We start from the raw sequence: 140,239 nt of genomic DNA, 5'->3' as shown, positions 1-140,239 counted from the left end.
ATCATCAAGCCTTTACAGGACCAACAAGGCTATTAACTGCTACATCTGTGGCTGTAGCCATCCATCTCTCCATGTGTACTGTTTGGTTGGTGATTTAGTCTCTGGGAGCTCTGGGGTCTCTGGTTGGTTAATATTCTCAGTTCAATGGTTTGCTGCTAGCATCTGCCTCTGTATTTGTTATGCTCTGGCAGAGCCTCTCAGGAGAGAGCTATATTAAGTTCCTGTCACAATGCATTTCTTGGCAACCTCAATAGCATCTGGGTTTGGTGGCTGTAATGGGCTGGATACCCAGGTGGGACAGTCTCTGGATGACATTTCCTTCAGTCTCTGGTCCACACTTTCTTCCTGTATTTCCTATAATTTGTAGGTCGTCATTTTTTCCTGATGACTTGGCCATCTTACTAAAAGCAATCTACAGATTCAATGCAATCCCCATCAAAATTCCAATTCAATTCTTCACAGAGATAGAAAAAGGAATTCTCAACTTTATCTGGAATAACAAAAACCCCAGGAGAATGAAAACTGTTCTCAATAATAAGAGAACTTCTGGGGAAAATCACCATCCCAGACCTCAAGATCTACTCCAGAGAATAGTGATAAAAATGCATGGTATTGGTACAGAGGCAGAACATGTATCTCAATGGAATAGAATTGAAGACCCAGAAATGAACCCACAAACTTAAGGTCACTTGATCTTTGACAAAGAAGCTAAAGTCATACAGTGGGAAAAAGACAGCATATTCAACAAATGGTGCTGTCTTAAGTGTTGTTTGGTATGCAGAAGAATGCAAATTGACTCACTCTTGACTCCTTGTACAAAGCTAAAGTCCAAATGGATTCAAGACCTCCACATAAAACCAGATATGATGAATCTAATAGAACAGGAAGTGGGAAAAATCTTGAGCACACTGGCACAGGGGAACATTTCCTGAATAGAACACCAATGTCTTATGCTCTAAGACCAAGAATTGACAAACAGGACCTCAAAAAACTGAAAAGGTTCTGTAAAGCAAGGACATCATCAATAGAAAAAAATGGCATTTCACACATTGGGAAAAGATCTTTATCAATCCTACATCTGATAGAGGGCTAATATCCAAAATATACAAAGAACTCAAGAAGGTTGGGTGGTTTATAATGCCTGCTTCTATTTCCTTAGAATTTAAGGAACAGTTTGATTTTATTTTGGTACATGATATTTGTCTCAAAAATACCATCCATTTCATCTTGATTTTCCTGTTTTGTTGAGTATGTGTTTAGTAAGATCTGATGATTTTATTTTAAATTTTCTCAGTTTATGTTGTTATATCTCCCTTTTCATTTCTAGTTTTGTTAATTTGGGTACTGTCTCTGGGCTCTTTAGTTTGGCTGTTTATCAATCTTGTTGATTTTCTCAAAGAAACAGCTCTTGTTTTTGTTGATTCATTGTATTATTCCCTTTGTTTCTTTTTTTTTTTTTTGGTTCTTTTTTTTTGGAGCTGGGGACCGAACCCAGGGCCTTGCGCTTCCTAGGTAAGCGCTCTACCACTGAGCTAAATCCTCAGCCCTATTCCCTTTGTTTCTTATTAGTTGATTTCAGGCCTGAGTTTGACTATTACCTGCCCCTATTCCTCTTAGCTTTGTTTGCTTCTTTTTGTTCTAGAGCTTTCAGGTGTGCTGTTAAGTTGGTAGTAAGGATCTCTACAATTTCTTTGTGAAGGCACTTAGTGCTATTAATTTTCCTCTTAATAATGCTTTCATTGTTTCTTTTAAGTTTGGGTGTCCTGTGCTTTCATTTTCATTGAATTCTATAGTCTTTATTTCTCCCCTGACCATGTTATCATTGAGTAGAGAGTTGTTTAGTTTTCATGGGTATATGGTCTTTATGTTGTTTTGTTGTTACTGAAGTCCAGCCTTAGACCATGGTGATCTACTTCAAACTTCTTGTATACATTGAAGCTTGTTTTGTGTCAAATCATACGGTCAATTTTTAAAAACTGACTCCTTTAATTACAAGCCTCTTCTGTATTTTTAAAAAAAATTTACTTATTTATTTCATGTATGTGGGTACACTGTTGCTGTCTTCAGACACACCAGAAGAGGGCATCAGATTGCCTTCACAAATGGTTCTGAGCCACTATGTGGTTGCTGGAAATTGAATTCAGGACACCTGGAAGAGCAGTCAGTGTTCTTAACTGTCGAGGCAGACAGTCAATTGTTAAGAAGTGTCCATGAACAGAAGGAACACCCATTCAGAGCCTGTCCCACATGTGGCCCATACATATACAGCCATCCAATTAGACAAGATGGATGAAGCAAAGAAGTGCAGACCGACAGGAGCCGGATGTAGATCGCTCCTGAGAGACACAGCCAGAATACAGCAAATACAGAGGCGAATGCCAGCAGCAAACCACTGAACTGAGAATAGAACCCCTGTTGAAGAAATCAGAGAAAGAACTGGAAGAGCTTGAAGGGGCTCGAGACCCCATATGTACAACAATGCCAAGCAACCAGAGCTTCCAGGGACTAAGCCACTACCTAAAGACTATACATGGACTGACCCTGGACTCTGACCTCATAGGTAGCAATGAATATCCTAGTAAGAGCACCAGTGAAAGGGGAAGCCCTGGGTCCTGCTAAGACTGAACCCCCAGTGAACTAGATTGTTGGGGGGAGGGCGGTAATGGGGGGAGGATTGGGAGGGGAACACCCATAAAGAAGGGGAGGGGGAGGGATTAGGGGGATGTTTGCCCGGAAACTGGGAAAGGGAATAACACTCGAAATGTATATAAGAAATACTCAAGTTAATAAAATAAAAAAAAAAGTGTCCATGAGGGGTTGGAAATTTAGCTCAGTGGTAGAGCGCTTGCCTAGGAAGCGCAAGGCCCTGGGTTCAGTCCCCAGCTCCGAAAAAAAGAACCAAAATAAATAAATAAATAAATAAAATGTCCATGAGATGCTGAGAAGAAAGTATATTCTTTTGTTTTGGGGTGAAATGTCCTGTAGCTATTTGTTAAGTCCATTTGGTTCATAACTTCTGTGTCTCTGTTTAGTTTCTGTTTGAATGATCTGTCCATTGGTGAAAGTAGGGTGTTGAAGTCTCCTACTGTTGTGTGAAGTTCAAAGTTTGTTTTGAACTTTAATAATGTTTCTTCTATGAGTGTTGATGTCCTTGCATTTTAGGTATAGATATTCAGAATTAAGGATTCATCTTGGTGTTTTCCTATGATGAATTTGAACTGTCCTTCCCAAGATCTTTTGATTGCTTTTGGTTGAAAGTCCATTTTATTGGATATTAGAATGGCTACTCCAGCTTGTTTCTTCATACCATTTGCTTGAAAATTTTTTTCCATCCCTTTACTCTGATGCAGAGTCTATGTTTGTTACTAGGGTGTGTTTCTTGTATGCAGCAAAATCCTGTTTATATATCCAGTCTGTTAGCCTGGGTATTTTTACTGGGGAATTGACTCCATTGATATTAAGAGATATTAAAGACCAAGGACTATTCCTTCCTGTCATTTTTGTTGTTGGAAGAAGTATGTGTGTGTAATTCTGTTCTTTTGTGTTGGTTGTGAGATGATTAATTTCTTGTGTTTACTTGGATGTAGTCATCATCCTTATGTTGGAGTTTTCCTTTTAGTATTCTCTGTAGGTTTGGATTAGTGGAAAGGAATTGTTTCAATTGTTTTGTCATGGAAACAATTGATTGAGAGTTTCTACATGTGTTGATTGAGAGTTTTCCTGGGTACAGGAGCCTGGACTGGTATTTGTGTTCTCTTGAGTTCTGGAGGCTTAAACCGGCTCTGTTGAAAAGTCTGGTGTAATTATTTTCTTTTTTTATTGGATATTGTTTTATTTACATTTCCAGTGTCATATCCTTTCCCAGTTACCTGTCCATCAATTCCCTCCCCCACTCCCCATGCCCCTTTTTCTATGAGGGTGCTCCCCACCCATCACTTCCTGGCTCCCCACCTTGACATTTCCATACACTGGGGTGGGGGGTGCAAGACTTGGCAGGACCAAGGACCTCTCCTCTCATTGGTGCCCCATAAGGCCATCTGCTTCTACATACGCAGCTGGAGCCATGCCATGGGTCTGTCCATGTGTACTCTTTAGTGGTTTAGTCCCTTGGAACTCTGGTTGGTTGGTATTGTTGTTTTTATGGGGTTGCAACCCCCCTCAGCTCCATCAAATCTTTCTCTAACTCTTCCAATGGGGACCCAGTTCTTGGTTCAATGATTGGCTGTGAGTAATCACCTCTGTATTTGACAGACTCTGGCAAAGTCTCTCAGGAGACAGCTATATCAGGCTCTTGTCAGCATGCACTTTTTGGCATCAGTAATTTTGTCTGGGTTTTGTGCCTGTATGTGTATGGGCTGGATGCCCAGGTAGAACAGGCTCTGGATGGCCTTTCCTTCAGTCTCTGATCTAAACTTTGTCCCCACATTCCCTCCTATTAATATTTTTGTTCCTCCTTCTGAGAAGGACTGAAGCATCCACACTTTGGTTGTCCTTCTTCTTGAGCTTCATGTGGTCTGTGGATTTTTATCTTTAGAAATCTGAGTTTTTGGGCTAATATCCAATTATCAGTGAGTGCATATCATGTGTGGTTTTTTTTGTGATTGGGTTACCTCACTCAGGATATTTTCTAGTTCCATCCATTTGCCCATGAAATTCTTGAAGTCATTGTGTTATAATAGCTGAGTGGTACTCCATTTATAAATGTACCATATTTTATGTATCCATTCCTCTGTTGAGGGACATCTGGTTTCTTTCCAGCTTCTGGCTATTATAAATAAGGCTGCTATAAATATAGTGGAACATGTGTCCTTGATATATATTGAGGCATCTTTTGGGTATATGCCCAGGAGTAGCTGAGTCCTCAGGCAGTATTATGTTTAATTTTCTGAGGGACCACCAGATTGATTTCCAGAGTGGTTGTACCAGTTTGCAATCCCACCAACAATGGATGAGTGCTCCTCTTTCTCCTCATTCTCCCCATCATCTGTCACCTGAGTTTTTTTGTTTTATCTTAGCCATTCTGACTGGTGTTAGGCAAAATATCAGGGTTGTTTTGATTTGCATTTCTCTGATGACTAAGGATGTTGAGTCTTTCTCTCTCTCTCTCTCTCTCTCTCTCTCTCTCTCTCTGTATGAAATGTGTTCAAAGCTTTATTCTTTTGTTAAATAAATTTATTTATTCTTACACTCCATATTTATTCTCCTCCTGGTCCACACCCTAGGATTTCACATCCCATACCTCTCCCCTGCCCCTACGCACTAACATCCTCCCATTTCCACAAGGATGTACCTACCTACCCACCACACCAGACTTCTAAACTTCTTGGGCTTTTAGTCTCTTGAGGATTAGGTGCATCTTGCTGAACCCAGACCCAGTAGTCCTCTGCTGTATATGTGTTGGAGGCCTCATCTCAGCTCGTGTATGCTGCCTGGTCAGTGATTCAGTGTCTAAGACATCTCAGGGGTCCAAGTTAATTGAGATTGCTGGTCCTTTTACAGTGTTGCCCTCTTCCTTAGTGTCTTCCAGCTTTTGTAGGTGCTTTTCAGCCATTTGATATTCTTCAGTTGAGAATTCTTCGTTTACATTTGTAGCCCATTTTTAATAGAGCTATTTGATTCTCTGGAGAGTAACTTCTTGAGTTCTTTGTGTATATTAGAGATTAGCCCTCTATCAGATATAGGATTAGTAAAGATCTTTTCCCAATCTGTTGGTTGCTGCTTTGTCCTAATGACAGTGTCCTTTGCCTTATAGAAACTTTGCAATTTTATGAAGTCCCATTTGTCAATTCTTGATCTTAGAGCATAAGCCATTGCTGTTCTGTTCAGGAAATTTTCTCCAGTGCCCAAGTGTTTGAGGATCTTCCCCAGTTTTTCTTCTATTAGTTTGAGGGTACCTAGGTTTATGTGAAGGTCCTTGATCCACTTGGACTTCAGCTTTGTACAGGGTGATAAGAATCAATCAATTTGCATTCTTCTACATGCTGACCACAAGTTTAACCAGCACCATTTGTTGAAAGGGCTATCTTTTTTCCATTGGATGGTTTTAGCTCCTTTGTCAAAGAAAAAGTGACTGTATGTGTGTGGGCTAATTTCTGGGTCTCCAATTCTATTCCACTGATATACCTGCCTGTCTCTGTACCAATATTATTCACTATTTTATCACTATTGCTCTGAAATACTGCTTGAGGTCAGGGATGGTGATTCCCCCAGAAGTTCTTTTATTGTTGAGGATAGTTTTCGCTATTCTGAGTTCTTTTTTTTTGTTATTCTAAATGATTTTGCAATTTTTTCTACCTCTATGAAGTATTGCATTGGAATTTTGTTGGCAATTGCATTGAATCTGCAGATTGCTTTTGGCAAAATGGCAAGTTTTACTGTATTAATCCTGCCAATCCATGGGAGAACTTTCCATCTTCTGAGATCTTCTTCAATTTCTTTATTCAGAGACTTGAAGGTCTAGTCATACAGATCTTTCTCTTGCTTGGTTAGAGTAACACAAAAGTACTTTGTATTATTTGTGACTATTGAGAATTTGTGATTTCCCTAATTACCTTTTCAGCTTTTTTATCCTTTGAGTAGATGAAGGGTACAGATTTGTTTGAATTAATTTTATACCCAGACACTTTGTTGAAGTTGTGAATCAGGTTTAGTAGTTCTCTGGTGGAACTTTTGGGGTCACTTAAGTATACTATCATATCATCTGCAAATAGTGATGTTTTGACTTCTCCTTTTCCTATCTGTATCTTTTTGACTTCCTTTTGTTGTCTAATTGCTCCAACTAGAGCTTTGAGTACTATGTTGAATAGGTAGGGATAGAATGGGCAGCATTGTCTAGTCCCTGATTTTAGTGGTGTTGCTTCAAGTTTCTCTTCATATAGTTTGATATTGGCTACTGGTTTGCTGTATATTGCTTTTGCTATGTCTAGGTATGGGCCTTGAATTCCTGATCTTTCCAAGACTTTTATCATTAAGTCGTGTTGAATTTTGTCAAATACTCTCTCAGCATCTAATGAGATGGTCATGTTTTTTTTTTTTCTTTGAGTTTGTATATGTAGGAGATTATCTTGATGGATTTCTATATACTGAACGATCCCTGCATATTTGGGATGAAACCTGCTTGATACGATTATCGTGTTGATGTGTTCTTGGATTTGTTTTGCGAAAATTTTATTGAGCATTTTTGTGTCGCTATGCAGAAGGGAAATTGGTCTGAAGTCCTCTTTCTTTGTTTGGAGTTTGAATACTTTAGATATAAGCCTAATTGTGGCTTAATAGAAGGAATTGGGTAGTGTTCCTTCTATTTCTATTTTGTCAAATAGTTTGGAAAGTATTGGCGTTAGGCCTTCTATGAACGTGTGATAGAATTCTGTACTAAACTCATCTGGTCCTGGGCTTTTTTTGTTTGGGAGACTTTTAATAACTGCTTCTATTTCTTTAGGAGTTACAGGGCTCTTTAGATGGTTTATCTGATCCTGATTTAACTTTTGTACCTGGTATCTGTCTAGAAAATTGTACATTTCATCCATATTTTCCAGTTGTGCTGTTTATAGGCCTTTGTACTAGGATCTGATGATTTTTTTAATTTCCTCAGATTCTGTTGTTAAGTCTCCCTTTTCATTTCTGATTTTGTTAATTTGGATACTGTCTCTGTGCCCTCTGTGTAGTCTGGGTAAGGGATTATGTCTTGGTGATTTTCTCAAAGAACCATCTCCTGCTTTGTTTGATTCTTTGTATAGTTCTTTTTGTTTCTAATTGGTTGATTTCAGCCCTGAGTTTGATTATTTCCCTGCCTTCTATTTCTCTAGGATGTATTTGCTTCTTCGTGTTCTAGAGTTATAGGTGTTCTGTCAAGCTTCTAGTGTATCCTCTCCTTTCCTTTTAGCACTGCTTTTTTTTTAATTGGCTATTTTTTAATTTACATTTCAAATGTTATTCCTTTTCCAGGTTTCCCAGACATAAGACATTTCCTTCCCCTTCTTCTATAAGGGTGTTCCCCTTCACAAACAACTCCCTTCCCACCACTCCCAACATTCTGCTACACTTGGGGTCCAGCCGAGGTAGGACCAAGAGCCTCTCCTTTCTTATTTCTTTTCTCCATCTTTATTAAATTGGGTATTTCTTATATACATTTCAATTATTATTCCCTTTCCCGGTTTCCAGGTCAACATCCCCCAACACCTCTCCCTCCCCTTCTATATGGTTGTTCCCCTCCCCATCCTCCCCCCATTACCGCCCTCCCCCCAACAATCCCATTCACTGGGGATTCAGTCTTGGCAGGACCAAGGGCTTCCCCTTCCACTGGTGCCCTTACTAGGCTATTCATTGCTACCTATGAGGTTGGAGCCCAGGGTCAGTCCTTGTATAGTCTTTGAGTAGTGACTTAGTCCCTGGAAGCTCTGGTTGCTTGGCATTGTTGTTCATATGTGGTCTCAAGCCCCTTCAATCTCTTTCAGTCCTCTCTCTGAATCCTTCAATGGGGGTCCTGTTCTCAGTTTAGTGGTTTGCTGCTGGCATTCTCCTATGTATTTGCCATATTCTGGCTGTGTCTCTCGGGAGAAATCTATATCCGGTTCCTGTCAGCCTGCACGTCTTTGCTTCATCCATCTTATCTAATTTGGTGGCTGTATGTGTATGGGCCACATGTGGGGAAGGCTCTGAATGGGTGTTCCTTCAGCCTCTGCTCTAAAATTTGCCTCCCAATTCCCTCCCAAGGGTATTCTTGTTCCCCCTTTAAAGAAGGAGTAAAGCATCTGCATTTTGGTCATCCTTCTTGAGTTTCATGTGTTCTGTGCATCTAGGGTAATTCAAGCATTTGGGCTAATATCCACTTATCAATGAGTGCATACCATGTGTGTTTTTCTGTGATTAGGTTACCTCACGCAGGATGATATTTTCCAGTTCCCTCCATTTGCCTATGAATTTCATAAAGTCATTTTTTGATAGCTGAGTAATATTCCATTGTGTAGATGTTCCACCTTTTCTGTATCCATTCCTCTGTTGAAGGGCATCTGGGTTCTTTCCAGCTTCTGGCTATTATAAATAAGGCTTCTATGAACATAGTGGAGCATGTGTCTTTGTTATATGTTGGGGCATCTTTTGGGTATATGCCCAAGAGAGGTATAGCTGGATCCTCAGATAGTTCAATGTCCAATTTTCTGAGGAACCTCCAGACTGATTTCCAGAATGGTTGTACCAGTCTCCAACCCCACCAACAATGGAGGAGTGTTCCTTTTTCTCCACATCCTCGCCAGCACCTGCTGTAGCTGGAGTTTTTGATCTTAACCATTCTGACTGGTGTGAGGTGGAATCTCAGGGTTGTTTTGATTTGCATTTCCTTTATGACTAGAGATGTTGAACCTTTCTTTAGGTGCTTCTCAGCCATTCGGCATTCCTCAGCTGTGATTTCTTTGTTTAGCTCTGAACTCCATTTTTATTTGTCTCCGTGCAGTCTAACTTCATGAGTTCTTTGTATATTTTGGATATGAGTCCTCTATCAGTTGCAGGATAAACAACTTGGTAAAGATCTTGTTGGTAAAGATCTTTTCCCAATCTGTTGGTTGCCGTTTTGTCCTAACCACAGTGTCCTTTGTCTACAGAAGCTTTGTAGTTTTATGAGATCCCATTTGTCAATTCTTGATCTTAGAGCGTAAGCCATTGCTGTTTTGTTCAGGAGGTTTTCTCCAGTGTCCATGTGTTCGAGATTCTACACCACTTTTTCTTCTATTAATTCGAGTGTATCTGGATTGATGTGGAGGTTCTTGGTCCACTTGGACTTAAGCTTTGTACAGGGTGATAAGAATGGATGGGTCTGCATTCTTCTACATGCTGACCTCCAGTTGAACCAGCACCATTTGCTGAAAATGCTATCATTTTCCCATTGGATGGTTTTGGCTCCTTTGTCAAAAATCAAGTGACCATAGGTGTGTGGGTTCATTTCTGGGTCTTCAATTCTATTCCATTGGTTTCTCTGCCTGTCTCTGTACCAATACCATACAGTTTTTATCATTATTGCTCTGTAATACTACTTGAGTTCTCATTGGTTCCCAATAAGGTTATCCTCTGCTACATATACAGCTGGAGCCATGGGTCAGTCCATGTATAGTCTTTGGGTTGTGGTTTTCTCCCTGGGAGCTCTGGTTGGTTGGCATTGTTGTTCTCCTGTGGTTATAAGGTCCTTCAGCTCTTTTAATCCTTTCTCTAATTCCTCCAATGGGAGGGTCCCAATCTCAGTTTAATGGTTTGCTGTTATCATTTACCTCTGAATTTCACATGCTCTATGTGTCTCAGGAGACATCTCTATCCGGTTCCAGACAGCATGCACTTCTTAGCTTCATCAACCTTATCTAGTTTTGGTGGATGGATATATATGGGCCACATGTGGGGCAAGCTCTGAAGGGCCATTCCTTCAGGCTCTGCTCTAAACTCTGCCTCCATATCCCCTCCTATGAATATTTTTGTTCCTCCTTTTAAGAAGGAGTGAAGCATCCACATTTTGGTCATCCTTCTTGAGCTTCATGTGGTATGTGGATTACATCTTGGGTAATTTAAGATTTTGGGCTAATATCCACTTATCAGTGAATGTATACCATGTGTCTTTTTCTGTAATTGGATTACCTCATTCAGCATGATATTTTCTAGTTCAATCAATTTGCCTATGAATTTCATGAAATCATTGTTTTCGATAGCAGAGTAGTACTTGATTGTGTAGATGTACCACATTTTCTGTATCTATTCCGCTATGGAAGGGGATATGGCTTCTTTCCAGCATCTGGATATTATAAATAAGGCTGCTATTTGCACAGTGGAGCATGTGTCTTTGTTGTATCCTGGAGCATCATTTGGTTATACGTCCAGGAGAGGTATAGCTGGGTCCTCAGGAAGGGGAATATCGTTTTCTGAGGAACCTCCAGGCTGATTTCCAGAATGGTTGCATGAATTTGCAATCCCACCAACAATGGAGGAGTGTTCCTCTTTCTCCACATCCTAGCTAGCATCTGTTGTCACCTGACCTTATCTTAGCCATTCTGACTGATGTGAGGTAGAATCTCAGAGTTGTTTTGATTTGCATTTCCCTGATGACTAAGGATATTGAACATTTCTTTTGATACTGCTCAGCCATTCAATACTCCTCAGCTGAGAATTCTTTGTTTAGCTCTGTACCCCATTTTTAATAGGGTTATTTAGCTCTCTGGATTCTATCTTCTTGAGTTCTTTGAATATTTTGAATATTAGCCCTCTATCAGATGTAGGATTGTCAAAGATCCTTTCTCAATCTGTTTGTTGTTTTGTCCTAACGACAGTATTGTTTGCCTTACAGAAGATTTCCAGTTTTATGAGGTCCCATTTGTTGATTCGTGATCTTAGAACAGAAGCCATTGATGTTTTATTCAGGAGTATTTCCCCAGTGCCCATGTGTTTGAGACTCTTCCCCAGTTTTTCTTCTATTAGTTTGAGTGTATCTGGTTTGATGTGGAGATCCTTGATCCATGTGGATTTAAGCTTTGTAGAGGGTGATAAGAATAGTTCAATTTGCATTCTTCAATATGGTGACCTCTAGTAGAACCAGCACCACGTATAGAAAATACTATCTATTTTCCATTGGATGGTTTTAGCTCCTTTTTCAAAGATCAAGTGACCATAGGTGTGTGGGTTCATTTCTGGGTCTTCAGTTCTATTCCACTGATCTGCCTGCCTGTCTCTGTGGCAATACCATTCAGTTTTTATCACTATTCCTCTGTAATGCTCCTTGAGTTCTGGGATGGTGATTCCCCTAGAAGTTCCTTTATTGTTGAGCATAATTTTTACTAACCTGGACTTTTTGTTATTCCAAATAAATTAGCAAATTGCTCTTTTTAACTCTAAGAAGAATTGAGTGGAATTTAATGGGGATTGCATTGAATCTGCAGACTGCTTTTGGCAAAATGCCCATTTTTACTATATTAATCCTGCCAATCCATGAGCATGGGAGTTCTTTCCATTTTCTGAGATTTTCTTCAATTTCTTTCTTTAGAGATTTGAAGTTCTTGTCATACAGGTTTTTCACATGCCTTGTTAGTCACATCAAGGTATTTTATGTTATTTGGGACTATTGTCAATGGTGTCATTTCCCTAATTTCTTTCTCAGCTTATTTATCCTCTGAGTAGAGGAAAGTTATGAAATATTTGAGTTAATTTTATACCCAGGCACTGTGCTGAAGTTGTTTATCAGAGTTAATAGTTCTTTGGTGGAACTTTGAGGTCACTTAAGTATACTATCATATCATCTGCAAATAGTCATCTTTTGACTTCTTCCTTTCCAATTTGTATCCCTTTGAAATCCTTTTGTTGTTTGATTGTTCTATATAGAACTTTGAGTACTATATTGAATAACTAGGGAGAGAGTGGTCAGCCTTGTCTATTCCCTGAGTTTAGTGGGATTGCTTCAAGTTTCTCTTCATTTAGTTTGATGTTGGCTACTGTTTTGCTGTATATTGCTTTTATTATGTTTAGGCATGGGCCTTGAATGTCTGGTCTACCCTAGACATTATCATGAGTAGGAGTTTAATTTTGTCAAATGCTTTCTCAGAATCTAATGAAATAATCATGTTTTTCTTTGTTTATATAGTTGATTACATTGATGGTTTTCCATATATTGAACCATCCCTTGCATTAAGCCTACTTGTTCATGAAGGATAATCGTTTTGATGTGTTCTTGGATTTGTTTTGCAGGAATTTTATTGATTATTTTTGCATTGATATTCATAAGGGAAATTGGTTCTTTTTCGTTGTTGGGTATTTGTGTGGTTTAGGTATAAACATAATTGTGGCTTCACAGAAGGAATTTGGTAGTGCTCTATCTGTTTCTATTTTGTGGAATAGTTTGGACAGCATTAGTATGAGGTCTTCTATGAAGGTATGATAGAATTTTGTACTAAACCCATCTGGTCCTGGGCTCTTTTTGGTTGGGAGACTTTTAATAACTGCTTCTATTTCTTTAGGGGTTAGGAGATTGTTTAGATGCTTCATCTGATCCTTTGGTACCTGGAATTTATCTAGAAAATTATCCATTTCCTCCAGATTTTTCCAGATTTTTCCAGTTTTGTTGAATATAGGCTTTTGTAGTAGGATCTGTTGATTTTTTGAATTTCTTCAGATTGAGTTATGTCTCCCTTTTCATTTTTGATTTTGTTAATTTAGATACACTCTCTGTGCCCTCTGGTTTTTCTGGGTTTTTATCTATCTTGATTTTCTCAAAGAACAAGCTCCTGGTTTCGGTGATTCTTTGTATACTCCTTGTTTCTACTTGGTTGATTTCAGCCCTGAGTTTGAGTATTTCCTGCCTTCTACTCTACTTTGTATATTTGCTTTTTTTGTTCTAGATTTTTTTCAAGTGCTGTCAAACTGCTAATGTATGCTCTGTCATGTTTCTTTAGGAAGCACTCAGAGCTATGAGTTTTCCTCTTAGCACAGCCTTCATTGTTTCCCATAAGTTTGGGTATGTTGTGCCTTCATTTTCATTAAATTCTGAGGTCTTTAATTTCTTTATTTCTTCCCTGACCAAGTTATCATTGAGTAGAGCATTGTCTGACTCCATGTTTATGTGGGCTCTCTGTCGTTTTTGTTGTTATTGAAGACCAGACTTAGTCTGTGGTAATCTGATGGAATTCATGGGATTATTTCTATCTTTGTGTATCTGTTGAGGCCTATTTGTGGCCTATTATATGATCAATTTTGGAGAAGGTACCATGATGTGCTTGCTGAGAAGAAGTTATATCCTTTTGTTTCAAGATGAAATATTCTATAAATACCTTTTAAGTCCATTTGTTTCATAAGTTCTGTTAGTTTCTCTATGTCTCTGTTTAATTTCTGTTCCATGATCTGTCCATTGACGAGAGTCAGTGTTGAAATCTCCTACTGTGTGAGGTGCAATGTGTGATTTGAGCTTTAGTAAAAAATAAATTATGAATGTAGGTGCCCTTGCATGTGGAGCACATATATTTTGTACTGAGAATTCATCTTGGTGGATTTTTCCTTTGATGAATATGAAGTGCCCTTATCTTTTTTTGATGACTTTTGATTGAAAGGCGATTTTATTCGATATTAGAATGGCCACTCCATCTTGTTTCTTCAGACTATTTGCTTGGAAAATTTTTTCCAGCCTTTTACTCTGAGTCAGTGTCTGTCTTTTTCTCTGAGGTGTGTTTCCTGCATGCATCAAAATGCTGGGTCATCTTTACATACCCAATGTGTTAGGCTATGTCTTTTTATTGGGGGAATTGAGTCCACTGACGTTAAGAGATAGTGAGGAATAGTGATTCTTGCTTCCTGTTATTTTTGTCATTAGAGGTTGAATTATGTTAGTATGTTTTTCTTCTTTTGGTTTCCTTGCAAGATTACTTTCTTGCTTTTGCTAGACTGTCATTTCCTTCCATGTGCTGGAATTTTCCATCTATCTATCCTTTGTAAGGCTGGTTTTGTTGGTTTTGTTAGGGGATATCTTGGTTTCTTCATCTATGTTAATTGAGAATTTTGCTGGGTATAGTAACTGGAGTAGCATTTGTCTTCTCCTAGTTCTGTATGACATCTGTCTTGGATTTTCTGGCTTTCATAGTCTCTAGTGAAAAATCTGGTGTAATACTGATAGATCTGCCTTTATATGCTACTTGACCTTTTCCCCTTACTTCTTTAAATGTTCTTTGTTTTGTGCATTTGGTGTTTTGACTATGATGTGAATGGAGGAATTTCTTTTCTGGTCCAATCTGGAGTTCTGTATGTTTCTTGTATGCTTATAGGCATCTCTTTCTCTAGGTTAGGGGAGTTTGCTTCTATAATTTTTTGAAGATATTTATTGGCCCTTTAAGTTAGGAAACTTCATTCACTTGTATACTTATCCTTAGGTTTGATCTTTTCATTGTGTCCTGGATTTCCTGGATGTTTTGGATTAGGAGCTTTTTGTGTTTCACATTTTCTTTGAAGGTTTTGTCAATGTTTTCTACGGTATCTTCTGTCCCTGTGACATCTCATTTCAATCTCTTGTATTCTGTTGGTGTTTTTGTCTACGACTACTGATCTTTTTCCTAGTTTTTCTATCTCTAGGATTGTCTCCTTTTGGGATTTATTTTTCTATTTCCATTTTTAGATCCTGGATGGTTTTGTTCAATTACTTCACCTGTCTGGTTTGTTTTCCTGTAATTATTTAAGGGAGTTTTGTTTTTCCTCTTTAATGGGTTCTATCTGTTTACCTGTGTTGTTTTGTATTTCATTAAGGGAGTTATTTATGTCCTCCTTAAAGTTCTATACCATCGTCATGAGTCGTGATTTAAAATCAATATCTTGCTTTTCCAGTGTGTTGGGGTATCCAGGGCTTACTGTGGTGGGGAAACTTGGTTCTGATGACGCCAAGGGGCCTTGGTTTTTATTGCTTTGGTGTTTGTCCTTGCTTCTTGCTTATCTCTGGTGTTAGATGGTCTTGCTGTGTCTGGCAGTGGCTCCTGTAAGTGTGCACTTCTGGAGACCAGCTTTCTCCCAGTGTGATCTGGGTACAGAGAGCTGTGTCACAGGGTCAGCTCTGGGCATAGGTAACAACATGAAAGATCCTTTTCCAGACTGGTCCTCGGTTCTGCTGTCCAGCAAGCTCCAGGAAGGTTCCTCTTGGGTCAGGAATTTGAACAGAAGTTGTGGTCTTACCTGTGCTCTCAGGATAGTCTGCACTCCTGAGTCTTACTTTTTCTCCATGAGATCTGGGTACAGAGAGTTGTGGCATTCAGTCAGCTCCAGGTATAGCTGGAAACTAGTAGAATACTGTTCCAGGCTGCTCCTCAGTTCCTTTGTCCTCAGGGCTCCAGACTGGTCCTAGAGTGCAGAAGTAGGTCTTACCTCTGCTCTCAGGTGGGTCAATGCTCCTGGAAACTGGCTTTCTCCTGGTGGGATCTGTGCTCTCAGGACTTTTGGCACTGAGATCTGAGTACAGAGAGCTGTGGTATCAGGTCAGCTCCAGGCACAGGTGGAAACCGGAAGCCAAAATTTCCTGGATGCTTGGGTTTAGGAGTTACTTTTTAAAAAATTTTAATCTTTTCAAATTTATTGAAAGTTGGTTATACTTCCATTTTTTAACTCATTTTAATGTGTACATTGTAGTTTAATGCTAGCATTATTGTTCAGTTAATGCTATTAGTAAATCACATGTTAAGACATCATATCTTAAAAATTAAGGATACATTATTGACAAGCACAAGCAAATTTTTCAATCCTATTTTTCCAAAATTCTAGCTTACTACAATGCATACCCAAAGTATGATGAATGAAATATCCAAGTGGTTGTGAATTATAGAACAGACACAATTGGAATATTAAGTGTCCTGACATTAGTTAGATAAGACCCAAACAGATGGCTTAGCAGTTAGGGAGACCGACTGCTCTTTCAGTGTTCCTTGAGTTCTGTTCCAACATTTACATCAGGTGGATTATAAGCATCTGTAAATCCAGCTCCAGGAGATCTCACATACAGATGTATCATACTTACACATAAATAAAATTAAAGTTCAAAAAATAGATCAAATTTTTCTTAGGAACTGACCTATGTCCCTTTTTTGGATATTTTATGTATATACGTTTCAAACATTATACCCTTTCCTCCCTCTCCCATCACCCCTCCTCACTGCTTTTATGAAGATGCTCCCACCAAGCCACTTCTACCTCAACACCTTGGCATTACCCTACACTTGGGAAATGAGCCTTCACAGGACCAAGAGCTTCTCCTCCTAGTAATGTCAGACAATGCCTTCCTTTGTTACATATGCAGCTAGAGCCATGGGTCCCCTCATGTGCACTATTTGGTTGGTGGTTAAGTCTCTGGGAGCTCTGGGGGGACTGGTTGGTTGATATTGTTGTTCTTCCTATGGGGTTGCAAACCCTTCAGCTCCTTCAGTCCTTACTCTAAATCTTGCATTAGGATCCCTGTGCTCAGTCCAAAGATTAGATGCAAGCATCCTCATCTGTATCAGTAAGGCTCTGGCAGAGCATCTCAAGAGACATCCATATCAGGCTTCTGTCAGCATGTACTTCTTGGCATCCAAAATAGAGTCTGGGCTTGGTTACTGTATGTGGGATGGATTCCCCAAGTGTGACAGTCTCTGGATGGCCTTTCCTCTGCTCTCTGATCTACACTTTGTCTCTATATTTTCTCCTATGAGTATTTTGTTCACTCTTCTAAGGACTGAAACATTCACATTTTGTTCTTCCCACTTCTTGAGCTTCATATCGTCTATGAATTGTATCATGGGTAATCCGAGATTTTGGTCTAATATCCACTTTTCAGTGAATGCATGCCATGTCTGTTTTTTTTGTGATTGGGTTACCTCACACAGGATGATATTTTTTACTTCCATCCATTTGCCTATGAATTTCATGAAGTCATTGTTTTTAACAGCTGAGTAGTACTTCATTGTGTAAATGGACCACAATTTCTGTATCCATTCCTCTGTTGAAGGGCAACTGGGTTCTTTCTAGTTTTCAGCTATTTTAAATAAGGCTGCTATGAACATAGTGGAGCATGTATCCTTGTTATATGTTGGAGGATCTTTTGGGTATATGCCCAGGAGTAGTATAGCTGGGTCCTCAGGTAGTACTGTGTCCTTTCTGAAGGACCACCAGATTTATTTCCAGAGTGGTTGTACCAGCTTGCAATCCTATTAACAGTGGAGGAGTGTTCTTCTTTATCCACATCCTCACCAGCATCTGCTGTAACCTGAGTTTTTTTAACTAAGCCATTCTAACTGGTGTGAGGTGGAATCTTAGGGTTGTTTTGATTTGCATTTCTCTTTTGGTGTTACTCTACCATTCAGTATTCAATTGAGAATTCTTTGTTTAGCTCCATTCCCCAGTTTTTAATATGATTATTTTGTTCTCTGGACTCTTAAGTTCTGGAGTTTTTTGTATATATTAGATATTAGCCCTCTATCAGATATAGGATTGGTAAAGATCTTTTGCCAATCTGCTGGCTGTGGTGTTGTCCCAAAGACAGTGTCCTTTGACTTATAGCTTTGCAATTTTATGAGGTCCCACTTTTCGATTCTTGATCTTAGAGCATAAGCCACTGGTGTTCTGTTCCAGAAATTTCCTTCTGCTAATGTGTTTGTGCTTCTTCCCCTCTTTATTTTCTATTAGATTTAGTGTATCTGGTTTTATGTAGAGTTCTTTGATGCACTGGACTTGAGCTTAGTACAAATGATAAGAATGAATCAATCTGCATTCCTCTATATGCTGACTTCCAGTTGAACCTGAATCATTTGTTGAAAATGCCATCTTTTCTGGTCTTTGATTCAATTTCATTGATAGACCTTTCTCTGTACTAATACCATGCAGTTTTTAATCATGATTGCTCGGTAATAAAGCTTGAGGTCAGGGATGGTGATTCTCCAGAAGTTCTTTTATTGTTGAGAATAGTTTTTGCTATCCTGGATTCTTTTTTATTCAAAATGAATTTGCAGATTTCTCTTTCTACCTCTATGAAGAATTGTGTTGGAATTTTGATAGGGATTACACTGAATCTGTAGACTGCTTTTGTCAAGATGATAATTTTTACTATATTAAAATCCACAAGCATAGGAGATCTTTCCATCTTCTGAGATCTTCTTCAATTTCTTTCTTCAGTGACTTGAAGTTCTTGTCATCCAAATCTTTCACTTGCTTGGTTAGAGTCACACCAAGGTATTTTATATTATTTATGACTATTGTGGAGGGTGTTGTATCCTTAATTTCCTTCTCAGCTTGCTTATCCTTTGAGTAGAGGAAGGCTACTGATTTGTTTGAGTTAATTTTATATCCAATCACTTTGCTGAAGTTGTTTATCAGGTTTAGGAGTTCTCTGGTGGAACTTTTGGGATCAGTTAAGTATACAATCATATCGTCTGCAAATAGTGATATTTTGTCTTCCTCATTTCCGATCTGTCACTTATAGTATGCTATCATATCATCTGCAAATAGGGATATTTTGACTTCTAACCATTGGACTGATCATAGAGATCCAAATGGCGGAATAGAAAAAAACTGAAGGAACTGACGGGGTTTGCAAACCCATGGGAAGAACAACAATACCAACTAACCAGAACCTCTGAGCTTCCAGGGACTGAACCACCAACTAAAGAGAGACCCATGCTCCACCTGCATATGTAGCAGAGGATGGCATTGTCTGGCATCATTAGGAGGAGAAGTCTTTGGTTCTGTGAAACCTCATTTCGCCAGTGTAGGGGGAATGCAATGGTATTAAGTGGCAGTGGGGGGTGGGTGTGTAAGAATCTTCATAGATGCAGGCAAAGGAGAGGGGGTTTGGGAGAGGGGAAAAGGCATAACATTTGAAATGTAAACACATAACTTATCCAATTTAAAAAATACCAAAAAAAAAAAAAAGGCATGATAGTTGGAGTAGATTCCTGGGAAGAAGATGAGGCCAACAAGTAGGTGGGCAGAAAGACAAGGTATTAGAGGAGAGGAATCTGATGACAGTGAATAATATGAAAGGAAGGAGCTTTCAAAAATTAAAAAGCATTTCAAGGGGCTGCTCTTCCAGAGGTCGTGAGTTCATTTCCCAGCCACCACATAGTGGGTCACAACCATCTGCAATGGGTCTGATGCCCTCTTCTGGTGTGTCTGAGGACAGTGACAGTGTACTCATACATAAAATAAATATTTTTTAAAAAAAAGCATTTCTAAAGAAAACTTTAATAATAAGCAATAATAAGTTCCTGTTATGGCTCTTTTATTACTGGGCCACTATACTGTAGAATCATTTTCTAATAAAGGTTTATTAGTCATTATTCTCAACATTTTCCCACCTTATTTATGATTACAAATAGATTATGCAGTCAATTTTCTTTGTCTTGCCAACAACAACAACAACAACAACAACAACAACAACAACAAAATCCATAAAGCCCAAAGTTCCTCCACATGTACTGGAAGCAGAATGTTCATCTCTATGCATGACTACATTCATTCTTTTAAGTTTTAATAGTTACCTCACTTAGCTAAAAGTTACTATTGCCTTATATATTTCTATGTTTTTATATGCCTATAGCCCATTATTTTTGGCTTATATATGAAAGTCCTTAATAACAAATAATGTTTAACTTCTTTGATATCAATAAAAATGTTGCAATATTGTCAAAATAAGAGAAAGTGGTGCTAAGATGAAAGTTCATAGACCCAAATGACTACATTAAAAAAAATTAGAGATCTCATACTACCAATCTAACAGTACACCTGATATTTCTCAAATAAAAAATAGGAGGAAAAGATAAGAAATTATCAAATTGAGAACTGAACTCAATAAAATAGAAACAAAGAAAATATAAAGAATCAATAAAACAATGAGTTGGTTCTTTGAGAAAAATCAACAAGATGATCAAATCTTAATTCAGGCTAATGAAAAGACAGAGAGTATCTAAATTAATAAAATCATAAAAAAATGGAGGCATAAATACAGATGCCAAGGAAATCCAGAAGGACATAATTTAAAATCCCATAATTCACAAAATTGGAAAATCTAACAGAAATGGACAATTTTCTCAATAGGAAGTATGACTAAAGAAAAACTAAAATCAGAAACAATTTAAATAGACTTAAAACCTCTAGTAAAATAGAAGCAGTCATTAGCAATCTCACAAGCATAAATAGCACAGGACTAGATAGTTTTAGTGCAGAATTCTACCAGATTTTTAAAGAGGTATTAAAGCTCATTCCTCACAATAAGAAACATAAGGATCACTGATCAATTCATTTTATGAAGCCACAGTTATTGTGATACCCAAATCACATAAAGAGTCAACACAAAAAGAGAATTACAGACCTATTTCCATTATAAATATAGATGAAAAATACTTGATCTTTGAATAAATACTTAAATATATACTTGAATACAAGAACACATCAAAAAGATTTTCAGTCATCATCAAGGTTTCATCCTAGAGATGTAAGGATGGTTTAATATATGAAAAATCAGTAAATGTAACCCACCATAAAAACTGAAAGAAAGTGAAAGACTATCTTGTTAAATTCAGAGAACTCTTCATTATCAAACACAGGCACTCTTCATTATCAAAGTACTGTAGAGATTAAGTATACAAGGGACATACCTCAACATAATAAAGGCAATTTACAGCACACCAACATCAACTTCAATGGACAGAAAATCAAAGCAATTCCACTAAAATCAGGAACAAGACAAGGTTGTCCAGTCTCTTCATATCTATTCAAAGTAGTATTTGAAGTTTTAGCTAGAGCAATAAAATAAGTGAGAGAGATCAAGGGGATGGATATAGTAAAGGAAGAAGTCAAAGGATCCTTATTTGTAGATGAGATGATAGTGTATATAAGTGACCATAAAAATAATACTAGGGAGCTCCTATAACCAACAAACAGTTTCAGCAACATTAACAACAAAAAAATAAAGAAAAGAAAGAAAAAGAAAAAAATCAATAGCCTTCCTATATACAAATAGGATGGCAAAAAGCAGGAAAACACCACTGTCACAGTAGTCACAATCTAAAGTATCTGGCAGCAACTGTAAGCAAGCAAGTGAAAGACTCGTATGATAAAATCTTCAAATCTTTGAAGATGGAAATAGATAATAGACGATGGAAAGATCTCTCATACGCATAGACCTATAGGACTTGCACAGTAAAAAATGGCCATCCTATGAAAAGCAATTTACAGATTCAATGCAATCCTCATCAAAATTCTAAGAGAAAATTTTACAGTCCAGGAATTGGCAATTCTCAACCTCATATGGATAAACAAAAATCCCAGTATAGTTAAAATAATCCTCAACAACAGAATTGCTGCAGGTCCTACCATCCATGATTTCAAGTTGTACTACAGAGCTATAGTAATAAAAAAACCTACATGGTATTGGTGTAACAACAGACAATATAACCAATGGAATTTAACCAAAGACCCAGACACAAATCTACATACATATGGATACCTGATTTTTGATAAAGAAGTCAGAAACTTGCACTGAAAAAAAAAACTTCAACAAATGTTGCTGGTCAAACTCGATGTCTGCCTATATAGAATGCAAAAAGATTCATATTTAACACCCTGCACAAAAATCAACTCTAAGTAGATCAAGGACCTCAACATAAAATCAGATAGAAGAGAAAATGGAGACTAGCTTTGAATGGATTGCCAGTGGAGACAACTTTTTCAAAAAAAGTCTGATATCACAGGCATCTAAATGAATGACTAATAAATGGGACTTGGTGAAACTGAATAGTTTCTGTAAGGCCAAAGACACTGGTAATGAAGAAGTAGCCTATGGAATGGGAAAAGATTTTTTATCAACTCAACATTTAATAGAAGTATAATATAAAAGTAGGGAAAAAACTATAAGTATAGATCAACAAATCAAATAATTCAATTAAAAATGGGAAACAGAATTAAACAGAGAATACTCAGAGAAATTTCAAGTAGCTAAGAAATATACAAATACAGAACTAAAGCCACAGGATCTCCATGACAACAACAGCATATCAAAGAGGAGTCCTGTTAAGCACACAGTATTGATAGTGTAATAGAAGCCAGATTTCTCCAACCAGACCAATGACTCATTGCAATGAACACTGGGTAAGAGTATACTGTGTGGCACAGCACATGGTCCATGGAGAGATGTTTCCTGTTTTCTTTTTGTTGGGAGGGTTCAAGGGCAGACAGTGGATATGGAGGGATGGGGAGATGAGTAGAACTGGGGAGCATGATGTGAAATTCACAGTCAATAATTTTTTAAAAAATGGGGTACAGATCTAGACAGAATTCTCAATATAGAAATCTCAAATGGCTGAGAAACACTTAAATGTTCAACATCCTTAGCTACCTGGGAAATGCAAATCAAAACTACTTTGAGATTCCAATTAACAACTGTCACATGGCTAAGATCAATCACAAGAATAACAGTACATGCTGGCAAGGTATTGGAGCAAATAAACACCTTTCCATTGCTGGTGGGAGTACAAACTTATACAACCACTATGGAAAACAATGTGGTGGGTCCTCAGAAAAATATAAATTGATATACTTCAAGACCTAGCTATTCCATTCTTGTGCATATATCCAAAGTTTGCTCCATTTTACTACAAAGACAGTTGCTTGACTATGTTCTTTGTAGCTTTATTTATAATAGCCAGAAATTGGAAACAATCTGGATGTCACTCAACTGAAGAATAGATGAAAAAAGTGGTATATATATTAATAAGCGGTTGAAAATGACATCATGAGGTTTGGAGGTAAATGGACGCATCTAAAATATAATAAGCCGGAGTGAGATAACCTTGATTCAGAAAGAAAAATATGGTGTTTTCATTTTTAAGTGGATATTATCTGCTACGTAAATGATAATTAAGTTAAAATGCAGAGATGAATGTTCCTGATGAGCATAGATAATGCATATTTTTTTAAATAAAATGTTTGCAAACCAAGTATAGGCATGCATTGAGAAAATCACCCATCATGATCAAGTTGGCTTTATCCCAGAGACACAGGGTTAAAAATAGTTCAACTCAAGTAGGCTAAGAAGTAAAAAATATGAATGGCTTTAATGAAAAAAAAAACACGGAATGGCAACAATATAGGTTTGGGGATATTGCTCAGCATTTAAAGGTACTGACTACTCTTCCAGAGAACCTGACTTTAATTCCCAGCACTTACATCTCAGCTCATAACCATCTGTAACTTCAGTCAATTATCTCATAATAGTTATCTCAGATGTAGAAAAAGCCTTTGATAAAATCCAACATACTTCATAATAAAAGTTCTACAGAAGGTAGGGCTTGGAACAACATAATAAATGTTATATATAACAATCCCATGTTTAACATTATTCTAGATTTAAAAAACTCAAATCAATTCCAATAAAACCTTCTTGTATACTGGAAGGACGCTAAATCACCATGCTGCAAAGATGCTTCCACACACGTGTTTATTATTGAGCTATTTATAATAGGCAGAAAATGGAAATATCCTGGATCTTCATCAAATGATGAATAGGTAAAGGAAATGTTGGTTTGGAGGGAGAAAGGGGGAAGGAGAAATGGTGCAATTCTATTTTTTTTTAAAAATAGAAGTAATTAAATTTCAGACTTGGAGGAAGAGTTTGGAGAGAGGGGAGGAAAAAGAAAATGATGAAAGTATATTATAATCTCCAGAGAATAAAAGTAATAAAAAAACAGAACAAGACAGGGATGTCCACCCTTCCTACTCTCAACATGAAAGTAAATCTTTCAGAGAGATGTTCTGTTGAGAACTAGAAAATACAGAATTAATACTTGAAAGTATTTGTCTTTAAAACTAGTTTCAACATGAGGACTGTACTTTTTTAATGTTTACTTGTATTGGTATTTTGCTTGCATGAGTGTCTGTGCATCACATGCCTGGCTGGTGCTCAAGAAAGCCAGAAGAGGGTGTTCCATAAACCTGGGGCTGGAGTTACAAATGTTTGTAAGCTGCCATGCGTGTGCTGGGAACCAAGTCTAGGCCCTGTGGAATTGTCCCTTTAAATGCTTAGCAATCGTCTCAGACCCATATTTACTGTAGTTCCATTGACTAAATCAATAAATGAACCAACCGAATTTCTTTCAACAAGTGAGTAGGTAATGAAACCCAGAGCATATATAAATTGTGCATTATTTAGCTTTAAAGAAGAATGAAATGATAAAATTTGCAGAAAAATGTATGGACTTAGAATAGATACTGTTAAGCACGGTCATTCAAATTCAGAAAGATCAAAAAAATACAAAGCATAGTCTTTCATATGTGGACCCTGGCCTATTGTGTACACACACACACACACACACACACACACACACACACACACACACTGTAGATATGGTTGTAACAGTATAACAAAAAAGAGACCAAGACAGAGTAATAAACAAAATGTTACTAATGAATTAACATACATAGTCTGTTTTGTGTATGTCCTCTGAATAATCTTTCCAAGGATAACACAATCATAATGCAAAGTAAGTCCTTAAATGGCTAGTGTCCACATGTCATTCTACGAGGGGCTGTTACTTTACAGCAACAGACTAAATTTCAAGTTATGGTTTTCATTAATCTTCTTGTAGACTATATATACCTTAAGTACTTCCAAATTTACTGTATTTTATTCTTTAAAATTGTAGCTGTCCCAACCATAGAGTATAATGTTGCCAAGATGTTTAAAATACTATAATTTTGACAACTCTTAACATACCTGGGAATACTGATTTGTTTTCCTCAAATCTCAAAGAGTAAAACCCAGTAATTTTAAAATACTGAGAAATTTGGCTTTTCATTGGATCTTGCAATTATAAATTGTATCACTACTGATTAATAAACATACATTTAAAATTTAAAAAATGTGTCAATGTTGCTGACAAGCTAGTAAAAATAGACTAACCATCACATTGAGCAAAATAAACATCATTGAAGGAAAAAAGCAGCTTTGCGTTTGTGATAAAGATGAAAACTGAGTATGAATTCAATTGAGAGAGTTGGGAGTTTCAGACCAAAGACATATTGTGATTATTTCTGTTGTTGGTATAGGTATGTACATCATGTTGTATGGCAGCCCTAAGATAACCTTTCTTTCAAGATAAGATTGTCACTGACCTAGAAATACTTATTCTGGGTTCCCCAGCACTGGAATTCAAGCTTTTATCACTATGCACGGCACATTTCAGTTTGGTTCTGAGGATCAAACTCAATATCCCTATCACCCCGGGATAATCTTGTTATAAAGGATTCAAGCCAGCTTTCAAGTATCATAAAATGTATAAGGAGAAATAAGCACTTGAAGTTAGTGAATAGAAAACCATTAATCGGCAAGTAAACAAGCAGACTAAAATAAAAAGGTAAGAAAATGAAATTGATGATGAAAAGTATATCTTTTATGACTTTTGTTGCATTTATTTTAATAAACTCTTGTAGAATAGTAAAACTGCATCAGGATGTTTTCTCAGTATGAACCTCTATCTTTGAGGCAAATACTTTACAACAAAGATGTTGCAATGTGGGGAAGCTCATTAAGTTTGGAACATAAACTCAAAATAACTTCAGGAATTCCCTGAAGATGACCAGATTTAGTAGCCCTTCCATCCTCTAGCATGAGTAAGTTGAAAGAACTGCTGAAAGATGCTCTGAGGCATGAGTGTTGGCCAAAAGTAAAGACCAGCTAAGCATCCTGGAAGACACAGAAATCAGCCCTGATGCTGACAATGAGTACAGACTACATGGAAAAGATATTCTGGAGCCTGCTGCGCTACCTGCAGGCTCTACACTGCACTCCAGCTTCCCAGTGTTCAGGAGCGGTCATCCATGATGGGATGGGGCTGATGATATGGCTTTGAGTTATTTCTGTTCCTCTAAGTGTGTGTGTGTGTGTGTGTGTGTGTGTGTGTGTGTGTGTGTGTGTGTGTTTGTTTCGTCCTCTTTTGGGTTTGTTATGAATATAACTAACTTAAGGGTAAATTTTATGGTGTGAAAATTATACTTCAATAAAACTATTACTACAAAAAGTAGAAGAATCTAATTGATTTGTTTTATTCCTATTTAATACTTTGCTTTACTATTTTTCCTTGTTGTTCCTACAGTTTTCTGGATCATATTTCTAGGCATTTAATAGTTTAACTTGCTAGTCTTGCCTTTTTATTCTCCAGATGTTCACTATTCTCTCAAACTATCCCAAATCAAAGACTGACCACAGAAAATGGATGCTTCTACAGAAAACCTATAGTTTGAGAGAAGTCTTACAAGTGACTACAATCCAGATCTACCTTTCAGATAACCTATATAACACATGTATGTAAATGTACCAAAAAATAAAAAAAGCTGTTAAGTAACATATAATTAAAAAATACAGTATGTGTGTGTCTGTGTGAGTATATACCATATGTATGTAGATGCTAGATGTCAGAAGGCAGCATTTGGTCCTCTGGAGCTCTAGTTACAGGTGTTTATGAGCCACCAAATGTGGGTGCTGGGAACTAAACTTAGGTCCTCTGGACAAACAGCAAGGGCTCTTAACTGCTGAGTAATGTCTCCATAAATTACATCTTTGTAATACATAATTTGTAAGGCAAAAATAAAGTATATCACCAAATGACCTAAATTTCAAAATTTTCTTTAGGAATAAAATATTGTAGACATGCAAAAAGCATATGCACTTCACATTGAAAAATATTTGAATACATTTATTATAATAGATTTTCTTGATGAAATAAAAATATCAACAACAGGTCATATCATTTTTTGGGAAGAAGACCAAGACAGTCCACATATAAACTCAATGGTAAAGTTATGCTTACAGCTGACTCCATATCTTGGATTGTAGAATTTTAATACACAATATTCTTAGGGTAAAACCTGAGGAATTTAGTTGAAGATAAAATATTAACAAAAAACTTATACAAAATACTCCAATCTGGGGAGTTGCATTTCACAGAAAAATACCCAAACTTTTCTTCCAAAACATGTAAGTCAAAATACTTCATGTAGATTACTGACAAGTCATATGACTCAATCCTTTTTGGAACTCCTCAAGTTTCATATACAATGATACTTTGAGAATGCCTTTACAAGAGAGCGGTCCTTTATAATTTGCAGTTGCTTTTTGTTCCCCATCATACACACCTAAGTATTGATGAGAAACTCCAGAAAGAAGGAATTTGTAACATTTAAACTATCTTTCTGAGTAGCATTATAAAAATTCCAGTGTTCTGTTGAGGGTAACAATTATCTTCTTCATTCAGTATATTTGTACTGTATATAACTTGCCTGTTATTTTTCTAAGTAGACATTTAGTTGTTAACAAACGTCATGACTTTAGAGTGGTTTTATATAAGATTTGGTATCACCTTCAGTTTCAGGCATCCACTGGGGATCCATGACAGGCAAGAGGGAACTACTGTAGTAATATAAGTCTTTAACCCATAGACATTTTATTGTTTTTGGTGCATCTTCTTACGCAATTCTTCAAGAGCTGCTTCTTTTTCTCTTAGAATTTGCTTAAGTCTTCTTATTTTTTCATCTCTGATGGTTTCTTCTAGTTCTGGTGGTGTCACTGGAAATATATCTTCAGTATAGTTTTTATTAAAATAATTACTTTGTTCAAAAGATGTGCTTGAACTTAATGTGCCTTTTTCCTGCTTCTCATGACAGCAGTGTTCTGTTTCAGTTCTCTTGTCTTCCCTGGTTGTACTATGGCTTGTGATAATGTTATGTTGTGCTATGTCTGATATTGGTAAAATACTACTAAGGAGTTGGGAATTAGCAACATCAGTTCCATTCATGACGTTCATGACCATGTCACTAGCATTTTCAATTTTTCTCCTTTTTGTGTAATCCATTTTCTTCATGGGTTTTGCATTTCTTTTCTTAGAGAAACTCTGTTGCAATGTTGAATAAGGAAAAAAAAATGTTATTACTATGCTACATACTCCCAAATCAAAGATGGCACACAAATAATAGCAATTAAATTCAACTCCACAAATTTCAGTGGGGACAACTATAGTAAAAACTCAATTCTACTAAGTGGTAGGCAAAATGAAAAGTCACAATCATAGTCTTGGAGAACAAGCTGGTTTATTTACATTTTCTGGCTTAAATTGGGTATTAGAAGCCATGACTGAAATGAAACCATAACTAAGAAGCACCAAGTTTTTCATTTCATTTGCAAAGTAGGCACATGGAGAAACTTTTTCTTAGAAAAGTTTATCTCAAACAGTTGAAGACCAGAATACTAGATTATAATGTTCATAAGCATAACTATAGTGATGCATATTACTTACTATATATGCTGCTTAAAATGTAGTGTTAATACTCCAATGAATATCAATATGTTTATATTTTCCCCTACACTTATCTCCTTTAAATAATTCTTTGAAATAGGATAACTATTTGTAAGGCTTCTGACTATTTTCTTACATTACAAACAGAAAAAAGGTAACTAAAAATACTTAACTTGAATTAACTAAGAATATATTTTTATCTGTGTATAAGATTTGTCATTGTTTCATGAGATATCCACAAATTTGGCAAAAAAAAAAATCATCACTCAATCTAAAGTACATTGAAAACCAAATAAAAGATAATTATAGCTATATGTTTGTCACACCTACAAAAATGTCATACACTTTAAAAACTATTACCTGTTTTTTTTCTTCCTTCATCACAACGTTTGCATCTTTGTAAGAACTACTTTTCATCAAATTGTTAAAGGAATCAAAACTTTTTGTAGAGCTCAGATGGTCAGGAATTCGAGTAAGACACACTCTCAAATCTTTAGTGAGACCAAATATCTTTTTAAATTCAGCATCATTCTTCAGATATGATGCCTTGGTATGGTTTCCTTGAGAATATTTCTTGTTACTTCTTTCTTGAATATCTTTTTTTAATATTGATGCCATCTCATACTGGGTCTGGAAATGAGAAAAAATAACCATGATATTGCTAATTTCTTGGATTACTATGTAGGATTAGCAAATAAGCAATTTTCTAATCTTTCACAAGAGACCAATTCATGCTTTAAAAGATTTACACTACAATTATATTCACCATGCATTCAAACAACTGAATTTAAATACAAACTTTAAAATCTTTAATTTATTATATAGAATAGTAACAAGGGTCTGTTCTCAAGTAAATCAGGTGATGCTAGGTATAGCAACTTTAAAATAATCTAGGCTGGGCATGGTACCCTGTAAAGCAGGCACTCAGTAGGCAGATGCAGGATGATGGTAAATTCAAGGCCAGCCCAGCTACATATTGAGACACTAAAAAACAAAGGAAAGCAAATTACAGCAAAATCTGTACAGAAAGACTGTAGTTTTCTGGAAAAGTCTAATGTCTTTAACCCATCTTGATTGTATTACAATTTACCTCCTTGTATTTAAAATTCAGTGATTTCTGTACTGAAGGGGAGAGCCACTAACATTAAGTCATTATCTAAGTAAGCAAGAACAGTGGCTACACATGTATTTTAAGAAGAGAATTGTAGCTGATAGACATGTTATTCAATTAGAGTCTACAGAAAGAAAGGCTGAAAGAAATACACTTGTCTTTAAAAACCAAAACTCCTGCTATGTCCTCCCTAAGTTTAAGGCACAAACACTCAAAGATACGGATAAAATCTTATTTGACCGAAAGGTTCTAATGGCTTCTATTTCACCCTTTCCATGGCCCTTAAAAAACTGATTTTTTTCTCATGACAACCACAAAAGATAAAATACCTTAAACCTTTTTATATACAAAAAACTCTATCTTTTCATATACAAATACGTGTATATACAGTATACACATATACTCATATTTACATAGTTTTACTCATCTTTGAAGACCTATCACTCTCCAACTCTTCTGAACTTTGTTCTGTGATTGACTTTGTCTTATGGATTTGGCGAGCTAAATAATGAAAGAGAAAGATATTGCTTAGGCTCTACCACTGTACTTCTCAAACATTTATTCAGATGAAAATTTTAAGTAAGCATGTGTGATGGGGTATGTGTGTAGGAGACAGGTATCAGATAATTTTGAGAATTAAGAAATCGTTTCTACACAGATATAAAGAATACCCTGACATGGAAAAATTACCTGTGGTTCTTGGTCTCTGAAAACACACTGTTGAGAAGTAACAGTTGCTGCATCAACAGAGGAACGTATGTTCTGGATGAGATTTTCTTTTCTGGGGGTATTCTGTCCTGTCCTAAATCCATCTGAAAAAACTGGGTTTATAAATACAATTTTACTCTGTTTAAGGCAGTGAGTGGACTGGTTCGTAGTATGTGGACTTGTGACAGAAAAAGATGGTCTCTCCACTTTTTCACTCTTCTCTGGTTTTATATGGGCCATGGGAGCAGGCTGGGAATTGGAAAGTGATTTTGTCTTCAACTGAAAAGATTTACTTTTAACCAAAACACTACTTAAAACCTCTCTGGATATTTCTGTGACCAGACTTGAACTTACTACCTGTGATGAATCTTTTAGTGGAATATCAGAAGAAACAGAATTCTGCTGGTCAATTTTTGATGGCAGACCATATGTCCCCTTTTTATTCAACAAGACTTTCCCATTAAACATTATCAAACCATCATCTTTAATAGGCACACTTATGGACTGTGTCCTGCTAGAACTGTTGGTACTCAACAAAGGTGTACCTACTGTATTATCTCCCAGAGTTTTCCTATCTACAAAAGTATTGAAAACTTTTGAAGGCACATTATTTGAAGACTTAACAGGAACAAGACATGGAATTCCAGGCTGTAGATACTCTTGAAAAATCAAGTTCACTGGAGCAGCTTGAGGATGCTGACCACTGTTTAACTGTGTTTTTGTAGCAACATTTGGTGGAATTTGCGAGGTACTGAATGTCACTGGTTTGTGGTAAATATTCTGAGTTTTCTTGTCAACAATAATTTTTACTGAGTTTACAGGAGATACATAAAAAACTGCTGGTATCTGCGAGGCCTCAACTGTTCCTGAGGTACTTGTGGTTACAGTTCCAAGTATCTTTTGCTGAACCAAAGGAGGCAAGGGTGATGCAAGCACAGGTTTCACTTCAGCATGGGCTGGAATCGTTAAAGGAGGCCCAGAAGGCAAAGTTGAAGAATTCACATTTGCTGGGAGACTTGGGGTATTGACTATAAAATAAGATGAGTCATTTTGTGTTGAGGGAGGAATAGTAAATGTTTGCCTGGTGAGTCTATGAATTTTCACACCATGATTCTGAGTGTTAGAAATTGGTGGTGTAAAATTTCCAGTCCCCATAGAAGTAACTCTATCTTTTCCTGATGTATCTATTGTTCCTGTAAGAAAATATTTTGTAGTATTGGCTGGCTGCAAAACAGGCAATTGAACTGATGCACTTGTGGAAGAGCTGGAAATCTGAGTTTGAAAAGTAACTTGAACTGGTTTTTCTGTATTCCCTTTCAAACCATGAGACATGACTGGAGATTGAACTACTGGGATAAGATTTCCAGAAGATTTAGGAATTGGAAGTAATTGCAGAAGTTTTTTTCCATCGGTGCCAATCGTAGGAACTACTTGATACATGCACCCTGAAATACTTAAAAGAACATTTTAAGTAAATAAACACAACATACTACAAGTTCTATACATTTTATTTTAAAACAAGTATTTTCAATTATTTTAGATAGTAAAATTTAATAACAGTATGTAATGCTGAGTTTGCAATGTAAGACATCATGGAATAGACTTTGAAAAGAAGATAAAATTATATCAACTTTAATTCAGATCTTACAAGCAGGTCATGAAATTTTAACATTTATGCCAAAGTGAAAAGGTTTCTAAATTTTTATTCAAACATAATGTTATTAGAAGAGACTCTTCACACTATAATCATTCTTCTCCTTTAATTCTTTCCTATTCTCTTCCTTTTAATGAGCAGGACTTTGATTCCAACTTTAATTATAATAGAAAGTATCTATTACTTTCCCTACCTCCAATTTGTTTTACTTTCTTTCCTTGACAAGTTCTACTGCCAACTTTTTTCTCCTGTTTGAGATCTCTCATGTGTTGATATTTCAATTTCCCATGATTTTATACTGTAGAATTAATGGACATGTCATGTATCAAACATGTCCTTTTTATTATTTCCCTGTACATTAGGTTTCATGTTCCACATTGAGTATAGCAACTGTTTCTAATAACTATCACACAATTCATACTTAATACCAAGGAAATTTTAGTCAAGAGGTTTTTCCATAAAGGTGGAGCATACTGGAGAGAAAGAAAAGTTTAAAACTAGTCCACTGCAATGTCCATTATAATGAACTGTGTTTTAAATACAAATTGTCAATTTTATAAAAAAAACCAAGATACATAAATCTCTGTATAATACATTTTTGTATATTACTTTGTATAGACTTACCAAATTATTTATACTTAAAACACATTTCAGGTCTTAAAAAGTATAGTGCTCTCAAGGAATGCAGGACAGTCACATCACTCTACCTGGGTGTTTCTCTCCTATACAACTCTACTTGGAACTTCTATCTCAACATAAGTAATACTTCCTAAGAGATACATTCTCTAGTTTTGTCCTTTATAATAAAATGCCATTTAATTTCCTTCATGGCAAGTATTATTATATATCTATGTTTATGTGTCTACTGACTGTCTTTCATGCTATAGCCTAAAAACATTAACTATGGAGTACATATTCCATTGACTCAATATAATCTTAGATAACTAAGAACAAATGAAGAAACACTTAAAAAGACAAACAATTTTCAAAAGTGTAGAGTTCTGTTTTAAAACCTACAGGTGTGATTTTATTCTTCAAGCAATGAAAATAATTATTTTTGATGCAATGGAAGCCAAACAAAGAAAAGATTTGAACAAAATTATATTACAAGTTTCTTGGAGTCAAACAGAATTAAGACTAAACATCTACAGTGGAAATGATGACATGAGTCATTATGAGTTTTAGTAAGACTAATTTAGTAGAGAAAATTATTGACGGGTGGACATAAAGGCAATAAGCATGTATAACTAACAACTTTGTCAAGAGGGGGGAATTTTACAAGTAGCTAGAAGAGAAATGGAGAGGGGATTTTTACTTTTTTCTTAGACTGAAATAAACAAGAGCATATATAAATCAGTACCTTAATTTTTTCTTCCTTCCTCTTTCTATTTATTTTTGCTTTTTCTATTGTAATTTTGAAGAAAATAAGATTTTTTTTAAAGGTTGGAGTCACACAGGACTATAAAAAGATTATGAGGCAGATATAAATCCAATGAGAGGAACATGTAGTCTATCATTCTTTTACCCATTCTTTAAATGGGGTGAGTTATACTACACCTGCCTTCTGTTCCTTATGAAGTTCTTTCTTTCATGCTTTCTATTGAGTCCAATGTGTTTCTCTTGACTTTCTTAACATCTCTGTATTAACTTTTCTGCATTTTACATATTCATCTAAATTCTTCTAAATATACCTCTTCATTTTAACCCTGTCCTACTCCTTCAAGATTTTCCCCTTAGAGACTGGCTTCATGACTTCAACTAGTTTTCAATTATTTGCTTTGCAATAAAGATCATTTTAGTTACATAGTCTTACTCCTAACCTCCACATTTAATCCTCACTTTATATTAGTGGTCTTTTGACAAATGATTTAATTTAAATACCAGCATTTAAAATTCAACAAGTTAAAATTAATCTTTATTAAAACTAGTACTATACTCTACTTTCCAATTATATAACAGCCTTGATTTCTAGCTCACATAGATTAATCATTCAATTAGCTTTGACTTATTTTTAGTATTTTTGAATTCATTTATAGCACCACAAATACATGCTTATAAAAAGGTACACAGCTAAGAAATATACCATGAATGAATAAAAGCCATACTATAAAGTTTTGAGCTTTTTTAAATTAGGTCTTCCCTATCTTGTTTTCTTTACCACTGAACCATTCAATATCTAGATTAGTTCTCACCACGTGGTATCTAGCATTCTTATCTCATCCCACTCTTTAGCTCTGCTGTTTAGCTTTGATGACTGTAATTTCTGATGACTAACATATCTATAAAATACTAATGTTGATTTTCTTATATTGCTTTGCACTCAGTTTTAAATTAATAAGCACCAGATTGCCAAGAACAAAAACAAAAAAACTATACTCAAAATCTCTATGATCACTATCTACAACTTCACTATATAAAACTTCTGCTTATATTAGACAAACTCATTTATCGTATATACATTATTTAACTAAGTACTCTTTCCAGGACTTTTATCATGAAGGTGTGTTGAATTTTGTCAAATGCTTTCTCAGCATCTAATGAGATGATCATGTGTTTTTTTCCTTTGAGTTTGTTTACATAGTGGATTACGTTGATGGATTTCCATATATTAAACCATCCCTGTATCCCTGGGATGAAGCCTACTTGATCATGATGGATGATCGTTTTGATGTGTTCTTGGATTTGGTTTGCAAGAATTTTATTAAGTATTTTTGAAGCAATCCCACTAAAATCAGGGACTAGGCAAAGGTGATCACTCTCTCCCTACTTATTCAATATAGTACTCGAAGTCCTAGCCAGAGCAATCAGACAATGAAAGTAGGTGAAAGGGATACAAATTGGAAAGGAAGAAGTCAAAATATTGCTATTTGCAGATGATATGATGGTATACCTAAGTGACCCCAAAAGTTCCACCAGAGAACTACTAAACCTGATACACAACTTTAGCAAAGTGTCTGGGTATAAAATTAACTCAAACAAATCAGTAGCCTTCCTCTACTCAAAGGATAAACATAAACAGGCTGAGAAAAAAATAGGGAAATGACACCCTTCACAATAGTCCCAAATAACATAAAATACATGTGTGACTCTAACCAAGCAAGTGAAAAATCTGTATGACAAGAACTTCAAGTCTCTGAAGAAAGAAATTGAAGAAGATCTCAGAGGATGGAAAGATCTCCCCTGCTCATGTATTGGCAGGATTAATATAGTAAAAATGCCCATTTTGCTAAAAGTAGTCTACAGATTCAATGCAATTCCCATCAAAGTTCCTACTCAGTTCTTTTCAGAGATAGAAAGCAATTTGCTAATCATTTGGAATAATAAAAACCAAGGAGAGTGAAAACTATAGTCAACAATAAAAGAACTTCTGGGGAAATCACCATCCCTGACTAAGCAGTATTACAGAGTAATAGTGATAAAAACTGCATGGTATTGGTACAGAGACAGGCAAATAGATCAGTGGAACAGAACTGAAGACCCAGAAATGAACCCACACATATACGGTCACTTGATCTTTGACAAAGGAGCTAAAACCACCCAATGGAAAAAAGATAGCATTTTCACCAAATGGTGCTGATTCAACTGGAGGTCAGCATGTAGAAGAATGCAAATCGATCCATTCTTATCACCCTGTAGAAAGCCTAAGTCCAAGTAGATCCAGGACCTCCACATTAACCAGATACACGCAAAAGTAGGGAAGAGTCTCAAACACATGGGCACTGTAGAAAATTTCCTGAACAAAGTACCAATGGCTTTTGGTCTAAGATCAAGAATCGACAAATGGGACCTCATAAAACTGCAAAGCTTCTGTAAGGCAAAGGACGCTGTCATTAGGACAAAATGGCAGCCACCAGATTGGGAAAAGATCCTTACCAGTTCCACATCTGGTAGAGGACTAATATTCAAAATATATATAAAGAACTCAAGAAGTTAAGACTCCAGAGAGCCAAATAACCATATTAAAAAAATAGGGTACAGAGCTAAACAAAAAATTCTAAGCTAAGGAATGTCAAAAGGCCAAGAAGCACCTAAAGAAACGTTCAACATCCTTAGTCATCAGGGAAATGAAAATCAAAACAACCCTTAGATTCCACCTCACACCAGTCAGAACGGCTAAGATAAAAAACTCAGATGACAGCACATGCTGGCGAGGATGTGGAGAAACAGGAACACTCCTCCATTGTTGGTGTGACTGCAAATGGGCACAACCACTCTGGAAATGAGTCTGGAGGTTCCTCAGAAAATTGGACATTTCAGTACCTGAGGACCCAGCTATACCTCTCCTAGGCATATACCCAAACGATGCTTCAATGTACAACAAAGACACACCATCCACTATGTTCATAGTATCCTTATTTCTAATAGCCAGAAGCTGAAAAGAATGCAGATGCCCTTCAACAGAGGAATGGATTAAAAAACGTGGTACATCTACACAATTGATTACTACTCAGCTATAAAAACCAATGACTTCATGGAATTCATAGGCAAATGGGATGAACTAGAAAACATCACTCTGAGTAAGGTAATCCGATCACAGAAAAACACACATGGTATGCACTCATTCATAAGTGGATATTAGCCCAAAAGCTCGAATTACCGAAGATGCAATTCACAGACCACAGGAAGCTCAAGAAGAAGGATGACCCAAATGTGGATGCTTCACTCCTTCTTAAAAGGGGAAACAAAAATATCCATAGGAGGGGATAGGGAGGCAAAGTTTAGAGCAGAGACTGAAGGAATGGCCATTCAAGAGCCTGCTGCACATGTGGCCCATATATATATACAGCCACCAAAACTAGATAAGATAGATGAAGCTAAAAAATACATGCTGAATGGGACTGGATATAGATCTCTCCTGAGACACACAACCAGAGCATGTCAAATACACAGGTGAATGCTAGCAGCAAACCACTGAACTGAGAACGGGACCCCCTTTGGGGGAATTAGAAGAAGGATTGAAAGAGGGGTTTGCAACGCCATAAGAACAACAATGCCAACCAACCAGAGCTTCAATGGACTAAACCACTACCCAAACACTATACATGGACTGACCCAGGGCTCCAACTGCATATGTAGCAGAGAATAGCCTTGTTGGTGTACCAGTGGAAGGGGAAGTTCTTGGTCCTGCCAAGGTTGGGCCCCCAGTGTAGGGGAATGTTGGGGGTGGGGGGCAGTAAGGGGATGTAATGGGGGGGTACCTTATGTGGGAGGGGGAGGATAGGGGGCTTATGGACAGGAAACTGGAAAGGGAATCACATTTTTAATGTAAATAAAGAAATATATCCAATAAAAAAGAAAGGAATTAAATATTGTTTTTCATAGTAACATTAAAATTCTTTAAGATGAGAAACTCACTATTTCTGCAATTCTTTTTCAAATACCAAGAAGAGTATACTCTCAAAAATATTACATAAAAAACAATGCAGATCATTCTAATTGCCAATCTAAGAAACTCGGTTCAATACTTTTGTTTAGTCATCTTTAATAAAAATATTTTGTTTATTAGAAAAATCTCCCTAACTAGAAGATTCAACACAATAACCTGTTTTTTATAATTATCTGTGTAAGAGCAATATTTTAAGATATAACTGAATAAATAACAGACTTTTACTACTTCATATGATATAAGTTAAAAGGTTTCCCTATTTTTGCTTGACAAAAATATACTATATACCCTATAATTAATTAATTTCTATCTATCTATGTATCTATCTACCTATATCTCTATGTATGTATGTATGTATGTATCTATCCATCCATCTATCTATCTATCTATCTATCTATCTATCTATCTATCTATCTATCTATCTATCTATCTATATCTCTATGTCCCCACCAAAGATAGAAAAACAAATGTGACTTTTCTAAGCCTACATATTATTAGAGATTCATATAAATTCTTTAAGCCTAGCTTATTCTATTCATATCTCCTCTGTGTCTATTAGAGCAAATTAATATGTTTGTTGAATTGATTCCTACAAGCTATTAAAATAGGATTTGATTTACTACAAAATTAAATGAGTTCTTATAACTGAAATGTGAACTTCTAAAGAGAAATGTGACAAGTCAGAATAAAATTCATATATACTCTTTCAATCAATATATATATTTTCCAGATTTAGGAGGAATCTTCCACTTAACAATTTAACCAAAAATCACTAAATGACTCCACTTTCCTCAAGATATTCTATTTTCTTAGATATAACATTCTGTACTCTAAGAATAAGTCACTTAGAATTATTAGCCAGTTTGGCCACTTAGAATAATTATTACACTAATCATACTAAACTATTTGAACTGAAAATGAAAATGTAAAAACTAAATTTTAAGTCTTAAAAAGAGAAAGAGGAAATACATTATAAAGATCTCAGGCTTTTAATTCTGGATCTTACACATACTGGCTAACAAATTTTGGAAAACCTACTTAACCACAGTGGCATATATGTATACTTCCAAGTACTGAGAAACTCAAGTTGGAGTGGGAGATCACTAGTGGAGCCTGATCAATGCAGTCACAGCCCATCTCAAAATTAAAAGTCCTGCTAAATGTGCTAACAAAATTAGATAATTTCTGAGGTTCCTTGTTTTGTTTTTTACTATTCTATATGGATATTCATCACTCATGTATTAGAAATGAAATAATGAACATGTTGGAGGCTAATGAAATTTTATAGGTTTGAAAAGAATGTATTTTCATCTTCTAGGAGACCAGACTTTGCCTTCTTACTGTTTATAAAAATACATAAGAAGTTATATGTTATAATACATATAATAAATTCTATATATTATTTATATAATAATATCACTATTAATTCTAATTCTATAAGCCAAACAAGATAGACCTCCACTGTCATTAACATTTTAGCTGAAAAAAAATACAAGGGTTTAAGATAGTTTTAATGACTTATACAGAATTTACATGCTTTGCTTAAGGAGTCTTACTCATACTTTATACACAAAGCAAAGTTCAACAATTCACTTTCATAAGCAGTAGATAAGTGACAGAGTCCAGTTAACTTATATGGTGTCAATGTCTCTCCTAATCTACTCTGAAGTTGTAAAGATAAAATTTCACAACCAAAGACTTCAACTAGCAGTGAAACATTTTCTTCCCACCCGAACGAAGCCACATGCTGAGAGCAATAATTTTAACTGGACATTTGGGTTTGTCTCATTTAATTCACAAATATTGACAAGAAAACTGGCATAACATCTTCCCAACAAATGGTAATTTCCCAATCAGGCATGCATAGTTTTCATCCCATTGCTATTAAATCTAATCCCTATTCTCTGCTATCTTGTACAGCCCCTCAGACTTCTCAAGTTATCTGAAATACAATCCTCATTCTAAATCAGCACTGTCATTAGTTATTCAAACTATACACATAATCTTGTCAATTCTATTCAAAAATTTTCTGAGCAATCAATCTCCAATAGATGAAATGGTTAGTGGACTGAAGCAACCTTAATATAGCTATTATGCTGCCTGTGGTACACACTGAATAAATAAGAATTCAATGCAAATCTTAATACATTAAATGAACAACACTACAAATATACAGATATTTGCACTGCTCTTATAAAACGGAGTTTCCTATTTTTATGCCTGATTAAACCATATAAATTAAATAATAAACGTTCTTTATCACAATACTGATTTTTCTTTAAAAGAATTCAAGGAGGGGGGGAGGGGAGAAAAAATTGAAAAAAAGAAAAGAATTCAAGGAAAGCTGAAATATTTACAGAAAAGAAGTCCTATCATTTTTAGAAAGAAAATAAATGAGTGATTAAAATAGAAAACAAAAAACTTCCAATAAAACAAAACAGTGATATTAAATAAATTATTTACATAATTACATTTCAACAGTAGGCATGGTGTTATTAAAACAAAGAATAATCAAACATGTAAGCAGTAATCAAAGTGTCAAATATCCTAGGAAACTATCTTGTGTTAAATGCTCCAAATTTGTTATGATAATACCAGAAAATTTAAAAAATAAAAGCATGAAAGTATAACAAGTCACCAAACATAAACTAATGAATCAATAACGTTCAAATTACTTATGAAAGTACCCAAAACATAGCTCAATTTAAAATATTTTTCAAAGTTCTAAATTAGTCAAAATTGTTAGAAAGTGTTTAAAAGAGAACCCAAGGGCACAATAAAAAACCTCAATGTATCACTTAAAGTGATACATTAGTTACTTCTAGGGTTGGAATAGAATACGATCTGTAAGTTATGTCATCTATAATATATCATAAATATACAAAATTATTTACTACAAAGCATCTCTTCTACTTCCGCTTCTCTGGATAGGATTCAATCTATCTTTAAATCTTCACAAAATACATACTACCAAAGAGCTGTCTCCCTATTTACCGTTAATGATGTTTGCTTTTCTTTCTTTTTTTTTTTTTTTTTTTTTTTTTCTTTTTGGTACTCGCACAGCAGCAACTTCCTGTACATCCAGCTACTTGGAAGGCTGATGCAGGTGATCATTTGTTTTTGTTAGACTAGGGTTTTAAGGGAAAATGTATTTTTAAAAAAAATCATTTTTTTTCACTGCAATTATGGTTTGTATATATTTGTAACTAAAATAAACTTACCTGGGCTAAAATCAGTACACAAATTCGCGTTCTTAAACTTGGAGCAAATATTTAAATAATCCTTTCTTAAACTATTTCTTTTCCTGGTTGTTATTAAAATAGTCCCAGGAACCGTTATTTTTTATCAAAAAATGAAGCATTAGTCTCATGTATAGTAACAAAGTTGCAATAAACACCAGGTAGATTTTCTTGTTTCAACCATAATTCCCTTTCATTAGTTTTGCTTAGTTTTCATATCTTTGCTTCTGAACAAATATACTCATTAACTTTGGGAAGCATAAATTAAAACATTGTTCCTTAATGAATATTTTGTGGTTCTTGCTTTTATTTCATCTGGATTAACACAAAATTAAAAGAAAAATGTTACTGGTGAAACATTTTCTAACCAAAGAAGACTGTCACAGCCCTTCATAAGCCTAATACTAGGTAAACTGAGGCTGGATTGTGGACAGCCTTGGCTATATATGAGTTTCCTACCCAGCCAGAGCCATACAGTGTTTCAACTGTTTCTTCGTAGAGACAACCAAGGAGAAGCACTCCCTTTAGACACATTTCAAATGGGCTACCTAGAAAAACTGACTTCACATTTCAAGTTTTTACTTTTCTCTGCCTTATTTGAAAATTTCAAATACTAAAGTCCCTTGTTCTAGAACACATTTTCCAAGTACATTAAAATGCGACTATTTTCAGGTGAAGGGCCAGCGCCCCGGGACTGCACCTGCATTACAATCCACCATAGGTTTTATGGGCGTGTTTGAGATCTTGGAGCATCGCCATGTTGGTTTTTTCCGTGGGTGTCTACTTGGTCCACCTATGAAATTCGAGCGGAAGGCGTCGGGCACGCCTGAATCCAGAAGAAGCGAACTGCGTCGTAACCGAGGATTGTTTTACATTTGGGGAGGGCAGAGAGCCAGGGGCTTTGGAGCGCGCGGGGTTGGGTGGGATTTGTGCTGTGAGGCTGCTGAGATCCGACGGCCCGGCCGCAAGGTCCTGCTGCGCGGCTGGACAACAGCTGACTCGGCCTTGACAACCTAAGTCACAGGGCGTGGGCGGGCGCGTGAAGGGCTGGGAACTGGTACTTACCAGTGCGAGCCTGACTTTTCTTCTGCGGTTTTCAGAAAGACGGTCTGGAGTCTATTAGACATTTTAGATGGGTGGGAGGGGACAGGGTAGTGAGTAGCGTGGGGACAGGGTCCCCAAGTAGGCGCGAATCAGAGCGCGAGTGTGGAGCCGCAGGCACTGACGGGAGCGAACACAAGTGTATGGCCGAAGATAGACAAGAGGGTGGCTCCCCCGGCTTCCGTGGGAAGTGGCTGTAGAAGCCGGAAGACGCAAGACCGCGACCATACCCTCCCACCTCAGGAAAGCTCACTGTTTTCCGGCCAAGTCTCTGGCTACGTGACCGATCACAGCCAGTCAGAGCGGACGTGGGGGCGTGGCATCGATGGACCCGCCCTGAACAGGGCCTGGTCAGAGACCGCGCCCACTAAAATGAGCCCCTAGAGCCAGCAAGCCTATGCACTTAGGTACTGCGTCACAAACCGGGACCGAGGCGAATGGATCGCTGTGGCCCCGCCCTTATGACGTAGTCCAATTGACAACGAAGGTTGATGTGTCTTCTTCCGGATCAAAGGAGGAATCAAAAGAGAAACTTCTTTCACTGCCTACACGAAATGAAATATTTCCGGTGTCAGGCTTTAATTGTCTGCACTTGTAGAAATGCTTTTGCAAGCCAATGTAATAATGTCTTCCTTAGCAGTTTGATTCAGTAGACATGGGCAGGCATTTAGTAGTTGCCATAAATTGTTGAGAACCTTTATATCCATTTCCTGGCTAGAACTCTTAGTCTTTTGCTTTTTAGTTCCTTTAGTTTTGCCTCTACCTTAACGATTAACCATTTTCTCCATTCCCACACTCATACCTCAGTTAAATTGTATCTTATTGTCATGTATTCAATTTCTTGAGTCTCTGAGCATTAAATCCCCTGTATAAACGTTTTGAAACTCTTTTTTAAATTTCCAGAGACCAGCTCTGAATTCTCTAGATTCCTGCAGTTATTCCAAAGTGACTATTTGAGAATTGGGATCATACTGTTTAATGGGTAGAAGGAATTGTAGTTTAATTAGGTGTGGAATATTATGAAATATTCTTGTATGCTCCACTGTTTAAATCCAGGCCACTGATAAGGTAGACAATTTGAAGGTTTACATGGTTATTTAAAAATGGAATTACTTACCAGTCTTAGTGACACACAAATGTAATCTTAGCACTTGGAAAATACAAGCAGGAGGATGGGAACTTTAAGGTCACCTTTGGTTACACAACAAGTAGTACTACATGAAACTTGTCTCACAATAAAGGAATTAGAAAAGGTTTCCTCATTCCCCTAACTGCTGAACAGAAAAGATTTTTTAAGAACTTCGGGTCTTGATATGTTAAGAGAAAGTGACATGTTCCTATTTCTGAATTTATTTTTCAATAAAGTACCCTTTCACCCCGACCCTCCCATACTAAAGGCATCAGGGAAGATAGGCAGACCTTAATGCTTTCAAGCTTCCTGGCATCTTTTGTCTATGAAACCAAAGTTACTAGGAAAAAAAAAACTAAACAAAACTAAACTAGAGAAAAACAAATGCCTTTTGCCACATGTTGTGATGGGTGCCTTTTATTTCAGAACTCAGGAAGAGATAGGTGGGTCTCTGAATAAGAGGCCAGCCTAGTCTCCATAGTGAGTTCTAGGTTAGCCAGGGTTATACAATGAGACCCTGTTTAAGTGTGTGTGTGTGTGTGTGTGTGTGTGTGTGTGTGTGTGTGTGTAAATTGTGTGTGTGTGTGTGTGTGTGTGTGTGTGTGTGTGTGTTTTGGGGGGCAGTTGGTTTGCTATCTTATCAATTGCCATTCATTGATTATATTTTCCAGTCTGGCTTTTCTTAATCATCAGGACTAAGGCTTCAAGACTAATTGTCAAAGGTCGTGGTACTCAGATGTTGGGAAAGGGCAGGGAGAATATTTGGTAGATAGAGAAGTTAGCCTGAGATACTACATTTCAACAAAAATTTTCTCTGCCTCAGTCCAATTCTGCAATAGCCTTCAAAGTTTTTCCTGTAAGGAAAGAAAACATGATGGTTCATGCTTAATGATAATCAGCCACTGCATCCATGCTGTGACCAAAAGAAAAATTTCATCCCCATGTTGAAGAAAGAATTCTGTAGTCAAGGCAATTATGGAAAGAGGTTGATATCTGAGGCATGTCTACTGGCAAGAGTCCAAGTGCTATAATAATAAGACCATGGCCACATCAGAAGAAAATTCTGGGCATTGGATCACAGCATCCTACATGCTCATTAAACAACTGATGCAGTTGTCTATTACAATTAATGCAGTTTATCTCACACTTAAAGTCTTTAGTCAGCAACACCACTATTCTCTCACTCTTGAAGAAACAGCAATATACTTTACTGTGTATTTCTTCCTCATTTTTGATCTACTTGGTATGCTATAAGGGTCCATTTCTGTTGATTAAACAAATGAGTTCTCATTCCTTGTTCCTCTTATTTTCTCAAACTGTTTCTCTCCAGCTGATTATATCCTTGCCTATGATTTTAATTACTACTTCTTACCTATTATTACTCTACAAAATGCAGACATAATAACATATTGTAGGTGCTGATATGTGCTTTATAAACAGACACTCTCATTTGCTGTAAAAAACTAGCAAAATCATTATACAGAAATTCAAAAAACTAGCCATATAAAGGGCAAATTACTCTCTAGAAGTCACAGAGTTGGTGATTGGTGAGGCTAGCTTCTAAATTTAGGTTGTCTAAAAATTCTATATATCTCACTCCTAATTCACAGATAAATATTCAGTAATTCTTATCAGATTTGTATGCATCTGGGTTTTAATGTGCATTGTTGAGATCAACTGAGTGTTTTAAAAAATCATCTTCAAATGAAATATGTTCAAAAACAGCCAGAAGCCAGAAACAATCCAGATGCCTGCCAACTGAAGAATGGATACAAAAAATGTGGTTTACACAATGGAATACTATTCAGCTATTAAAATCAAGGACACCATGAATTTTTCAGGCAAATGGATATAAGTAGAAAATATTATCCTGAGTGAGGTAACTCAGGCCATAAATGACATATATTAGGTATGTACTCAGTGATAAGGGGAGAGTAGCTAAAAATACAAAATACCTAGGATACAACTTACAGACCAAAATGTAACAAGCAGAAATGCCTAAGTGAGGAGGCTTCAACCCCACTTAGAAGGGGAAGGATATGGGTGGGAGATAGGAGGGAGAAAGGCGAACAGGATCAGATAAGGGGTGAGAGGACAGGAGAGAAGCCCAGAGAGCCAAGAGAATAAATGGAAATAAGCAGACTCAGGGAGTGGGAGGTGGAGGACCCTCTAGAGAGTACCAGTACCAGAGACTCAGGAGGTAAAACACTCTTAGGACTCATTGAGGGTTACCTCAGCCAAAATGCCCAGCATTGGGGAAAGGAAACTCAGAGTCTACTTCAAGTAGATAGACAAGGTCTCAAGTGGAGGGACAGGGTTACTAAGAAACTCAGTCAAAATTCCTGATCCAGAATCATTCCTGTCTAAAAGAACTGCAGTAACAAAAATGTAGAAGAGACTGAAGTAAAAGAGGTCCAATGACTGACCTAATTTGGAATCCATCTCATTAAGAGGAAGGTGTGTGGGGAAAACCAAGGCCTGACACTTACTATGTTATGATGTGCTTACAGATAGAAACCTAGCATGGTTGTCCTCAGAGAAGCCCTACCAGCAACTGACTGAGACACAAGCAGATATTTATATGCAACCATTGGACTGAAGTCAGAGACTCATACGGTTGAAATAGGAAAAGGACTGAAGAAGTGGAAAGGGAGAATGACCACATGGGAAGACCAGTAGTCTCAACTAACCCAGACACAAGGGAGCTCCCAGAGACTGAGCGACCAACCAGAGCATACATGGGCTGATCCGAGGCCCCTGGCACATATGTAGCAGAGGTCTACCTGGTCTGGCCTTAGCTGGAGAAGTGGTACTTAATCCTGAAAAGCTCTGAGGAGCTAAGGAAGGAGGAGGCCTGGTGGGTGAGGGAAGAACACCCTGTAGGAGGCAAGGGGAAGGAGGAATGGGATGAAAATCTGTGGGAGGGGGAACTGAGGATAGCAATGACTGGTCTGTAAATAAAATAAATTGAATTAAAAAAAAATAAAAAGAAAAGAAATTAAACATTTTTACTTAATTTTCCATTTTTGTGTCATCTAAGATAGCAGAAATCATTGAAAAACAGTGAAATAAGACAGAATGATGGATTATATTTGAATATAGCATACATACTTTTGTATCCAAGAATCATACCTTAACATCGAGGATAGATGGAAAAGGATATTCTAAGCAAAGAGACCCAAGAAGCAAGCTGATGTAACCATTTAATACTTTACCCAATAGACTTTAAACCAAAACTAATCAGAAGACATAGGGAAAGAGACTACATATTCATGAAAGAAAAAATCCACCAAGAAGATATTGCAATTCTGAACAATTATGCACCAAACACAAGAGCACCAGAGTCTATAAGAAAAACACCACTATAACTAAAATCATTTACTGGTCCTTACATAATGACAGGGATGATTTAAATAATGCGTTTACCCCAATAGGCAGGTCATTCAGACAAAAACTAAACAAAAAAATGCTGAAGCTAAATGAGATCATTAATCAAATGGGCCCAATAAATATTTATAGAACATTTCACCTAAACACAAAGATACCTTCTTCTTAGTATTTCAGGGAACTTTCTGTGAAATTTAAACACATACTTGGACACAATTCAAGTCTAAACAGATATAAGATTGAAATGTCCACCGGCATCCTATCTGGCCACAAGTTAAATTAAATTACAATAAATGAAAAACCATAGAAACAGAAAAATCACTACTGAATTAAGAAAAGATTAATAGAAGGTAAGAAATTTAAAACACATTAGAACTGAAGGAAAATGAAAACACAACATACACAAGCCTACGGGACACAATGAAGGTGGTTCTAAAAGCACAAGTGCCTTCATAAAACAAAACAAAAACTCTGGAGAGAGCTCAAATAAGTAAATTAACAGCATACCTGAAAGTGTCAGAACAACAAGAGCAAAAATAAAGCAAAACAAAACAAAATAAAACAAAAAAGCCCCACAAAAACCAACTTACCAGAGAAACAAGCAAAAAAGAATAGAAGAAAAGCAGAAAGGAAGAAAGAAATTACATCCAAGAGGAATAGCTAGCAAGAAATAATTAAATTTGTGTTGGAAATCAGTAAACTATAAACTAGGCACACAAAAACAAACAAAACTACAAAGAATCAATTGAATAAAACATTGATATTTTTGACAAAAACCAATGAGATTGATAAACTCTTAGCCAAATTAAGTAATTAAAAATCTCCCAACTTAAAAAAGGTGCATGGATACAGAGCAGCATTCTACCATATTTCTCTCTCTCTCTCTCTCTCTCTCTCTCTCTCTCTCTCTCTCTCTCTCTCTCTTTTCTTTTACACTCCAGATTTTCTTCCCCTCCAAATACATCCTCTGACTGTTCCCCATCCCATAACTCTTCCCCAGACCCCTGTATCCATGAGGATGCCCCCCCCCCCCGCCCAGTAGACCTCTAAACTCCCTGGGGACTCCAGTCTCTTGAGGGTTTGGTGAATCTTCTCTGCCCGATCTGGCAGTCCTCTGCTGTATATGTCTACCATAGTTTTAGAGAATAACTAAAACTAACACTCCCCGATTATTCTGTAAAATAGAAACATAAGGTACATTGCATAGTCCTTAGGAGACCACAGTTACCCTGGTACCTAAACCTCATAAGGACTCATCAAAGAGCCAATTTACATTATGAACATAGGCAAAAGTTCCCAATATAACATTTGCAATCCAAATACAAGAATAAAAAAAAGATCATCTACCAAGATCAAGTAGGCTTCATCCCAGAGAGGATGGAATGGTTCGACATACACAATGTAATCCACCATATAAACAGACCGAAAGGCAGTCTTTGACAATAATTGATACCCCTTCATGATAAAATTCCTGGAAAAACTAAGGATACAAGGAACATACCTCAACATAATATTGTTCATTTACATCAAGCCCCCAGCCAACATTAACATAAATGGAGAGCAACACAAAGCATTTCTAATAAAATGAAGAACAAGGCACCATCTTCTAATGTCTTCATACCTACTGGATGTGTATAGTACTTGGTCCTATACTAAGGGTTATTAAGAGGATACAGATAGGAAAGGAAGAATTCAAAATGCCTGTGTTTGAAGAAGATAAGATTACATATAAAAATGATCCTAAAACTCCATCAGGAAAATTCTATAGCTGATACCTGTTTTAAATAAAGAAGCAGGCTAAAAAATTAATACTTAAAAATAAGTTGACACCCATACCCCGTGGGAGAGAGAGCTCACTGCCTGGACAGGTGGGCACTCCTGAGACTGCAGAGGAGAAGAGACCACCAATACTGCCTACCCCTCCCACATCCCTGGACCAAGAGGAAACTGTATACAGCCTCTGGGAACCAGTAGATAGGGGCACTGGAGCTGGATGTCCCCTGCGCCAGAGACACCGCCAGAACCTGAAGGGACCGGATCAACAGTTTTCTGAACCCAAATCCCGTGGGAGGGAGAGCTAAACCTTCAGAGATGCAGACAGGCCTGGGAAGCCAGAAGAGACTACAGTCTGCCCACATTTCTGACTCCAGAGGAAAACACCATCTGGGACCCTGGTGCACGAGGGCTCCCGGAAAGGGCAGCGCAGGTCCTCCTGGTTGCTCCCTCACAGAGAGCTCATAACCAACACCCCAGGAGCAAACTTGAGCCTCGGGACCACAGGCAAGACCAACTTTTCTGCTTGAACTCAGGACACAGGCCCACAGGAACAGCTGAAGAGCTGCAGATAGGAAAAACTACACGCCCGAAAGCAGAACACTCTGTTCTTATAACTGGCTGAAAGAAAACAAGAAAACATGTCTACAGCACTACTGACACACAGGCTTATAGGACAGTCTAGCCACTGTCAGAAATAGAAGAACAAAGTAACACCAGAGATAATCTGATGGCGAGAGGAATGTACAGGAACCCAAGCAACAGAAACCAAGACTACATGGCATCATCGGAGCTCAATTCTCCCACCAAAGCAAACACTGAATATCCAAACATACCAGAGAAGCAAGATCTAGATTTAAAATCATATTTGATCATGATGCTGGAGGACTTCAAGAAAGACATGAAGAACTCCCTTAGAGAAATGCAAGAAAACATAAATAAACAAGTAGAAGCCTATAGAGAGGAACCACAAAAATCCCTGAAAGAATTCCAGGAAAGCACAATCAAACAGTTGAAGGAATTAAAAATGGAAATAGAAGCAATCAAGGAAGAACACAGGGAAACAACCCTGGATATAGAAAACCAAAGGAAGAAACAAGGAGTTGTAGATACAAGCATCACCAACAGAATACAAGAGATAGAAGAGAGAATCTTAGGAGCAGAAGATTCCATAGAAATCATCAACACAACTGTCAAAGATAATGTAAAACAGAAAAAGCTACTGGTCCAAAACATACAGGAAATCCAGGACTCAATGAGAAGATCAAACCTAAGGATAATAGGTATAGAAGAGAGTGAAGACTCCCAGCTCAAAGGACCAGTAAATATCTTCAACAAAATCATAGAAGAAAACTTCCCTAACCTAAAGAAAGAGATGCCCATAAGCATACAAGAAGCCTACAGTACTCCAAATAGATTGGACCAGAAAAGAAACTCCTCCCATCACATAATAGTCAAAACACCAAATATACAAAATAAAGAAAGAATATTAAAAGCAGTAAGGGAAAAGGTCAAGTAACCTATAAAGGCAGACCTATCAGAATCACACCAGACTTCTCACCAGAGACTATGAAAGCCAGAAGATCCTGGACAGATGTCATACAGACCCTAAGAGAACACAAATGCCCGCCCAGGTTACTGTATCCTGCAAAACTCTCAATTAACACAGATGGAGAAACCAAGATATTCCATGACAAAACCAAATTTACACAATATCTTTCTACAAATCCAGCACTACAAAGGATAATAAAGGGTAAAGCCCAACATAAGGAGGCAAGCTATACCCTAGAAGAAGCAAGAAACTAATCATCTTGGCAACAAAACAAAGAGAAGAAAAGCACACAAACATAACCTTACATCCAAATGTGAATATAACAGGAAGCAATAATCACTATTCCTTAATATCTCTCAACATCAATGGTCTCAACTCCCCAATAAAAAGACATAGATTAACAAACTGGATACGCAACGAGGACCCTGCATTCTGCTGCTTACAGGAAACACACCTCAGAGACGAAGACAGATACTACCTCAGAGTGAAAGGCTGGAAAACAACTTTCCAAGCAAATGGTCAGAAGAAGCAAGCTGGAGTAGCCATTCTAATATCGAATAAAATCAATTTTCAACTAAAAGTCAACAAAAAAGATAAGGAAGGACACTTCATATTCATCAATGGAAAAAATCCACTAAGATGAACTCTCAATCCTAAATATCTATGCTCCAAATACAAGGGCACCTACATACGTAAAAGAAACCTTACTAAAGCTCAAAACACACATTGCACCTCACACAATAATAGTAGGAGATTTCAACACCCCACTCTCACCAATGAACAGGTCATGGAAACAGAAATTAAACAGAGATGTAGACAGACTAAGAGAAATCATGAACCAAATGGACTTAACAGATATTTATAGAAGATTCTATCCTAAAGCAAAAGGATATACATTCTTCTCAGCACCTCATGGTACTTTCTCCAAAATTGACCATATAATTGGTCAAAAAACAGGCCTCAACAGATACAGAAAGATAGAAATAATCCCATGTGTCCTATCAGACCACCACGGCCTAAAACTGGTCTTCAATAACAATAAGGGAAGAACGCCCACATATACATGGAAGTTGAACAATGCTCTACTCAACGATAACTTGGTCAAGGAAGAAATAAAGAAAGAAATTAAAGACTTCTTAGAATTTAATGAAAATGAAGGTACAACATACCCAAACTTATGGGACACAATGAAAGATGTGCTAAGAGGAAAACTCATAGCTCTGAGTGCCTGCAGAAAGAAACAGGAGAGAGCATATGTCACCAGCTTGACAGCAAATCTAAAAGTTCTAGAACAAAAAGGAGCAAATACACGCAGGAGGAGTAGAACGCAGATAATAATCAAACTCAGAGCTGAAATCAACCAAGTAGAAACAAAAAGGACCATAGAAAGAATCAACAGAACCAAATGTTGGTTCTTTGAGAAAATCAACAAGATAGATAAACCCTTAGCCAGACTAACGAGAGGACACAGAGAGTGTGTCCAAATTAACAAAATCAGAAATGAAAAGGGAGACATAACTACAGAATCAGAGGAAATTCAAAATATCATCAGATCCTACTACAAAAGCCTATATTGAACAAAACTTGAAAATCTGCAGGAAATGGACAATTTCCTAGACAGATACCAGGTACCGAAGTTAAATCAGGAACAGATAAACCAGTTAAACAACCCCATAACTCCTCACGAAATAGAAGCAGTCATTAAAGGTCTCCCAACTAAAAAGAGACCAGGTCCAGACGGGTTTAGTGCAGAATTCTATCAGACCTTCGTAGAAGACCTCATACCAATACTATCCAAACTATTCCACAAAGTTTGAACAGATGGAGCCCTACCGAATTCCTTCTATGAAGCCACAATTACTCTTATACCTAAACCACACAAAACCCAAGAACGAAAGAGAACTTCAGACCAATTTCCCTTATGAATATCGACGCAAAAATACTCAATAAAATTCTGGCAAACCGAATCCAAGAGCACATCAAAACAATCATCCATCGTGATCAAGTAGGCTTCATCCCAGGCATGCAGGGATGGTTTAATATGTGGAAAACCATCAATGTGATCCATTATATAAACAAACTGAAAGAACAGAACCACATGATCATTTCATTAGATGCTGAGAAAGCATTTGACAAAATTCAACACCCCTTCATGATGAAAGTCCTGGAAAGAATAGGAATTCAAGGCCCATACCTTAACATAGTAAAATCCATATACAGCAAACCAGTCGCTAACATTAAACTAAATGGAGAGAAACTTGAAGCAATCCCCCTAAAATCAGGAACTAGACAAGGCTGCCCACTCTCTCCCTACTTATTCAATATCATTCTTGAAGTTCTAGCCAGAGCAATCAGACAACAAAAGGAGATCAAGGGCATACAGATTGGAAAAGGAGAAGTCAAAATACCACTATTTGCAAATGATATGATAGTATATTTAAGTGATCCCAAAAGTTCCACCAGAGAACTACTAAAGCTGATAAACAACTTCAACAAAATGGCTGGGTATAAAATTAACTCAAACAAATCAGTAGCCTTTCTCTACACAAAAGAGAAACAAGCCGAGAAAGAAAGTAGGGAAATGACAACCTTCATAATAGTCCCAAATAATATAAAGTACCTTGGTGTGACTTTAACCAAGGAAGTAAAAGATCTGTACAATAAGAACTTTAAGCCTCTGAAGAAAGAAATTGAAGAAGACCTCAGAAGATGGAAAGATCTCCCATGCTCATGGATTGGCAGGATTAATATAGTAAAAATTGCCCTTTTACCAAAAGCGATCTACAGATTCAATGCAATCCCCATCAAAATACCAATCCAATTTTTCAAAGAGTTAGACAGAACAATTTGCAAATTCATCTGGAATAACAAAAACCCAGGACAGCTAAAACTATTCTCAACAATAAAGGGACTTCAGGGGGAATCACTATCCCTGAACTCAAGCAATATTACAGAGCAATAGTGATAAAAACTGCATGGTATTGACACAGAGAAAGACAAATAGACCAATGGAACAGAATTGAAGCCCCAGAAATGAACCCACACACCTATGGGCACTTGATTTTTTACAAAGGAGCCAAAACCATTCAATGGAAAAAAGATAGCATTTTCAGCAAATGGTGCTGGTTCAACTGGAGGTCAACATGTAGAAGAATGCAGATTGATCCATGCTTATCACCCTGTACAAAGCTTAAGTCCAAGTGGATCAAGGACCTCCACATCAACCAGATATACTCAAACTAATGGAAGAAAAAGTGGGGAAGCATCTCGAACACATCGGCACTGGAGAAAATTTCCTGAACAAAACACCAGTTCCTTATGTTCTAAGGTCAAGAATCGACAAATGGGATCTCATAAAACTGCAAAGGTTCTGTAAGGCAAAGGCCACTGTGGTTTGGACAAAATGGCAACTAACAGATTGGGAAAAGATCTTTACCAATCCTACAACAGATAGAGGGCTTATATCCAAAATATACAAAGAACTCAAGAAGTTAAACTGCAGGGAGTTAAATAACCCTATTGAAAATGGAGTTCAGAGCTAAACAAAGAATTCAGAGCTGAGGAATGCTGAATGGCTGAGAAACACCTAAAGAAATGTTCAACATCTTTAGTCATAGGGGAAATGCAAATCAAAACTACCCTGAGATTTCACCTCATATCAGTGAGAATGGCTAAGATCAAAAACTCAGGGGACAGCTGATGCTGGCGAGGATGTGGAGAAAGAGGAACACTCCTCCATTGTTGGTGGGATTGCAGACTGGTACAACCATTCTGGAAATCAGTCTGGAGGTTCCTCAGAAAATTGGACATTGAACTACCTGAGGACCCAGCTACACCTCTCTTGGGCATATACCCAAAAGATGCCCCAACATATAACAAAGACACGTGCTCCACTATGTTTATAGCAGCCTTATTTATAATAGCCAGAAGCTGGAAAGAACTCAGATGCCCTTCAACAGAGGAATGGATACAGAAAACGTGGTACATCTACACAATGGAATATTACTCAGCTATCAAAAACAATGACTTTATGAAATTCATAGGCAAATGGAGGGAACTGGAAAATATCATCCTGTTTGCGGTAACCCAATCACAGAAAAACACACATGGTATGCACTCATTGATAAGTGGGTATTAGCCCAAATGCTCAAATTACCCTAGATGCACAGAACACATGAAACTGAAGATGGATGACCAAATGCAAATACTTCACTCCTTCTTTAAAAGGGGAACAAGAATACCCTTGGCAGGGAATAGGGAGGCAAAGATTAAAACAGAGGCAGAAGGATCACCCATTCCGAGTCTGCCACACATGTGGCCCATACATGTACAGCCACCCAATTAGACAAGATGGATGAAGCAAAGAAGTGCAGGCTGACAGGAACTGGATGTAGATCTCTCCTGAGAGACACAGCCAGAATACAGCAAATACATAGGCAAATGCGAGCAGCAAACCACTGAACTGAGAATGGGACCCCTGTTGAAGGAATCAGATAAAGGACTGGAAGAGCTTGAAGGTGCTCGAGACCCCATATGAACAACAATGCCACCCAACCAGAGCTTCCAGGGACAAAGCCACTACCCAAAGACTATACATGGACTGACCCTGGACTCTAACCTCATAGGTAGCAATGAATAGCCTAATAAGAGCACCAGTGGAAGGGGAAGCCCTTGGTCCTGCTAAGACTGAACCCCCAGTGAACGTGATTTTGGGGGGAGGGCGGTAATGGGGGGAGGATGGGGAGGGGAAAACCCATATAAAAAGGGAGGTGCAGGGGTTAGGGGAATGTGGCCCGGAAACCAGGAAAGGGAATAACATTCGAAATGTAAATAAGAAATACTTAAGTTAATAAAAAATATAAGTTGCCATCTTATATACCAATAAGAAATGGACGGAGAATGAAATCAGGAAAACAATAACTTTCACAATGGCCTAAAAAATTTTGGAATGACTGTAACCAAGCTTGTGAAAGACACACGAAAGATGTGGGCTGGAGAGATGGCTTAGTGGTTAAGAGCACAGACTGCTCTTCCAGAGGTCCAGAGTTTAAATCCCAGCAACCAAATCATGGCTCACAACCATCTGTAATGAGATCTGATGCCCTCTTCTGTTGTGTCTGAAGACAGCTACAGTGTAGTTATATATAATAAATAAATGAATCTAAAAAAAAAGAAAATGAACAATTGTGTATGTTTGTCTTTAAAAAAATCTAAAACATGTTTGAAAGAATCTTTAGAAAATATTTAAATGTGGAATGCTGCCTGACAGCGATTGCTTAGTGGGATTAATATATCACAAATGGTCATCCAGTAAAATGCAATGTATAATTTCAATGCAAAATTCCAACACAACTGTTTATAGAGATTGAAAGGATAATTTTCAGATTTATATGAAACCATAAAAGGTCTACAATAGCTAATACAACCCTGAATAATTAAGAACTGCTGGGGAGGTATCTTAGGGTTTTACTATTATGAACAGATACCATGACCAAGGCAAGTCTCATAAAACACACCAGGTTCAGAGGTTTAGTCCATTATCATCAAGGCAGGAACATAGCAGCATCCAGATAAGCATGCTACAGGAGGAGATGAAAACATCTTTATCTGACAGCTTCGAGTGGAAGACTGACTTCCAGGGGCTTTTAAGCCCATGCCCACAGTGACACTCCAAACAAGGCCACACTTCCTAATAGTGCCACTCCCTGGGCTATACAAACCATCACATTCCACTCCCTGGCCCCCATAGACTTGTTCAAACACATAAGTCTATGGGGGCCATATATAGCTATTGCATGATAAAAAGTACATTTAGCCCAATTTCCAAAGTCTCCATAGTCTATAGCAGTTTAACAAAGTTAAAAGTCCAAAGTTCAAAGATTCTTCTGTGATCCATTCAATCACTTAACTGTAATCCCCAAATCAAGACCGGATACCAGCTAGGCAAACTCTAAACTCCACAACTCTATGTCTGATTTCAAAGCAGTTTTCAGATCTCCAACACCTTTTTTATCTTTGTTGAGTGCAACAAACTTCCTCTCCTGGGCTGGTTCCACTCCCTGTTAGCAGCATTCCTCAGGCATCTCGAAAATCTTGCTGCCTCCAAGGCATCTTCAATTTACACCTTCTTGTCTCAACATATGGGATCCATATATGATCTTCTGGGTTCCTCCATAGGGCTGGTGTTACTTCTCCAGCTCTGCCCTCTGTAGCACTCTAACCTCAGGTTGACCCATTTCACTGCTGCTGCTGTTCTCAGTGATCATTCCATAGTACTGGCACCTCCAATACACTGTGATGTCCTGCTGCAACTAGGCTTCACTAACAGCCTCACCTAGGCTCTCTTCATGGTGCAAAGACTCAAATCCTGCATGACTGGTCCCCTCAGTCCTGGGCCATCAACTGCAACTGAGGCTGTACCTTCTTCACTAATGGCCTTCCACTGTCTCTCACGGTGCCCAGCCTCAGCTGCTCTTCATGACCCCTTCATGCCTACACTCCAGTACTACCTGGGTGAGTGACTCTAACCAAATAGAACTGCAACATGAGTTACAACTTTGGCTATCGCTGGAATGTAGCTTCTTTGTGCTCTCAGGAGACAATTCCCAGAATATTTCACTTCAGTGATGCTACTTGGTTCTTAATCACCACTAATTTCTTAGCTCCAGCTAATCAGCATCAATTGTCCCAGTTGTCCCTTCTATTGTTCCCTCTAAAGCCAGAGCCATATGTCTGAAGCTGTGTGTTCTATTGCTTGCTGGGGCTGGAACATGCCCCTCCCACCTTTATTCTATTACCAGCTTTCTGTTTTCCAACTCTCTCTGCCTAAGCTTGGCTGTTCAAGAAATTCTCTGTAGATTGACTTGAACTCAGAGATCTGCGTGGCTCTGTCTTCTGTAATGCTGGGATTAAATGCATATATCACCCTGCCTGTATTTAAGCTTGTCGTCGTCGTCGTCGTCGTCGTCGTCGTCGTCGTCGTCGTCGTCATCATCATCATCATCATCATCATCATCATCAGTTCTGGTGTGGAATTATCAAATATTTCCTGATGAGACTATGAGGAAGTTTTTAATTATGCAAGGAAAACTTTGCTGCTATATATAGCTTAGTGGTTAAGAGCCTGCCTAACAGACATGATGCCTTAGATTTAATCCTCAGTACCAAATAAGTAATGATAGTAAAACATTTTTAGAGTGTGTATTTGGTTGTTAAATGTGAATCTTGAACACTGAAGTTACACTGAATATGCTGATATGTAAGTAGTATAATTATATTATTTTGTTGTATATACTTACTATTCTCGATACTGTGAATTAGATACTACTGACCAACCCTGTCTTATATGTTTTTTTTTTTAAATTGGATTTTTGTTTTCTTTACATTTCAAATGTTATTCCATTTCCTAGTTTCCTGGACAAAAGGCCCCTATCCCATCGCCCACCCTTCTTCTATAAGGGTTTTCCCCTCCCCAGGCAGCACCCGAAGTTACAACCCCCACCACCGACACTCCACTACACAGGGGGTCCAACCTTGGCAGGACCAAGGGCTTCTCCTTTAATTGGTGGCCAACAATATGCAGCTGGAGCCATGGGTCTGTCCATGTGTACTCTTTGGGTAGTGGTTTAGTTTCTGGGAGCTCTGGTTGGTTGGCAGTGTTGGCCCCTTCAGCTCTTTCAATCCTTTCTCTAATTCTTCCAATGGGGTCCCATTCTCAGTTCAGTGGTTTGCTGCTGGCATTTGACTCTGTATTTGATATGCTCTGGCTGTGTCTATCAGGAGGCATTTATGTCCGGTTCCTGTCAGCATGCCCTTCTTATCTGCATCAATCTTATCTAGTTTTGAGATATACATACATACATACATACATACATATATCTATATCTATATCTATATCTACATCTACATCTATATCTACATCTACATTTACGTCTACATCTACATCTACATCTATATCTATATATCTATATCTATATATCTACATCTATATCTATCTCTCTCTCTGGCACATGTGAGGCGGGTTCTGAATAGCCATTCCTTCAGTCTCTCCTCCAAACACTGCCTCCTTATATCCTCCTATGAATATTTTTGTTCCCCCTTTTAGGAAGAAGTGAAGCAACCACAGTTTGTTCATGCTTCTTCTTGAAATTCATGTAGTCTGTGTATTGTATCTTGGGAAAGTCAAGCTTTTGGGCTAATATACACCTATCATTGAGTGCATACCATGTGTGTTTTTCTGTGATTGGGTTACCTCACTCAGGATGATATTTTCTACTTCAATCCATTTGCCTATGAATTTCATAAAGTCATTGTTTCTGATAGCTTTGTAGTATTTCAATGTGTAGTTGTACCCTATTTTCTGTATCCATTCCTCTGTTGAAGGCAATCTGGGTACTTTCCAGCTTCTGGCTAGTATAAATAAGGCTGCTATGAACACAGTGGAGCATGTGTCTTTGTTGTATATTGGAGCACTTTTTTGGTATATGCCCAAGAGAGGTATAGCTGGGTCCTCAGGCAGTAGAATGACCAATTTTCTTAGGAACCTCCAGACTGATTTCCAGAGTGGTTGTACCAGTTTGCAATCCCACCAACAATGGTGGAGTGTTCCTCTTTTTCCACAATCTCAAGAGCATCTGCTGTCATCTGTGTTTTTTATCTTAGTCATTGTGATGGAGTGAGGTGGAATCTCAGGGTTGTTTTGATTTGCATTTCCCTGATGACTAAGGATGTTGAGCACTTCTTTAGGTACTTCTCAGTCATTCCATATTCCTCAGCTGAGAATTCTTTGTTTAGCTCTGTACCCCATTTTTAAATAGGGTTATTTGGTTCTCTGGATTGTAACCTCTTGAGTTCTTTGTAAATTTTGGATATTAGCCCTCTATCAGATGTAGGACTGGTAAAGATCTTTTCCCAATCTGTTGGTTGTCATTTTGTCCTAATAACAGTGTCCTTTGCCTTACAGAAACTTTGCAGTTTTATGAGGTCCCATTTGTTGATTCTTGATCTTAGACCATAGCTATTGGTGTTTTGTTCAGGAAATTTTCCCCACTGCCCATATGTTCAAGGATTTTCCCACTTTTTCTTCTCTTACTTTGAGTGTATCTGGTTTGATGTGGAGGTCCTTGATCCACTTCGACTTAAGCTTTGTACAGAGTGATAAGAATGGATCGATTTACATTCTGTTTTTTTTTTAATTTTTCCATCTTTATTAACTTGAGTATTTCTTATTTACATTTCGATTGTTATTCCCCTTCCTGGTTTCCAGACCAACATCGCCCTAAACCCTCCCCTTCCCCTTCTCTATGGGTGTTCCCCTCCCCATCCTTCTGCCATTACCCCCCTTTCCCCAACAATCACGTTCACTAGGTGTTCAGTCTTGGCGGGACCAAGGGCTTCCCCTTCCACTGGTGCTCTTACTAGGCTATTCATTGCTACCTATGAGGTTGGAGCCCAGGGTCAGTCCATGTATAGTCTTTGGGTAGTGGCTTAGTCCCTGGAAGTTCTGGTTGCTTGGCATTGTTGTTCATATGGGGTATCTGGCCCCTTCCTGCTCTTTCAGTCCTTTCTATGATTCCTTCAATGGGGGTCCCGTTCTCAGTTCAGTGGTCTAATGATGGAATTCACCTATGTATTTGCTGTATTCTGGCTGTGTCTCTCAGGAGAGATCTACATCTTTGCTTCATCCATCTTACCTAGTTTGGTGGCTGTATATGTATGTGCCACATGTGGGGCAGGCTCTGAATGGGTGTTCCTTCTGCCTCTGTTCTAAACTTTGCCTCCCTATTCCCTGCCAAGGGTATTCTTGTTCACCTTTTAAAGAAGGAGGGAAGCATTCGCATTTTGATCATCCCTCTTGAGTTTCATGTGTTCTGTGCATCTAGGGCAATTCAAACATTTGGACTAATAGCCACTTATCAATGAGTGCATACCATGTGTGTTTTTCTGTGATTGGGTTACCTCACTCAGGATGATATTTTCCAGTTCCCTCCATTTGCCTATGAATTTCATAAAGTCATTGTTTTTGATAGCTGAGTAATATTCCATTGTGTAGATGTTCCACTTTTTCTGTATCCATTCCTCTGTTGAAGGGCATCTGAGTTCTTTCCAGCTTCTGGCTATTATAAATAAGGCTGCTATAAACATAGTGGAGCACGTGTCTTTGTTATATGTTGGGGCATCTTTTGGGTATATGCCCAAGAGAGGTATAGCTGGGTCCTCAGGTAGTTCAATGTCCAATTTTCTGAGGAACCTCCAGACTGATTTCCAGAATGGTTGTACCAGTCTGCAATCCCACCAACAATGGAGGAGTGTTCCTCTTTCTCCACATCCTCGCCAGCATCAGCTGTCCCCTGAGTTTTTGATCTTAGCCATTCTCACTGGTGTAAGGTGAAATCTCAGGGTTGTTTTGATTTGCATTTCCCTTATGACTAAAGATGTTGAACATTTCTTTAGGTGTTTCTCAGCCATTCAGCATTCCTCAGCTCTGAATTCTTTGTTCAGCTCTGAACTCCATTTTTTAATAGGGTTATATATCTCTCTGCAGTCTAACTTCTTGAGTTCTTTGTATAGTTTGGATATAAGCCCTTTATCTGTTGTAGGATTGGTAAAGATCTTTTCCCAATCTGTTGGTTGCCGTTTTGTCCTAACAACAGTGGCCTTTGCCTTACAGAACCTTTGCAGTTTTATGAGATCCCATTTATTGATTCTTGATCTTAGAGCATAAGCCATTGGTGTTTTGTTCAGGAAATTTTCTCCAGTGCCCATGTGTTCAAGATGCTTCCCCACTTTTTCTTCCATTAGTTTGAGTATATCTGGTTTGATGTGGAGGTCCTTGATCCAACTGGACTTAAGCTTTGTACAGGGTGATAAGCATGGATCGATCTGCGTTCTTCTACATGCTGACCTCCAGTTGAAGCAGCACCATTTGCTGAAAATGCTATCTTTCTTCTATTGGATGGTTTTAGCTCCTTCGTCAAAGAGCAAGTGACCATACGTGTATGGGTTCATTGCTGGGTCTTCAATTTTGTTCCACTGATCTATCTGCCTGTCTTTGTCCAATAACATATAGTTTTTATGACTATTGCTCTGTAATACTGCTTTGAAGACAGGGATGGTGATTCCCCAAGAAGTTCTATTATTGGTGAGTATAGTTTTCGCTATCCTGGTTTTTTTTTTTTGTTATTCCAATTAATTTTCAAATTGCTCTTTCTATCTCTGTAAAGAGTTGAGTAGGAGTTTTGATGGGGATTGCATTGAATCTGTAGATTGTTTTGGCAAAATGGCCATCTTTACTATATTACTCCTGCCAATCCATGAACATGGGAGATCTTTTCATCTTCTGAGATCTTCCTCAATTTCTTTCTTCAGAGACTTGAAGTTCTTGTCATACAGATCTTTCACTTGCTTGGTTAAAGTCACACCAAGATATTTTATATTATTTGAGACTACTGCGAAGGGTGTCATTTCCCGAATTTCTTTCTCAGCCTGTTTATCCTTTGAGTAGAAGAATGCTACTGATCTGTTTGTGTTAAATTTATACCCAGACACATTGCTAAAGTTGATTATCAGGTTAAGTAGGTCTCTGGTGGAACTTTTGGGGTCACTTAAGTACACTATCATAACTTCTGCAAATAGTGATATTTTGATTTCTTCCATTCTCTTTGTATCCCTTTGACCTCCTTTCATTGTCTGATTGCTCTGGCTAGGACTTCGAGTACTATATTGAATATGAAGGGAGAGAGTGGGCAGCCTTGTCTTGTCCTGGATTTTAGTGAGATTGCTTCAAGTTTCTCTCCATTTAGTTTGTTGTTAGCTACTGGTTTGATGTATATTGCTTTTACTATGTTTAGATATGGGCCTTGATTTCCTAACATTTCCAGGACTTTTATCATGAAGGGGTGTTGAATTTTGCCAAATGCTTTCTCAGCATCTAATGAAATGATCAGGTGGTTCTTATCTTTGAGTTTGTTATATACTGGATTACATTGATGGATTATCGTATATTAAACCATCCCTGCATCCCTGGAATGAAGCCTACTTGATCACGATGGATGAATGTTTTGATGTGTTCTTGGATTCGGTTTGCAAGAATTTTATTGAGCATTTCTGTCTCAATAATCATAAGGGAAATTGGTTTGAAGTGCTCTTTCTTTGTTGGGTCTTTGTGTGGTTTAGGTTATAAGAGTAAATGTGGCTTCAGACAAAGAATTTGGTAGTGCTCCATCTGTTTCTATTTTGTGGAATAGTTTGGACAGTATTGGTATGAGCTCTTCTATGAAGGTCTGATAGAATTCTTCACTAAATCTATCTGATCCTTGGCTCTTTTTGGTTGGGAGACTTTTAATAACTGCTTCTATTTCTTTAGGAGTTATGGGGCTGTTTAGATGGTTTAGTTGTTCCTGATTTAACTTTGGTACCTGGTATCTGTCTAGAAAATTGTCCATTTCATCCAAATCTTCAAGTTTTGTTGAATGTAGGCTTTTGTAGTAGGACCTGATGATTTTTTCAAATTTTTTAGATTCTGTTGTTATGTCTCCCCTTTCATTTCTGATTTTGTTAATTTTGATACACTGCCTGTGACCTCTGGTTAGTCTGGCTAAGGGTTTATCTATCTTGCTGATTTTCTCAGAGAACCAGCTCCTCATTTTGTTGATTGTCTAGTCCTTTTCGTTCCTACTTGGTTGAGTTCAGCCCTGAGTTTGATTATTTCCTGCCTTCTACTCCTCTTGGGTTTATTTATTTCTTTTTGTTATAGAGCTTTTACGTGTGCTGTCAAGCTGCTGACATATGCTTCCTCCTGTTTCTTTATGCAGGCACTCAGGTCTATGAGATTTCCTTTTAGCACTGCCTTCATTGTGTCCCATCAATTTAGGTATGTTGTATCGTCATTTTCATTAAATTCTAAGAAGACTTTAATTTATTTCTTTATTTCTTCCTTGATCAAGTTGTCGTTGAGTAGAGCATTTTTCAACTTCTATGTATATGTGGCCTTTCTGTCATCATTGTTGTTATTGAAGACCAGTCTTAGTGCTTGGTGATTTGATAGGATGCATAGAATTATTTCTACCTCCCTATATCTGTTGAGGCTTGTTTTGTGATCGATTGTAAGGTCAATTTTGGAGAAGGTACCATGAGGTGCTGAGAAGTAAGTATATCCTTTTGTTTTAGGATGGAATCTTCTATAAATATCTGTTAAATCCAGTTGGTTCATAACTTCTGTTAGTTTCTCTATGTCTCTTCTTAATTTCTGTTTCCATGATCTGTCCAGTGATGAGAATGGGGTGTTGAAATCTCCTACTATTATTGTGTGAGGTGCAATGTGTGCTTTGAACTTTAATAAGGTTTCTTTTATGTATGTAGGTGCCCTTCCATTTGGAGCATAGATATTTAGGGTTGAGAGTTCATCTTGGTCAATTTTTCGTTTGATGAATATGTGTCCTTCCTTTTTTAATGACTTTTGGTTGAAAGTAAATTTTATTTGAAATTAGAATAGCAACTCCAGCTTGTTTCTTTGGGCCATTTGGTTGGAAAGTTGTTTTCCAGCCTTTTACTCTGAGGTAGTGTCTGTCTTTGTCTCTGAGGTGTGTTTCCTGCATGCAGCAAAATGCTGGGTCCTCTTTATGTATCGAGTCTGTTAGTCTATGTCTTTTTATTGGCGAATTGAGTCTGTTGATGTTGAGAGATATTAAGGAATAGTGATTGTAGCTTCGTGTTATTTTCATTGTTAGAGGTGGAATTATGTTTGTGTTTCTCTTTTTTTGGTTTCGTTGCAAGGACATTATATTCTTGCTTTCTGTTTGTGTAGTTTCTCTCCTTGTGTTGGAGTTTTCCATCTATTATCCTTTGTAGGGCTGGAATTTTAGAAAGATATCGTGTAACTTTAGTTTGGTCCTGGTTTCTCCATCTATGTTAATTGAGAGTTTTGCTGGAATAGTAGCCTGGGTTGGCATTTGTGTTCTCTTAGGGTCTGTATAACATCTGCCCAGGATCTTCTGGCTTTCATAGTCTCTAGTGAGAAGCCTGGTGTAAATCTTACAGATCTACCTTATATGTACTTACTTTCCCTTACTGCTTTTAATATTCTTTCTTTGTTTTGTGCATTTTGTATTTTGACTATCATGTGACTGGAGGAATTTCTTTTCTGGCCCAATCTATTTGGAGTTCTGTAGGCTTCTTGTATGTTTATTGGCATCTCTTTCTTTAGGTTTATGAAGTTTTTTTTCTATAATTTTGTTGATGACATTTACTGCCCCTTTAAGTTGTGATTCTTCACTCTTTTCTATACCTATTATTCTCAAGTTTGATCTTCTCATTGTGTTCTGGATTTCCTGTATGTTTTGCACTAGGAGATTTTTGTGTTTTACATTATCTTTGACAGTTGTGTTGATGTTTTCTATGGTATCTTCTGCCCCTGAGATTCTCTCTTCTATCCCTTGTATTCTTTTTTATTTATTTATTTATTTTATTTCTTTTATTAACTTGAGTATTTCTTATTTACATTTTGAATGTTATTCCCTTTCCCAGTTTCCGGGCAAACATCCCTCTACCCCCTCCCCCTCCCGCTCTATATGGGTGTTCCCCTCCCCACCCTCCCCCCATTACCGCCCTCCCCCCAACAATTCCGTTCACTCGGGGTTCAGTCTTGGCAGGACCAAGGGCTTCCCCTTCCACTGGTGCTCTTACTAGGCCATTCATTGCTACCTATGAGGTTGGAGCCCGGGGTCAGTCCATGTATAGGCTTTGTATCCCTTGTATTCTGTTGTTGACGCTTGCATCTGACTCCTGATCTCTTCCCTATGTTTTCTATCTCTAGGGTTGTCTCCCCTTGTGCTTTCATTATTGTTTATTTCCATTTTTAAATCCTGTATGGTTTTGTTCATTTCTTTCACCTGTTCGATTGTGTTTTCCTGTAATTCTTTAAGGGATTTTTGTGTTTCCTTTTTAAGGGCTTATTCTTGTTTACTTGTGTTGTCCTGTATTTCCTCAAGGGACTTATTTATGTCATTCTTAAGGTCATCCATCATCATTATAAAATGTCATTTTAAATCTACATCTTGCTTTTCCAGTGTGTTTGGATATACAGTATTCGCTTTGGTGGGAGAACTGGGCTCTGATGATGCCAAGTAGTCTTGGTTTGTGTTGCTTAGGTTCCTGTGCTTGCCTCCCACCATCTGGTTGTCTCTGGTGTAAGTTTGTCTTGCTGTTTCTCACAGTGGCTTGACTCTCCTGTAGGCCTTTGTGTCAGCACTCCTGTAGATCTGTTTTCCTGTTTTCTTTCAGCAGTTTCTTCAAAGAGAGTGCTCTGCTCTCAGGTGTGTAGGCGCTCCTGGTGACTGTCTTTCAATTCTCTGTGCTGGCAGGAATCATATGTGTCCTGCTCCTGACTGGTCCTAGGTCTCTGCACCCATGGGGCACAGATGGCACCAGGCCATTCCCTCTTGGGTACGGAATGTGAGCAAACTGTAGTGTCCTTTGATTTCTCAGGAGTGTCCTCACTTCTAAGCGTCCAGTTCTCTCTACCACGGAATTTTGGTACAGAGAGCTGTTTGACTACTTCAGTTCAGTTCCAGGAGCAGACTGGAACTGCAGGTACCTGCTGCTAACTGCTCCTATATTCCTGTGTCCAGAGGCATTATGCAGTTTCCTCTTAGACCAGGGATGTGAGAAAAGGTGGGAAGAAGTGGCAGTCTGTCCTATGGTCTCAGGATGTTCCGTACCTCTGGGTATTTGGCTCTGTCCCCCACGAGATTTGGGAGCAGGGAGGTGTGCGATGGGATCAGTTCAGTTCCAGGTACAGCTAGAAAGTGGAAGTGCTCTGTCTCAGAGGACTTCTGTCTTTATGTGTCCTGAGTCCACCAGGTGGGTCATTTGGAGCAAAAAATTGGTCTCACCTCTGCTCTTAGGTGTGTAGGCATCCCTGGTGACTTTCTTAGGGCCAAATTTTACTGGTCAAATTTGATGACTTCATGCAGAAGAATGCAAATAAATCCAGACTTATTGATCAAGGACAACTGTTTAAAAAAGATATATACTTTCAGGCCTGGGCAGACTATCAGCATGTCTGGTCCTCTGAAGACTCTTGTAGTCTCATGTCTGTAGGCCCCTCAAGATATCTGCTATAGTCAGGGCCACAGGTAAGATACCCTCCCAAATAACCACAGAAGATGGGAACCCCAAGAAGACTAGCTGACTCTGGAACCATCTATATCCTCACTGGGGACCCATCTCCACTGCCACCCCTAACCCTTGCAAAACTCTTCCAACTTTTCTACCATAACCTCCTACCTGGGAAGACCATCTGTGAGTCTGCTCCTCTTAAGACCCCACAGTCTCAAGGTCTACCAAGAGATCTGTTAAAGCCAAGGCTACAAGCCTCCTAGAGGATCTGCAGCAATTTAGGGACACAGGAGGCAGGCTTCAGATAAAGGTACCCAGGACAGCAAACAGAAGAGATAACCAGTGTAAAAGAGGTAAGCACAAGACCATAAACAACAGAAGCCAATATACTCTGGCACCATCAGAACCCAATACTCATACCTCAGCATGCCTTGGACACAACAACACACCTGATAACCAAGATGCTGACCTAAAATCCTATCTCATGAGGATAATAGAGTCCTTAAAGGAGGATGTAAATAACTCACTGAAAGACATACAAGAAAACACAGGGAAACAATAGAAGACCTTAAAGAGGAAACAAATAATCCCAATTAAAAAATACAGGAAAACACAAATAGTTGAAGGAATTGAACAAAGCAGTCCAAGACCTAAAAGTGGAAGTATAAATAATAAAAACACAAATTCTGGAAATGGAATACCTAGGAAAGAGTTCTGGAATACAGATGCAAGCATCAGCAACAGAATACAAGAATCTCAGGCAAAGAAGATACCTTAGAAGATATCGACACAACGGCCAAAGAAAATTCAAAACAGAAAAAAACTTCTAACTCAAAACATCCAGAAAATCCAGGACACAATTAAAAAAACCAAACCTAAGAAAATAGGAATAGAAGAAAGTGATGATTCCCAGCACAAGGGTCAGAAAACATCTTCAACAAAATCATTGAAGAAAACTTCTTCAACCTAAAGAAAAAGATGGCCATAAGTGTACAAGAAGCCTATAGAACACCAAATAAATTGAACAAGAAAAGAAAATCCTCTTATCACATAATAATCTAAACACTAAATACACAGACCAAGGAAACAATATTAAAAGCTGTAATAGAAGAAGGCCAAATAATATATAATGACAGTCCTATCATAATTACACCAGACTTCTCAACAGAGACCCTAAAAGCAAGAACAGCCTGAAGAGAGGTCATATAGACCCTTAAAGAACAGAAATACCAACTTAGGTTACTATACCCTGCAAAACTCTCAATTATCATAGATGGAGAAACCAAAATATCCCAGGACAAATCCAAAATTTAAACAGTATTTATCTACTAATCCACCCCTACAGAAGGAAAACTGCAACACAAGGAGGGTACCTAAACCAAGGGAGGACAAACAAGATATTAATCATCTCACAACAAAACCAAAACGGGAGAATCATATACAGGTAATGCTACTTACAACAACAAACATAACAGGAAAAAACAATCAGCTGCCTCTAGTACCTCTCAATATAAATGGACTCAATTCCCCAATAAAAAGACACAAGCTAACAGACTGTATACGCAAGCAGGACCCAGCATTTTGCTGCATACAAGAAACATACCTCAATGACAAAGACAGATATTACCTCAAAGTTAAAGACTGGAAAAAAGTCTTCCAAGCAAATGGTCCCAAGAACCATGCTGGAATTGACATCTTAATAGCCAATAAAATCAACCTTCAACCAAAAGTTATCAAGTGAGATGGGGAAGGAAACTTCATATTCATTAAAGGAAAAATCCACCAAGAGAAAGTCTAAATTCTGAACATCTATGACCCAAACGCAAGGGCACCCACATGAATAGAAGAAACTTTACTAAAGCTCAAAACATACATTGAACCCCACGCAATAATAGTGAAAGACTTCAACACCTCATTCTCACCAATGGACAGGTCACTGAAACAGAAACTAAACAGAGACAGAGTGAAACTAACAGAGATTATTAACCAAATGGACTTAACAGATATCTACTGAACTTTCATCCTAAAATGAAATAATATACCTTCTTCTCAGCATCTCATAGTATCTTTTTCAAAATTGACCATATATTAGAAAAAGAAAAAAAAAACAAGCTTCAACAGATACAAGAAGATCGAAATAATCTTAGGAATCCTATCAGATTACCATGGAATAAGGACAATAACAACAAAAATAACAGAAAACCCACATACCCATAGAAACTGAATGACTCTTTACCCAATGATACCTGGGTCAGGGAAAAAATAAAGAAACTAAAAACTTCCTGGAATTCAATGAAAATGATGACACAACATACCCAAACTGATGGGACACAATGAAAGCAGTGCTACAAGGAAAATTCATAGCACTAAGTGCCCTGGTAAAGAATTTAGAGAAATTCTCCACTAGCTACATAACAGCAAAACTGAAAGCCCTAGAACAGAAAGAAGCAAATACACACAAGAGGAGTAGAAGGCAGGAAATAGTCAAACTCAGGGCATAAATCAACCAAATAGAAACAAATAGAAATATAAAAAGAATCAACAAAACCAAAAGCTAGTGCTTTGAGAAATCAACAAGATAGATAACCCCCTAGCCGAACTAACTAATGGGCCCAGAGACAGTATCTAAATTAACAAATGAAAAGGGGGACATAACAATAGAAACTGAGGAAATTAAAAAAAATCATCAGATCATAGTACACATAAGTCTGTATTCAACAAAACTGGAAAATCTATATGAAGTGGATGGTTTTCTTGACAGATTCCCACATATCAAAGTGAAATAAAGATCATAAAAACTATCTAAACAGGCTCATATCCCCTAGGAAAATAGAAGACATCATTAAAAATCTCCCTACCCAATAAAAGCCCATGGCCAGATGGCTTTAGTGAATAATTCTACCAGACCTCCAAAAAGCTACTACCGACACTCTTAAAACTATTCCATAAAATAGAAACAGAAGGAATACTACCTGATTCATTCTGTGAAGCCACAATTAGTCTGATACCCAAAGAACACAAAGACTCCACAAAAAAATGAGAACTTCAAATTTTACGTATAAATATTGATGCAAAAATACTCAATAAAATTCCGGAAAACCCAAATCCAAGAATACATCAAAATTATCATTTGCCATTATCAACTGAGCTTCATCCAAGGGATGCAAGGTTGGCTCAATATACAGAAATTGATTAGTGTAATCCATTCTACAAACAAACTCAAAGAAAAAAATCACATGATCATCCCATTAGTCACTGAAAAACCATTTGACAAAATACAACACCCTTTCATGTTAAAAGTATTGGAAAGTTCAGAAATTCAAGGCCCATACTTAAACATAATAAAAGCAATATACAGCAAACCAACAGTCAATATCAAATTAAATGGAGAGATAATTGAAGCAATCCCACTAAAATCAGGAACAAGACATGGATGCCCACTCTCCCAGTATCTATTCAAAATAGTACTTGAAGTTCTAGCCAGAGCAATAAGAGAAAAGGAGATCAAAGGGATCCACATTGGCAAAGAACAAGTCAAATTATCACTATAACTATTTGCAGATGATATAATAGTATACGTAAGCAAACTGAAATTTTCTACCAGAGAACTTCTACAACAGATAAACAACTTCAACAAAGTGGCCGGATAACTTAACTCAAACAAATCAGTAGCATTCCTTTACCCAAATGATAACAGGCTGAGAAAGAAAATAGGGAAACAACACCCCACACAATAGTGACAAATAATACAAAATACAGAAAACTTTGGGGTAACTCTAACCACACAAGTGAATAATCTATATGACAAGAACTTCAAATCTCTGAAGAAAAAAAATCAAAGAAGACCTCAAAAACAAAAATGAAGAGATCTCCCATGCTTATGGATTGACAGGATTAGCTAGTAAAAATGGCCATCCTACCACGACCAATCTACAGATTCAATGCAATCCCCATCAAAATTCCAGCACAATTCTTCAAAGACAGGGAAAGAGAAATTCTCAGTTTCATAGGAAAAACAAAAAAATCCACAACAGTAACAACATTTCCTAACAGTAAAAGAAGTTCTGGGGAAATCACCATCCATGACCTCAAGGTATACTACAGAACAATAGTGATAAAAACTTCACAGAATTGTTACATAGACAGGTTGATCAACAGAATAGAATTGAAGACCCAGAAATAAAACTACATATCTATGGACACTTGATCTTTGACCAAAAGTAAACAATATACAATTGAAAAAAGAAAGCATCTTCAATACATGGTGCTGTCAGTATGTAGAAAAATAAAAATAGATCCATATTTGTCACCTTGCACAAAGCTGAAGTCCAAGTGGAACAAGGACCTCAGATACACTGACTCTATTAGATGAGTAATTGGAAAAGAGCCTTGAACTCATTGGCACAGGGGGAAATTTCCTAAACAGAACTCCAATATCTCAGGCTCTAAGAACAAGAATTGATAAATATAACTTCATGAAACTGAAAAGTTTTTATAAAGCAAAGAATATAGTCATTAGGATAAATTTGCCAATTAAAAAAAGCTTCACTTATCTGATAAGGTGGTATTACCCAAAATATATAAAGAACTCAAAAAGCTAAACTTCAAAATACCAAGCAACCCAATCAAAAAATGGGGGTATAGAACTAAATAGAGAATTCACAAGAAAGGAATCTGGGAAGGTCAAAGTCCTTAGTCATTAGGGAAATGCAAAGCAAAAAAGACCCTGATAGTCCACCTTACATCAATCAGTATGGCTAAGATCAAAAACTCAGGTGACAGCACATGTCCACCTCCAGTAGAAAGACAGGGCATCAGATGGAGGGATGGGGTTGCCATCCCACAGTCAGAACCTCTGACTCAGGATTGTTCCTGTCTGGGAGATGTCCAGAGGCAAAAATGTAGAGGAGACAGGGGAGAAAGGAGATCCAGTGACAGGCTCAAATTGGGACCTATGGCAGGGCGAGTCTCCATGGCCTGCCGTTATTAATGATGTTGTGGTGTGTTTACAGACAGGAGCTTAACATGGATATTCTATGAGAGACCCAATAAGCAGGTGAATGAGACAGATGCTGGTACTTACGTCCAATTGATGGACTGAAGTTGGGGATCCCTGTGGTTGAATTAGGAAAGGATGGAAGGAGATAAGGAGGAGGGGGACCCCATGGAAGACCAACAATCTCAATTAATTTGGACCCTGAGATGTCTTGGACACTGAGACACCAACCAGGCAGCATACAGTGACTGATCTGAGGTCTCTGACACATACAGCAGAGGGCTGCCTGGTCTGTCCTCAGTGAGAGAAGATGCACCTAGTCCTTGAGAGACTTGGGGTCCCAGAGAGTGAGGAAGACTGTCAGGGTGTGGGAGGGTTTGGGGGCCGGAACATCCACTTTGAGACAGGGAAGAAGGAATGGGATGGGGAACTGTTGGAGGGCAAAATGGGAGGGGGATAATGTCTGGATTGTGAAAAGTACTTAAAATACTTTTTAAAAAAGATATACATCACTTGGGGAAATCCATTCTCCTGTTGACCTTCTGCCTGCCTCTATCAGACCTGAGACTCTTGAACCATGCAGGCTAGCTTCTCTTACCCTACCTTTCTATCCCATAATGCCTGAGCCTCCAGATATGGACCTCCATTTGAACCTGTGGCAGATGGGCTTATCCCCCAACCCCAGCCTACATGCCTCCAAGGATATCTGCCATAACAAGGATCATCGGTAAGACACCTACCTCAATACCTTGGCCAGCTGGGACCCCCACAGAGCCCAACAGACAAGGAATTTACCCAGCTCTGCCACAGCACTATTATCCTTCCTATCTGCACTGCCACCTGAACCCACAGCAAATCAACATGCCTGCCCCTGAACCCCAAAGCCAGTCTGTCTCCCAGGAGGTTTTCACTAATTAAGGTCTCAGGTCTGATGGAGGTAGGCAGAGAGGCAACAGGAGGATGGATTTCCCTGGTTGTATATATCTTCTTTTAAAAATATTTTAAATAATTTTCACAATTTAGTCACTATCCCCCTAACTAAGAACAGTGACACAGGGACACAGAAGGCTTGCTCTAACATGAACATGAGAGGCCTGCTCTAACCAGAGACAGTACTGTCTGCATCCCAGAAGGCCTGTTCTAACCCAGTCAGAGGCACCCAGGCCAGTTAACACCAAAGAAAACCAGATGGTGAAAGGCAAGCACAAGAACATAAGCAATAGAAGTCAATGTAATTTGGCAGCATCAGAACCAAATTCTCCTACCACAGCAAGCCCTGGCTATAATAATACACCTCAAGAACAAGATTCTGACCTAAATTCCATGATAGAAGCCTTTATGGAGGATATAAATAACTCCCTTAAATAAATACAGGAAAACACACTCAATCAGATAGAAGACAAAACAAATAAATCCATTAAATAAATACAGGAACCTCAAACTATATTACAGAGCAACAGTGATATAAACTGTATGGTATAGGTACAGAGACAGACAGGCAGATAAATGGAATAGAATTGAAGAAATGAACCCACGGACTTATGATCACTTGATCTTTGACAAAGGAGCCAAAACCATCCAGTGTAAAAAAAAAAAAAAAAAAGACAGCATTTTCAACAAATGATGTTGATTCAACTTGAGGTCAACATTCTTCGATCCATTCTTATTGGCTTGTACAAAGATCAAGTCCAAGTGGATCTTGGACCTCCACATAAAACCAGATACACTCAAACTAATAGAAGAGAAAGTGGGTAAAAACCTGGAACACATGAGCACAGGGGAAAGTTTCCTGAACAAAACACTAAGGCTTATGCTCTAAGATCAACAATAGACAAATGGGAACTCAAAAAATTGCAAAGCTTCTTTAAGGCAAAGGATACTGTCAATAGGACAAAACAGCAATCAAGAGATTGGGAAAAGATCTTTACCAATCTTACATCCTATAGGGGGCTAATATTCAATGTATATGAAGAACTCAAGAAGTTAGACTCCAGAGAATCAAATTACCCTTTTTAAAAAATGGGCTACAGAGCTAAACAAAGAATTCTCAGCTGAGGAATAACAAATGGCTAAGAAATACCCAAAGAAATGTTCAACATCATTAGTCATCAGGGAAATGCAAATCAAAACAACTCTGAGATTCCACCTCATATCAGTCAGAATGGCTAAGATCAAAAACTCAGGTGATAGCAGATGCTGGTGTGGATGTGGAGAAAGAAGAACATTTCTCCATTACTGGTGAGACTGCTAGCTGGTATAACCACTCTGCAAATCAGTCTGATGGTTTCTCAGAAAACTGTACATAGTACTACCTGAGGACCTGGCTATACCTATCCTGGGCATATACCCAAAAGATGCTCAAACATATAACAAGGACACACGCTCCACTTTGTTTATAGCAGCCTTATTGACAATAGCCAAAAGCTGGAAAGAACCCAGATGTCCTTCAACAGAGGAATAGATACAGAAAATGTGATACATTTACACAATGGAATACTACTCAGCTATTAAAAACAATGACTTCATGAAATTCTTAGGCAAATGGATGGAACTTGAAAATATCCTGAGTGAGGTAACCCAATCACAAAAGAACACACATGGTATGCACTCACTGATAAGTGGATATTAGCCCAAAAGCTCAGAATACCCAAGATACAATTCACAAACCACATGAAGCTCAAGAAGGAAGACCAAAATGTTGATGTTTCAGACCTTCTTAGAGGGGGTACAAAAATACTCACAAGAGGAAATACAGAAAGAAAGTATGGAGCAGAGACTGAAAGGCCATCCAGAGGCTGCCTCACATAGGGATGCATTACATATACAGCCACCAAACCCAGACAATATTGTGGATGCCAAGAAGTGCATGCAACAAATACAGAGGCGGATTCTCACAGCCAATCATTAAACTGAAAACAGGGTCCCAAATGGGAGAAATTAGAGAAAGGGCTGAGGTAGCTGAAGGGGTTTGCAACCCCATAAGACAAACACATTATTAACCAGGCAGAGTCCCCAGATTTCCCAGGGACTAAATTACCATCTCATGAGCACCCAGGAATGGACCTATGGCTCCAGCTGCCTATGTATCAGAGGATGGCTTTGTTGGGCATCAGTGGGAAGAAAGGCCCTGTCAAGGCTTGATGTCCCAGTATAGGGGAATGACAGGGTGGGGAGGTGGGTGGGAGTGGGTGGGTGGGTGAGGGAGCATCCTTATAGAAGTGGGGGTGGAGATGGGATAGCAGTTTTCTGGAGGGGAAACTGGGAAAGGGAATAACATTTGAAATGTAAATAAAAAACTATCCAATATAAAAAAGGGTGCACGCGTGTGTGTGTGTGTGTGTGTGTGTGTGTGTGTGTGTGTGTTCGTGTGTGTGTGTGTGTGTGTGTGAAGATTACAAGATCAAAGGCCAGAAACATTTTCAACAAAATTAAAGCAGGAAACTTCCCTAACCTCAAGATGGCCATAAATATAAAAGAAGCCTAATGAACATCAAGTAGATTGGACCTGAAAATAAAATACTCCCACTATATAACAATCAAAACACTAAATGTACAGAAAAAGAAAGACTATTAAAACCTGTAAGGGGAATAGGCCAAGAGACATATAAAGACAAACATGAGAATTACACCACACTTCTCAAGAGAGACACTAAAGGCTAGAAGATCTTGGCAGATGTTATGAAGAACCTAACTGACCACAGATGCCAGTCCAGGCTACAATATCCAGCAGAACTCTGAATCACCATAGATGGAGAAACCAAGATATTCCACTGACAAAACTAAATTTAAAACTTTCTACTAATCCAGCACTACAGAGGATACTAAAAGGAAAATTTCAACACAAGGAGGGTAACTATACCCAAGAAAACACAAGAAATTAATCAGCTCATAACAAACCCAAAAGAGGACAAAACACACAGACACAGACACAGACACGCGCGTGCGCGCGCGCACACACACACACACACACACACACACACACACACACACACACACACAAACTACCACCCCCAACAACAGAAGTAGCAGGAAATAAGAATCATTGGTCTTCAATATCTCTCAAGATCAACACACTCAATTTCCCTTAAAAAGAAACCAGTTGGGGTTGGGGATTTAGCTCAGCGGTAGAGCGCTTGCCTAGCAAGCGCAAGGCCCTAGGTTCGGTCCCCAGCTCTGAAAAAAAAAAAAAAAGAAAAAAAAAAAGAAACCAGTTAACAGACTGGATACAGCAACAGGACCCTGTATTTTGCTGCATTCAAGAAGTACACCTAAGAAACAAAGATAGACACTACCTCAGAGTATAGGGCTGGAAAAGTCTTCCAAGCAAATGCCCCCCCCCCCCAACAAAGAAACAAGCTGGAGTAACCATTATCATATACAATAAAATAGATTTTCAATTAAAAACTAATCAAAACAAATTACTTTTCTTTTGGGGAAGTACACTTCATAATAATCAAAGAAAAATCCACCAAGATGAAATCTCTATTCTGAACATCTCTGCCCCAAGTGCAAAGGCAACCACACACATAAAAGATACTTTACTAAAGTTGAAAACACACATTGAAACTCACACAATAATAGCATGAGACTTTAACAGCCCACCCTCACTAATGGACAGGTCATTGATACAGAAACTAAACAGACACAGTGAAACTAACAGGAGTTATGAACCAAATGGATTTAACGGATATCTACAGGAAATTGCACCCCCAAACAAAAGAACATGGCTTCTTCTCATCACTTCATGGAACCTTCCCCAAAAATGATCATATGATTGGACACCAAATAAACCTCAACAGATATAAGGAGATTGAAATAATCTATACATCCCTTCAGATCACCACGGACTAAAGCTGGACCTCAACAGCAAAAACAACAGAAAACCCACATATTTATGGAAACTGAACAACTCTCTTCTCAATGATAACTTGGTCAGAGAAGAAATAAGGAAGAAAGTAAAGACTTTCTAGAATTTAATGAAATTGAAGGGACAGCATACCCAAACTCATACGACACAAAAAAAGTGTTAAGAGGAAAACTTATAGCATTAAGTGCTTTCATAAAGAAACTGGAGCAATCCAATACAAGCAACTTAACAGCAACTGAAAGTTCTATAACAAAAAGAAGCACACTACCCAAGAGGAGAATGAAGCAGAAAAGAGCCAAACTCAGGGCTAAAATCAACCAATTAGAAACAAAGAGACTGATACAATGAATCAACAAAAACCAAGGACCGATTCTTTTAGAAAATAAACAAGATAGACAAACCCTTAGTCACATTAACTGAAAGGAACAGAGACGGTATCCAAATTAACAAAACCAGAAAGGAAAAGGGAGCAGACACTAAGGAAATTAAAAAAATCATGATCCTATTAAGAAAGCTTATACTCAACAAAACTGGAAAATCTAGATAAAATGGTTAATTTTCTAGACAGATACCACATACCAACATTAAATTAAGATCAGGTAAACTATGAAAACAGTCCCATGACTCCTAAGGAAAGAAAAGCAGTCATTAAAATCCTCCCAATCAAAAAAAGCCCAGGACCAGATGGGTTTAGTACAGAATGATATCAGACCTTCAAAGAAGACCTAATACCAATACTCTTCAAACTATTCCACAAAATAGAAATAGAAGGAACACAACCTAATTCATTCTTTGAAGCACAATCACACTTACACCTAAGCCATACAAAGACCCTACAAAAAGTTTCAGACCAATTTCCCTTATGAATATCGATGCAAAAATACTCAATAAAATTCTCAAAAACCAAAATCAAGAACACATCAAAACCATCATTCACAATGATAAAGTAGGCTTTATCCCAGGGGTGTTGGAATGGTTCACTATATGCAAATCCATCAACCTAGTAATCTACTATATAAATAAACTGAAAAGAAAAAAATCATATGTTCATGTCATTAGATGTTGAAAAATCTTTTGACCAAATATAACAACCCTTCATGCTACAAGTCTTGGAGAGATTAGGAATTCATAGGACATACCTAACAGAATAAAAGCAATATATAGAAAACCAAAAGTCAACATCAAATTAAACAAAGAGAACTTTGAATAAATTCCACTAAAATCAGAAATAAGACAAGGCTGCCCACTTTTCCCATATCTATTCAATAGAGAACTCAAACTTCTAGCTAGACAAAAGGAAATAAAGAGGATACACACTGGAAAGGAAAAATTCAAGGTATCACTATTTGTAGATGATATGATAGTGTATATAAGTGACCCCCAAAATTCTATCAGGGATCTTACAGTTGATAAACAACTTCAGCAAAGTGGATATGTATAAAACTAACTAAAAAAGTCATCAGCCTTCTTTGTATATAAATGATAAATGGTGTCAGAATAAAATTAGAGAAACAACAATCTTTACAATAGCCATAAATAATATGAAATTTATTGGTGTAATTATAACCAAACAAGTGAAAGATATAAATGACAAGAAATTCAAGTCCCTGAAGAAAGAAATTGAGGAAGACCTCAAAAACGGAAGGATCTTTCATGTTCATAGATCAGTAGGAATAACGTAATAAAACTTTACTAAAAGCAATCTACAGATTCAATGCTATCTGCATCAAAATTCCAAAACAGTTCTTCACAGACATGGAAAGAGCAATTCTCAACTTCACATGGAAAAACAAAAAACCCAGGATATCGATAACTATTCTCAACAATAAAAGAACATTTGAATGAATCATTATCCCTGATCTCGAGCTGTACTACAGAGCATTAGTGATAAAAAGGAAAAAAAAAACACATGGTACTGATATAGAGACAAAGAGGTTGATCAGTGAAATAGATTTGAAGACCCAGAAATAAACCCACAAACCTATGGACAATTGATCAGTGACGAAGAATACAAAACCATACATTTATTTTTAAAAAGGATCTTTAACAATGTTGCTGGTCTAAATGGCCATCTGCTTATAGAAGAATGCAAATCGATCCATATTTATCATCTTATACAAAGCTCAAGTCCAAGTGGATCAAGGACCTCAGTGTAAAACTAGGTACACTAAATCTATTGAAAGAGAAAGTGGGAAATAGCCTTGAATGCATTGGCATAGGGGAGAATTTCCTGAACAGAACACCAGTGACTCAGGGTCTAAAATCAACTGACAAATGGGACCTCATGAAACTGAATAGCTTCTGTACTAGTTCTACATGAAGACCCACGTATACCTCTACTGGGCATATACCCAAATGATGCTCCACCAGAGCAGAAGTACATGTGCTCCACTATATTCATAGCATTTTTATTTGTGATAGCTAAAAAGTGAAAACAACACACAGTTGTCCCTCAACCAAAGAATGGATAAAAAAGATGTGGTTCATTTACACAATGAAATCCTATTCAGCTATTAAAAATAATGACAGGAATTGTGCAGGTAAATGAATGGAACTAGAAAGTATTATCCTGAGTGAAGTAATAGAGACTCAAAATGACATGCATGGTATGTACTCACCGATAAGTGGCTATTAGCTAAAAATTACAGAATAGCCATGACCATAAGAAGTTTAACAAGAAGCAGGGCTCAAGTGAGGATGTTTCAGTCCAACTTAGAAGGGGGAATACAATAATCATGGGAGGTAGAGTGAGGAAGGAACCTGGTTGGGAAAGGGGAGAAATAGGGGAAGGGGAAAAGGCATGAAGGTTCACTTAGGGGGAAAACAGGAGAAAATCCCAGAGAGTCAGGAAAATGAGTGAAACAATTTGGCTGCTAGGGATGAAGGTGTGGTGGTAATGGGAGAACCTCTAAAAAGTCCCAGAGACTTGGAATGTGAGAGGCTCCCAGGACTCAATGAGGGTGACCATATCCAAAATGCCCAACAGTGGGGAGATGGAACTTAGAGAGATCACCTCCAGTAGTGAGACTGGTGCCCCAGTGAAAGGATGGGGTCACCAAACAAACTTCAAAAATTGTGACCCAGAATTGCTTCTGTCTGAAAGAAATTCAGGTAGAAAAATGAAGCAGAGACTGAAGGAAAGGCAGTTCAGTGACCAGCTAAACTTGGGATCCATCTCATGGGCAGGTAGCAAACTCTACCACTATTACTGATGCCATGTTGTATTTTCAGAGAGGAGGACTGACTTGTCTGACCTCAGTGAGAGAAGATGTGCCTAATCCTGTAGATTCCCTTGATGCCTCAGGGACAGAGATGTTCTGGGTGGGCACCCTCTCAGTGTTGAAGGGGAGGGGTGATCGAGTGAAGAACTTTGGGAGGCGAGACTGGGAGGGGGCAACATTTTGGGATGTAAATAAATAAAATAATTAATTTTTAAAAAGAGATGTGGAAGAATACTTCATACTCATCAAAGGAAAATCCACCAAGATGACATCTCCATTCTGAACACACATGCCCCAAACACAAGGTCACTCACATTCATAAAAAAAATTACTAAAGCTTAAACTGCACATCGATTCCCACACATTATTAGTGGGTCACTTCAACATCCAACTCTCACCAATTGACAGGTCATCCAGACAGAAACTAAACAGATAAAAATTAAATTAACAGAGGCTGTGAATCAAATGGACCTAATAAATACCTACAGAACATTTCACCCAAATACAAAGAATATAATTTATTAACACCTCATGGAACCATCTCCAAATTTGAACATATCTCGGTCACAAAGCAAGACTCAACATATATACAAAAATTGTAATATCACCCTGTAGCCTATAAGACCACCTTGGATGGATTTCAACAACAACACAAACAACAGAAAACTTACATACTCATAGAAACTAAAGTATTTTCTACTCAATGACCACTGAGTCAGGGAAGAAATTAAACCTTTTCTAGAATTCAATGAGAATGAAGGCACAACATACCTAAACTTATGGGAAACAATGAAAGCAGTGCTAAGAGGAAAGATCATAGAACTCAATGAAAGTATTGGAGAGTTCTTATAATACCAGTTTAAAAGTACACCTAAAAGGAATAGGGAAAAAGGAGGTAAACTCACCCAAGAAAAGTAGACAACAGGAAATAATCAAAGTCAGGGCTTAAATTAATCAATTAGAAATAAAGATAAAATACAACGAATCAACAAAACCACGAGCAGGTTCTTTGAGAAGACCAACACGATAGAAAAACCCTTAGATAAACTGACTAAAAGCAGAGAGAAAGTAACAAATTTAACAAAATATGAAATGCAAAGGGAGCCATAACAACAGACACTGAAGAAATTCAAATAATTAGGTTTTGCTTCAAAAGTCTGTACTTCAAAATATTGGAAAACCTAAAAGAAATGTACAATTTTATTAACAGATATCACTTATCAAAGCAAAATGAATATTAGATAAATTAAATAATCCTATAACTCCTGATTAAATAGCAGCAGTCATTAAAGTTCTTCCAACCGGAAACCCCAGGGCCAGACAGTTTTAGTGCAGAATTCTACAAGACTTTCAAAAAAGAGCTAAAACCAATACTCCTCAAACTATTCCACAAAATAGCAGAGGGAACATTTCTAACTCATTCTGAGGCCACAGACAACCTGATAGCTAAACCATGCAAAAACTCAATAATGAAAGAGAATTTCAGACCAATATGTTTTATAAACATTGATGTAAAAATAGTCAATAAAATACTTGCAAACCAAATCCAAGAACACATCAAAGACATTATCCAACATGATCAAGTAGGTTCCATCCCAGGGATGCAGGCATGTTTTAGTATGTGAAAATCCATCTATGTAATTAACAATATAAGCAAATGGAAAGAAAAAAATCTTATTTGCCAAAGAAGTCTTTGACAAACTCCAATACCATTCATACTAAAAGTATTTGTGATATCAGGTACACAAGACATATACCTAAAAATAATGAAGACAATATATAGCAACCCAATAGCCAAAATAAAATTAAATGGAGCGAAGCTTAAAGCAATTCTACTAAAATCAGGGACAAGACAAAACAGTCCACTCTTTCTCTCTCTCTCATCAATATAGTACTTGAAGTCTAGCTAGAGCAAGAAGATATCTAAAGGAGATCAAGGAGATGGAAATTAGGAAGGAAGAAGTCAAAATATAGCTTTTTGTGGATGATATGATAATATACATGAGTGAACCCAAAAATTCTACCAGTGAACTACCTTTGTAAACACTGTAGGTACAGTGTCGGGATACAAAGAAATTAGTACAATGTACAAACAATAAATGGCCTGAGAAAGAATTTGGGAAATAATATACTTAAGAATAGCCAAAAATAATACAAAATATCTTGGAGCAACTCAAATCAAGGAAGTAAAAGATCTGTAAGAGAAAAACTTCAAGTCTCTGAAGAAAGAAACAAAAGAAGATATCAGAAGATGGGAAGATCCTCCATGCTCACGGATCAGTAGAATTAACATAGTAAAAAATAGCCACCTTGCCGAAGCAGTCTATACATTTAATGCAATCCCCATCAAAATTCCAACATAATTCTTTACAGACCTCGAAACAGCAATGATCACCTTCATATGCAAAAACAAAACACCCAAGATAGCTAAAACAATCCTGTACAATAAAAGAAATTCTGGAGGTACCACTGTCCCTAACTTCAAGCTATACTACAGAGTAATAATAATAAGTGCATGGTATTGGTATAGAAACAGACAAGTTAATCAATGAAGTAGTATTGAAGACCCAGAAACAAATCCACACACCTACAGACACTTGATTTTTGGCAAAGCAGTCAAAATAATATAGTGTTAAAGGAAAAGTACCTTCAACACATGGTGCTGGTCTAACTGAATGTCTGCATGCTCAAGAATGAAAATAAATCTATATTTATCACCCTGTACAAAACTCAAATCCAAGAGGATCAAAGACCTCAATATAAAACCCAATACACTAAATCTCAGAGAATGGAAATTAGAGAATAGCTATGAATTTATTGGTACAGGAGACAACTTCCTGAACAGAGAACCCATAGTTCAGGCAGTAAAATTAGCAATTAATAAACGGGACCTCATGAAACTGAAAACTTCTGTAAAGCAAAGGATATATATATTTAACAGGACAAAACAACTAACAGAGTGGGAAAAGGTAATCAACCCTATATTTGACAAGGAGCTAACATCCAAAATATATAAAGAACTCAAAAAGTTAGATACCAACAAGCCAAATAACTCAAAAAATTGGGTTCAGAGCTAAGCAGAATTTGCAACAAAAGAATATCTAATGGCTGAGAAACACTTATAGAAATGTTCAAATCCTTAGTCATCAGGAATATGAAAATCAAAACAACTCTGAGATTCCACCTTATACCCATTAGAATGGCTAAGATCAAAAACTCAAGGGATAGCAAACGCTACAGAGGATGTTGCCCAAGGGGAACACTCCTTCATTGGTGGGGGTGCAAACTTGCACAACCTCTCTGGATATCAATTTGATGGTTTCTCAGAAAATTGGGAATAGTCCTACCTCAAGACCCAGCCATACACTCCTGGGCATATATCCAATAGTTTCTCCACCACACTAGGACACTTCCTCAAGTATGTTCATAGCAGCTTTATTCATAATAGCCAGAAACTGGAAACAACCCTGATGTCCCTCAACTAGAGAATGGATAAAGAAAATGTGGCTCATTTACACGATGGAATACTACTCATCTATTAAAAACAAGGACATCATGATATTTGCAGGCAAATGGATAGAACTAGAAAATATCATCCAGAATAAGGTAACCCAGAACCAAAAGGACATGCATGGTATGTACTCATTAATAAATAGATATTAGGCATAAAGTACAGGACAACCACACTACAATCCATAGTTTCAAAGAAGTCAACTAACAAGGAGGGCCCAAACCAAAAAAATATACTATAGAAAACCTAAACAGATTAATCATGAACAATGAGGTGTAAAAAAAGGATAGAATTTCAATAAAGTAATGGCATACCTAGGTTTTACTACACTTTTAAGGAACTAACATCAGGGTTGGGACAGATCATCAGCTTGTCTGTTCCTCTGAAGACCCCATGGTCTGAAGGCCTCCCAGGATATCTGCTGCATGCAGGGAAACAGGGAAGGGATCCTCACAAACAATTGCAGCAGCTGGGAAGCCCAACAAGACCAGCTGACTCAGGACTTGTCCCAAGCCCTTCTCCACTCAAACTACACCTCCTTTCCAGTCTGTACCTTCCACTAGGATAGATCATCAGTTTTTTGTTTGCTTGTTTGTTTGTTTTGTTTTTGCTCCTCTGAAGATCCAACAGTCTGAGGCCTCCCATGAGATCTGCTGCTCCAATGATATCACTGTCATGTATGACCCTCTGAAGACCTCACAGTCTGAAGGCCTCCCAGAAGGTCTAGTATAACCAGCGACACAGGCCTCCCAGGAAGTCTAGGATAGCCAGGGACACAGGCATCCTAGGAGACCTGCAGCAATCCAGGGACACAGGAGGCAGGTTTCAGACAGAGACACCCAGGGAAGCTAACACCAGAAATAACCAGATGGAGAGGCAAGTGTGAGAACATAAGCAACAGAAGCCAATATACTTTGGCATCATCAGTAACCAGTACTCCCACCACAGCAAGCCCTGGATACCCCAACAAACCTGAAGACCAGGATGCTGACATAAAGTCCTATCTCATTAAGATAATAGAATCCTTTAAGGATGCTTCAAATAAATCACTGAAAGAAATAAATGAAAACACAAATAAATATGTATAAATCCTTAAAGAGGAAACAAATTAAACTCTTAAGGAAATATAGGAAAACACAATCAAACAGGTGAAGGAATTGAACAAACTGGTCCAACACCTAAAAATGTTAGTAGAAACAATGAAGAAAACACAAATGGAGGCAACCCTGGAAATGGAAAACCTAGGAAAGAGGTAGGAACTACAGACACAAACATAAACAACAGAATACAAGAAATAGAAGACAGAATTTCACTGTAAGGTAGCTTAGAAGATATTGACACAACTGTTAAAGAAAATTTGAAACATAAAAAGACTAATACAGAACATCCAGGAAATCCAGGACACAATAAAAACCAAATCTAGTAATAATAAGAATAGAAGAAAACTAAGATTCCCAGCTAAAAGGAACAGAAAATATATTCAGCAAAATCATAGAAGAAAACACCCCAACCTAAAGAAAGAGATGGCCATACATGTACAAGAAGGCTATATAGAACACCAAATAGCATCAGAAAATAAAATGCACTTGTCCGATAAAAATCAAAACACTAAATGAACAGAACAAAGACAGAATATTAAAAGTTGTAAGGGAACAGGGCCAACTAACATATAAAGACAGACCTATCAGAATTACACCAAACTTTTCAAAAGAGATTATAAAAGCCAGAAGAGCCTAGAGAGATGTCATGAAGACCCTTAGAGAACACAAATGCTAGGTCAGGCTACTATAAATGGCAATGTCTCAATCATCCAGTACAAAAACAAATTTAAATAATATCTATCTACCAACTTAACCCTACTGAGGATTCCAAAAGAAAAACTCCAACACAAGGAGGGGACTTACACTAAGGGAAAAAAGATGATAATCATCTCAAGCCAAAAGGAGAGAATCACATGCACATAATGCCACCTATAAAAACAAACATAATGAACTAATAATCATCTGTCTTTAATATCTCTCAATATCAACAGACTCAATTCTCCAATGAAAAGAAATAGGCTAACAGACTGGATATGCAAGCAGGATTCAGCATTTTGCTGCATATGAGAAACACACCTTGACAACAAAGACAGTCACTACCTCAGATTTAAAGGCTGGAGAAAAGTCTTCCAAGCAAATGGTTCCAAGAATCAAGCTGAAGTTGCCATCCTAACATCCAATAAAATAGAATTTCAACCAAAAGTTATTAAGTGTGATGGGGAAGAACACTTCATATTCATCAAAGAAAAAAATCCAACAAGAAAAAGTCTCAAATCTGAACATCTATGGTGCAAGGGCACCAACATTCATAAAAAAAAATTGCTACAGTTTAGAACACAAGTTGAACCCCACACAATCAGGGAAGACTTCAATACCTCATTCTTACCAATGGACAGGTCATTGGAATAGAAACTAAACAGAGACACAGTGAAACAAAGAGGTTATAAACCAAGTGGATTTAACAGATATACATAGAACACTTCACTCTAAAATAAAAGAATATACCTTCTTCTCAGCACCTCATGGAACCTTATCCAAAACTGTCTATATAATTTGTCATAAAACAAGCCTCAACAGATGTAAGAGGACTGAAATAATCCCACACATCTTATCAAATCACCACAGACTAAGGCTAGACCTTAATAACAACAAAACATCAGAAAACTCAAATACCCATGGAAACTGAACAACTTCTCTATTCCATGATAACCTGGTCCAGGAAGACATAATGAAATGAAAGACTTCCTGGAGTTCAATGAAAATGATGACACAACATAGTCAAACATATAGGACACAATGAAAGCAGTGCTAAGAGAAAACTTCATTCCTCTAAGCACCCTCAAAAAGAAATTGCACAGATCCTCCACTAGCAACTTAAAAGCACAACTGAAGAAAAAGATAAGATTGATGAAGCTAAAAAATCCGTGCTGAAAGGGACCGGATACAGATCTCTCCTGAGAGACACATCCAGAGCATGTCCAATATAGAGGTCAATGCTAGCAGCAAACCACCAAACTGAGAGCAGGACACCCTTGGGGGGAATTAGAGGAAGTATTGAAAGAGTTGAAGGAGCTTGCAACCCCATAGAAACAACAATGCCAATGAACCAGAGCTTCCAGGGACTAAACCACTACCGAAAGACTATACATGGACTGACCCAGGGCTCCAACTGCGTATGCAGCAGAGAATAGCCTTGTTGGGGCACCAGTGGAAGGGGAAGCCCTTGGTCCTGCCAAAGTTGGACGCCCAGTGTAGGGGAATATGGGGGGCAATAAGGGAGATGTATGGGGGGAATACCCATATGGGGGAGGGAATGGGGAGGGGATTGGGGCTTACAGACAGGAAACTGGGAAGGGGAATAACATTTGAAATGCAAGTAAAGAAATACATCTAATAAAAAATTTAAAAAAAAGAAACCAGAAAAAAGAAATTAAAAAAATCAGAAATAAAAATGGAGACATGACAACAGAAACTGAGGAAATTCAAATAAAATCATTAGATTCTACTACATAAGTCTATATTCAACACAATTGGATAATCTATGTGAAATGGATTACTTTCTAGATGGATACCACATACCAAAATTAAAGAGCAGGTAAACTATCTAAAAGACCCATAGTTGCCTAGGAAACAGAAGAAGTCATTAAAAACCTCCCACTTAAAAAAAAATACCAGGGCCAGATGGCTTTAGTGCAGAATTCTACCAGACCTTCAAAGATGAGCTAATAGCAACTCTTCAAAATTTCCATGAAAGAGAGACGGAATTCTACCTAATTCTTTCTATGAAGTCACAATTGCTCTGATACCTAAACCACACAAAGACTCAACAAAGAAAGAGAACTTCAGACCAATTACATTTATTAACATTGATATAAAAATACTCAATAAAGATCTAGGAAACTGGATCTAAGAATACATCAAAACTATCATTCACCATGATCAGGTATGCCTCATCCCAGGGATGAAGGGATGGTTCAATATACAGAAATCCATAATGTAATCCACTATATAAACAAAAATCAAAGAAAAGAATTACATGATTATACCATTAGATGCTGAAAAATCATTTGACAAAATATAACACTATTTAATGTTAAAATTATTGTAGAGATTAGGAATTCAAGGCCCATGCCTAAACATAATAAAAGCAAATATACAGCAAACCAACAGTTAATATCAAATTAATTGGAGAGAAACTTGAAGCAATCCCACTAAAATCAATGACAAGACAAAGATGCCAAGTCTACCAGTATCTATTCAATATAGTACTTGAAGTTCTAGCCTGTGCAGCAAGACAACAAAAGGAGATCAAGGGGATAGAAATTGCCAAATCAGTCAAGGTATCACTATTTGCAGATGATATAACAGTGTACATAAGCGATACCAAATATTCTACCAGAGAACTTCTACAGCTAATAAACAACTTCAGCAAAGTGGCCAGATAAAAAAATAACTCAAACAAATCAGTAGCCTTTCTTTACACAAATGATAAATGGGCCAAGGAGGAAAAATAGAAACAACACCCTTCATAACAGTCATAAATATAAAATATATTTGGAGTAACTCTAACCAAACAAGTGAAATAACTGTATGACAAGAACTTTAAATCTCTCAAGAAAGAAACCAAAGAAGACCTCAAACTTGGAGAGCTCTCCAATGTTCATGGATTGGTAGGATTGAAAAAAATGGCTATCTTACCAAATCAATCTTCAGATTCCCAACACAATTCTTCAAAAATGTGCAAAGAGTAATTCTCAATTGCACATGGAAAAACAAATAAAAAAATCCAGGATAGTGAAAACAGTTCTTAACAATAAAAGAACTTCTGGTGGAATCAGCATCCTGGACCTAAATGTATACTGCACAGTAATAGTGATAAAAACTGCATGGTTCTGGTTCAGAGACAGACAGGTTGATCAATGGAATAGAATTAAAAACCCAGAAGTAAAACCACAGACTTATGGATACTTGATCTTTGACAAAGAAGACAGAAATATATAATGGAAAAAGAAAGCATCTCTAATAAATGGTGCTGGTTTAGTCAGTATTTAGAAAGATGAAAATAGATCCATATTTGTCACCTTGCACAAAGCCCGAGTCCAACTGGTAAAAGGACAGGAACATAAAACCAGATGCACTGAATCTATAAGTAGGGAAAATGGGAAAGATCCTTGAATATGCGAGTGGGTAGATTACCTAATCAGAATTCCAATGGCTTAGGCTCTAAAATCAATATAGCTGTCTCCTGAGAGGTTCTGCCAGAGCATGACAAATACAGAAGTGAATGCTCTCAGCCAACCACTGAACTGAGAACGGGGTCCCCATTGGAGTTAGAAAAAGGATTGAAGAAGATGAAGGGATTTGCAACCATAAGAACAACAATACCAACCAACCAGAACTCCCAGGGACTAAACTACCACCAAAAGAGTACACATGGACAGACCCAAGGCTCCAGCTGCATATGTAGCACAGGATGTCCTTGTTGGGCACCAATAGTAGGAGAAGCCCTTGTTCCTGCGAAGGCTGGACCCCCCAGTGTACAGGAATGTCAGGGTTGGGGGTGGGGAGGAGTGGGTGGATGGTTGGGGGAACATCTTCATAGAAGTAGGGGAAGGGAAAGGGGAAGGGGATAGTGGGTTTATGGACAGTAAAAGGGGAAAGGGTATAACATTTGAAATGTAAATAAGACAATGTCCAAAAAAAAAAAATAAAGAAGGAATTTGGTCACTAAACTCATCTACTTGTGGTTCTCAAAGTGCTGTTCAGGAAACCCAGAGCTCACCAGATCTTTTTAGGGGATATAAAAAAATAAAGCTATTTTCATGCTCAAAAAATATGTTTGATAAAATTAAGAATTCATTCATATTAAAACCTCAGACTACAGACCCAACCGCCTGGTCAGGTGGGCACTCCTGAGGTTGCAGAGCGGAAGAGACCACCAACACTGCTCACCCCTGCCCACATCCCTGGCCCAAGAGGAAACTGTATAAGGCCTCTGGGCTCCTGTGGGGGAGGGCCCAGGAGCGGCAGGACCCCTGCCTGAGACACCACCAGAATCTGAAGGAAACAGACCGGATAAACAGTTCTCTGCACCCAAATCCCGTGGGAGGGAGAGCTGAACCTTAAGAGAGGCAGACAAGCCTGGGAAACCAGAAGAGACTGCTCTCTGCACACACATCTCGGACGCCAGAGGAAAAAGCCAAAGACCATCTGGAACCCTGGTGCACTGAAGCTCCCGGAAACGGCGGCACAAGTCTTCCTGGTTGCTGCCGCTGCAGAGAGCCCGTGAGCAGCACCCCACGAGCGAACTTGAGCCTCGGGACCACAGGTAAGACCAACTTTTCTGCTGCAAGAAAGCTGCCTGGTGAACTCAAGACACAGGCCCACAGGAACAGCTGAAGACCTGTAGAGAGGAAAAACTACACGCCCGAAAGCAGAACACTCTGTCCCCATAACTGACTGAAAGAGAGGAAAACAGGTCTACAGCACTCCTGACACACAGGCTTATAGGACAGTCTAGCCACTGTCAGAAATAGCAGAACAAAGTAACACTAGAGATAATCTGATGGCGAGAGGCAAACGCAGGAACCCAAGTAACAGAAACCAAGACTACATGGCACCATCGGAGCCCAATTCTCCCATCAAAACAAACATGGAATATCCAAACACACCAGAAAAGCAAGATCTAGTTTCAAAATCATTTTTGATCATGATGCTGGAGGACTTCAAGAAAGACGTGAAGAACTCCCTTAGAGAACAAGTAGAAGCCTACAGAGAGGAATCGCAAAAATGCCTGAAAGAATCGCAAAAATCCCTGAAAGAATTCCAGGAAAACATAAATAAACAAGTAGAAGCCCATAGAGAGGAGACACAAAAATCCCTGAAAGAATTCCAGGAAAACATAAATAAACAAGTAGAAGCCCATAGAGAGGAGACACAAAAATGCCTGAAAGAATTCCAGGAAAACACAATCAAACAGTTGAAGGAATTAAAAATGGAAATAGAAGCAATCAAGAAAGAACACATGGAAACAACCCTGGACATAGAAAATCAAAAGAAAAGACAAGGAGCTGTAGATACAAGCTTCACCAACAGAATACAAGAGATGGAAGAGAGAATCTCGGGAGCAGAAGATTCCATAGAAATCATTGACTCAACTGTCAAAGATAATGTAAAGCGGAAAAAGCTACTGGTCCAAAACATACAGGAAATCCAGGACTCAATGAGAAGATCAAACCTAAGGATAATAGGTATAGAAGAGAGTGAAGACTCCCAGCTCAAAGGACCAGTAAATATCTTCAACAAAATCATAGAAGAAAACTTCCCTAACCTAAAAAAAGAGATACCCATAGGCATACAAGAAGCCTACAGAACTCCAAATAGATTGGACCAGAAAAGAAACACCTCCCGTCACATAATAGTCAAAACACCAAACGCACAAAATAAAGAAAGAATATTAAAAGCAGTAAGGGAAAAAGGTCAAGTAGCATATAAAGGCAGACCTATCAGAATCACACCAGACTTTTCGCCAGAAAGTATGAAGGCCAGAAGATCCTGGACAGATGTCATACAGACCCTAAGAGAACACAAATGCCAGCCCAGGTTACTGTATCCTGCAAAACTCTCAATTAACATAGATGGAGAAACCAAGATATTCCATGACAAAACCAAATTTACACAATATCTTTCTACAAATCCAGCACTACAAAGGTTAATAAAGGGTAAAGCCCAACATAAGGAGGCAAGCTATACCCTAGAAGAAGCAAGAAACTAATCGTCTTGGCAACAAAACAAAGAGAATGAAAGCACACAAACATAACCTCACATCCAAATATGAATATAACAGGAAGCAATAATCACTATTCCTTAATATCTCTCAATATCAATGGCTCAACTCCCCAATAAAAAGACATAAATTAACAAACTGGATACGCAATGAGGACCCTGCATTCTGCTGCCTACAGGAAACACACCTCAGAGACAAAGACAGACACTACCTCAGAGTGAAAGGCTGGAAAACAACTTTCCAAGCAAATGGTCAGAAGAAGCAAGCTGGAGTAGCCATTCTAATATCAAATAAAATCAATTTTCAATTAAAAGTCATCAAAAAAGATAAGGAAGGACACTTCATATTCATCAAAGGAAAAATCCACCAAGATGAACTCTCAATCCTCATCTTCGATTGGTTTATATACAAGTGTGCAATTTCTAGGCTTGAAAGTAAAATGATGCTATCTGGTGCTGGATAGAGGAGCCTTATTTTTTATTATGGCAGCTTGCTATTTTTGTAACATGGTGATTTGGTTGAACACATTAAAGTACAGTAGTAACTGATCTCCCCCTCTTCCTGGATGAGTGAGGAGATGATTAAATGTTGATGTCAGCATCCATGAGCATATTCAGATGAGCTTCTGCTTCTGTTGAAAAGGATGCTGTGTTTGATTGTGGTCCGAAGCTTTGAAGCACTACTTGGCATCTCCTTCCTTGGAGGTCTCACTGTTTAAACATAACAGATTTGATAGCTTGTTGGTAAGGTGAGGTCCAGCTTGTCTCCACTAGGTCATCTTCATGTGAATCCGGTAGTTATACGGTTTTGTTCTAGGGCTATTTCATTCTTTTAATAACGGTTTTAGCTGACATTCATGGAGAGAATGAATCCTTAGAAGTGTGCCACTAGTGAAAGGAAATCCTGTCTAGAGTATGTTTCTTTACAAAGCTGTGTCACACCATCCTTTGGGCCCTCTGCTGGAAAAGTAGAATCAAGTCTCAAATAATGCCTTTTAAATTGTATCCTCTAGTATTATACATGTAGGACAGTACTGTATCATACCTCTGTGGATGTAAAATAGCTTGTACCTGCTTTATGATACGTAGGAGTGACCGTGCTTTATCAGAGCTGTTTTTAATGATGTTGCTCAGAATGTTTTCTTTCCAGATGATGATTGAGAAGCTAATTTAAAAAAAAAATTGTGCCAGGTACCACAAGAGTAACAGAACTGTGCTGTTTTCTCGGGTTTTGTTTTTTTACTTTTTTTTTTTTAATGGAGTGTGCTGGATGTCTCTACAGTTTTGTTCAGATGACTGCAGAACCTGGAAAAGCTGTTGCTGCTGTTGATGCATAACACACTGCTATTATTGGTCTTTTTATATAAATATAAATTTATATATACAGATATATAATTTGAATTTTTTGAAACTTTACCTGTGCTGTCAACTTTCGAAAAAAGTATCCCCGTTTACTGTGTTGAGTTGGCACTGTACAGAAATTAACAGCCATATTGGTCTAGAAATGTTGAACTTAAGTTTTTTCCATTTGTACAGGGGTAACACACTGTATTAAATATGTAAGGTCTTATATACGTGGGTTTGATTACAAAAACTAATAAAGTATTCTCTAAATTACAAAAAAAAAGGACCTCCTAAACAGAATGCCAATAGCACAAGTGCTGAGACAAAAAAAATTAATATATGGGACCTCATGAAACTACAAATTTTCTGTACAGCAAAGTATACCATTGTTCAGAACAAAGTGATCTTTAATCACTTGGTGAAATCACTATATGATGGGTTATATCTAATTGAGTGTTGTCCAACAACACAGGGGAACTAGACAAAGCTGCCCACTCTCTACCTATCTAGTTAAATATAATACTTGAAGACTTAGCCAGAGCAATTAGACAATAAAAGGTCAAAGGGATACAAATTGGACAGGAAGAAGTCAAAATATCACTATTAGTAGATAATATGATAGTATACTTAAGTGACTCCAAAAATTCCAACAGAGAATATCCTAAATGTAATAAACAACTTCAGCAGAGTGGCCGGATATAAAATTAACTCCAACAAATCAATAGCTTTTCTTTATTAAAAAAATAACAGGCTGAGAAAGAAATTAGGGAAATGACACCCTTCACAATAGCCACAAATAATATTAAACACATTGGTGTGCCTCTAACCAAGGAAATAATGATCTGTATGACAAGAACTTTAAGTCTCTGAAGATAGAAATCGAAAAAAAAAGATTTCAGAAGAAGGAAAGATCTCCCATGTGCATGGATTGGCAGGATTAATGCAGTAAAAATGGATATCTTGGCAATAGTAATCTATAGGTTCAAGGCAATCCCTATCAAAATTCCAACACAATTCTTCATAGAGTTAGAAAAATCAATGTGAAAGTTCATATAGGTTCCGGTTTCTGCCTGCTCCTGGAGCTGACCTGTTCCCACAGCTCTCTGTACCCATGGGGTAGAGAGCTGGACTCTCAGAAGTGCTGCCAATCCTGAGAGCTCAGGGGAGACCACCACGTCTGCTCACATTCATGGCCCAAGAGGAACCTGCCTTGAGAGCTCTGGACACAGGAACTGAAAAGCACTCTGAGACAGCAGACTTCTAATTTATTCTTGTGCCTGGAGCTGACCCTGGGACTCAGCTCTCTGTACACAGATACTGCAGGAAGAAAGCTGATCTACAGGAATGCTGGCATACAGGCTTATAGGAGGGTAAAACCACTATCAGAGACAGAAAGACCAGCTAATACCAGAGGCAACCATATGGTGAGAGGCAAGCACAGGAACCTAAACAACAGAAACCAAGACAGCTTCGCAACATCAGAGCCCAGTTCTCCCACCAAAACAAATACTGGGTATCCCAACACACCAGAAAAGCAAGATTTGGATTTAAAATCACATCTTATGAGGATGATAGAGAACTTTAAAAAGGACACAAAAATTCCCTTAAAGAAATACAGGAGAACACAGGTGAACTAGTAGAAGCCCTTAAAGAGGAAAAACAAAAATCCCTTAAAGAATTACAGGAAAACACAAACAAACCGGTGAAGAAATTGAACAAAACCATCCAGGATCTAAAGGTGGAAATAGAAACAATAAAGAAATAACAAAAGTAGAAAACCCTGGAGATAGAAAAACTAGGAAAAGAATCAGGAGTCATAGACACAAGCATTACCAATAGAATACAAGAGATTGAAATGAGAATCTCAGGGACAGAAGATACCATAGAGAACATTGATAAAACCTTCAAAGAAAATGTGAAACACGAAAAACTCCTAACCCAAAACATCCAGGAAATCCAGAACACAATGAGAAGATCAAACTTAAGGATAATAGGTATAGAAGAGAATAAAGGTTTCCAACTTAAAGGGCCAATAAATATCTTCAACAAAATTATAGACGAAAACTTCCCTAACATAAAGAAAGAGATGCCCATAAACATACAAGAAACATACAGAACTCCAAATAGAATGGACCAGAAAAGAAATTCTTCCCAACACATAGTCAAAACAACAAATGCACAAAACAAAGAAAGAATATTAAAAGCAGTAAGGGGAAAAGGTTAAGTGACATATAAAGGCAGACCTATCAGAATTACACCAGACTCCTCACCAGAGCCTATGAAGGCAGAAGATCCTGGGGAGATGTCATACAAACCCTAAGAGAACACAAATGCCAGCCCAGGCTACTATATCCAGCAAAACTCTCAATTAACATAGCTGCAGAAACCAAGATATTCCATGACAAAACCAAATGTATACAATATCTTTCTACAAATCCAGCCCTACAAAGGAAAATGGAAAACTTCCACACAAGGAGGGAAACTACACTCTAGAAAAAGCAAGAAATTAATCTTCCTGCAACAAACCCAAAAGAAGAGATACACACAAACATAATTCCACCTCTAACAACAAAAATAACAGTAAACAACAATCACTATCCCTTAATATCTCTTAAGATTAATGGACACAATTCCCCAATAAAAAGGTATAGACTATAAACAAGATACAGAAAGAGGACCCAGCACTTTGCTACATACAGGATACACACCTCAGTGACAAAGACAGACACTACCTCAGAGTAAAAGGATGGAATGCAATTTTCCAAGCAAATGGTCCCAAGAAACAAGCTGGAACAGCCATTTTTTTAATCATTATTAACTTGAGTATTTCTTATTTACATTTTGTACCCTTCCCAGTTTCTGGGCCAACATCCCACTAACCCCTCCCTCTCCCCTTCTATATGGGCTTCCCCTTCCCATCCTCCCCCAATTACCACCCTCCCCCCAACAATCATGTTCACTAGGTGTTCAGTCTTGGCAGGACCAAGGGCTTCCCCTTCCACTGGTGCTCTTACTAGGCTATTCATTGCTACCTATCAGGTTGGAGCCCAGGGTTGGTCCATGTATAGTCTTTGGGTAGTGGCTTAGTCCCTGGAAGCTCTGGTTGGTTGGCATTGTTGTCCAATGGGGTCTCAAGCCCCTTCAAGCTCTTCTTTATCTGATTCCTTCAATGGGGGTCCCATTCTCAGTTCAGTGGTTTGCTGCTGGCATTCGCCTATGTATTTGCTGTATTCTGGCTGTGTCTCTCAGGAGAGATCCACATCCAGTTCTTGTTGGCCTGCACTTCTTTGCTTCATCTATCTTATCTAGTTTGGTGTGGAACAGCCATTCTAACATTGAATAAAATCTACCTTCAAACAAAAGTTACGAGAAAAGATAAGGAAGGATACTTCATATTTATAAAAGGAAAAATCACTAAGATGAATTCTCAATCCTGAATATCTATGCTCCAAATATAAGGGCACCTACATTCATAAAAGAAACCTTACTAAGGTTCAAAGACTATATTGTACCTCATACAATAATAGTGGGGACTTCAACACCCCACTTTCATCAATGGACAGATCATGGAAACAGAAACTAAACAGACACATAGAGAAACTAACAGAAGTTATGAACCAAATGGATTTAATATATATCTATAGAACATTTCATCCTAAAATAAAAGAATATATGTTCTTCTCAGCACCTCATGGTACATTCTTCAAAGGCCTCAACAGATACAAGAAGATTGAAATAATCCTATGCATCCTAGCAGATCACCATAGACTAAGGATGGTCTTCAATAACAACAAAAATGATAGAAAGCCCACATACACATCAAAGTTGAACAATGCTCTACTCAGTGATTACTTGGTCAAGGAAGAAATAAAGAAAGATTAAAGACTTTTTACAATTTAATGAAAATGATGGTACAACATACCCAAACTTATGGGCCAAGTGCTAAGAGGGAAACTCAAATCTCTGAGTGCCTCCAAAAAGAAACTGGAGAAGGGATACACTAGCAGCTTGACAGCACACCTAAAAGCTGTAGAACAAAAATGAAGCAAATATACCCAAGGGAAGTAGACAGTAGGAAATAATCAAACTCAGGGATTGATGGGAGGAGAAGCCCTTGGTCCTGCCAAGGCTGGAGCCTGTTGTCTAGAGGAATGTCAGGACATGGATCGAGGTGGGAATGTGTGGGTGGATGGGTAGGGGAATACTCTCGTACAAGAAGGGGGAGGGGGATGGTGGTTTATGGAGGAGAAACCAGGAAAGAGGGTAACATTTGAAATTTAAATTTAAAAACTCCAATAATAAAAAGAAATAAAAATTTAAAGAAGTTTAAGAAAAAAAAGAAAAAGAATACAAGTCCTGAAAGAGGTCCTTTGACTTCTCAAGGCACTGAATGTAAAATGAGAAGATACCATCTATATAATTGGAATCAGACTCTCCACAGTTTACCGAATCTTCCAACACAGTGATCCTGGACTTAGCAGCCTCCAGACCTGGTAGAAATAATTTATTCCAGAAAAAAAGAAGGAAAGAAAGAAAGAAAGAAAGGACAAAAGAAAGAAAGAAAGGAAGGAAGGAAGAAAGAAAGAAATGAAGGAAGGAAGGAAAAGAAAAGGAAAGAAAAGAAAAGAAAAGAAAGTTCATTTGGAATGGCAAAAAAAAAAAAACAAACCAAAAAAACAAAAAAACAAAAACCCCCAAAAACCAAAAAAACAACAGAATAGTGAAAAATATACTCAACAATAAAAGAATTTCTGGGAGAATGATCATGCCTGAACTCAAGCTAAATTACAGAGCAATAGTGATTAAAATTCTATGGTATTGGTACAGAGACAGGCAGGTAGATCAATGCAATAGAATTGAAGACCTAGAAATGAACCCATATACTTATGGGTCACTTGATCTTTGACAAAAGAACTAAAATTATCCAGTGGAGATAAATGCAGCAATTTCAATAAATGGTGCTTGTCCAACTGGAGGTCAGCATGTAGAGGAATGCAAATCGATCCATTCTTATATATTTGGTTGTGAGCCTAGCCTTTAATGGCTGATCCATCTCTCCAGACCATATCTTATCACCTTGTACAAAGCTCAAATCCTAGTGGATCAGGATCTCCACATAAAACCAAATACACTGAAACAAACAGAAGAGAAATTGGGAAAGAGCCTTAAATATGTGGGCACATGGAAAAATTTCCTGAACAGAATACCAATCAATGGCTTATGCTCTAAGATAAAATAGACAAATAGGATCTCATAAAATTGCAAAGCTTTTGTAAGACAGAGGAAACTGTCAATATGACAAAAAGACAACCAACAGATTTAGAAAAGATTTTTACCAATCCTACATTGAATGGAGGGCTAATATCCAATATATACAAAAAACTCAAGAAGGTAGATTCCAGAGAATCAAACAACCATATTAAAATGGGGTACAAAGATAAACAAAGAATTATCAGCTGAAGATTACTGAATGGCTAAGAAGTAACTAAAGAAATGTTCAACATCCTTAGTCACCATTGGAATGCCCATATATACATGGAAGTTGAATAATGCTCTACTCAATGATAACCTGGTCAAGGAAGGAATACAGAAAGAAATTAAAGACTTCTTAGAATTTAATGAAAATGAAGGTACAACATACCCAAAGTTATGGGACAGAATGAAAGCTGTGCTAAGAGGAAAACTCATTGCTCTGAGTGCCTGCGGAAAGAAACAGGAGAGAGCATATATCAGCAGCTTGACATCACACCTAAAAGCTCTAGAACAGAAGGAAGCAAACACACCCAGGAGGAATAGAAGGCAGGAAATAATCAAACTCAGAGCTGAAATCAACTAAGTAGAAACAAAAAGGACTATACAAAGAATCAACAGAACCAAAAGCTGGTTCTTTGAGAAAATCAACAAGATATATAAACCCTTAGCCAGACTAACAAGAGGACACAGAGAGTGTTTCCAGATTAACAAAATCAGAAATGAAAGGGGAGACCAACAGAGCCAGAGGAAATTCAAAAAATCATCAGGTCCTATGAGAAAAGCCTATGTCCAACAAAACTTGAAAATCTGCAGGAAATGGACAATTTCCTAGACAGATACCAGGTACCAAAGTTAAATCAGGAACAGATAAACCAGTTAAACAACCCCATAACTCCTAAGGAAATAGAAGCAGTCATTAAAGGTCTCCCAACCAAAAAGAGCCCAGGTCCAGATGGGTTCAGTGCAGATTTCTATCAGACCTTCATAGAAGACCTCATACCAATACTATCCAAACTATTCCATGAAATTGAAATAGATGGAGCACTACGGAATTCCTTCCAGGAAGCCACAATTACTCTTATACCTAAACCACACAAAGACCCAACAAAGAAAGAGAACTTCAGACCAATTTCCCTTATGAATATTGATGCAAAGATACTCAATAAAATTCTGGCAAACCGAATCCAGGACCACACCAAAACAATCATCCACCATGATCAAGTAGGCTTCATTCCAGGGATGCAGGGATGGTTTAATATATGGAAAACCATCAACGTAATCCACTATATAAACAAACTGAAAGACAAAAACAACATGATCATTTCATTAGATCCTGAGAAAGCATTTGACAAAATTCAACACCCCTTCATGATAAAAGCCCTGGAAAGAACAGGAATTCAAGGCCCATACCTAAACATAGTAAAACGCCACATACAGCAAACCAGTCGCTAACATTAAACTAGATGGAGAGAAACTTGAACAATTCCACTAAAATCAGGGACTAGACAATGCTGCCCACTCATTCCCTACTTATTCAATATAGTTCTCCAAGTCCTAGCCAGAGCAATCAGACAACAAAAGGAGATCAAAGGGATACAGATTGGAAAGGAAGAAGTCAAAATATCACTATTTGCAGATGATATGATTGTATACTTAAAGTGATACCAAAAGTTCCACCAGAGAACTACTAAACCTGATAAACAACTTCAGCAGAGTGGCTGGGTATAAAATAAACTCAAATAAATCAGTAGCCTTCCTCTACACAAAAGAGAAATAAGCCGAGAAATTAGGGAAACAACACCCTTCATAATAGTCCCAAATAATATAAAGTACATCGGTGTGACTTTAAACAAGCAAGTGAAAGATCTGTATGATAAGAACTTCAAGCCTCTGAAGAAAGAAATTGAAGAAGATCTCAGAAGATGGAAATATCTCCCATGCTCATGGATTAACAGGATTAATATAGTAAAAATGGCCATTTTAACAAAAGCGATCAACAGATTCAATGCAATCCGAAAACAATTCTTCATAGAGTTAGAAAAAACAATTTGCAAATTCATCTGAAATAACAAAAAAAACCCAGGATAGCTAAAACTATCCTCAACAACAAAAAGACTTCTGGGGGAAATTACTATCCCTGAACTCAAGCAGTATTACAGAGCAATAGTCATATAAACTGTATGGTATTGGTACCGAGACAGACAGATAGATAGACCAGTAGAAAAGAATTGAAGACTGAGAAATGAACCCACATACCTATGGTCACTTGATTTTTGACAAAGGAGCCAAAACCATTCAATGGAAAAAAGAAAGCACTTTCAGCAAATGGTGCTGGTTCAACTGGACGTCAGCATGTAGAAGAATGCAGATCAATCCATTCTTATTACCCTGTACAAAGCTTCAGTCCAAGTGGATCAAGGACCTCCACATCAAATCAGATACACTCAAACTAATAGAAGAAAAAGTGGGGAAGCATCTCAAACACATGGGCACTGGAGAAAAATTCCTGAGCAAAACACCAATGGCTTATGCTCTAAGATCAAGAATCAAGAAATGGGATCTCAAAGGCAAAGGCCACTGTTGTTAGGACAAAACGGCAGCCAACAGATTGGGAAAAGATCTTTACGAATCCTAACTGATAGAGAGAGGGCTTATATCCAAAATATACAAAGAACTCATGAAGTTAGACTGCAGGGAGACAAATAACCCTATTAAAAATGGGGTTCAGAGCTAAACAAAGAATTCACAGCTGAGGAATGCCGATGGTTGAAAAGCACCTAAAGAAATGTTCAACATCTTTAGTCATAAGGGAAATGTAAATCAAAACAACCCTGAGATTTCACCTTACACCAGTGAGAACGGCTGAGATCAAAAACTCAGGTGACAGCAGATGCTGGCGAGGATGTGGAGAAAGAGGAACATTCCTCCATTGTTGGTGGGATTGCAGACTGGTACAACCATTCTGGAAATCAGTCTGGAGGTTCCTCAGAAAATTGGACATTGAACTAACTACCTGAGAACCCAGCTATACCTCTCTTGGGCATATACCCAAAAGATGCCCCAACATATAACAAAGACACATGCTCCACTATGTTCATAGCAGCCTTATTTATAATGGCCAGAAACTGGAAAGAACCCAGATGCCCTTCAACAGAGGAATGGATACAGAAAATGTGGTACATCTACACAATGGAATACTACTCAGCTATCACAAACAATGACTTTATGAAATTCATAGGCAAATGGATGGAACTGGAAAGTACCATCCTGAGTGAGGTAACCCAATCACAGAAAAACACACATGGCATGCATTCATTGATAAGTGGCTATTAGCCCACATGCTCGAATTACCCTAGACGCACAGAACAAATGAAATTCAAGTAGGATGACCAAAATGCAAATGCTTCACTCCTTCTTTAAAAGGGGAACAAGAATACCCTTGGGAGGGAATAGGAAGGCAAAGTTTAGAACAGAGGCTGAGGGAACACCCATTCAGAGCCTGCCCCACATGTGGCCCATACATATACAGCCACCAAACTGGATAAGATGGATGAAGCAAAGAAGTGTAGGCCGACAGTAATGGGATGTAGATCTCTCCTGAGAGATACAACCAGAATACAGCAAATACATAGGTGAATGCCAGCAGCAAACCACTGAACTGAGAACGGGATCCCCATTGAAGGAATCAGAGAAAGGACTGGAAGAACATGAAGGGGCTTGAGACCCCATATGAGCAACAATGCCAAACAACCAGAGCTTCCAGGGACTGAGCCACTACCTAAGGACTATACTTGGACTGACCCTGGGCTCCAACTCTATAGGTAGCAATGAATGGCCTAGTAAGAACACCAGTGGAAGGGGAAGCCCTTGGTCCTGCCAAGACTGAACCCCCAGTGAACATGTTTGGTGGGGGAGGGCGGTAACGGGGCAGATGGTGAGGGGAACACCCAGATAGAACAGGAAGGGGAGGGGTTAGATGGATGTTGGCTTGTAAACCATGAAAGGGAATAACAATTGAAATGTAAATAAGAAATACCCAAGTTAATAAAGATGGAGGGGAAAAAAAGAAATGCAGTTCAAAACAGCCCTGAGATTCCACCTTGCACCAGTCAGAATGGCTAAGATCAAAAACTTAGGTGACAGCAGATGCTGGGGAAAACATGGAGAAAGAGGAACACTCCTCCATTACTCGGGTAATTGCAAGCTGGTACAACCACTGTGGAAATCAATCTTGTGGTTCCTAAGAAAATTGGACATAGTACTACCTGAGGTCCCAGATATACCACTCCTGGGTATATACCCCAAAGATCTCCCAAATGTTCCACTATGTTTATAGCAGCCGTATTTATAATAGCCAGAAGGTAGAAAGAACCCAGATGTCCTTCAACAGAAGAATGGATACAGAAAATGTGGTACACCTATACAATGGAGGACTACTCCGCTATTAAAAACAATGACTTCATGAAATTCATCGGCAAATGGATTGAACTAGAAAATATCCTGAGTGAGGTAACCCAGTCACAAAAGAACACTCGTTGTATGTACTCACTGATAAGTGGATATTAGCCTAAAATTCAGAATACTCAAGGTACAATTTACAGACTACACGAAGCTCAAGAAGAGGGAAGACGAAAGTGTGAATACTTCAGTCCTTCTGGAAGGGGAACAAAATATTCAAGGAAGGAAATAAAGAGAAAAAGTTGGAGCAGAGACTGAAGGAAAGGCCGTCCAAAAACCTCCATATCTGAAGATCCATCCCACAGTCACCAAACCCACACACTATATTAGATGCCAAGAATTTCCTGCTCACAGGAACCTGATATAGCTGTCTCCTGAGAGGCTCTGTCAGGGCCTGAGAAATACAGAGGTACATCCTTGAAGCCAACCATTGGACTGATAACTGGGTCCTCAATGGAGGAGTTAGAGAAAGGAGTGAAGGAGCTGAAGAGATTTGCAACCCCATAGCAAGAACAACAATATCAACCAACCAGACATCCCAGAGTTCCCAGGGACTAAATCATCAACCAAAGAATACATATGGAGCAACCCATGACTCCAGTTGCATTTGTAGCAGAGAATGGCCTTGTTGGGAATCAATAGGAGGAGAGCCCTTTGGTCCTGTGAAGACTCAATGTTCCAGTGTAGGGGAATATAAGGGTGGGGAGGTAAGAGGGAGGGTTTGGCTGGGTAGGGTATCACCCTAATAAAAGCAGGTAGAGTGAGGATGGGAGGTTCTGAGGGGGAAACTAGGAAAGGGGGGGGGACATTCAAAATGTAAAGAAAGAAAATATCATAAACAAACAAACAAATAAATAAATAAATAAATAAATAAATAAATAAATAAATAAGGAAAAGCCCCAAACAACTCAGGTTATTGCCAAGGTTATTAGTTATTCTCTACAAACTGAAGGGAAGTCCCTATTTTTGAAAACAGCATTTACATATGTCATTGAACAGTGAGAAGTTAAGCTAGTGTCTACCAGAGTATTTAGCTCTACTGACTCATTGTACTGGAAGGTATTCCCAATCCTACCAGAAGACCAACCCAGCTATATACCCTGTGATCTACTATCATGACCAGCTTGAAAGCTATATTGGTCCAATAGAGGCATAAAGGTTGTGAAAGTAACTACTAACTGATTGGATCTTATGCTCACTCTGTGAGATGGAATCCATGCCTGACACTGTCTGGGTGGCCAATAATCTGAGAGTACATAAGCCATGGGTTTAACAGAAAACAGAATACTACTGTTCTGCTAAAAGAACATATCGATAAAAGGATGTGTAAGGACATTCTGCTATACCCTAAGATCAGTGTCTTGATCAGCTATCATCAGAGAAGTTTCTTTCATACATTAGAGACCCTAACAAGGCAATGTTCAGAAAGTAAGAGATTCAGAAAACTGAGTCCTGAAATGAATGTCTTCAGCAAACCCCTCCCATCAGAGCTTAGGGAGGTATGCAAAAGAAGAAGCAGAAAGATTGTAAGATCTAGAAGGGGCAGATGACACACGGACACAACAGGGCTGACAGACATATGAATTCATAGAGAATGTGGCAGCATGCACATATCCTGCTAGGTCCACAAGTCCAAGCTAGATGGGGTCCAAGCACCAAGACATGAGCTTCCATCTCTAAACAGGCAGATATCTCCAAGTAAAAACAGCTTGCAAAGGAAAAAATGGCTTCCTCCAATGGTGTCTCACTGTGTATATAAAGTTTTTAAGGTAAGCCCCAGACCCAGCTTTAGATGCCAACATAAAATATACTCAGTGATAGTTTGTAGGCTTTTTTGTCTCACATTGATTTGGGAATTAAAAAAATATATATATTGGTTCTTGGCTTGTATATATGGTTTCTGATTTTGTGTATGTATGTGTTTCTTGTATACTTTCTTTGTCTTTATTTCATTTTTTTAGGCTTGTTAGTTTGCTTTTGCTTGTTTGTTTTTAAAGAAAAAGAGAAAGAAAAGGCGTAGTGTAAGATGGGTGGAGTGCTGGGAGGAGGAGAGGGAGGTGAAACTGTGACCAGAATATATAATACAAAATAAAGATACGCAACAAAAAGTCAAATATATCTCCGTACGCCACTCTCATTCAACATGGTACTTGACATTTAATCAATAAGAAAAAAAAGAGAGAAAATAAAAATTCAAATTTGAAAGAGAAAAACAAAAATTATCCCTTTTAAGAGGTATCACATACTCAGAAATCTTTAAAAGTTTACTGGAACAATCTTGTGGCTAAAAGACAAATTCTTCAAATTAACAGAATAAAAAATCAATATAAAATTAGGTTTTCTGTGTACCGATGAAAAAGAAATTAAAGACAGAATCACAATAATAATTAATAATAATAATATAAAAATTAAGCAATATTTATTATTAGAAATAAACCTAAAATTGAGTGGAAATACAAGGAAAATAAGAAAAGGCTGGGAAAAATAGTAAAGTTCCTAAATTATGAAGCCCTCCAATGCCCAATGATGATTGCTTTGCAGACTATTATGGTGGAAAGGGGCATAATGCTGAGAGTGATTTATAAACTCATTGCAACCTCACCAACACAGTAATGACATTCTTCATCACAATTGAAAAACAATCTTAAAATTCATTAGGAAGTACAAAAGATTTTGAACAACCAAAATAATTCTGGATAAAATGAACAATGCTGGCATTTTCACAACACTTAATTCAAGATATAACATGGTGCTATATTAACAAAAGCATCATGGACTAGCATAAATCCAGACATGAAAACAATGAAGTAGAATATAAGACTCAGTAAAAACCACAAACAACTATAATCAACTTTGGCAAAATTGCAAAACCCACGCTTTGGAGAAAGGGAAGACTCCAAAGAATGGCACAACGAACACTGGATACCTATGTGTAGAAAATTAAAGCCAATACTATATTTCTCATCCTGTAAGATTATCAACTCAAAATGGATCCAAGTCCTTAACACAATACACAAACCTCTGAGATTACTAAGGAAAAATAGAGAAAGCACTTCAAGATATTTTTGAGAGAAATCAATGTCCATAGTATAACTCCAAAGGACAGAAAAGAAAAATAAAATTGGATACATTTATAACAAAACTGACCAACATCTTTAGAGAAAAAGAGAAACTTTGATTCATCAAGTGGAGCTGGAAAGATATCTCAGATGCTATCTGATCTTCCAAGTAATCTGAATTTATTTCCCAGCACCAATATCAGGTGACTTATGCTCACTTTAATGCCAGTTCCAGGGCAATACACACACACACACACACACACACACACACACACACACACACACACACACACACACCCTTTCTACCACAACCAAAACCAAAATAAGAGGAATTAACAATCATTGGTCATTAAAATATCTCAATATTGTTGGATTCAATTCTCCAATAGAGAGACAGATTCTAACAGATGGATATGAAAACAGGATCTATCCTTCTGCCTCAGCATCAAAGACAAACATCACCTCAGAGTAAATGGCTGGAAAAAGATTTTCCAAGCTAATGGACTAAAGAAGCAAGCTCGTGTAGGTAGTATAATATCTAAAAAAAAAATGGGTTTCGAACAAAAAATTAATTAGAAGAGATGGAGGACACCACATAATCATCAAAGAAAAAATTCACCTACATGAAGTTTCAGTCCTTAGCATCTATGCCCCAAATGCAAGGATATCCACATTTGTAAAAGAAATATGAAAACTTAAATCACAGATCAAACTGGAAACAGTACTAGTAGGGGATGTCAATATCACACTCTCACCAATGAACAGGTCATCCAGACAAAAACTAAACAGAAATATTGGCGTTAACAGGCATTATAAACCAAAGAGATCTAATGGATACCCATTGATTATTTTACCAAAAAAAAAAAAATACACTTTCTTCTCAGCACCTCAATGGATATTCCTTAAAATTGCAACAAAGCAAATCTCAACAGATAAAAGAAATTTGAATAACTACAGTATGTTATCAGGCCACCATAGATTAAAGCTGGATTTCAACAACAATGTAACACAACAGAAAGCCTGCAAACTCATAGAAACAGAATAACTTTCTACTAAATAACTACTGCATCAAGACAGAAATAAAGGAAGAAATTAAAGACTTCTTAGAATTCAATGAAAATGAATTCACAGCATACCCAAACATATGGGACACAATTAAATTGGTACTTAGAGAGAAGTTAATAACACTAAGTGCCTTCATAAAGAAATTAGAGTGATCTTGTACTAACAACTTTATAGAACTCCTGAAAGTTCTAGAACAACAACAACAAAGGCAAGTGCACACAAGAGGAATAGATAGCAGAAAATAAGCAAACTGAGGGCTGAAATCAGTAAAATAGAAACAACACAATGAATTGATGAAACAATTTTTGGGATGGATCTTTGAGAAAATCAAGACAGACAAACTCTTATCCAAACTAAAAGACAAAGAGAGAATTTCCAAATTAACAAATCAGAAACAAAAGGGGCACATAAAAATAGAGACTGAGAAATTTGAAAAAAAAATTAAGTCATGCTCTGAAAACTTATACTCCACATAATTGGAAAATCTAAGAATTGAGCAGTTTTCTCAAAATACCACTTACAAAAGTCAAATCAAGGTAAGATTAAAAAATTTTAATAGACTTATAACACCTGTGGAAATGGAAGTAGCCAGTAAATCTCCCTGCCTCCCCACAAAAAAGTATAGGGTCAGAAGCTGTTAGTGAAGAATTCTAGCTACTGCCAATGCTCCTCAAATTATTCGACAAAATAGGAACACAAAGAAGTTTGCCAAATTCATTCTATGAGGCCAGAGTCATTCTAATACTCAAACCATACAAAGATTCAACAAAGAAAGGGAATTATACACCAATTTCCATCATGAACATTAATGGAAAAATAAACAATAAAGTATTTACAAATTGAATCTAAGAGAACATCAAGTCTCAATTAACCTGGACTCCTGAGATCTCTCAGATACTGAACCACCAACCAAGCATACAACAGCTGATATGAGACCCCCAACACATACAACAGCAGAGGACTTCTGGGTCTGGGTTCAGTCAGAGAAGATGCATCTAACCCTTGAGAGACTGGAGTTCAGAGGTCTGGTGGGTTGGGAAGTGGGGACATCCTCATAAAGACATTGGGGCAGGGGGATATGGGATGTGGAACAGTTAGAGGGTAGACCAGAAGGGGAATAAAATCCGGAGTGGAAAAAAAAGATTAAATTAAAAAAAAAAAAAAGATCATGCACCATGATCTAGTAGGCTTCATTCCAGAAATGCAGGGATGGCTCAGTATATGAACATATGAAAATCAGTCAGTGTGATCCACCATCTACATAAACTGAAAGGAGAAAACCTAAATGATCATTTCATTAGATGCTGAAAGGGCCTTTGACAAAAATCCAATAGCCCTTTGTGATAAAAGTTTTGGAAAGGTCAGGGATACAAGAAACATACCTAAACATAATAAAGGCAAATTACAGCAAGTCTTTTAGATGGCACAGATTTTTCGTAGTTTTTATATGGACATATATGTAAAGTGCATATTTAATTTTAGTCTCAACTCTTTAGAAAACAGCACATTGCAGCTTTTCTTTGCATATCAAAATGTCAGCATCACCATTCTTTCACTTTAGAGCCATGACTGAATAAAAGTTTATACAATCACGAAAATACTACAATAACTCTGATAACCAAGAAGCATAGGCAAGGCTTGCTTATCTTAACCTACTGAATGCCAAAGTTATGTGTGTGGTGCCATACCCACAAGATGATGATTATGTTCTTACCCTGCATTCACCTCTCTAACTTCTCAAAATTCATTTCATGCATCTTGGTGCAATCAATGGCTCTGTGTGTGTGTGTGTGTGTGTGTGTGTGTGTGTGTGTGTGTGTGTGTGTGTGTGTGTTGCATGCACATGAGTGAAAATTTTGTTTCATGTTTTATAGAAGGTATAATTATGACTGATAACATTGGACTCTTAGATAAGGCCATATCTAAGCAAGCTTTGAATGTTTGACCTAGTCTCGTCAATTTGCAGGCCAGGATTTAAAAGATTTTTAAAAACCTTCAGTGCTATTTATACTTTAAGAATGTAAAAAAAGTATGTTCTGTCAAGAATAGGTTGATTCTGGCCAAAAATTACATCTGTCTAGAAATTATCTATGGATTGGATCAATCATTTCACCCATAGCCAAGTATGTACATGGGATTACACTATCAGAAATGATGTTTTGGAGACTAAAAAAGGTCATACCATATAAGGAGGGGTTCAGATTTCTGGGATTATACAAGATTTTTAATCAAACTAGCCAGCTGCATATTTCATAGCTGGGATACGTGAACATGAAGAGAATTTAATGATCTTCAGGTCTTCCACTACCACAAGCCTATAGCATGTGGCCTTAGAACATACGATTGTTAACTTTTGAGTTTAGGAGACTAGAGCCACCTCTTCTGTGTCAGCAGACAAGGAGGGTTTGTACAAGGAGCCAGAGAGGATGAGTAAAGATTCATAAAGATGGCTTAGTGTAGACTTGTGCTGGCTAGTTCTTTGTCAACTGGACACAGGCTAGAGTCAATGGAGAGGAGGGAGCCCCACTTAAGAAAAATGCCTCAATAAGATCAGGCTATATTAAAGCCTTTAGAACCATTTCTTAATTATTAGTTGATGTGGAAGGACCCAGGCCATTGTTGGTAGATGGTTCTGGGTTCTAAAAGAAAAAAGTTGAACAAGGTATGGGGGTTATGCCGGTAGGCAGCGCCCCTCCATGGCCTCTGCATCAGCTCCTGGCTTCAGGTTCCAGACCTTTTCTGAATTCCTATCCTGACTACTTTTGATGGTGAACTGTGATATGGAAGCCTAAGCCAAATAATTTTTTTTTCCTCCTCAAGTTGTTTGGTCATGGTGTTTAATCATAGCAACAGTAACACAAACTAAGGAATGTTGCCACAACAGTCTCAGGGATATGATCCTTCCATCTCACTAGGCTAGGGTGATAAAATAGCAATCCAAAGAGGATTGTTTCTTAGTCTTAAGTTCTAATGGAATATGTTTTGCTCAGTTCAGGTTTGCTCAGTATACACCATACATTTCTGTTTTTTGAATTTCTCTCTTTTCAAATGGGAACATCCATCTGATGTATGCTCCAACACTGTATTGTTTAAATGCATATAGCTTATTCATTTTCACAGACTTATAGCTAGAGATTGCCCCACTGTTAATGGTACCTTACTTGTTAAGACTTGTTTTATTGGCTAAAATATTATCTATTTTGGAAATATTTAAATGGTGGTAAAAAATAATGTGTACTCAATATCATGCTAACTAGTTTTTGTCAACTTGACCCAAACTTAAGGCACCTGGGAAGCGTGAACCTCAGCTGAGGAACTGCTTCCAGAATATTGGTTTCTGGGCATGGTTGTGATAGCATTTTATTGTCAATTGATATAAGTGGATCAAGCCTACTCTGGGTGGTGCCATTCCTAGGCATTGTGCCTGAGTTGTACAAGAAGTTAAAAAAATCATGGAGTTCAAACTATAAGCAGGTTTCTGCCTTGAGTTTCCCCAGTAGTGGGTCATTATTTGTCAGTACAAGATGAAACAAACCTTTTCCTACCACAAGTTGATTTTGGTCAGTGTTTTATCACAGCAACAAAATGCGAACTGGTAAACACAGTTATTATGTGCAATATCCTATAGATGTGTGAGTTTTCTGTCATTATGCATTGTTAAATTCTGAAGAGCCTGATATTTTTTGACTTGATATGCTATTGATGAGAGTGAGGTACTAAGGTTTCTTACTATAACTGTGTTTAGACCATTCTATCCCTTTATGTCTAGTAGTGTTTGTTTTTAAAATTGAGTACATTGATAGTCGGTGAATACATATTTACATTATATCTTATTGGGAGACTGTCTTATCCGCTTAACTTGTATAGTATAGACATCAATTGTGCTAGTTTTCTCATTGCTGAGATAAAAGACTCATAGGAAGCAATTTAAAGGTGGAAGAACTAACTTAAGAATATAGTTTATTATGGTAGGGAAGTCATGGTAGCAGAGGTAAGTCTTGTTTGTAGCAGCAGAGCATGAGGACACTTCTTCATATTTGAGTGTGCAGGAAGCAGAGACAGAAGAATGCTGGTGCTCATCTGGCTTTCTTTCCATTTTATTCAGTTTGGACTACAAGCACACAGAATGGTTCCATTCAAATTCAGGGAATGTTGCCACAACAGTCTATTCTGAGGAGCTATTCCCTCCTCAGTTAATGGTCTCACAGACAAGCCTAGAAATGTATCTCCTTGGTAATTCTGCATCCAGGCAAGTTGACAAAGATGATTAACTATTATAAAAGAATATCTACTCCAAAGTTGGTCAAAATGTTTCTTTAGATTTTCTTTCTCAAAGTTTCTTGAGGCTCTATGTCTTCGCCAGTGATGTGCAATTTCTTGTAGATAGCAAACATTTGAATCTTGTGTTTTAATCTAGCTAGCCAGACTGTGTCTTTTAGTTGGAGAGCAAGAACAATTTACATTTAGTGGTATTATTGAGAATTATTGTTAATTCATAATTTAAAAAAATTCTTTGTCCTTTTTGCTTATCGATTCAAGTACGCTGTTCTATTCTTTCTTTCCTATTGACCTAAGCTTGGGTAGTTTGCTACATTGAATATGTATGATTCTTTCCTAACCCTTATTAGTTCTATTAATTTCATAAATTTTTCTTGTGATCTTTTAAACCTAGCTCCCTACCCCAATCTATTCATAGTATTCATTTCAGTATCTTATGGAGTGTTGGTTTAGTGGTAATGTCTTCAGTGCTAATAGTTTGGGAAGGGTTTATGCCTCCCTTCGTTTTTAAAGCTGATTTTGCTGGATATAATAATCTTGGTTGGCAGTTAAGTACCTTAGTGGACTGAAATAATTTATTCCATATTTTGTGACTCTTGAAGGTTTTGCTGAGAGGTCTGATGAGTTTGCCTTTGTTGATAACTAGACAACTTTGTCTTGGATATTTCAATTTTTTTCTTAGCTCTGTTCTTATGGTATTTTAACTATGATTTGCTTTGGACAGGTTCTCCAGTCATCTCTAGTTGAGGATATAATGGTTTTATGTACTAAGGTGTTCGTATAGTGCTCCAGACTTGGTGAAATTTTCTTCTACAGGTTCATTGAATAGATTTCTCTAGGTCTTCAGTTTTTATTTTATTTCTTTGTTCCATACCAAAGATTCTTATGTCCAGAGTTGTTGAAAATTCTATGATCATGATTTCTTTTCTTTGAAGTTATCAGAAAAAAGTAATTCACTGCTCTTTTCTCTAATTGACACTTTTTCCTGAATTAGTATATTAATGATGAGTAATTTATTCACCTTTTCATTTGTAAGATGTCTGCTTGAGTATTCTTTTTCTCTTCTTTTCCACACTCGATCTCTGATGAGGTTTTTTCATGCAAACTCTGTATTGACATCTTTTTTTGTACTCAATTGTTTGTTTGAATCCTGCTTGAGAGCACTGATAATTTTCAAATTCAACTTTTGAATTCTTTGTCCAAAATTCAAACATATTAACCTTTTCAATTATAGAGGAAGTATAAAACTTTGGGAGAGTCAAAATGCTTTTTTCTTTCTTTCTTTTTTGTTTGTTTGTTTTGGTGTTTCCACACTATTTATACATTTGTTATGATGAATATCTCTCTTCCTTCACTTTATATGAAGATCTTCTCAGTGGCAATTTTTTTTTCTTGAAGTCTCAGTCCCCACCACTCAGTGAAGGAAAAAGTATATGATTAAAACATTGAAACATTAAAAATATTTTAATCAGATATCTCAATATAATAAACAAAACACAGAAAATGGAACCAAGTTATTAATCCAATAAAAAAGTAAAGTAAAGAAGCTAGGAAAATTATAAGATAAACTAAAAGGTTTTTTTTAATTAGGGAATATAAGATGTTAATAAGTAAAATGAAGTGGATCAGAAAAGAAAAAGAGACAGAAGAAGCAAGCTCAGTGGGATGAAGGTATAAGAAATGACCGCAGGGGTTGGGGATTTAGCTCAGTGGTAGAGCGCTTACCTAGGAAGCGCAAGGCCCTGGGTTCGGTCCCCAGCTCCGAAAAAAAGAACCAAAAAAAAAAAAAAAAAAAAAGAAATGACCGCAAAGAGGAAAAAACATTTAATAATTCCAAAGCAAGGCAGACAAATCAAAATAGACCAATGATATGTCTTTCTTCCTGAATAAAAAAATGGACTTGTCCTTTTTCCAGGTCTATGTGAGCCAAATGAGTGTTAAGTCATTTGCCTCTTCTGTGAAGTCCAACATGATAGTTTAGAAAGGTCTATTTGCAGGGTGTATTCTGTCCTACCTTTCCCATGGAAGTACATGCACTATTATGAATAATAGTGGCTAAATTACTGGTAATGCTCTTCATATATAGGCCCATCAATACAGTAGTCTCAAAGATGCCTTCATGCTGCTTCCAACACCTGAACGCAAGCCCCACTAGTTATCTGTCTTCTAATGGCAGAGTAACTCTTACTCTGCAGAACAAACTACATCAAAACCATATCAAAAGATGTAACATTTTCTATATGACATCAATAACATGCTTAGATTATATAAACATTCATTCACAACTATAAAGATAATGAGGCAAAACAATGATTATGTTAGAAAGATTGGCCTAATCCTTTTGGTAACCTTTAGGTGCCAGTTTGATTAGGTAAATGGATTTCCAGATAGATGGCAGACCATTTCTGGAAGTGTCTATAAGGTTATTTCAGGGAGAAATGATCATTTAAATTTCAAGATTGAATAAATAATACCATTCTAACTTAGGAGAATAGCACTACCAAATTCATTTAGGGTCCAAATTGGAAAAAAAAAACACAAAAAAGGCAATTTAATCTTTTGAAGTTCAGCTGTAATTCTCTTGTTCTTCAACAAGGATGTCCTAGTTTCAGTCATTTGGACTCAATGAATCATACTACTGACTTTTCTGCTAAACAGCTAAATACCCACAACTGCTTGAATCCACCTTAGAGATAGGGAATTTTATAGATGAAAAAAATGATACTACTCATTTGCTCTCTAGATTTTTGTCGGATGAAGCTATATATTTCTCCTAAATATGCTTCTACCATTATATCGCTATTTACCACAAAGTACACAGAAGACAATCCTAGCACACTGTCCTTGAGTCTCCAAAACTCAAAGGCTAAATAAGCTTTGTGTTTTGCAAAGTTAGTATACTTCAAGTATTTTGTGACATGGTGCAAAACAAATTTAATAAACCTTGGACTTTAAAGCATTTACAGAAACCTTTTTCTGTAAATGGAAAGACATTTCTGAAAACTGCCATTTTCCTCATTCCTGTCCATAATGCTCATCAGAAGAAAGTTTCTTTCAGATAGCAACAGCAACATATTTTTACTGTCAGCCCTATGTTACAATTTAGTTTGGTGAGACTTATTTAAACTTTTGAAAAATCCATCCAGCTATCCATCCGTCCGTCCATCCGTCCGTCCATCCGTCTGTCCATCCATCCATCCATCCATCCACCCATCCATCCAGCCATCCATCCAGTCAGCCATCATCCATCCATCCATCCATCCATTCGTCCATCCATCTGTCCTTCTGTCCATCCATCTATCCATCCATCCATCCAGCCAGCCAGCCAGCCAGCCAGCCAGCCAGCCAGCCAGTCAGCCAGCCAGCCACCCAGCTTTCTATGTGTGGGAGGTGGAGATATGTGTATGCCTCAGTAGTGCATGTGTGGATGTTAGTGGGAAACTTTTGAGAGCCAGTTCTCTCCTTTTACTATGTGAGTCCCAGAGGTTGAACTAGGGTTCTAATGCTTAGGGACAGCCACATTTACCTGTTCAGCTATGTGAATCAACCCACTAGGAATGGTAGCGATGATAAAAAAGATATCATAATGGTCTATTATATTGATTGCATTATCGTGACTGGATCTAGTGGGCAAGAAATAATGACCATTCTAGATATATTAGTGAGACATTTTAATATCATATCATGGGAAAAATATGCAAGTAAAATCCTGAAGCCTTCTAGGTCCATGAAATTTCTAGAATAAATCATTTAATAGATTCCTCCATAGAACCAAGAAAGACCTATTACTATAGCTATAGAAAGAGCTATTATTATACCTATCTAGATTTTGAGAGCAACAAATTTCTCATTTGGTACATTATTCTGGCCTGTCATTTAATGAGGGACTAAAATGGCTGCTAGCTTGGAGTAGTGCTTATGACTGGTCTTTGATTTAGAACATTCAAATTGATATAGTTAATTACAGAAATTCATTTCTGACAGTGCTAGAAACCTGGAATTCTAGAATAAGCTTAATTTGATGTCTAGTTAAGCCACTCCCTGGTAAACAGACTTCATTGTTGTTACTGTCAATTTTTTTTCATTATAACTCCAAGTAGAAAAAGAAGATGGGCTGTGTCTCGTTTAGAATCTTAGAAAGGACTGAAAGAGCTTGAAGGGGCTTGAGACCCCATACGAACAACAATGCCTAACAACCAGAGCTTCCAGGGACTAAGCCACTACCCAAAGGCTATACATGGACTGACCCTGGGCTCCAACCTCATAGGTAGCAATGAATAGCCTAGTAAGAGCACTAGTGGAAGGGGAAGCCCTTGGTCCTGCCAAAACTGAACCCCCAGTGAATGTGATTGTTGGGGGGAGGGCGGTAATGGGGGGAGGATGGGGAGGGGAACACTCATAAAGAGGGGAGGGGATCTTGGCCCGGAAACCAGGAAGGGGAATAACAATTGAAATGTAAATAAGAAATACCCAAGTTAATAAAGATGAAAAAAAAAGAAAACTCTTTTATAAGATGATAGATCCCAATTATGAACATTCTATCCTAATCACCTCATCACCTTCACCAACTCCCACTGTAACAATGGAAATAAACACATATATTTGAGGGATGGGGTCACAAATATCTGCATCATAGCAAGCTGCAGCAGATAAAAGTTGCTGTGCAAATTTCTCTATCTTGGTAGAGCTATAGTATAAAAAACAAACAAACAAACAAACCCAAAACAATAATAATAATACTAATACTACTACTAATAATAATAATACAAATATTGCTTCAAATTTCAGTGTCAAAGCTGCCTGAAACCACACAGAGAGAGGAAGAGAAATTGAACCTTGCAGGCACCACTTGTGATATGAGAGCTACAGCTTTATCATCCTTTTATAGGATATTCCTGAAAGAGAGTAGTAAACAGAACAATCAACCTGGCTGTGCACTTTGCTTAGAGACAGAAATGGACAGATACATAATTATATAAGGATTCATGGAGTTTATCCAATTGGCCTCACTGTCAGGTACTTGGAAGAAACAGAATTGTGAAATTTATGACAAAACATTAAAGGAAGAGGTATGTGGATAGGGTTACCTGAATAACTATACAGATATTTTTAATGTAAAAATGACAACGATCTGGGTAGAACTCTCACTAAAGAAGATATATAGACCATGCTTTAGTCTTTAGTCTATTTCTCAATCAATTACAATTTAGACTAGATAACTTACAAAAACAAATCCCCTGTGATCCCAAAAACTAAGAAGTTCAATGTGAAGAAAATACAATCTGATGAGGGCTGCTGTCTAACTCTAACACTGATTCCTGCTGTTCTGCTTTCAGACGGAAGTGAGTAGAACAAGGTCTATCACGAGGGCAGACTTCTTACAGTCTAGTCATGGTCTATGGCCTCTACTTCTTTATAGCATCACATTGGGTCTCAGTTTTCCAGATGTGAATTGTGAAGGAATAAAAACATTCATATCATTGCATCTAAATAATTAATAAATTAAAACAAAAATTATCTACCACTTCCCACCTATTACAATGGCCATAATCAAAAGGCTAACATAAATGATAATAAAAATATGGAGGACTACTAGACATAGTGAGCATAGAAAATTTACAATCACTCTGAAATAAAAGTTTGAAATGAATTTTTCTTTGTTTTTTGTTTGTTTATTTGTTTTGCCCACCTAAACGTAACACTCAGAAATAATTCCTCTGGGTATTGCATAAATTGAAAAATTGTATCAACATGCTGTGTAGCAGTTTCTTCTGAGATTAAAAGACTCAATCTTGGAGGGAAATTCCTTAAGACATAAGATGTGGAAAGGAAGGTTAAAGAGTATAATATTTTAATACACTGTATTTACAAGAAGGTTAAACAACAGGGTATTCTAATGGGAGGTGAAACATTTTATCCTTCAGGGATGGTCTTAAGTTCAGAAAGTAAACTCAAAGAGAACTTGTTGAGCAGCCTGCATGCTATCCAGTGTGCTCCAGCTTTCCTACTTTCATAAGCTGCTTCCTATGTTGGGGTGGGCTTTTATTGATGCTGCTGACTTTGAATCATTTTCCTCTAGTAAGTAATCTTTGACACACTGTCCTCTAAGTAACTCCAATGAAACTTAGTAACTTGGACTTTTGTGATAGCTTTTGTTTGTTCTGTTACCAGTTCCCTATCTGAAGCAAGTCATTCATGGCTTCCCAGGAATAATGTCAAACAATACCACACAAAAACTTGAATACACACCTTCATAACAACTTTACTTGTAATTATAAAACTCAGAAGCAACCAAGATGTTTTCCAATAGGCAAATGATTAAGAAATATGATATAACCACATGATAAAATTTTTAAAATGATACATCGAATTATAAAAAGTCAAGTAGATATTGTTATCTAGAGGCTATCTGAAAGCTTGTGTGCTGCATAATTCCAACTCTATGGCATGCTAATAAAGGCAAAAGTATGGAAGCATTCAAAGAACTGTGGTTGTCATGCTCAAGGGGAAGGGAAGAATGAGTAAGTAGGGCACAGAAGATTTTTACAGCAAAGAATCAATAATTTGATTTTGTAACAGTAAATACATACATTACTTATGTTTACAAATGTAAATGTATTCATAGACTAGTCAAAACCATAGCATATATAACACGGAGTAAACAATTTGAATAATAATGTATCATTATTAGATTATCAATTGTAACAAGTAAACCACAGGAATATATGATGCTAACAATAAGGAGGAAAAGGGTTGGAGGTGAGGTAGTAGATGAAAAGTTTCCAGCTTCTGCTTGGTTTTTCTAGCTCTCTAAAACTACTAAAAAAATTTTTTTAATGTGAGAAAATACCTCCCAAGGAGTCAACACCTATACTGAAAAATGTGGTTTTAATCAATTACTTTGGCTTGCTTGCATTAATGGGGGTTCTCGAGAGCAAATAATCAACACATGATTTTAATTGACTATACATTTTTATTTATCCATAACATTTACCCATGGGCAACTATCTTTTATCCCTCTTCTAAGCTCTCAGTAATAACTGTCCATTCCTCTTCGCTGGAATATGCTATACCTGACAGTGCATGTGCACTCAAACTGGTGCCGTGGTTTGTGTCTGCCTAATCCTTTTATTATTATGCTTGTGAATTCCGGTCCACTTGTAACATGTGTCAAGGCATCATTTCTCCATGTACAGTTTCTTAGTGCAGTTCACCTGTTGATGGACGTTTGGATTGTTTCACTTTGGGCCACTGGAAATGCTGCTGCTATGAACAGCCATGTCAAAAGTTTTGTTCGCAAAGCAGCCAGACATGAAGGTATATGCTTGAAATCACAGCACAGGGACACACAGGGACCAACAATCTGAGGTATCTTTAGGTGCATAGAAAGTTCAAGACCAGCCTGAACTACATAAAATGTTGTCTCAAAAGCATACATAGACATAATATTTATATGGACTGAATAGGTGTGTGTGTGTGTGTGTGTGTGTGTGTGTGTGCGTGCGTGCGTGCGTGCGTGCGCGCGCGCGCGCGCACGTGCGTGAATGCAAAGACAATTCAGTGAAAAGAGGTCCGTGAATTTGAAGAAGAGGAAGAGGTTTATGGGAAGGTTTGGAGAGAAGAGAAAAGAAGGGGAAAATGTTGGAATTATAGTCTCAAAAATAAGTGGAGAGAAAAACAAATTTGAAAAAAAAAAACAACAAACAAATCTCTGAAACTGCTGAGTCAAATGGTAAAATTTTCATTTAGTTTTTGCAAAACTGCTAACCTGTTTCCAATAGTAGATATATCATTTATGATCTCAGCCAAAACATGTAATTGTTCAAATTCTTCCCCACACTGGCTGTTATGCAATATTTTAAAATCACGGCCATCCTAGTGAATAAGCTGGTCTCCATGTGTGGTACTGATTTGCATTCTCCTATGACTAAGAGTTTATCTTCATCTTTTACTATTTATGTAATTTCTGGAGAAATGTCCACTAACATCCTTTGTCAAATTATGAATTGGCATTTAAATTTTATGTAGTTATTCATGTCCTATTGTACTGTAAATGTATTTCATCTGGCACAGTAATTGTATGTGTCTGGGGCAGTTTGACATTTCAATACATTATGCAATCAATATGCACTGATCAGAGTAACTGGCATATCTTCACTTCAGGCATTCTTCGTTTCTTTATAGTAAAAAAATAGGTTTATTCTTTTGCCTTGGCCATAGATTAGAGTACAGGATTTTCCACAGGAGGTTCTCTTGACCAATGAAGATCCGAGAGCCTCAGCTGCTCACTCAAGCTGCACAGTCAGCTGGTCCTTCAGCGCCAGCGGTACTCACCGGCTTCGCCTTGTTTGCCCTGCTCCTTGCGCGGGTCCCGCCAGCCATGACAGCCAAGCAATACAAAGGGCTTTGGTGAGTGAGCTCCGGATCTAGCGACCAAGGACCGCTGCACTCCCGTATGGAGTTCCCAAGTCAAAGTCCCTGGGGTAGTACCTGCGCCAGCTACTGTAGCTTCGGTTGTGACGTCACGCCCGGAAACTGCGGTTCCCGCGAGATAGCCGCTGAAGTCGGTTGCCTGGGCAACACGCATAAGTAGAAGACTGGTTAGGGTTGTAGGCGGAGACATCCTTGAGGTCTCTGCTGCCAAACCTTTCAGCCCTAGAGCTGGAGCAGGATCTGAAGCTGCTGCTGCAAACTGCTTTAAGTCAACCAGGTGGGGCAATTTTGAGATGTGATCATATCACAAACATTTAACTTTGTAAAACAGAGTAATATCCTTTTTTTCAACTTAAGCTGGAAAAGGCAAGCAAAGACAAAGTAGCTTTTCTTTTAGACATCTACCGATCATATTTTATATCTTAATTACTATCAATTTAACTACATGTACCTTATGAAGAGTAGGTTTTATTTCTCCACACATGTACCTTAATGACAAAAGAACGAAACATACTTCTTATGTAGTTTAGGTTGGTCACTAACTGGATAAGGCTGAGAAAGACTTTCAACTCTGGTTCTGCTTCCAGTTCTAGAATGCTGGCATTAAAGGCTTGTGTGCCACTCTGCTGGTTTAGTCAGTTTGGAGAACCCGTTGCTTCTTCAGCAGCCAACACAACACCAACTGAAGAATAATACTCTAACCTGTCCAATCTCATCAAATATGAAGAGGTTCCTTGTAATGTGCTTGATAACAAACAATATATTTAACCCACAGGTATTATTTAAAATCATTTCCATACTCCTGAATTTACACTTTCCTTTTTTATTGTTTATTTATTTCCATTTCAAATGTTATTCCCCTTCCCTTTTCCCCTCCAAAAACCCACTATTATCCCATCCCCTCTCCCCACTGCTTTTATGAGGGTGCTCCCCCACTCATTCACTCCTTACTGCCTTAGCATTCCCCTATGAGCCTTCACAAGACCAAGGGCTTATCTCCCATTGATGCCAGATAAATCCATCCTCTGCTACATATGCAGCTGGAGCCAAAGGTCCCTCCATGTGTACTATTTGGTTGGTAGTTTAGTACCTGGGAACCTGGGGGAGAGGGGTCTGGTTGGTTGATATTGTTGTTCTTCCTATGAGGTTTCAAACCCCTTTAGCTCCTTCAGCCCTTCTCCAAACTCCTCCATTGGGGTCCCCATGCTCAGTCCAATGGTTTGCTGCAAGCATCCACATCTGTATTGGTCAGGCTCTGGAAGAGCCTCTCAGGGGACAGCTATACCAGACTCCTGTCAGCAAGCGCTTCTTGGCATCAGCAATAGTATCTGGGTTAGGTGTCTGCATATGGGATGGATCCCCAGGTGGGGTAGCCTCTGGATGGCCTTTCCTTCAAACTATGCTCCACTCTTTGTTCTTGCATTTCCTTTAGACAGGAGCAATTCTGGGTTAATATTTTTGAGATGGGTGGGAGGCTTCATTCCTCAACTGGGGGCCCTGCCTAATTACTGGATATGGTCACTACAGACTCTCTTTCCCCTTTGTTGGGAAATACCATTAATGTCATCCAAGTTGGGTCCTAGGAATCTCTTATACCCCAGGCATCTGGGATTTTCTAGTGGCTACCCTTAGTTCTCAATCTCCCACTGCTACACACTTCTGTTTAATTTCCTGACCATCTGTACTTCTCCCATTCTCTTACCACACCTGATCCTGCCCCTCTTTCCCTCCCCTTCCTCTCTCCCTCCCAGGTCCTTCCCTTCCTCTACCTTCCATGATTATTATGTTCCATTCCTGCCTCTAAGTAGGACTGGAGAATCCACACTTGGTCTTCCTTCTTCTTGATCTTCATCTGTGAGTTATATCCTGGGTATTCCAAGTTTTTTGCCTAATATCCATTTATCAGTGAGTACATACCATGTCTGTTCTTTTGTGACTGAGTTACCACACTCAGAATGATATTTTCTAGTTCCATCCAATTGCCTGAGAATCTCATGAAGTCATTGTTTTTAATAGCTGAGTAGTAATCCAGACTGATTTCCAGAGTGGTTGTACCATTTTGCAGTACTACCAAAGCAGTGTTACTTTTTCTCCACATCCTAGCCATCATGTGCTGTCACCTGAATTTTTGATCTTAGCCATTCTGACTGGTATGAAGTAGAATTTTAGGGTCATTTTGATTTGCATTTCCCTGATGACTAAGGATGTTGTACATATCTTTAGGTGCTGCTTGGCCATTTGACAGTCCTCAGTTGAGATTTCTTTGTTTACCTCTGTACCCCATTTTAAAATAGGGTTATTTTGTTCTCTGGAGTCTAAGAAGTCAAGATATCACTATTTGTGGATGATAGACTTAAGTGACCCTGAAAATTCTACCAGGGAACTCCTGCAGGTGATTAACAACTTCAGCAAAGTGGCTAGACATAAAATTAGCTAAACAAATCAGTAGCCTTCCTCTAATGGATAAAAGGAGTTGGAAAGAAATTAGGGAAGCAACACCCTTCACAATAGCCATAAATAATATAAAATACTTTGGTGTGACTCTAACCAAGCAAGTGAAAGACCTGTATGACAAGAATTTCAAGTCTCTGAAGAAAAATTGAAGAAGATCTCAGATGGAAAGATCTCTCATGCTCAAGGATCAGTAGGTAAATGGTTATCTTAACAAAAGCAATCTACAGATTCAATGCAATTCCCATCAAAATCCAACTAAGTACTTCACAGAGACAGAAAGATCAATTCTCAGATTTATATGGAATAACAAAACCCCAGGATAGCGGAAATTTATTCTCAACAATAAGAACTGGGGGAATCACCATACTTGACCTCAAGCTCTACCTTAGAGCAATAGTGATTAAAAACTTCATGGCATTGGTACAGAGACAGACAGGTATATCAATAGAATAGAATTGAAGACCCAGAAAAAAATCCACATACCTGTGGTCACTTGATCTTTGACAAAGAAGCCAAACCATTCAGTAGGGAAAAAGACAGCATTTTCAACAAATGTTGCTGGTTCAACTGGTGGTCAGCATATAGAGGAATACAAATTGATCCATTCTTATGTACTTGTACAAAGGTCAAGTCCAGGTGGATCAAGGACCTCCACATCAAACCAGATACACTGAATCTAATAGAAAAAAAGTGAGAAATAGCTTAGAACACATTAGCACAGGGGAAAATTTCCTGAACAGAACATCAATCACTCATGCTCTAAGGTCAACTATAGAAAAATGGGATCTCATGAAATTGAAAAACCTATGTAAAGCAAAGGATCCTCTAACATGACAAAATGGCAGCCTACAGATTGGGAAAAGATCTTTATTAACCCTACACCCAAAAGAGGGCTAACATTTAATATATCCAAATATCTCAAGAATTTACACTTTTCAAACTGTGTTGCACCCTAAGTAACTTGAATTATAATTTCGGATTTAGAGCTTTTTCACTTTTGTTCTTCTAATGTTTCTTTTTTGTTATAGGCATTATTGTCACCGTGAGGTTCTACAATGTGTTTCTTCTAGTTATGAAATGTGAATGCTTAGAGTTAATTTTTTTAACCATTCAAGGTGTTAAGTTTCATTACAGATTATCATGCCTGGTGTCTTAGTAACTGTTGTATTGCTGTGAGGATACATAATTACCAAAATGTAATTTTATAAAATACAGAATTTAATGTGTGCTGGCTGACAGCTTCCACTATCATTATGGAGGGGAACATGGCAACATAAAGGCAGGCACTAAAGTATGATTCATAAGCACAGAGAGGGGGACTTGAGCCTTGGCATGGGCTTTGAAACCTCAAAGTTCACCACAGTGACATATTTCCTTCAACAAGGCCACACTTCTTAATCCTTCTAATTGTTTCAAATAGTGCCACTTCCTGGTGACTAAACAGTCGGATACATGAGCCAATTGGGCCATTCTTATTCAAACCACCACACTTTACCCTCATTCTCTTATATCTTCCTGTACCCCATCTTTATCTGAATACTTGAACTGTCAGGATTAGCTTTTTACATTTAGACAACATGTGTTGTATTATCCTCCTACTACTGTCCACTGAAGGCTCATTTTTTTCCCTCTGTCCTGGACTCCTGTCTAGGTTTTTTGGCATGTACCCTCCCTAACTTCCTTATAGACATGCACATATAGAAAATTAGAAGCTAAGAATTGCATCTTATAGAGAACATGTAGTGTTTGTCTTCCTGAGTTTGGGCTATATCACTATAATTTTTTCAGTTCTTCTATTTGCTGACAAATTTCATTATTTCATCTTTATAATACTGAATAAAATTCCTGTGTGTACACATCATATTTTTATTATTTATCTGTTTAGAAGTGCCTAGAATTAAACATTTTTTGATATTGTTTAAAAAAGAAAATGGCAGCAATAAATAGAAATAACATGAAAAAGACTCCTTTAATTACATGCCCAGAGTGATATAGCTAGACCATATGATAGGTCTACCTGTTAGCTTTTGAAAAACCTCCACACTAATTTCTACTATGATCTCACAAACCTATACACTTTCCAGCAGTGAACAAGAGGATTCCTTTTTCCTCACAGAACTTACTCTCATTTATTTTCTTGACAGATTTTTTATTATCTGTCAGAGACTGATATTTGGAGTAGTTTTTACTATTTTTCCAGAAAGCTAAGCATCTTGACCATTAATACACACACACACACACACACACACACACACACACACACACACACAGAGAGAGAGAGAGAGAGAGAGAGAGGGGAGGGAGAGAGAGAGAGAGGCTGTTTCTATTTCTTATTAGTGTCTGAGCCTGGATTTTGATTGAGTTGTGTATTTTTCTGTTTGTGGTTTTTGTACATTATCGTTAATAATTCTCCATCAGACATATATCTAGCAAGGATTTCCTCCCATTCTGTAGGCTGTTTCTTTCTTTTTGTTTTTTTGCTTGTTTGTTTTTTGTTTTTTTGTTTATCTTTTTTATTAATTTTTTTATTAACTTAAGTATTTCTTATTTACATTTAGAATGTTATTCCCTTTCCCGGTTTCCGGGTAAACATCCCCCTCCCCCCTTCCCTTCTTTATGGGTGTTCCCCTCCCCATCCTCCCCCCCTTGCCGCCCTCCCCCCAACAATCTAGTTCACTGGGGGTTCAGTCTTAGCAGGACCCAGGGCTTCCCCTTCCACTGGTGCTCTTACTAGGATATTCATTGCTACCTATGAGGTCAGAGTTCAGGGTCAGTCCATGTATAGTCTTTAGGTAATGGCTTAGTCCCTGGAAGCTCTGGTTGCTTGGCATTGTTGTTCATAAGGGGTCTCGAGCCCCTTCGAGCTCTTCCAGTTCTTTCTCTGATTCCTTCAACGGGGGTCCTATTCTCAGTTCAGTGGTTTGCTGCTGGCATTCACCTCTGTATTTGCTGTATTCTGGCTGTGTCTCTCAGGAGAGATCTACATCCGGCTCCTGTCAGTCTGCACTTCTTTGCTTCATCCATCTTGTCTAATTGGGTGGCTGTATATGTATGGGCCACATGTGGGGCAGGCTCTGAATGGGTGTTCCTTCTGCCTCTGTTTTAATCTTTGCCTCTCTATTCCCTGCCAAGGGTATTCTTGTTCCCCTTTTAAAGAAGGAGTGAAGCATTCACATTTTGATCATCCATCTTGAGTTTCATGTGTTCTATGCATCTAGGGTAATTCAAGCATTTGGGCTAATAGCCACTTATCAATGAGTGCATACCATGTGTGTTTTTCTGTGATTGGGTTACCTTACTCAGGATGATATTTTCCAGTTCCAACCATTTGCTGTAGGCTGTTTCTTGATGTGGTTAACTGTTTTCTTCACCACATAAAAGATTGTTTTTATTTTCATGAGCTCCTATTAGTTGATAATTGATCTAATAATTCCCCATTGAATGAGTCCTATTTCAGAAAGTACTTACCTGTGTATATATCTTCAGATATTTCCCCTATATTTTGCTTCTAGTTGTTTCAGATTTTTTAGGCTTTATGTTAATGTCTTAGATTCATTTGGAGTTGTATTGGGCAAGATTCAAAATAAGAATTTTGCTCTACATGCATCGACGTTTAATCTTCTTAGTGTCATTTGTTTAAAATGTTGCCTTTTCTTCTGGGCATTTGTCAAAAATCAAGGTGATATGTGGATTTCTATCTGAGTTTTCTATTTCACCGATCTTTATGACTATTTTTCTGCCAATACTGTATTGTTTTTCATTTTTCTGATAAATATAAATGCAAAATTCTTAGCAAAGTATTTCTTAGTTGAACTTAACAACTCACCAAAAGGATCACTTCTCCCATACAGGTAGGCTTTATTCAAGGGATGAATGGTTTGTTCAATACTTGCAAACCAAAATATCACATAAATGGACTCAGGAACAAAAATCATACTATTATTTTTATAAACACAGAAAAAGGCTTTTGATAAAACTCAATATCCCATTATGATAAAAATCCTAAAGACATCCAAACTATAAGGAACACACTGGTTACAAGGAGGCTTGGCGGTTAAAAGCCTTCTCTTCTAGGAGACTTAACTTCCAAATCCAAGGTCCATGATGAGAGTCTTATAGCTGTTTCCCTCCAGGGGAACCAACTTCTTCTGGCTTCCACAGCAACCTGCACAGATTGTGTATGAACACACTCCCAAGCCCCTGTGGAAGTGCACACCAATGTGCATGCACTCTCACAAACTCGTGCACACACACACACACACACACACACACACACACACATTAATTTAAAAGAATACTTTTGTCTTAGTTATGTTTTTCTGTTACTGTGCTAAAACACTGTGATATGGGAAAGAAAGGAATTATTTCATCTTTACAACTTGTAATCCATGGAAAGTCGGGGCAAGAATTGAAGGCAAGGACTTGAAGGCAGGATCTAACAGAACCCATGGAATACTGCTCTTTATCACTTGCTCAGTCTGTTTTATTATCCTAGGATCAGTAGCTTAGAGGTGACACTAATTACAGTGACCTGGGCCTGCGACATTAATCATTAAAAAAGAAAATGCACTATAGGCTTGACTAAAGTATAATCTGGCTGGTGCAGTTTTACAATTAAGCTTACCAGTAACTTATGTCAAGTTGATATGACTAGTTACTATGACTGACCCCTTGCCAACTTGACAAACAAGCACACTACTGATAAGCCATAACCCTTATTTCTTGTTCATCCCCTAAGATCTCATGTTAATATCAATATCACATTGTAAACATTCCAACATTTAAAATCTGCAGTATTAGAAGAAAGGATGGAGGGGAACGCACAGATTTTACTGAGCAGGGAAATAAGATAAATTTGTATGAGTATACTGAGTTCATAAGATGGGAAAGAGCACGACAGATTGAGGGAGGGAATGTTAGGAGAGAGATGTAGAGATGAAGATCATGGGAAGCACAGGAAAACTTAGAGCAACTTCCTAGAAGATACAAAGACAATCATACTGAAGTCTCAAAATAATGAGGCAAATGTATCCCAACTGCCATCTCTTGTCACCAAACAAAGCTTTCCATTACTGGGACTGGATTACATACAATTGTTGACCAAAAGGGTCCCATGGAAACCCCCATCAACCCAGGAAGTTGCCAGATAATAGGCTACTCTCCAACATTTGACAGTAAGACCCCATTGCTGCAGACAGCAGTCACCCAACTCATTGAGCATGGAGAAATAGACCTGATGTCTCTATAAAACCCTCCCCCATCCCCCAGGTTACAGTGTCTTTGATACAGTAGTCTGCAGGCTACCAAAAAGAGAAATAAAAGCACCAAAACCTTTGATCTATAAACTTGGCTACCTGCAAAATATACTAGGGCAATGGTGACACAAAACCTGTTGGGAATTGCACCTCACACCAGTGAGAATGGCTAAGATCAAAAACTCAGGTGACAGCAGATGCTGGCGAGGATGCGGAGAAAGAGGAACACTCCTCCATTGTTGGTGGGATTGCAGACTGGTACAACCATTCTGGAAATCAGTCTGGAGGTTCCTCAGAAAATTGGACATTGAACTAACTACCTGAGGACCCAGCTAAACCTCTTTTGGGCATATACCCAAAAGATGCCCCAACATATAACAAAGACACATGTTCTGCTATGTTCATAGCAGCCTTATTTATAATAGCCAGAAGCTGGAAAGAACCCAGATGCCCTTCAACAGAGGAATGGATACAGAAAAGGTGGTACATCTACACAATGGAATATTACTATGCTATCAAAAACAATGACTTTATGAAATTCATAGGCAAATGGATGGAACTGGAAAATATCATCCTGAGTGAGGTAACCCAATCACAGAAAAACACACATGGTATGCACTCATTGATAAGTGATATTACCCCAAATGCTCAAATTACCCTAGATGCACAGAACACATGAAACTCAAGAAGGATGACCAAAATGCAAATGCTTCACTCCTTCTTTAAAAGGGGAACAAGAATACCCTTGGGAGGGAATAGGGAGGCAAAATTTAGAACAGAGGCAGAAGGAGCACCCATTCAGAGCCTGCCCCATTTGTGGCCCATACATATACAGCCACCCAATTAGACAAGATGGATGAAGCAAAGAAGTGCAGGCCGACAGGAACTGGATGTAGATCTCTCCTGAGAGACACAGGGAGAATACAACATAGGTGAATGCCAGCAGCAAACCACTGAACTGAGAATAGGACCCCCATTGAAGGAATCAGATAAACGACTGAAAGCTTGAAGGGGCTTGAGATCCCATATGGACAGCAATACCAACAAACCAGAGCTTCCAGGGACTAAGCCACTACCCAAAGGGTATACATGGACTGACCCTGGGCTCCAACCTCATAGGTAGCAATGAATAGCCTAGTAAGAGCACCAGTGGAAGGGGAAGCCCTTGGTCTTGCCAAGACTGAACCCCCAGTGAATGCTATTATTGGGAAGAGGGTGGTAATGGGGGGAGGATGGGGAGGGGAACACCCGTAGAGAACGGAAGGGGGAGAGGTTAGGGGGATGTTGGCCCGGAAACGGGGAAAGGGAATAACAATCGAAATGTAAATAAGAAATACTCAAGTTAGTAAAGATGAAAAAAAAAAAGAACCAATGTATGATTTGACTTAAGGACAACTTCACATGTGAAGCTCATCCACAACACTGCTTGGGAAAACAAGAACTAGAGACTACATAGTCCATAGACCTAAGGTAAAACCAAACATTCCTGCTTTAAAAAAATAAAATTACCCTATTGATATTATTTTATACTCATAGATCAATCCTCTATTTAACTATCATTAGAGAAGCTTTCTCCTGATACAGATGAAAACAAATACAGGGACTCGCAGGCTGATAATGTGTGTGTGTGTGTGTGTGTGTGTGTGTGTGTGTGTGTGTGTGTGTGTGGTGAGAGAGAGAGAGAGAGAGAGAGAGAGAGAGAGAGAGAGAGAGAGATATCTTGGAACACACATCTCTAAATGTGTCTCTATCAAATCCCTCCCTTCAGAGCTCAGGGAACTCTGTAGAAGAGGAAGCAGAAGGAGAATGGAAGTCAGAGGGGATGAGCGAAACCAGGAAAACAAAGCCCCCTAGATCAAATGAGAACAGCTCATATGAACTCACAAAGACTGAAGCAGCAGGCACAGGGACTACATGGTTCTCTACCAAGTCTTCTGTGTGTATATACACAGAATATATACAGTTTGACTCTTCCAACTTTGATGTGATGGTTTTGTTTAAAAACTAGTAATTTGAAAAGTCTCACAGTCATAAAAAAACAAACAAACAATGTAGAGGTTCAGGTTCTTTAAAACATACAAAGCATACATCCAAATGACTTAGGGTTTTTATTGGTATGAAGAGACATCATGACAACAGCAACTCTAACTAAAAATAGTCCTCATTGGTTCATAGCGAGTAATCAAACCACATTCAACTTTACGGCTGCCATAGACTTGTAGTTATATCTTGGTCTGGCTCTCCTTCCTGTTAGCAGCTTCCCTTGTCATGTATCTCACGACTCTATCATGTTTTATATCTTAGGGTCTCCAATGCAATCCAGGCTTCAGCCTCACAACTTTACACAATGGCTTCTCCATGCAAAACTGCATTCAATCCAACTTCAAAAATCCTCATCCACTACGTAGTAGTGACCGTGCTTTATCAGAGCTGTTTTTAATGATGTTGCTCAGAATGTTTTCTTTCCAGATGATGATTGAGAAGCTAATTTAAAAAAAAATGGTGCCAGGTACCACAAGAGTAACAGAACTGTGCTGTTTTCTGGGGTTTTGTTTTTTTACTTTTTTTTTTTAATGGAGTGTGCTGGATGTCTCTACAGTTTTGTTCAAATGACTGCAGAACCTGGAAAAGCTGTTGCTGCTGTTGATGCATAACACACTGCTATTATTGGTCTTTTTATATAAATATAAATATATATATACAGATACATAATTTGAATTTTTTGAAACTTTAGCTGTGCTGTCAACTTTGGAAAAAAGTATCCCCGTTTACTGTGTTGAGTTGGCACTGTACAGAAATTAACAGCCATATTGGTCTAGAAATGTTGAACTTAAGTTTTTTCCATTTGTACAGGGGTAACGCACTGTATTAAATATGTAAGGTCTTATCTACGTGGGTTTGATTACAAAAACTAATAAAGTATTCTCTAAATAAAAAAAAATCCTCATCCACATCTATTAGAGCCTTCACTCTACTTATGTTCCAAGTTCAAAGTCTGTTCTGAGAATTGTGGCAATATCTTAACTGTGACCTCATATAAAATTAAAATGAAAAGCAGGTCACATACCTCCAACATACCCTTTTCCAATGAGACAGGGTGTACATTATTATTCCAAAAGGGAGGAAAGGGAACATGGTGAGGAAATGCTGGACCAAAGCAAGTCTAGAAATTAACTGGGGAAACTCCAAATCCTGTGTTTTTGTGTGTGGTGTCAAAACACTCTTCAGATATCCAATTACTATTATCTTTGTTAACTACCATGTACTTCTCTTTCTTGATCTGGCTTTACTTCCTGTTAGCAGCTTCCCTTGTCATGTATCTCACGACCCTATCATGTTTTATATCTTAGGGTCTCCAGTGCAATCCAGTCTTCAGCTTCACAACTTTACACAATGACCTTTTTAGGCCTCCATGCAAGGACACACCTAACATATACCTAGCTTCAACAGCTTTTCTTAGTTGCAGAGGAAGGTTCCAGATTGTATTCTTGATTCTAAACCCAGATCCATGTGTTGAAGTTTCTAGGTTCTGCTGATTGGTGGGGTTGGAAACTTGACCCATCATTCAGATACATTTTTACCAGCTTCTTATTTTCTGTGGTTTGCTTCACTTGCCTAAGCTTTGTTGTCATGGAACTCCTTTAGTAGTCTAAAATGCATCAAACTCACTAGGCTCTGCCTCTGAGCATTGGAATTAAATATATGTACCACCATGCCCAGCTTTGATACTCTTTAATTTGTTTTCACTTAAAAATTCCTTGAGGCTCCCAACACACATACAGAGGACTGACTGGCCTGGCCTCAGTGAGGGAAGATGAACCTAGCCATCTAAGGACTTGAGGTCCCAGAGATGGGGAGGTCTGGTGGGGGTGTAGGGATGGAGATATCCTCTTGGAGATGGGGAGGAGGAATCTGATGAGGAACTCTCAGAAGGTGGACCAGGAAGGGGGATAATTAAAAATTAAAATTTAAAGATAATTTTAAAAAATCCTCTTCATGGGACACACCCAGCTGCCCTAGTTAGCTTCAAGATTTCCACCTCCTGAGTTCCATTGTCTGGCCACTACTCTGCTGGCCTCTCTCAGGCCCACTAAATAGGGCACATTCAGGCCCACTGCATAAGGATTATCCAGGTGTGTTACAGAAAGAATGTCCAATTCAAGACTGCCCACTGTAGGCTAGTTACACAAGGGATATCCAGATTAGGCCTGCCTTCTCAATATCTGCTACACCAGGAACACCCAGGGACAAGCAGATGACTAAAGGCCACCATAAGAATACTAACAAAAGTTAAGACAACATGGCACCTTCAGAACAAAGTTATCTTACTACAGCAAGCCCTGAATATCTTAACACAACAGAAGCACAAGAGGATGAGATTAAATCCAACCTTATAAACATGATTGATACCTTTAATAGGACATTAATAAATCCCTTAGAGACAGACAGGAAAATATAATCAAACAAGCAAAGGATGAATAAAACTGCTGAAGACCTGAAAATGGAAATAGAAGCAATGAAGAAAAATCACAGCAGTTCTGGAGATGGAAAACTTAAGAAAGAACAGGAACAACAAATGCAAGCATCACCAACAATATAAGAACTGGAAGAGATAATCTTACAAGTAGAAGATTTAATAAAAGAAGTTGATCCATTAGTTAAAGAAAATGTTAAATCTAAATAATTCCTCAAACAAAACATACAGGAAATTTGGGATAATATGAAATGACAAAACTTAATAATAGGGGTGGAAGAAGATAAGGATTTCCAACCTCAAGGACTAAAAATATTTTCAACAAAATCACAAAAGAAAATGTCCCCAACCTAAAGAAAGAAAAGCCTATAAACATACAAGAAACTTACACAACACCAATAGATTGGAGCACAAAAGAAAATTCTCCTGCCACATAATAATCAAAGCACTAAATCTAAAGAACAAAATATTAAAAGCTTCAAAGGCCAAGGAACACACAAAGGCAGACTTATCAGAATCACGCCTGACTTTGCACAGAGACTATAAAAGCTAGAATGGCCTGAGCAGATGTCTTTTAGCCTCTAAGAAACCACAGATGCTAACCTTGACTACTATACCAGCAAAACTCTCAATTGCCATAGATGTAGAAAACAAGACATTCCAAGACAAAACCAAATTTAAACACCATCTAACCACAAATACAGCCCTGCATAAAATATTTGAAAGAAAACTCCAATCTCAATGTGTTTCCTTATGTGTAGTTAATGTGAGGTTAACTACACATAAGGAAACACAGAAAATAAATAATTCCATTCCAGCAAAAACAAAAAATGGATGTACACATAAATACTCATGCAAACACACACATACACCACCACCAATATTAAAATAACACCAGTCCCAGTGTGTCACTGGAATCTTGCAAAATTCCAGGAAAGCTGGTGAGCTTCAGACTACTTCACTATCCCAAAGCAGTTGGTTCTAATATCATTGAAAAAATGATCCAGGGACAGGATAGAAGAACTTGACAGCAAGAATGATGGCAAGTAGGCAAAAGGCAAAGTTTTCTTTGTGTCATTTTATTTGATTTAACACCCAGATTTAGGTGTGGCCTAGATTTAGAATGGCTCTTCCTGCTTCAAATAACCCAATTAAGAAAATCCATCACAGGACTATCCAGTGGCATGGGTTTTATTTGATTTCAGATGTGGTTGATTCAACAACCAAATCTGGGATATATTATGAAAGACTTTTACTTTTGTCCATTTTCTCACAACTTTTTTTAAAAAACTATTCATGTACATTAGGGTTGGAGATTTTATGAATGGCTTACATTCATTCTTTTGCTTTCCTGGTTACCAAAGAGTGGCTTTTCTCTTTAAAGTACACTTTTACTTCCTTATAAATTGTATTTATTATTAAATATATCTTCATGAGGAATATAATACTAATTCAACACATATATGCTGTGTACATAATCAGATCAGGGCAAATTCTCAAAGACAAAGAAACAGAAAGTGAAAAATTTGGAAGAAAAAGGAAGCACTAGGAAGTATAATAGATCTAAGTGTAGTATTCAAGTAGATGAAAAGTTATTTTTATGTTTATTGGATATTTTCTTATCTACATTTCAAAAATTATCCCCTTTCCCAGTTTCCCCTCCGGAAACCTCCTGGCCCATCCCCCATCCCCATTCCCCCTTCTATGAGGGTGCATTCCCACCTACCCACCCACTCCTTCCCATCTTCTCATCCTGGCATTCTCCTACACTGCAGCATCAATCCTTGACAGGACCAAGGGCTTTTTCTCCCATTGATGTCTGACACGGCCATTCTCTGCTCCACATACAGCTGGAGCCATGGGTCTTTCCATGTGTACTCTTTGGTTGGTGGTTTAGTCCCTGGGAGTTCTTCCTATAGGGTTGCAAACCCTTTCAGCTACTTTAGTCCTTTCTCTAACTCCTCCATTGAGGACCCAGTTCTCAGTTCAATGGTTGACTGCCAGCATTTGCCTCTGTATTTGTCAGGCTTTGGCAGAGCCTCCCAGGAGACATTCATATCAGCTTCCTTTCAGCATGCACTTCTTGGCATCCTCAATAGTATCTGGTTTGGTGTCTGCAGATGGGATGGATCTCCAGGTGTAGCAGTCTCTGAATGGCCTTTCTTTCAGCCTCTGCTCCATATTTTCACTCTGTATTTCTTCCTGTGAGTATTTTCCCCCATCTAAGAAGAACTGAAGCATGCACACTTTGGTCTTTTTTCTTCTTGAGCTTCATGTGGTCTATAAATTGTATCTTAGGTATTACGAGCTTTTGGACTAATCAGTGAATGCATATCATATGTGTTCCTTTGTGATTGGGTTACTTCTATCAGGATATTTGCTAAACAAAGAATTCTCAACTGAGGACTCTTGCATGACTGAAAAGCACTTTAGGAAATGTTCAACATCATTAGTCATCAGGGAAATGCAAATCAAAATGACCCTGAGATTTTTACCTCACACCAGTCAGAATGGCTAAGATCAAAAATTTAGGTGACAACAGATGTTGGCAAGGATGTGGAGAAAGAGGAACACTCCTCCGTTGCAAACTGGTACAACCACACTGGAAATCAGTCTGGCAGTTCCTCAGATAATTGGACATAGTACTACCTGAGGACCCAGCTATACTACTCCTGGGCATATACTCAAAAATACTCCAACATATAACAAGGACACATGCTCCAATATGTTCATAGCAGCTTTATTTATAATACCAAAAAACTGGAAATATCCCAGATGTTCCTCAGCAAAGGAATAGATACAGAAAATGTGGTACATTTATACAAGAGAGTACTACTTAGCCATTAAAAACAATAACTTCATGAAATTCTTAGGCAAATTGAACTAAAAAAAATCATCCTCAGTGATATAACACAGTAGCAAAGGAACACGTATTATATGTACTCACTGATAAGTGGATATTAGGATAAAGGCTCAAAATTCTCATGATACACCTTACAGACCATATGAAGGCCAAGAAAAAGGAAGATTAAAGTGTGGGGGCCTCAGTCCTACTTAGAGGGAGGAACAAAATAATCACTGGAAGTTGAGGGCAGGACAGACTTGGGAAGAAGAGAGGAGGGGGAGAGGAAAAAAGGGGGACAGTTTATGTGAGAGAGGAGACTGGCAGGATGTACAGAGGGTTAGGAAATTGAACAGAGATGTGTAGAAATGGGAAATAGGGAATTGGAGTATAGCCATCAGATGCTGGAAAAGCAAGAGGCTCTCAGGACTCAATAGGGATGACATTAGCTCATATATTCCACAAAGGGGAGAGGGAACCTGTAGAGACCATATTCAGAGGTTAGGTAAGGTCCCGGTTGACGGATGGACCCAGAATTGCTCCTGTCTAAAGGAAATGCAGAGACAAGGAATGGAGCAGGAACTGCCCTACCTGAGGGTCCATCTCTTATACAACCACCAAAGCCAAACCATTTTGATGCCAGGAAGTGCTTGCTTACAGGAAGCTAATGTGGTTGTCTCCTGAGAGGCTCTGTCAGAGCCTTAGAGATGCAGATGTGTGCTTTCAGTCAATCATGGGACTAAGCAGGGAACCATAATGGAGGTGATGTGGAGGTGATGGGGGAAGGACTGAAGCAGTTGAAGGGGTTTGCAACTCCATGAGAGGAGCAACAATATCAACCAACCAGACCCCCAGAGCTCCCAGGAACTAAACCACCAACAAAAGAGTACACATGGAGGGATCCTTGGCTCCAGGTGTATATGTGGCAGAGGATGGCTTTGTTTGGCATCAATGGGAGGGGAAATCCTGGGTTCTGTGAAGGCTTGATGTCCAAGCATAGGAGAATTATTGGGGAATATGGTGGTAGTGGGTGGGGTAAGGAAGCAACCTCCTGGAGGTAGGGGGAGGGTTTTTCTGGAGGGAAAGCAGGAGGGGGATAACATTTGAAATGTAAATAAACAAAATAACCGATTTTTAAAAAATAAATAAATGAAAAAATCAAAGTGATTTAAATTTATATTTCCCTGGTAAATATGAATGTTAATATTTTTCAAAATACCTATTCACCTTTTTGTTTTTCTTTTGACACCTATCTATTCAATTCATTAGCCCATTTATTGAATGATATGCACTTGATGTTTAATGTTTGTATTTATTTATATATTCTAGATAGTAGTCCCCGTGCGAATAAAGCCAATAAGCATTTTCCATCATTCTGTGGGCTCACTCTTCATTCTCTGATGGTCTGTTTTCTAGAGAAAAAATGTTTTAATTTGATTTCATCCTATTTGTTAAATATTGGGACTATGCTATGTGTTATTGTATTCCTATTTAAATCTATTTTGTTTATATTTATATTCCATAATTCATTACCATTCTTTTAGCAGTTTCAAATTTTCTAGTTATAAACTAAGGTCTTTGATATACTTTGAACTATTTCTTTCTTTTTTGTATAAGAACATAGATCTAATTTCATATTTTAGCAAATGAATATTCAGTTTTGCCAGCACCATTATTACCAGTGTATGCATTTTGCACTTATCAGAAATTAGGTGTTCATAGATATAGTTGTACATCTCTGGATCCCTCATTGTATTCCACTGATCTCTGTCTGTTTTTGTACCATGCTATCTTTGTTGCAATGGTGGTATAATATTGTTTGAGGTTGTGTTATTTCTATCTGTTTTATTTTCTATTTAAGATTGCTTTAGCTATTTGCATCTTTTGTATTCCCTGTGAATTTAAGGACTTTTTCTTATTCTATGTAAAACGTCTTTGGGACCATGCTTAAGAATGAGAAAAGCTTTTTAATAACTAAATATCTAATAGAAGATTCATATCAAAATTAAATAAAGAACTAAAGAATCTTGGAATCAAGAAAACAAATAACCCATATTATAAATGCAAACAGGGAGCTGACTGTGTGTCACACCAGGGAGAAAGCCAGTCTCCAGGAATGCTGACATAACTGAGAGCACAGGTAAGGCCACCACTTTCGCTCCAAGGGACCTGCCTGGATCCCCCAGGACACGGGAACCTAGGAGCATTCTGGGACAGGATCCTTCCAGTTTCTCCATGCACCCGGAGCAGACCCTGTGCCACAGCTCTCTGTACCCAGGCCCTCTGGGAGAAAGTCAGTCTCCAGAAATGCTGGCATACATGCTTACAGAAGGATCAAGCCACTGTCAGAGCAAGACCAGCTAATGCAAGAGATAAGCAGATGGTGAGAGGCAAAGGCAAGAATCAAAGCAACAGAAACCAAGGCCACTTGGCATGATCAGATCCTAGTTGCCCACCACACCAAGCCATGGAGAGCCCACACTCATGATGATGCTAGAGGACTTTAAGAAGGACATAAATAACTCCCTTAAAGAAATGCAGGACAACACAGGTAAATAGGTAGAATCCCTTAAAAAGGAAAAACAAAAGCACCTTAAAGAATTAAAGGATAACACAAACAAACAGGTGAAGGAATTGAACAAAACTATACAGGATTTAAAAATGGAAATAGAAACAATAAAGAAATCACAAAGCGAGACAATCCTGGAGACAGAAAACCTAGGAAATCGATCAGGAGTCATGGACGCAAGCATTACCAACAGAATACAAGAGATAGAAGAGAATCTCACGGGCAGAAGATACCATAGAAAACATTGACACAACCATCAAAGAAAATGGAAAATGCAAAAAGCTCCCAACCCAAAGAATCCAGGAAATCCAGGATACAATGAGAAGATCACACCTAAGGATAATAGGTACTCTTCTATAAGAGAGTGAAGGTTCCCAACTTGAAGGGCCAGTATATATCTTCAACAAAATTATAGAAGAAAACTTAACTAACCTAAAGAAAGGAATGCCCATAAACATACAAGAAGCCTACAGAATTCCAAATAGATTGGAACAGAAGGGAAATTCCTCCCTTCACCTAATAGTCAAAACAGCAAGTGCACAAAACAAAGAAAGAATAATAAAAGCTGTAAGGGGAAAGGTCAAGTAACATAAAGGCAAACCTATCAGGATTACACCAGGCTTCTCACCAAAGACTATGAAAGCCAGAAGGTGCTGGGTAGATGTCAAACAGACTCTAAGGGAAGACAAATGGCAGCCCAGGATCCTATACCCAGCAAAACTCTCAATAAACATAGCTGGAGAAACCAAGATATTCCATGACAAAACCAAATTTACAAAATATATTTCCACGGGATCCTCTCATTAAATGCCAAGAAAACATTTGATAAAATATAACACCCCTTCATGATAAAATTCTTGGAAAGATCAGGAATTCAAGGCCCATACCTAAACATTGTAAAAGCAATATACAGCCTACCAGTAGCCAACATCAAACTAAATAGAGAGAAACTTGCAGCAATCACACTAAAATCAGGGACTAGACAAGGTTGCCCACTCTCTCCTTACCTATTCAATATAGTACTTGAAGTCCTAGCCACAGCAATTAAACAAAAGGAGTTCAAAGGGATACAAATTGGAAAGGAAGAAGTCAAAATATCACTATTTTCAGATTATATGTTAGTATACTTAAGTGATATCCAAAATTCCATCATTCATGGTCTTCATGTGGTCTGTGGATTGTATGTTGGTATTTGGAACTTTTGGGCTAATATTTGCTTATCAATGAGGGCATTCCATGTGTCAGTTTTTTGTGTGTGTGATTGGGTTACCTCACTCAGGATGATATTTTCTAGTTCCATCTGTTTGCCTATGAATTTCATTTAGTATTTGTTTTTAATAGCTAAGTAGAACTCCATGTGTAGATGTACCACATTTTCTGTATCCATTCCCCTGTTGAAGGACACCTGGGTTCTTTCCAGTTTCTGGCTATTATAAATAAGGCTGCTATGAATATAGTGGAGCCTGTATCCTTGTTATATGTTATATGTTGGAGCATCTTTTGCGTATATGCCCAGAAGTGGTATAGCTCGATCTTCATGTAATACTGTCCAATTTTCCAATTTTCCAAAGAACATCCAGACTGATTTCCAGAGTGGTTGTAGCAGCTTGAATCCCACCAACAATGGAAGAGTGTTCCTCTTTCTTCGCATCGTCACCAGCATCTGTTGTCACCTGAGTTTTTATCTTAGCCATTCTCACTAGTGTGAAGTGGAATCTCAGGTTGTTTTGATTTGCATTTCTCTGATGAATAAGGATTTGAACATTTCTTTAGGTGGTGCTTTCAGCCATTCACTATTCCTCAGTTGAGAATTATTTGTTTAGCTCTGTATTCCATTTTTTAATTGGGTTATTTGATTCTCTGGAGTCTAACTTCTTGAGATCTCTTTATATATTGGATATTAGCCCTCTATCAGATGTAGGATTGGTAAAGAACTTTTCCCAATCTGTTGGTTGCCATTTTATCCTAATGACAGTGTCCTTTGCTGTATAGAAGTTTTGTAATTTTATGAGGTCCCAGTTGTTGATTCTTGATTTTTGAGCATAAGCCATTGGTATTATGTTCAGGAAATTTTCCCCAGTGCCCATGTATTTGAGGCTATTCCCCACTTTTTCTTCTAGTTTGAGTATATCATGTTTTATGTGTAGGTCCTTGATCAACTTGGACATGGGTTTTGTACAGGGCAATAAGAATGGAATCCAGATGCCCTTCAGCAGAGGAATGGATACCAAAAATATGGTATATCTACTCAACTATCAAAATCAATGAATTCATGAAATTTATAGGCAAATGGATAGAACTAGAAAATGTCATCCTGCATGACATAACCCAATCACAAAAACACACACATGATATGCACTCACTGATAAGTGGATATTAGCCGTGAAGCTCAAATTAACCAAGATACACTACACAGATCACATGAAGCTCAATGACAAGGATGACCAAAGTAGAATAAAAATATTCATAGAAGGAGGTATGGAGACAAAGTTTGGAGCAGAGACTGAAGAAATGGACATTCACAGCCTTAATTTTCACTAAATTCTAAAAAGTATTTAATTTCTTTCTTTATTTCTTCTTTGACCAAGTTATCATTAGGTAGAACATAGTTCAGCTTCCATGTATATGTGGGCTTTCTGTCATTTTTATTGTTATTGAAAACCAGCTTTAGTCCGTGGTAATCTGATAGGATGCATGGGAGTATTTCAATCTTCTTGTATCTTTGAGGTCTGTTTTGTGACCGAATATATGGTCAGTTTTGGAGAAGGTAGCATGAGGTGCTGAGAAGAATGTATATTCTTTTGTTTTAGGATGAAATGTTATATAAGTATCTGTTAAATTAATTTGGTTCATAACTTCTGTTAGTTTTTCTATGTCTCTGTTTAGTTTCTGTTTCCATGATCCATCCATTGATGAGAGTGGAGTGTTGAAGTCTCCCACTATTATTGTGTGAGATATAATGTGGTCTTTGAACTTTAGTAAGGATTCTTTTACGAATGTAGGTGCCCTTGCTTTGGATTATAGATATTCCGGATTGAAAGTTCATCTTGGTAGATTCTTCCTTGATGAGAATTAAATGTCATTCCTTATCTTTTTTTGATAACTTTTGGTTGAAAATTGATTTTATTCAACAATAGAGTGGCTACTCCAACTTGTATCATGAGACCGTTGCTTGGAAAATTGTTATCCAGCCTTTGACTCTGAGATAGTTTCTGTCTTTGTCATTGAGGTGTGTTTCCTGTATGCAGCAAAATGGTGGGTCCTCTTTTCATATCCAGTCTGGTAGTCTATGTCTTTTTATTGGGGAATTTAATTCATTGATGTTAAGAGATATTAAGGAATAGTCATTGTTGTTTCCTGTTATTTTTGTTGTTAGAGGTGGAATTATGTATGTGTGGCTCTCTTCTTTTGGGTTTGTTGCAAGAAGATTACTTTCTTGCTTTTCTGGGAGTATAGTTTCCCTTCTTGTGTTGGAGTTTTCCATCTATTTTCCTTTGTAGGGCTGGTGGATTTTTGGCTTTTTCATGGAGAATCTTGGTTGCTCCAGCTATGTTAATTGAGAGTTTTGCTGGGCATAGTAGACAGGGCAGGCATTTGTCTTCTCTTAGGGTCTGTATCACATCTGCCCAGCATCTTCTGGCTTGCATAGTCTCTGGTGAGAAGTCTGGAGTAATTTTAATAGGTTTGCATTTATATGTTACTTGACACTTTTTCCCTACTGCTTTTAATATTCTCTCATTGCTTTGTTCATTTGCTGTTTTGACTATGATGAGAAGGGATGAATTTCTAGTCTGGTTCAATCTATTTGGAATTTTGTAGACATCTTGTATATTTGTGGGGACTTCTTTCTTTAGGTTATGGAAGTTTTCATCTAAAATTTTGTTGAAGATATTTACTGACCCTTTTTTTGTCTTTATTAACTTGAGTATTTCTTATTTACATTTTGATTATTATTCCCCTTCCCGGTTTCTGGCCCAACATCCCCCTAACCCCTACCCCCATTACTACCCTCCCTGAAACATTCACGTTCACTAGGGGTTCAGTCTTGGCAGGACCAAAGGCTTCCACTTCCACTGGTGCTCTTACTAGGCTATTCATTGCTACTTATGAGGTTGGAGCCCAAGGTCAGTCCATGTATAGTCTTTGGGTAGTGGCTTAGTCCCTGGAAGCTCAGGTTGGTTGGCATTGTTGTTCATATAAGATCTCTAGTCCCTTCAAGCACTTCCAGGTTTTTCTTTGATTCCTTCAATGGGGGTCCCGTTCTCAGTTCAGTGGATTGCTGATGGAATTAGTCAATGTATTTGCTGTATTCTGGGTGTGTCTCTCAGGAGAGATCTACATCTGGTTCCTGTCAGCATGCAGTTCTTTGCTTCATCCAT

The 140,239-nt window shown here is 37.8% G+C and overlaps 1 protein-coding gene across 8 annotated transcripts; it reads right to left on the bottom strand.

Annotated features, from left to right (window-relative positions):
• Nucleotides 1-27,182: 27,182 nt before the first annotated feature.
• Nucleotides 27,183-118,359, bottom strand: Lrif1 (ligand dependent nuclear receptor interacting factor 1). 8 transcript variants are annotated; one of them, XR_015663978.1, is made up of 5 exons: nt 118,168-118,359; nt 30,601-32,071; nt 30,324-30,411; nt 29,160-29,429; nt 27,189-28,397 (listed from the first exon to the last, which is right to left on the bottom strand). XR_015663978.1 is itself a non-coding variant. In NM_001127485.1 (4 exon segments), coding segments are annotated over 4 exon segments (2,250 nt in total). In that variant the 5' UTR covers nt 42,025-42,182; the 3' UTR covers nt 27,183-27,950.
• Nucleotides 118,360-140,239: the final 21,880 nt, after the last annotated feature.

This window comes from Rattus norvegicus, chromosome 2 (genome assembly GCF_021556685.1).
Source record: "Rattus norvegicus strain SHRSP/BbbUtx chromosome 2, alternate assembly SHRSP_T2T, whole genome shotgun sequence".
Classification (NCBI taxonomy): Eukaryota; Metazoa; Chordata; class Mammalia; order Rodentia; family Muridae; genus Rattus; species Rattus norvegicus.
The sequence above is the reverse complement of the archived record's forward strand: the minus strand, read 5'-3'. Positions and strand labels throughout refer to the sequence as shown.

Bases quoted from the DNA above. Each gene is read 5' to 3' on its own strand.
- Lrif1 (XM_087624697.1), bottom strand. From the start codon at position 32,058: ATGTATCAAGTAGTTCCTACGATTGGCACCGATGGAAAAAAACTTCTG. The intron at 29,430-30,600 runs GTAATTTTTCCA...TCTCATTTCCAG, and splicing joins TCAGAGACCAAGAACCACAG to ACCCAGTATGAGATGGCATC. The intron at 28,398-29,159 runs GTAATAGTTTTT...ACATTGCAACAG, and splicing joins TGAAGGAAGAAAAAAAACAG to AGTTTCTCTAAGAAAAGAAA.